We start from the raw sequence: 141282 nt of genomic DNA, 5'->3' as shown, positions 1-141282 counted from the left end.
AATTTTCCCTGTGCAGGGGAATTCCAATGTGCTGAGGTGGGAGAGGGTGGTTGGGAGAGGGAGCACCTTCATGGAGGCAATTGGAGGGAGGGGTATGGGATTGGGGGAAGGGATAACATCTGAAATGTAAATACAGAGAATATCCAATTAAAAAAATTTTTAAAGATGTGCTTAGCTACATTCACCACACCATTGTTCATAGCAGCCAAGAAAGGGAATCAACATAAATGTCCACTAATAGTTACATAAATGAAATATGATATAATTATAATGCAACACTACTCAGCCCTAAAGCAGAAAGAACTTATGCTTGCAATGCCTGAATGAGCCTGGAAGACAACAGTTCAAATGAGCCAGCTACAAAGGAACATAAAAGTACTGCATGGTCTGACGGGGAGAATCTAAAAGTCTAGCTGGGTGCTTTGGCACATAGCTGTAATCACAACACCTGAGAGGCTTGGGGCAATGAAACTGATAGAAGAAAGGCAGAGAGGATGGATAGATGGGTGGGTGGATGCATGGGTGGATGCATGGGTGGATACATGGGTGGATGCATGGGTGGATACATTGGTGGATGATGAAACTGATAGAAGAAAGGCAGAGAGGATGGATGGATGGGTAGATGGATGCATGGGTGGATACATGGGTGGATGCATGGGTGGATGCATGGGTGGATGCATGGGTGGATGATGAGGAAGCAAAACAGTAAGAAGTATGAAGAAGAGTCTGAATGTCAGTCATTCTTATGTGTGGTAGAATAGTGGTTACAGCAGGACAGGGCAGAGGTGAACAAGATGCTGGGAAGATATTGATCAAAGGCTACAAAGTTTATGCTCAGCAGAAAAAAAATGTCTTTATTAAACATTTTATTCATTTACATTTCAAATGACACCCCCTTCCCAGTTACCTCTTCACAGACTTCTCATCCCACCCCTCTTGCCCATTCTCCTTTGTCCCTATAACAGTGCTCCTATACCCACTCACCCACTCCTGTCTCACTGTTCCAGCATTCCGCTACGCTGGACCAAGCCTCCACAGGACCAAGAGCCTCATGTATCTGGTGCCATGGGTCCCTTCATGTATACTCTTTGGTTAGTGGTTTAGTCCCTGAGAGATCTGGGTGGTTCAGTTAGTTGATATTGTTCTTCTTATGGGGTTGCAATCCCCTTCTTCAGTCCTTCCCCTAAGTCTTCCACTGGGGTCCGTGGGCTCAGTTTGATGGTTGGCTCTCAGTACCTGCATCTGTATTAGGTACTGGCAGAACTCTCAGGGAAAAGCCATAACAGGCTTCTGTCACCAAGCGCTTCTTGGCATCAGCAATAGCATCAGGGTTTGGTGTCTGTAGGTAGGATGAATCCCTAGGTGGGATGTTCTCTGGATGGTTCCTTCAGTCTCTTCTATTTTTTTGTCCTCATCTTTCCTTTGGACATGGACAATTCTAGGTTAAATTTTTGAGATGGGTGTGTGGCGAATCTACAGGAGGTAAGAATCTTTTCAAAACCTCTTGCATAACTAGATTTATTCCCAGGTTGTAAAAGAAGGTAATATTAAATCTTTTCATAGGTGATGTTAATAAACTCACTGCAATCTTTCCACAGTGTATACATGTATCAAAGCATCATACCACATGAATATATAGTAATGTATGAAAACATTAAAATACAAAGTCAGGAAAACATGTAAGGAGATTTCTCCATGCACAACCATGCAATGTCAGTTTCAAAGATTGCAAATGTATTTTCACATGGCCTTGGAAGTGGTTTATTGCTTCTGTCATCACATTAAATGTCTTCATAATTCTTCGAAGGAAGGTTGAGGCAGGGTATCACTACCCATTCCATGCTAGTGAAGAGTGTAACATCCTCTTGACTCAGCCTCAAGACTCCTGGAATCAAAGGCATGCATTCCATCTACTGTGTCCTGTGTTTTGTTTTGTTTTGTTCTCAATTTTTATTTTGCACAGGACCGCTCCCCAACACACACACACACACACACACACACACACACACACACTGAGTAAATTATCTCAATAAAATGGAACAAAGTTTTTGAAAGGGGAAAAAGGAGAGAGGGGATGATGGAAGTAGCAAAAAACTTGGAGAAAACAGGGTCAGAGAAGAAGAGAAAGGCAGTAAGTATAGAAGTCAAGTGCAGACTCCAGAAGCTGGTGCTTCAGGCGAGGTCAGAAGATTGCAAGCATGAGAGTCTGTGGAAAACTGGAATTTGGGGCCCACTGACCATCTTTTTCTTTCTGGAGACATTTGCAGCCCTTCTCTATTTACCATTATTCATAGGCAGAGACAATAGTAAGAGCTCTTCAGGCCCAGGAGAATGAGGTCAGTGAAGGTTTGGGAGGCCAATTGAAGTCCTGCTTCATCATCCCAGGCCTCGAGCAAGAGTACAGCATCTCTTCAATGAATTTAAGGAAAACTAAAACCATTGGCTTAGATCTGATCTACTCTTTTGTTTGTTTAATTATTTATTTAATATTTTATTAGTGGATTATATTAATGATTATAATAGATTAGTAGGGATGGAAATCACATGCTGAAACATTTCACAATCACCCGAATGGGCACCTTTGTGTGATGCTACTTAAGTTGTGGTTACTGTATACTCTTAATGAGAAAACATTTACTTATTTAAATGTTTATTTGTTGAATATAAGTTTGAAATCAGTCAATAACATCTAAGTTCACATGATTCCAGAGTTTTACCATCTAAATAAGTGGGAAGGCATGACACACGTCTTTAATATGAGCACTTGTGGGGTAGAGGCAGGAGAATCTCAGCATGTGAGACCACACTGATCTAAATAGCAAGTTCCAGGACAGCTAGGACTATGTAGAGAAACCCTGTCTCAAAAAAAAAAAAAAAAAAAAAAAAAAAGAGTAAAAGAAAGAGGAGGGAAAATCAAGAGATTAGAAGATCATGAGATATTATATCAATACCTATCCACTAATTACCATCAAATGACAAAGAAATTATTTATTTCCTATTCCATGCTAATAACTAAGACACCCATAAAAGAATTGTGAGCAAGCCCTCTTTGTCGAATTCCCACCTCCACCCTTCCCAGAACTCAGTTCCTCCTCTGACCCACAGTAGCACATTGTACCTTTCTTCCAGAACTTATCATTTCTTTGTTTGTTTTTTTTTTTTATGTGAGTACACTATAGCTATCTTCAGACACACCAGAAGAGGGCATCAGATCCCATTAGAGATGGTTGTGAGCCATCATGTAGTTGCTGAGGTTTGAACTCAGAACCTCTGGATGAGCAGTCAGTGCTTTTAACCACTGAGCCATCACTCCAGCCCCCACTTATCATTTCATACCCTGCTTTAGAGCTACCCATCCTTCCACAACAGACCATAAGCTCCCTGCCAATGAGGTTCTAAGCTAAGCTGTTGCATACACCTTACAGGGTAGGCATAACAAGTAGAAGATAAAACATTTGTTGAAGCTAAGTTTGCTAACACTTCCTTGGTGTGTGAAGGAGCAGGTGCATCTCTGAATCAGCATACAAAGTGCTGAAACTTCTTTGGAGGGTGATTTGGCTGTACCTGCCAAAAACTTCATTCTGAAAGCTCGTACCTAGAATGCCAACACTGGGAAGGCTGAAGCAAGATCATCTGGGCAGAGCTGCTATGTACTACATTAGACACCCAGTGTCCAATTTTTATTAATCATTTTATTTGTTTACATTTCAAATAATATCCCCTTTCCCAGTTACCCCTTCACAAACTTCTCATTCCACCCCTTCTTACCCCTCTCCTTTGCTTCTATGAGGGAACTCTTTCACTCACTCACACACTCCTGCCTCACCCCTCTAGCATCCCGATACACTAGGGCATTCAGCCTCTCCCCCCACAACTGATCTCAGATAAGGTCATCCTCTGCTACATATGTATCTGGAGTCATGGCTTCCTCCATGTGTACAGTTTGGTTGGTGGTTTAATCCCCGGGAGCTCTGGGGGAGAGGGGACTCTGGTTGGATCATATCATTCTTCCTATGGGGTCACAATCTCCTTCAACTCCTCCAGTCCTCCCCTACCTCTTCCATTAGAGTCCCTGGGCTCGGTCTGATGGTTGTCTGTGAGTATTCGAATCTGTATTGACCAGGTGTTGGTTGCATTCTAAATAGTTATCATTTGGAAAGTCATTGATCAAATGAATAGTTCCCTTAAGATAATTAAATTAGTGGGACAGGATCCTTCCAGTTTTTGCCTGCTCCTGGAACTGGCCCTGTGCTACAGCTCTGTATACTCAGATGCTGCTGGGAGAGAGCAAGTCACACAGAAGTGCTGGCACACAAACTTACAGGAGGGTCAAGCCACTGTTGGAATCAGCAAGACCAACTAACACCGGAGATAAGCAGATGGTGAGAGGGAAGTCCAAGAACCTAAGCAACAGACACCAAAGCCACTTGGCATCATCAGAACACAGTTCCCCCACCACAGCAAGTCCTGGATCACCAACACACCAGAAAAGCAAGATTCTGATTTAAAATCATAACTCATGGCAATCTTAGAGGGCTTTAAGAAGGTCATAAAAATTTGCTTAAAGAAATGCAGGACAACACAGGTAAACAGGTAGAAGCCCTTAAAGAGGAAACACAAAAATCAACAAAAACAGGTGAAGGAATTGAACAAAACCATCCAAGATCTAAAAATGGAAACATAAACAATTAAAAAAATCACGAAGAGAGACAACCCGGGAGATAGAAAACATAATAAAGAGATCAGGAGTCATAGACTTGAGCATCACCAACAGAATACAAGAGATAAAAGAGAGAATCTCAAGAGCAGAAGATACCATAAAAAACATTGACACAACAGTTTCAAAAAATACAAAATGCAAAAAGCTCCTAACGCAAAAATCCAGGAAATCCAGACACACTGAGATTAAACCTGAAGATAATAGGCATAGAAAAGAGACAAAATTCTCAACTTAAAGGGTCAGTAAATATTTAACAAAATTATAGAAGAAAACTCCCCTAACCTAACAAAAGAGATGTTCATAAACATACAAGAAGCCTACAGAACTTCAAATAGATTGGGCCAGAAAATAAATTCCTCCTGTCCCACAATAATCAAAATACCAAATGCACAAAACAAAAAAATAATATTAAAATCAGTAAGGGAAAAAGGTGAAGTAATATATAAAGGCAGACCTATCAGATTCACACAAGACTTCTCAACAGAGACTGTGAAAGCTAGAAGATCCTGGGCAGATGTCATACAGATACTAAGAGAACACAAACACCAGCCCAGACTACTATATCCTGCAAAACTCTCAATGAAATCAGATGGAGAAACCAAGATATTCCATGACAAAGCCAAATTTACACAATATATTTCCACAAATCCAGCCCTACAAAGAATAATAGATGGAAAACTCCAACACAAGGAAAGAAACTACATCCCAGAAAAAAACAAGAAAGTAATCTTCTTTCAACTAACCCAAAAGAAGACAGCCACACAAACATAATTTCACCTCTAACAACAAAAATAACAGAAAACAGCAATCATTGGTACCTGATATCTCTCAACATCAAAGGACTTAATTCCCTAATTAAAAAACATAGACTAACAGTCTGGATATATGAGGAAGACCCAACATTTTGCTACATACAGAAAACACACTTCAGTGACAAAGACAGACACTACCTCAAAGTAAAATGCTGGAAAACAATTTTTCAAGCAAATAGTGACAAGAAACAGACTGGAGTAGTCATTCTAATATTGAATAAAATTGACTTTCAACCAAAAGTTATCAAAAAAAAACATTAAAAAAGGACACTTCATACTCATCAAAGAAAAAATCTACCAAGATTAAGTCTCAATTCTGAATATATATGCTCTCAATGCAAGGAAATCTACATTCATAAAAAGAAACCTCACTAAAGCTCAAAGCACACATTGTACCTCACACAATAATAGTGGGAGACTTCAACACCCCACTCTAAGCTAAGGACAGATCATGGAAACAGAAACTAAACAGACACACAAGAAACTAACAGAAGTTATGAACAAAATGAATTTAACAGATATCTATAAAACACTTCATTCTGAAACAAAAGAATATACCTTCTTCTCAGCACCTCATGGAAATATAGGATCAAATAGAGGAGCAGGAACTGAAGAAAAGATGATCCAGAGACTGCCTCACCAGGCATCCACCCCATATTCAGCCACCAAACCCAGTTAACTATTGCTAATGCCAAGGAGTGCTTACTGGCAGGAGCCTGATATGGATGCCTCCTCGGAAGTTCTGCCAGAGCCATACTGATACAGATGAGGATGCTTGCAGCTAAACATCAGTCTGAGCACGAGGACCCCAATGGAGGAACTAGAGAAAAGGCAGAAGAAGGTGAAAAGTTTTTCAACCCCATGGGAATAACAACATTATCAACCAACCAAACCCTCCAGAGCTCTCAGCGACTAAAACACCAACAACTGAATACACATCGAGAGACCCATGACTTCAGTTGTACACGTAGCAGAGAATATCATTGTCTGGCATCAACTGGAGAAGAGGCCTTTGGTCCAGAGAAGGCTCATTTTCCCAGTGTAGGGAAATTCCAAGGCACTGAGGTGGGAGTGGATGGTTGGAAGTAAGAGCATCTTCATGGAAGCAAGGGGAGAGGGAGGGGAATGGGAGTGGGGAAAAAGAAGATAACACTTGAAATGTAAATACAGAGAATATCCAATAAAAAATGAAGCTAGACTCAAGAGAATCAAATAATCCTATTAAAGAACGGGGGACAGAGCTAAATAAAGGACACTCAACTGAGGAATACAGAATGGCTGAGAAGCACCTAAAGAAATGTTGAAAATCCTTAGTCATCAGGGAAATGAAAATCAAAACAACCCTGAGATCCCACCTCACACCAGTCAGAATGGCTAAGATCAAAAACTCAGATGACTGCAGATGCTGGTGAGGATGTGGAAAAAGAGGAATACTCCTCCATTGGTGGGATTACAAGCTGGTACAACTGCTCTCAAAATCTGTCTGGCAGTTCCTCCAAAAACTGGACATAGTACTACCTTAGGATTCAGCTAGTCCATTCCTAGGCATATACCCAAAAGATGCTCTAACATACAATAAGGACACTTCCTCCACTATGTTCATAGTAGCCTTATTTATAATAGTCAGAAGCTGGAAAGAACCCAGATGTCCTTCAACAAAGGAATGGATGCAGAAAATATGCTACATTTACACAATGAAGTACTACTATTAAAAACAATGACTACATGAAATTCTTGGGGAAATGGATTAGAAAATATCATCCGGGGTGTAGTAACCCAATCACAAAAAAAAAAAAAAAATCGCCCATGGTATATACTCGCTGATAAGTAGATATTAGCCCAAAAGCTTGGAATACCTAAGATACAATTCACAGACCACATGAACCTCAAGAAGAAGGATGACCAAATTGTGGATGCTTCAGTCCTTCTTAGAAGGGGGAACAAAAATATTCTCAGGAGAAAATATGGAAGCAAAGTCTGAAGCGAACCAAAGGAAAGGCCATTCAGAGACTGCCCCACCTGGGAATCCAGCCCATATTCAGTCACCAAACCCAGATAATATTGCTAATGCCAAGAAGTGCATGCTGACAGGAGCCCGATATAGCTGTCTCCTGAGAGACTCTGCCAGATCATGACAAAAACAGAGGTAGATGCTCGCAGCCAACCATTGAACTGAGAACAGGGTCCTTAATGGAGGAGTTAGAGAAAGGACTGAAGGAGTTGAATGGATTTGCAATGCCATAAGAACAACACCAACCAACCAGAGCTCCCAGGGACTAAGCCACTATCCATGGCTCCAGCTGCACTTGGAGAAGAGGATGGCCTTGTTGTGCATCAATGGGAGGAGAAGCCCTGGGTCCGACCCACTTGATTCCCCAGTGTGGGGGAATGTCAGGGCAGGAAGGCAGGAGTTGGTAGGTAGGTGGAGGGGTACCCTCATAGAAACAGGGGGATGGGGAATGGAATAGGAGTATTGAGGAGAATTCAGGAAAGGAGATAACATTTGTAATGTAAATAAAATATATCCAATCAAAAGGGGGGAAAATCAAGTTATAAATTGGTGGCTTATGCTATATTACCATTTTAAAAGATGGGGGGGGATCCCTGCCTGTATAATTGACTGGGAAGTGATTGGAAGTGCTTTCTAAGGAAGAGCAGTGATTTGCATTTAAATTAACACTTGCTTTTATTGGTGTGTGCTTATCAAAAGTCAGGGAATAGCCTCCTTTTAAAAAAAATATTTTTTATGGGAAATGAAAAAAGGTTTTTAAACACTGAACTCTACTCATACTGAAGTTTTTAGGCAGATGTGTATTGATGTCTGCAATCTCCTTTGAACTGTACCAAAACCTAAAGTTCATTGAAAAATGAATAAAATGCTAATCTGGATAAAATGGATATTTGTGTGATAAAGCAAGTACGGTATAGTACTGATTGTAAAAACGTGTGGTATATCTATTAGTTATACATTTTTCTCTATTTCTAATATGTGATAATAAAATGGTGTGTTCACACACATAGGTAATAATATCCATGAATAATTACATGGAAAAAGCAAAATGTAAATAAATATTAATGGCAGACTTCTGAGTGCATTCAGGACAGTTTTGACTTGTCCGTGGTCTTCAGTTGGGCAAACTGATGACCTTCAGGGAGAGGTACTGGGATAAAGTGCGGTTTAGAGGTAGAAAAAATTCTTTTTCAATAATTCTCTTAACTATAAGTAGTATACTGTAAATATAGACTGTTTAGATGAACTGAAACAACTATTTTTAGTGAAAGGGATTTTTGACTCTTAAACTTACACATTGATGCTTTCTCAGATCATCATTTATAATTTTTAAAATTCAGCCCACATCACAGAACCCTGGAGACCAAAATCAAACCTGTTACTTCTCTAGGTAGGTCCTCAGGGACATTAGCGTGGGGCTCTGGACAATGAAATCAGGTTCTATCAACAAGATGGTGCCCTCTGCTGGTCTCATAAAGACCCACCCATTCATTACATTCAAGTCTGGCTTTGGCCACAGTTCACCAAATCAGAGGGAGCATGGAGTGGGAAAGCACTGGTAAGCAAAGGCTTTTATTCTTCAAAAATTTGTAGATTAGAAACGAATGCTCTGTAACCCTATCCAGAGTCCTGTAAATCTCCTTAAGTGACAGAATTGAGATTTGAAATCAGGTTTGTCAATCTCAAAACTGCATACTTAACCCTAAGGCCTTCTGCTTGCTGGTATTTAGGGATGCATTGGACATGCAACTCATTCAGCTATTGCTGTTTATTTGTTTGTTTACTGTTATTTTTCAATACAGTGTCTTACTGAGTCACCCAGGCTGGCCTGGAACTCATGAGTCTCCTACTTCGGCCTGTGGAATGGCAGAGACTGCAGGCCTGTGGGTCCCTCTCCACCTCTGTTAACATTTGTAATAAACACACTGCTGACCTTAGACTAAGACTTCTGCTGCCGTTACTGGGCAACAACTGTAATCAAGTTCTCAAATTACAATGAAGCTTCTGGTGGCTCGGTGAATTCCTGCACTAAACTGGCTGCCTAAACCCAACTGCCCGACTCATTTCTTCCTAGTGAATGTTGTGCAATATTTAGCCTTGTTTTTGAGGGTGAGATCATGTATTACCTTTCCAATTGGAGGATTTACGGCGCTGCGGAAGCAATGAGGGATTAAAAAAGGAGAAAACACTACTGAGTTAACAGGTCAAGGTCTGTTTGGTTCTAACTCATTCATTTTATCTGAACTGGCTGGATCCTCTGGAGAATAAAAATGATAATGTGCCTTACTCAACAGGCTTGTGACCAAGGACCAAACAAAACCATTTTTAAAATCTGGGTACTATTTGGACCAAATCAACTATTTCTATGCAAAGCTATATATATACCTAGCCCTTCAGTAACCCTTCATAACAACCTTTGAGTATGTTAACAGAACGGTAGCCTGTCCATACTATAGTATGTTTCATTGATGTTATAAATAACTTAATGGAGCTCAGTGTTAGCTTAGTATGTGCAAGGACATGAGTTTGATCCCCAACCAGAAATTACTATAGTAAAGACTTTTATCATGAAGTAAAATGAATGCGACCTAATTTCTAAACTGTTTTAAAGCTGCAAATCAATGATAAGTGTTCACTAGCACTGATATGGCCTATTTTGTTAACAGCTTAGAATTCCAAGACATTTAAATGATATCAAGAAAATTAATAATCATGTTTCCTTTATCTTTTAAATAGTTTATAACTTCTTGACACTAATGCAATTGATTTCAAAATACTGGGTTAGCGAATTAAAGAACACGGACTACAGGCAGTTCAGACGCAGTGATTTATCTAGTGCGTATCACAGTTAGCAGATCTCGAGGTTACAGCATCCTGGGACAACCAAGAGCCTTAAGCTATAGAGGTCCCAGCTTTCCCGTCAGGAACACGCCCAGGCCTCCTGACTTCCCGACACTCCCGCTCACGTCCTCGGGTCCTTTGCCTTTTACCTCTTTCCTTTCCCCCTCCAAACTCACGCCTTAAGATAGCTTTCAAAGTATAGCAAAGACTCCTCAACAACTTCTTTTTGTTGGAGTTTTAACTGAGATTTTAACTTTGAATCCCAGCCATACTTTCTCCATATAAGCCGAATAGTAAGGAAACCGGTACGAACAAAAGAAATACTGGGGTACAAGCAAAATAATTACAGCTTGTCCTTCCTGTCCCTGTTCTTACTTTGTAGAGATACTGCTCACAGGGATACTATGGTCTACAACGATCCTCACCCTTTCCTCCAGAGGAGGGCTCCCTAGGCTGGTTCTCATATTTATATTCTCTCTCTCCCTCCCTCCCTCCCCCCCCTCCCTCCCTCCCTCCCTCCCTCCCTCTCTCTCTCTCTCTCTCTCTCTCTCTCTCTCTCTCTCTCTCTCTCTCTCTCTCCTTCCCTCCCTCCCCCTCCCTGTTTCTCCTATCAGTCTTGTCTAGGGGCCCCCAATTATTTCTGAGGACCCTAGATTGTATTTGTATTCCAGTCTCTAGCTCGGGTGGGTTTGTCCGGAGCTAGTGCGGAGAGGGAATAGAATCCACAGGGACACAGCAGGCCACCTCCCTCTCTCACACTTCTTCACAGCCCAAACCCACAAACAGAACAGGAGCCACAGAGTGCAATGAAGCCCTTTGTGGGGCTAGCTCCTGATCAGAGCATAAACTTAAGGGTAGGGAGCTACCCAGTGTCAAGAATCCACTTGCTTTCAGGGATTCGATGAACATTGAAGAGAACCACTTTTCTTGTAATGCTTAAAGTAAAATAACAGTAAATAAACATGAAAACACTATATAATCAGGTAAAACAGAGGCAGAAAAAGGAACGGTGTGGCTACACAGTGCGGACTCCAAAGCAGGTGTCATCTAGAAGGAGGATTTGCGAAAAGCCTTCTGGGAAGCAAAAGCATACCTCTGACGCTTCCTGAGACAAAGAATCCACAGACAGAGGTATGATATGCCTCTCCAATTTCGACTATGGCTTCCTCTATACCCAGCAATGTAAGTACACCACGGTCTCTGCTCCAGTCTTTCAGGAAAGACACGTACAAAACCAATCAGAAGGTACTTTGTGCTTAGGAATGTGACTAGCACCCAAGATGATTTGAGCAGGACAGGCAAAGACTAATGCCAACCCGGGTCCTAAGTACAAAGACCATTGGGAGTGGGAGGAGACAGGGCTTTACAGTAAAATCTGAGGTGGAGAAGAAACTGGAGGTCAGTCTTGGGAGAAAGGGGTGGGGAGAGACTAGGCTTGAAGGAAGGAATAGGGCAGAAGAGAGGGTGGGGCAAGTGGGCTCCGCCTTTTACCCCAGTTGTTTCAGGTCGGCCACAGATTTTCAGCGTCCCAGCGAGACAGGTGAGCCGGAGCTCCTGGGACCTCTACAGGGGGCGGGGCCCAGGCCTTGGGAGTTCGGCTGGCGTGGGTGGAGAGGGTCTGCGTGTTCTTGCTGCGCTGAGTTCAGAAAAGGGGCAGGGTGTTTGCCCAGTGTGAGCTGTCTTGAGATTTACTGCTGCTGTTTTCTCAGAGAAAAGGTGTCCCTTTCCCTTCAGCCTTCCAGCCCCGCGCTGGCAGGAAACTTGAAATCTGAGATCATGATTTAGGGGAGGAGGCTTAGGTCAGGAATACCTGGGGTGGGGAAAAGTCTTTAGGACTTCTGGTGGCCTTAGGCCTTTCTAATAAGATTCTTCCTTACTTAGTTGGTATCCTAGTGGACTTGTTATGTCTGGGTTCACATTTTCCTCCATCCAGAGCATGGACTGACTCAACTGTGGCTTGCAGCGAACAAACGTCAGGCTGACAGGTAAGAGATGAGTACTCTTCCTCTCTCCCTCAGGGTCATATTGGGGGCCCTCTGGCTGGGAAAAGAGAAGAATAGACGTCTGACCAGACCAGGAAACAGGCAAGGCTTGATGCATCATATGGATTCCAGAGATTCCTGTGTGCAGTGAGGCCACAGGCAAGGTGGCTGCCCTTGGATCCTACATGGTGTAGTTGGGAGCTAAAAGAGGGACTTCAGGAAAGAGAGAGCTCACGAAAAGAACACACACAGGCAGTGCCATGGAATAGTAAACTCACCCGAGGGTTGAGAATCAGAACTGAACTAATTTTCTAGTTTTCCCATACCAATAACCTAGAGACAATAATGGAGTCGCCAGAGGCCTCGAAGATCATTTGTTTCAGACTAAACACTGGAAACCCAAATAAAGGCGCATAAGATTTTCACCTTGGGGTCTGGCACTGCTGCAGTGCCAATCATTAGCTAACACACAACTGTGTGTCTTTCTGCAGGTGCCCTGGGAGGGGCCATGGTGCCAAGGCAGTTGTTGGGGAAACTGAAGCAGCCATTTCTCTTCCTGAGCAGCGCCTCCCTCCTCCTGGGGCTGGCTTTACTGGTCATACAGCCTGATGTGGCCCCTGTTGCTTACTTCTTTCTCTGCTTGGCTGGCTTCTGCTTTGTGGCTTGCCTCCTGGCCTGTGCTATGGAACGGTGCTTCCAATCAAGGCCAAGCTCAAGGCTGACTGAGAATCCGGAGGCCTCGGGCAATGCACAGTAAGTTAACGGGAGATGGGCAGGGTGTTAGATGGGAAGACACCTTAGGCCCTTGTTCCCTCTGTGCCCATCCTTTCTTAAGCACACACTCTGCTTTCCTCTGCCGCTGGTGTCATTAAAATGGTCAGCAGACAATGGAGCGGTCTTCTGCAAGACTGGAACAGTAAGGGAGGGGGCCTTTCAGGCAGCCACAAATGACCATATTTCTCCTCCCACAGGGACAATGGAGCTTTTGAGGTACCAACCTATGAACAGGCCGTGGTGGTGATGGATTCACAATTACAGCCCCACCTCCAAGAGCTGGAGCAACCACCCCCTTACAGCACTGTCATAATATCCCCAGGAACTGAGGGGGCACAGCCTAGCCAACCAGAGAGGCCCAGTACAGGCAGTCTGAAAAGGCGAGTGGGCTCAGAGGGGACAATGACTCCCAGAGGAAACCCTGGAAGAGCTCTTCGACTTAGAGGTCCACGAGTTGTGTCCACTGCTCCTGATCTGCAAAGCTTAAGAGTGGCCCCCAAACTGGAGCCTAATACTCCACCCCCTGCCTATGAAATCTGTTTTGCTCATCCTGATGATGACGACAGTGTTTTCTATGAAGATAAATGGCCACTTCCCTAAGCGATGCTCTCAGAACTTACCATCTGTCCACTCGTTTGCCCAGCATTTCCTAATATCTATTGAATCAGAAATTGGTTTTGCCCAGGCATCACAACTGAGGCCTTCAGAGCAGTGGGGAGTCAGACTTCCGCAAGTTGAGATATAAATGGCACACCTGGATTCTTCCGGAAACATTCTGGAGCCTACCTGATGACCAGTATTTCCAGCGTTAAGGTGGAAGACGAGAAAGATAAGTTACCAAGAGAAGCTGGAGGGATACCTCTGAATGACAACTGTGTTTCTTCTGTTGCAGACACTAAGTTTCGCTAAGATTCCTGATGGGGTATTAACTACCAGGATGATGAGAGATTCTAAGGGTGAGGGGAGCTGAATAGTTTGCACAAGAACAGGATGCTAGTAAAAACATAAAAATAACTCGAATCAAATCCCAATTCCAGTGCCTATTGTTTTTAATAACAACCAGGCAATCCGCTTTACTTTATAGCCTTGTCTTGGGACAACTGGTAGATAAGAGAAATCTAAATAGAGACAGAATGAGAGGACACTTAGGAGAGGGGTGGATAAGCGCGATCAGAAGCTCACCCATCCTGGGAGAAGAGCGCCTCCTTGTGCTTTCTATCTTCCCTGCACCCTGGCCCTGGAAGTTCAAGGCTAACAAGAGAGACCCTTTGGGCTCTAGGAAGTTAACAGCTGGAGGGGCCGGAGGAACGAGGAGAGGGGGTTGCGGTTTCCGCGGGAATCGATAGCCAATCAGGTCCTCGAATGGAAGAAACCTTACTCTTTCCCCGCCCCTTCCCGTTTCTCCTATAACCTCTTGTCTCCCCATTGGGCTGTGCTGGCCTCAGCGAGCAGTGTGCGCTTGCGCATGTCCCGGCGTGGGTGGGACTTGCTGGCGTTGGGGCGGGGCCGTGCGCAGGCGCGGCGCGGGTGAAAGGCCGGGGAAGGGAGGGGAGGGATGCGGGGGCTTGCGCGGCCCAGGGTTTGTTTGTTTTGTGGGTGGTGCGTGTGCAGCCCGGGAAAAGCTGGAAATGGCGGCGCCGAGCGGGAGGTCGCAGTCCTCCCTGCACAGGAAGGGACTGATGGCGGCTGACAGGAGGAGCAGGTGAGGAGGACAAAGTCGGGGAGGCGGCCGGGCGAGTGGCGCGGCTTCTTGGCCTGGTCCCGCGCGTGAAGAGGCTGCAACAGCCTAGCCTCCCTTTGTCCTGCGCAGAGGAATCTATACGAGAGTGGATCTTATCGGTCCTGCCACATCTCGCCTGTGGCATCTCACCTTTTCCAGAGATGCTCCGTCCTTTTCCTTCCAGTTCTTATCTGAGGACTTAAACTCATATCTCTTTAAAAACCAGAGACTCTGTACAGACTTTGCGGCTCGGCCTCGGGCGCATTTGATTTCGATTGACTATCTCGTGTCCTGCACTGCTTTTCTATATAATAAATGTTTGTCAGAGAATTCCACACAGGTTTAGAGGATTTGAATCCTTTGAGAGGAGTAGATGGTTCTTGGTCCTCTGCCTCCTCAGTCAGTTTCGATGAAGATATTGCACAAGACGACACAATTTAATGTTTACTGTCTAAAACCTCTAACATTAATTAAGAAACGGGAACCATCAAAGGACACGGAATCAAACCATTAGGACCCTCTTGGTGTTCGTTTTCTCCATTCCACCTTTCATGGGTGTCCTAAAATTGCAGGTGACTGGAAACTTCGGGAAAGTTCATATTTTAACCTCTTCTGGTAGTTTGAAGTAAAAGGAAGTAGCAGGTGCGCGAAGTGGGTGGTGCTTCAGATAAAACACCGTGACTGCTCCGTTCAAAATTCAAGCCTGGGACAGAAGAGAATTTAGAACGAGTCAGTAAATTGTGCCTGGGGATGAAATTGTCTAGAGAAAAGAGAAGGCCCCCTCGCCCCCCCCCCCTTTTGGCAGGGAGTCCTAGTGCAATGTCAGCTGTTAAAAGACTACTGGGCTGTAATCCTGACACCTGAGGCAAGAGGTTCAGAAACTCCCGACCAGTTTGGTCTCCTGGCCCAGTCCTGTCAAAGAGAATGAGGAGGTGGGGAGAGGTCAGATGCCCTCTAAAGGAAACAGGGCATAGGGAGCAGAATGAACCCGGAGAGATTGGTAGTAGAGTGAAAGTCAAGGGAATGGACCCTTTTAAGAAATGGGTGTTCCTAATGAACTCTGCTGTGTCATTTATCATGTACTTAAGGATAGCCCCAACTAACGGCAGCAGGATTCATTTTATTTTTACCAGATTCTATATTTAACCTCATTACTGTGTTGTCTTGTAAGGTGATTTGACTCTTAACTGGGGTTTCAAAATTCATGTAGAGCGGGTTCTAGTGAATTTTGAAATCTATGGTACATTCTGAATACCTATTCTGCCCTGATACCTCTTGCTAATGCAATTTCCCAGGACCCTATTTTCCATCTAACTGTGGAATGAAGGGACTTAAAGGAGCCTTTATGCAAGGGACATTTGACCAGAGCGTGGCATTTCAGCGGTTGAAGATGCTTTATTGTTCCCCTATATTCTAACCACATTGAAATAAGGATTCATCTTTTTAAAAAAAAAATCTATCCAGATGTATAAAGTGAACTGTTACAATGTCACTCCATTGTCATCAGACCCTAGGCATCATCTCACACTAAATAAACTGGAGATTGGAGTGTATACACATTGGGCACATAAAGGATATACATTGGAAATGACATTCTCTCATTCATGAGTATAAGCAGGTCTCTTCATGACAGAGAGAAAAACTAGGGGATCTTCCAAATACATTTATTGCTGGAAACTAAAATTACCAAAATAACTTAACCGATGCTTGCACTGACCTTGTGATTACAAGTTATACCATGTTGACCATTGGTATCTACCTTCTGCAGCTTTCTGTTTTTACTTACCCCTACCTTGTTGGATTTTGATCACTTTTTAGTATTAGTTTATCGTGAAAATGTAAGATATTTTTACATAATTTATGTGAGCAGTCTAGAGCAAGTGTGTGTTGTCTGAAAAATATGGGTGTCAGCTTTAGGTTTTTATTACTTTATTCCTGCCTTAAGATCATTTTCAGCTTAGGTTAGTTTTCTAAGATAAAAAGTATGTCATGTTTTCTGAACACTAAAGGTTGTGTATCAGAGGAGTGTTCCTTCTCTTGGATGTGTTTGTTCTTCTTTATAGTAATTTGACCAAGATAGCTCTTTGCTCTCCTAATCAAATCATTAGCTCAGATAGTCTGATATAAACATTCTCTAGAGAATTACACTTCATTTGCTCAGGGTTGGCATATTACTGCTTAGTACATGGTGATTGAAAGAGATTTAACAAAATATGTCTTATCTTGCTTGTTCTTTTTACCCACTTCTTTTCTCCTCTTCTGTGTTCAGGCTTAACTTGTAAGTCCCTGTGTCTGCCTTCTTTCTGTAGGATTTTGGCGGTGTGTGGAATGCATCCTGACCATCAGGAAACTCTGAAAAAAAATCGAGTGGTGCTGGCCAAACAGCTGCTGCTGAGTGAACTGTTAGAACATCTCCTTGAAAAGGACATTATCACTCTGGAAATGAGGGAGCTCATCCAGGTATCTGGGGGGAAAGGCTATAAGAAGATAAACTGGTCTTAGTCGAGAAAGACTTTGAAAAGGGTGCACTAAGGAAGAGAAATGCCCTTCTCAGCCTTGAGAGTTTGATAGAAAATCTCACCTGTGCATTCTCATTCTGTCTAAAGGACTTCACAAAATGAATTAGAATACTATGTAGGAAGCTCATGTGAAAAAAATAGCATTATAACTAGATAAATAAATATAATTTGTTACTTCATTTCTGTGTCTTAGGCCAAAGGGGGCAGTTTCAGCCAGAATGTGGAACTCCTCAACCTGCTGCCAAAGAGAGGACCCCAGGCTTTTGATGCCTTCTGTGAAGCCCTTCGGGAGACCAGGCAGGGTCACTTGGAAGACTTACTGCTCACAACTCTCTCTGATATTCAGCATGTACTCCCACCGGTATGAAGGCCTTAGACTATAGCCTGGGATGGGTTAGTTTGTCCAGAAAATACATAGAGCAGGGAGTGTGGGAGAGAGAAAGTTGATTTTAGTTAATACAGAACCATCTCTCTGAGGTCTTTAATGGTGAGTCTTGATTTCTTACAGTTGAGCTGTGACTATAACAGTCTTCCTTTCTCGGTGTGTGAGTCCTGCCCTCCTCAGAAGCAGCTCCGCCTGTCCACAGGTGAGAATTAAAAGGACAAGAGGAACCTCCCCCGTTGACATTGACTTACCTGCTTTTTGGCTGGTATCTGACTTTTCCCTAAAAGTGAGACGAATGTCATAATAGGAACGGTTCTTTGTGAATTTTGACAGCCTAGCAGGATAAGTTAGAGGAATATAAATTGGACCCATTCCCCTCCATCGTAGGAAGAATTCTTCAAAATAATTAGCTTTGTGTGTGTGTACCTTATTCAGATAAGAAATTCAGTTTACTGTGTATGATTTGAGTTGGTTTCTCTGTAAAGCCAAACAAGAAAAGGCTACATTCGGGGCTCCCTATCTGTACTGAGGTGAATAGAACCAGGCTTGTCCTAGAAGCGCTCTCCACCATTTAGCAACTTGAGTATCTACTATTTCAAGCCATGCATGGGGGTCCAATGATGAACAGAAGCCAACAGGGTCTGCCAGCATGGAGCTTACATGTTAGAAGAAGTAAACCTTCTTAAAGGTCTTAAGGCCTCAGTGTAAAGAGTGTCTTACAGTTAAAATGAGTAATTAGTGAAGTTACAGGAGCAATGCTGAAATGTGTACTAACTTTTGGTATTCTCGCTACCACAGATACTATGGAGCACTCCTTAGATAATGGTGATGGTCCTCCCTGTCTTCAGGTGAAGCCATGCACTCCTGAGTTTTACCAGGCACACTACCAGCTGGTGAGTTTGCATAATTTCAACAAGAGAGATGGGGAGTGAGAGACTGTCCTGATCTTCTGAACTTAGTTTGTATGTTTTGATGTCTTTACCCTTGTGAGAATATCATTGGTGATTGATGCCTTCTGTGACTTTTCCTTTTTACCTAGTGTGATTTAAAAAAGAAAAATAGAGGGGGTTGGATTGGGGGGGTTGTTGTCTGCTTTGGGGATGTGGGTTGTTGTTTGGGGTGTGTTTTGAAATTTTTGATCTTGTAGGGTAACGACATTGCCTGTCATCAAGAAGCTCCTGGTCTAATTGGCCTCCTCCTTCTAGGCCTATAGGTTGCAGTCTCAGCCTCGTGGCCTGGCACTGGTGTTGAGCAATGTGCACTTCACTGGAGAGAAAGATCTGGAATTTCGCTCTGGAGGAGATGTGGACCACACCACTCTAGTCACCCTCTTCAAGCTTTTGGGCTACAGTGTCCATGTGCTGCATGACCAGACTGCACAGGTACGTGAAGGCTGGAAAGGCTGATGTGGAAATTGGGTGGGCTGCACTTTGGGGCTGGGTGCTTCTGTTTCTCTTGTGCCTGCTTGATAGTTCTCACTGTTGTGTTGCTTCTTGCAATCTAGTAAAAGGAACTAGGAGCAGCCAGTTGTCTGAACATTGTTGTCTCAGGGTAACTGTGCTTTCATGGAGTTATAATCGCCCAGGGAGGCTTGGGTTCCCACATGTATGTGCTAAGAAACTTGACTCCCAGTTACTCAAGAAGTGATGAGACACCGAGATCCATCCAAACAAACTCCAAAAGGGTATTTATAAACCAGGCTACGCAGGCATTTACTTTATAGTTGACACCATTACTTAAAGAGACCATTGTTTAAATCATTGCTTTTGGTAGATTCATTAGATTGCAAGTAGAATGATATATGAGGGTACGATTTAGAAATAGTCTAAGTCAAGATTGGATTGTTTTAAGGATAGGTTGCTTCTGGACAAGTCTCATATATAATAAGCATTTGGTTATGAGTTGTTCCTCACTGATTAGTTTTTGAGTATCACTGGTGGATTAGGAGTTAAAGTTCAAGACCAACCTCCTTTACATCGTAATTTGAAGAGCAGCCAAGGCTACATGAGACCTTGTCTTTTATAAATAAATAAGTAAATAAATTTTCTTTGTCCCCTGGTGGTAAAGGATCCTGGTTTTGTGTTGTAAGTTTGTGATCATCTTGGCTGTCCCACTTCTGTGAAAATAATTATGTATTTGCTACGTCTTGGGTGTGGCCAGTTTCATAAGTATGTGCTTCAGTGCTGTTCCTGACATGGTGCTCTTGCCAGCTTGCCCATAATTGCCTATTCTTGCTTCAAAGACTGAGGGTTGCAGTTGTGGTCTGGTGGTTTGCATAGTGTATGCAAAACCCTGAATTTAATCTCCTACAAGGAGAGGGTGGGGGAGGCATAGCAAGACCAGCCTTTTCCATCATTAAGAGGATTGAAGTAGGTAGCCTGTCCTCCTCAGTAACTGTTGAGGAAATTGGAGGGCTACATAGCAAACTTTTGTGGTATGTTTTTTTCCTAAGGGTATGGTCTATTTATTTTCTTATATTTTTCTAGGAAACTATTATGTTACAGTTTTCTAAATTGTATGTTGCTGACAGTGAGTCTTAGATACCTGTTAAAGGGTTCAGTTCTATTTCATAATGTACTTGAGTACTACTCATTTTCATTTTGTTTTGTTTTGTTTTGTTTTTGAGACAGTCAGGAAATCTGATGAGTCCATAAACTGAACTTCGTATAGGCTACTTGCATTTAGGCTGTGTTTAAGGCCGATTCAAGGGCCACTGACTTCTAATTTCCAAGTTGTTCTGTTGCATGGGTTGCAGTGAAACTAAATTTTGAGCACCTTGTAATATGAAGACTTTTAAAATACACACACAAATTTAATGTGGTTCGGAATTCAAGGTTAGATATAAAGGGAGCTCTTAATGTTAGTTCCCCTATATTACTAATAGAGCTGAGAGTATAAATCACTTGAGTCAGAAGAGTAAATACAGTGGGTGGAACTCACAGAGGCCGTCTAAGCAGAGGGAACAGTGTATAGAGGAAATGAACATGTCATAAGCCAGGTGTTTGCGGTGAATATCATTACATATACATTGAGAATGTGCAGAATTCGCCTTCCCTGTTGGGCTTATTTAAAGACTACTTTTTAAATATTTAATATGTGGCAAGCAGAGAAACACAACCAAGACATCTAAGATCCTCCTTTTATCATTATCATTTGTTTTGGCTAACAATAATTCCCTTGAAATAAAAAATAATATAACTATAGAAAATTCCTTTCTGCCATTGGTGCTGAAAAGAACACTAACTAGTGCTCTTACTACCTAGTTATGTACTCAGTGTCTGTCATCAAATATACATTGTGTCTGCCTTAAGAAGTAACTTGACTCTTGAATCAGTTTATACATTAGGAAGGAAAGACATGCTCTAAGGTGATAAGTTTTATTCTCACCACATGCTACTGTTTTTTAATTTGCATTTGGGTTACAGACGAGAAGAACTTAAGGGCATTCTATGGGATTCTGTGGGTCATCCCTGGAAAATGCAGCTGTCCATACAGCTTTGCATTGATCTGTAGATGGTATACCTCCAGGCCCCAGTTAAAGAACACCCAAGAGCTACAAACCCTGCTATTTATATATGTACTATAGTTATATTTTTAAAAAATCTATAAATCCTATTTTAAGCTATGTCATTTGTGGAAAAAAAACTACCCAAATAAGTAATCTATATTTGTTGAATGATTTATCTTGTATTCAGTTACAGTCTGTGTATGTTCTCTTTATTGTCCTCCTTTTTACTGATATAATTAGCAGCAAGTTTAACATGTGCCTGCACACGTGAGCTTTGTAGTACTTCCCTGTCTTTAAATAAACACAAAAACAAAAAACAAGTATTTCTAAGCAGATAGGTTAGCAACTCTTAAATTTTAAAATGTCAGAATTAGGGGGAGGGTTTATTAAAATCATTTGCTGAAGCTTTACACATTTTGGACAACTTTTTTTTTCTATAAACTTTTTTTAAATATTTATTTATTTCCTGTATATGAGTACACTGTAGCTGTCTTCAGACACACCAGAAGAGGGCATCAGATCCCATTACTGATGGCTGTGAGCCACCATGTGGTTGCTGGGAATTGAACTCAAGACCTCTGGAAGAGCAGTCAGTGCTCTTAACCTCTGAGCCATGTCATTTGGACAACTTCTGAGGGCTGCCACAATCACTGTTTTGGGAGAGCACACATTCTAAAGCTCCAAACATTCACAGGTGAGCTGCTTATTGAGAGTGGAGAGGATGATAATGTGAGTCTTGTGTGCTGTGACTGTTCTGCCTAGAGCAAATTCATCTTCATTTTATTTCCTTAAAATTTGTAATAATATGAACTAAAATGATGATGATTTATTTTTTCTCTGTGTCCACTGCAAGTAAGAGAGAAGACTTAGACTGGACCTTTTCAGTTACAAAGGGAAACAGATTTTAAAAGTATAATGGATACTATGTAGTTTTCTTTCAAAGAACCAAATTCTTAAGTTTGTGGGATCTGTATAGTAAATCAATAAAGATAAAATTCTTAAGTTGTACCCAATGTTGAGCAATAGTAGGTTTCCTTGAACAAATAAAGTGAAAACTGGAAGTTAGAGGGACTGAGTCTCTTGTTGTAATATATGAATTAGGTTTCCCAACTAAATGGATGTGATCTCAGAGCCATATATGAAGTCTTCCCTGAATGGGAGGACATCACAGCTGCTTCTCCTAAGCAATTGTTTTAGGCAGACATCATTGTGGCACACTTAGAATCCAGACAGATACTTAATAAGTCCTGCTGTTCTCCACAGTCCAAAACCTGATCCCTGTCTGAGACGTTTATGCTCTTGTAGCTGAGAATGTGCTGTCTCCTTATGTATTAAGTAAGGTCTGGGAATGAGTCAGAGCTGACACAGTCAGGGTAATTTCATGTTTGTTTGCCTTTTTTAACATGTATATATTTACATTGACATGTTTAGGTGTGTGTACGAGTCTGTAGAAGCCATAGGGTTGATGGCAGGAGTTATTGACTGTTCCTTACCTTACTTGTTGAAGCAGTCTCCCAGTTGAGCCCATAGCTTGCCAGTGTGATTATTGTAGCTAGCCAGCATGCACTAGGAATTCCTCTGGCTCTGCATTTCAAGTGTAAGAATTATATAGCCAGGGCCCTATTCTCACTCAGTATTACTCAGGTTCTGAGGTTCAAGTTCTAAGTTCACACTTTAGTGGCATACACTTTACCTAATTAGCTATCCCCACACACATCATGTGGCTCCTTTAGTAACTCACTTTAATAATTCTTAATCTATTTCAGTGAACCCATGACTCCATATTTAGAGTTTAATGTCTGAAGTGCATTTCTCCTGTGAGTGTATAATTTTCTTTAGCCTTACAGAGAGTTTTTGAATTATTAGTGATCACAGGAAAATGAAGAAAAACACTTTTATCTTCCAGTAGGTTGAGTTTCTTTGAAACAAGCCAGAAATTAAGCATTGGAGGTTGACTCTGACTGCAGTGAACAGTACTGGCAGGTGTCTCTGTCTTTTAGGAAATGCAAGAGAAACTTCAGAATTTTGCACAGTTACCTGCACACCGGGTCACAGACTCCTGCATAGTGGCACTCCTCTCACATGGTGTAGAAGGTGGCATCTACGGTGTGGATGGCAAACTGCTTCAGGTGTGTAGAATTTTGTGAAAGCTGACCATTGAAGATAGGACATTCTATGTACTTTCATCTGTATTAGCTGCTTTTCCTTGCTGTGACCAAATACCTGACAAGAAGCTTCTGAAGAGAAGAGTTACTTTGACTTATTTATGACTTGAAGGCATACAGTCCATTGAGGCAGTGGGAACGTAAGGTGCATTGTTAAACCATGTCAGCTGAGGTTTTAATACTGCTCGGACATAGGATATCTCCATTGTCTTTCAGAGTTAATTCTTTTTTATTTTATAATCATCAGTGCTAAGAACACTGCTTAACATGAATACATAGAATAAAACGGCAGATGCATGTTTTGGACTGTTTCAGAATCATTGGAAAAGCAATTCCAATCCCAACCCAAAATTCATTCAATATTTCTTTTATGAAAATCAATGCAGCAATTAAAAAAGCAGTTAGACCACTATGCTTCTCTAAAGACAAAACCCTGTCCAATAAAGACACTATAGGAATCTAAGTATTTAAGGCAGCTTTACTGGGCCACAAAGTGCCACGTGCACATGCTACGTGTCCATAACTAAGGCTGAAATGAAGTCACACAATAGAACACCACGCACTACCAGAAGCAACTTTGATTCATTATGCATTTGATTTTGAATGCACTTGTGGCATTTGTGCATGCGGAACCTTTTGATAAATCTTTGGACAACCCATGCATTTAGACCTCATAGAAAGTTATGACCTAAAGGTTAGGAAACACAGTTCTAAAGGCTAGAGAGAAAGCTTAGCAGTTGGGAGCACTTGCTGCTCTATAGAGCATGCAGGTTCCATTCCTAGTACCCACGTCAGGCTTCTGAAGAACGTGTCATTCTAGTTTCTAAAGACCTAATACCCTCTAGCTTCTGTGGGAGTCTCCGTGCACCTGATGCATATAAACTAGTGTAGGCACAAATGCACAAAATACAAATAATAAATCGTAAAAGAAAAAAAGGAAACTATTCTGGTAATTCCAAGTCCTATTATAAGGTACTCAAACACATTACTTTTAAACCATAACTTGTTCCTGGTTCTCTTAAGACTTAATGAGCACCTCATAGTAAAAAAATGATTTCTAAGAATCTCCTAAGTTTTAGCTGTTTCAACACTGTTCAAAAGTATAAGTTTAAGATATTGTGAGACTGGGGGTAAAACTTAAAACAAACAGAGAACAAATTACACTCAGTATACAATGACAGAGTAAACATTTCTGTTCCAAAAAGAAAGGAATGCAGTCATAATAATAAAGTAGACCAAACAGCACTGAAGCCTCCTGAGTGAGTAACAATCTCACAGCTCTGCTCTGCTCTGCTCAGCATCCGGGTTCTTCATGGCATCATTTACTCCAAAGTGATACACTTGTTTCTTTTAGCTCTGGCACGTGGCTTATATGGTCCCTTCGGGGCTGCTTCACTTGCTGCCAACAGCTTTCTGTAGCACAGGTTCCATGTTCTGTTTTCTCCACTATATGATGTCTCCATTTACATCTTAGCAGTCACTTTTTGTTTTACCCACACAGGAGTTCTATACAGGTATCCAGATTTGCCGAGGCTATACATTGCCTGGCCTCGGTGGCTTTCTGGAACCTTAGTGTAAGTGTCTAATTCCACCTCCTTCTCTGCTGCCAACTTGAGATGTACCCTGGCTACAGCGGCCTCTGACTTTTAGCTGACACTTGGAAAACACTTCGCCGAGTAGCCTATATCCAGCAGGATACACCTAAAAGTTATTTTTTTCAGGTACTCTGTTCTGTAGAAATTTGTACCCTCAACCCTGCAATTCTCTTGACTGGTTTCTTTTCCCTCAGTTTCCCCCTTTCCTATTTATTGACCAATGTAGAGTTCAATATTTGCCTTAGTGGCTCTAATAAAACACTCTCCCATGATGTCTAGCACTGGGTTCCAGTCATCTTTGAGGACACATGCTTTCTAGAACCATTGACACCTGAGAGTCTGAAGGGTTCTGGTAAAAAATAAAAAATTTCTACCCTATTCTTCATTTTAACCAAGCTCAAACGCCTTTCTTCATAAAAGTACATTTCTATATCTTTGTGCTGTATTATGTGGGTAAGTTTAGTTAGCAATGTGTTACTATTGTGACCCATGTCACACAGCCTGAATGTTATGGTAAAAATATCCCCTGCTAAATAAATTAGTCCATTATTTAAATTCAACCACAAGTTTTCAGAATACAGACCACTCCTCACCAATTCCTCACCAGAGTGGAACACAAGCTGTGATCTATTGAACCTGGCCTGTGTCGTCATTTTTCTTAATACTTGGATCTCTTAAAATCCCACTAAAATGGCTCATGAAGCCCTGCTAACAGTATTCTGGACTTTGTAGCCTGTTTGAAAGGCCTATGGGCCACGTAGGAAGAGTTATCGCTGTATTGACCCCACTATGGCTTCAGTCTTCATTATTAGTTTTTTTGGACTGAGACCAAATACTTAACAAGAAACAACTTAAGGGAGAAACAGTTTGTCTTGGCTCTGTTTGAGGATATCAGCCTTTATGGGAAGGAACCCAGCTCCTGTGAAGACGGGAGCATGAGGCTACTTACTTGCATTTGGGTAGATCATGTATCATAAAAGAAGAGAAGCTGGCATGAACCCTTCCTTTCAGTCTGGGTTCCAGGTCTTTCCTTCTCAGCTAATTCTTTCTGGAAATTCAGTGCCCTCAAAAGTAAACTAAGGTGTATCTCCTGAGAAATTGTAAACCTAGTCAAATTGACAAGATTAGCTATCACCCCATTTTTCAGATGATTTCAGTTGAATTTGTATATGTGAGACTTCAAGAGGTCTCACTGGCTGACTAACTTCCCCTTTCCCTTATTTGTTTCTGGTAGCTCCAGGAGGTTTTTCGACTTTTTGACAATGCTAACTGTCCAAGTCTACAGAACAAGCCAAAAATGTTCTTCATCCAAGCGTGTCGTGGAGGTGAGTGCCCTGTCAAACCAGCATCTGGGTGGTGGCTCCTGGGCAGCCTCCACCAGCTCTCACTTTCCTGTTTGCTCCTCTCAGGTGCTATTGGATCCCTTGGGCACCTCCTTCTGTTCACTGCTGCCACCGCCTCTCTTGCTCTGTAAGTGTCTCCCAATGCATGGGGTGTGCTAGGACTTGGGCAGCCCATGGCTCTCAGTCTGATCAGCTCTGTACACCTCCATGGCTGTCAGGAATCTCTTATCAATGTGCGCCCTTTTCCTAAGAACTTGGACTCTTCTCCACTTATTAACTGCAATGCACTTTTTACTGTTTCTCATTCCAGTTAAGGATTTCTGCTTGGCTCTTCCAAATCTTCCTTCTCTTACCTTCCATCTTCTGTGCCACGTTCACACTCCCATGCGCTTGCCTCCTCTCTGTACCATTCTCGGAGCATGCAGGACAGTACAGAGCTCATGTCTGCCTCGGACTCTCCTAGGCTGCTTCTATCCTCTTCTTGCATGCAGTGTCCTCTACCCCTTTAAGATCCAGGCCTGTGTAACATGGCTCAGAAGACACATAGGCCTCCTTCTCATCTAGAGGAAAACAGTAGTAATTAAGAATCTAAATTTGGAATCAGATTGTGACTCTACTGCTTAATAATTATGTGAAGTTAGAGAAGTTACTTCACATCCCTCTACTTCTATTCCTTCTTACAAACTCTACACAATCAACTTCTTTAAGCTGTTGTGATGATTATCAAAATTTATACCTAAGAGCTTTCAGGGTAAATGTGGAAAGATAGCCAGCCATGGCTGCATCCTCATTGGGTTAAAGTTTGCATTATCCAAACATGCAGCTGCCTAATGTTTTCCTGTGTATCACTGCAGAGTATATTTTAAAGTCTTGCAGTGACTATAAATCCCATAACAGAAGCAGAAGAAAACTATCTAAGTAGTATATGGATTACTCGGGAAATTAAACCAAGTATATGTGGAGCAGCTTGAGCTTAGATCTCATGCAAGGATGAAATTTGTGTCATAGCAACTGTACAAGTAAAAGTATGCAGTAATGATGTCATCTTAATGGGGGCTCATTTGAAGAGGCTTTTGTGGCTGCAGAAAGGCTTAACTTAGACCATGGCTACATGCTTTATACGGGTGTGGAGTTTCCCAGAAAAGGGGTGGTACATGACAAACACAAGATTATAAAGTTTATCTTCTAGGTGTACGTCTTGCCACCATTTATCATCCCCCACCCCAATTTTATAATGTTAAAGTGCTCAAGTCTAACGGGGTAGCCATCGCTCTGAGTGATGTAGTGATGCTGTGTCTGATCCCAGGCTGTTAATCCAGCTAATTATAAGCCTTTGTCATAGCTGAGATTTTGAGCTTCGGCAGATAATACTTTGTGAGTTTAACTATGAAATTAGCGTGGTGCATTTTTCCAGGAAGGTTTCCGTGGAATGAGAGCTGCATTAAGAAAAGAGCATGTGAGGGCAAGCATTTTTCATTCACAGCTGCTTCTCTAGGCCCAAAGCACTGCTTTACATATACAGTAGCACTTAAAAATTTTGAGTGAATACAGAAAATTTATGTCTAAAAATGGACAATAATATAGAAAGCAGTTGTGAAGAAAAGGTGGATAATGCTTTATTGATTAATATACCTGAAACTTGAAGGCAAGAGCTAAGTGCTCAGTCTCTTAAAGGGCATTCGTAGCCTGGCCTAGATGGCAGTAACAACAAGATGGACCATTAGTGGCCATTTTCTTCCTACCTCAGAATTAGATGTAGAGCTGGGGCTGCATTAAGAAATTGTCTTTTTCTGGAGTAAATTTTGTTGTACCCATCCAGTGTCTAAAATCAGGTCCTTTAAAGTGTGACATGAAGCCAACGTTTCCCTGAAATTTTGGACCCGCCAATCTTCCCAAAATACAAAGATGGACTCCCGGGCTAGAAGGATGAGCTTGAGAAGAGCGTATTTCTAACTAGTGAGCCTCTAGGTCTTAGTAGAAAACAGTCTGATAGGTACATGGACGATGATTAATTTAAATTTAAGAAAAATGTTATTTGAATCAGTGAATCTTGATCTGTTTACCCAAAGTTCTTCAAGCATCGGTTTGTTTTGCATGCAGGAAGTCCTGTGAAAGGGAGATCTTGGGTTTGGTGTGCTGACCTGTTCATCTTCACTCTGTTCCATCTACAGACAGAACTTCTTCCTAACTCTGAAATAAACAGCAGCTCGTCCATTTTGTAGGAGAAAATACTCATTTGTTTTTCTGATTTTAAGTTCTTCCATTTTGAACTTCTCTTAAGTTTTGGATGCTTATCAAGTTTGCCTTACAAACTTAATAAACAAGTAGGAAAAGTTTTAGAAGTGTGAAAACCTCTCATCACACTCTCATTTGTTTAAACTGATAACATAGTTTAAGGTTGTAATTTTAATGTGGAACATGAACAGTAAGCAGGCTTGTTGTTTTTCTTATAAGACTGAGTATCACTATTTTATTGTCTAATATGGGGGGTGTGGTTTATGTTCATTACAAACTAAACAAGTTAATGTGATTATTCCTAATTGCTTTTGCAAGGAGTATTTAATTTGGCACATTCACACTTGTGCAGAATAGGAATATAGGTGCATGTGCCTGCCTTTAGAAGCTACCCCTTGAGCAATGATGATGTGTGTTTAGAAAGCAATAACTTTTCATTTTAATTTTTTTAATTCTTTAGCTATAGGTTGGAGGCAACAGCAAAAATAGCTCTTCAGTCGCAATTATAGGGAACTTGGATGTACCTTTAACAGATCTACAAAAGATGGGAGAAAGTAACATCTTCATCTCTTCTGTTGGTCTTTTTGCAGATGAGACAGATAGAGGGGTCGACCAGCAAGATGGAAAGAGCCACGCACAGTCCCCTGGATGTGAGGAGAGTGATGCTGGCAAGGAGGGATTGATGAAGATGAGACTTCCTACACGCTCAGACATGATATGTGGCTATGCTTGCCTTAAAGGTATCTTGAGACGCCATAAGAATGCAAAGGTTATACTGTCCTAGATGCGGGGTTTATTTTGAGGCTTGCCCATGACCTTCACACTTCTGGTTGTAGGCAATGCTGCTATGCGGAACACCAAACGGGGTTCCTGGTATATTGAGGCCCTCACTCAGGTGTTCTCTGAAAGAGCTTGTAACATGCACGTGGCCGACATGCTTGTTAAGGTAAGTCAGTTCCAACTGGCTCCACAGCCTTTGCGTCTCTGTCGTGTTGTTGCCTTGCACGCTTTTTTAAATCTGCTCTTCTGGTTGGTCTAAACATGGAAACAGAAATTGATCTAAGACTTTGGACCATTGGTTCTGCTTTCCCAGGTGAATGCCCTTATCAAGGAGCGTGAAGGCTATGCCCCTGGCACAGAATTCCATCGATGCAAGGAGATGTCTGAGTACTGTAGCACTCTGTGCCAGCAGCTCTACCTGTTCCCAGGCTACCCACCCACGTGATGCCACCTGCCATTCATGCTTTTGGAGGCTACTGGACCACTGGGGGCACAATGGAAACTTCTCTTCAGGATGTGTTTTGTTCTATCTACCCCCTCAGGGATATGAATTCTCTCAAGCTTGTTTCTGTCAGCCATCTCTGCCTTTGGGTATGAAACTTAAGGACTGCTCCTCTGGTGTGGTGTTCTCTTCCTGTAGAGCCAGCTCTGAATGGATGTGTTGCCAGAAGCATTTTGGCTACAGCCAATGAGCCTAGAAAATGACCTGTGAACACAGTATTATTGTGGGGAGAGGGCATGTGGATTTCTCAATGTTTGTGATATTGTTCCCAGGGTTCTTAGGGATGTATCAGTTAAGGGCTCTTAGAGGTCATCCCCCCACCCCCTTTTTCATATCTACAACCTCATTTTTTCCACAGTGAAGATTTGGAAGATGTCCCAATTTAATGTAGGTGTTTCATCTGTTATGAAGCAGCAGATGAGACCCTGCTACTTGAGCAGATGCTTCTATACATACCCTTGAGTTCAGGCGCTAGGTGAAGAACAGTCCCTCAGCCTTTCCATTGGGTTCTTTGTGTTCGTTGCCTCCAGCTTTTGAATAGATCCTAGGGTCTGCATGCCATGACACTGGAAGTCATAGAAGTTTCCCTGGTCATACAATTTGAATTGTCACTGAAATGAACATATCAACACATAAAAAAGTGTGCTGTGTCTCATACTGTCACCTGTCACCAGGATGTCTCTCCTTTCTTACTGTGGTTTCTGCTGTGCAGTTACTTGATGGCTGGCCTCCAGGAACCCTCTTGCTTTGCATTGGTTCCCCTCTTTACTTTTCACCCATTCCCTGCTTCTGCTGAGTCTGAAATCCACTTAAGCCGTACTGTGTAGTTGCATATTTGTTCTGCCTTCTGCTTAAGGCTTCTTTGGCTCTCTGTGGATGCGTCACCCTTCTCACTGTCTCGCTCAGTGAGGACAGCACCATAGGTGCTGGAAGCTAGAAGCACTTGTCTCTCTGCTCTTAGGAAACTCTTATTCTTGAAAACCTTTTGCATTTCCAATTTTTCCTCTCTTCCAGTTTATTCTCCACACAGTAGTTTTGGTTTTTAAAATATCTGGTGATGTCACTCCCTTGTTTGGAACACTAGCTTCCTGTTACACCTCATCTAAAATTCAAATTTTTACCCAGTTTACAAGATCTGGCTCTTACCTTCCCTTGGATGTCATTAAGTGGTGACTTCTCCCTATGCTCCAGCCCCTCAGTTCCTCATCTCAGTGTCAGTTCTGAGCTCTTCTTTAACAATCTGACTCTTGAGTCTGGTTGAGGCCTCCCGACCACGATGTCCATGAAGTCTCTGTGCCTCCTTCTGACTGTGGCATTGTGTTGGTTCTTGTGTTTACTGCAGGTTCTAATGGCACGTTCGCTTGTTTCCCTTGTTCCCTCCAAAGCTAAAAGCTCCAGAGAGCAGGAACTGTACTTCTTACTGGGTTCCCAGTACCTGGCACTTACTAGGTCTTCGATGACTGTTTCCTGAATAAAGGAAGGAGATAAGCAGCTAACTTTAGTTGGAGGCTACCTTTTTCAGTTTCTAAATTGCTATTATAGTATACAGTTTAATTAGTATTTGTACTCTTTTGGGTTTTTTTTTTTTCCAGGTGTTTTATTTTTATCCACTGTTTTGTTGTTGTTGTTTTTTACATTGTTTAAAGACATATCAGGTGTGAGACTTCCTTCGCATCTCCATGGTGCCCAGCAAATTTGAGGCCTATGGTAGTTGAGGTGCTCAATTAATGTTTGTCATATGAACCAGGTGGTTTGAAGAATTGCTGCCAAATTTTGCCTTTGGGTCAGTATAGGATGCATAAGTGATAGAATCTTCACACTTTCCACTGCCAAGATTTTGTATTGCTATCAGGTGCCAAATAAATGTTGATACTTATTACTGATTTGTGCCTGGAGTCTATTTTTATGGATGCTCAATCTTAGAAAGCTTTCGTATTTTATTTCATTGGCCCCTTACATCATTTTCTCCCCTCACAAGGTCTGCTGAGATCCCTCCTATTTTGCTATCAGGTGGGCCTATCTTCGTTGGCATAACCTGGGATTTCTCAAGTTCAAATGAGATACAGGAACAAGTAGTTGTTCTGGCATAGTAGGTTATGGGACAGGAGCTAAAATAGCAGGTAGGGCAAGAAAGAGGATGTAGAAGTGAGGGGGGTACTGGGATTCCCTAAATTAAAGATTTTTCAAAGTAGACAAAAATTTTGCAGATTCTAGGTTGGCCATGAAGAGATGTAAGCAGTGAACTCTAAGCTGGGGAATACTTGGAATGCATTCATGGAAAAGCAGATATATTCAAATTGTGGGCTAGGGAGGTTTGATGAGAACCAGGAAATGCAGTTGGAGTATTGGAAAGAAGAGCTGCAGAAAGCTGCTGAGAGATGACAAGTCTGTCAACCAGCAGAGTCTGGAAGCATGTCTCCAGATGGAGTGCAGGTGGACAGAATGTTGGGGGCAAAGGAGTTTAGGGACTGGGGAGACTGGCCAGAGTACTACAGAAAAACAACATGTAGCTTAAGTGAGGGTTGCATAGAAAAATTCTAGAAGGTAAGTGGACATAGGTACCCTTTTTCAAGATAGCGAGGACACAGGAGGTGTGGTATTTTGGAGAATTACAGAGCCTGCCCTAGCCTAAGTCCATGTCCTTCCCACCCGCCCTTGAATAAGGGTATCAGGTTGAATTTCACAGCTTTCCTCCCTTCCCCCACTTACCTCTGCCAGGGGATTCTCTTCTAAAATTATCCCCCTCCCTGAGGTGGGGGCTGTCCTCTGCTGCCCTTCCCCATCCTGTTTTCTCAAACAGGAAAGGAAAACAGGAAGAAATGAAACCACTGTTCACAAGAGCCAAGGTATAAGAAGGGGGAAAGGGGAGGGAGCTAAAGAGGAGGAAGATACAGCTGTAGCTGATGGAGTGTTGCCTGCAGAGCTGGGAGCCTTCCATTAAGTCTTCCCTGACCCAAGTCTCAGGAATTCACTTGCCCTCTTTTTGCCCAGAAGAGGCAATGAGGCTCAGACACTGAGCTATCAAAAAAGGAAGAAATGCAGTATTGAAGGCATGTCTTTTAAGAGCACATAGATCTGATTTTATGATAGAGCTGCCTTTAGTGGTGTCTTTAGTGAGACACTGGCTAAGGTAGCTTAGTCTCCATTTGCCCATACCTAAAGGTAAGGAAAGGGTTTGTGTCTTAAAAAGTCATTGTAATGGTTAAAAGTAATGATGCCAGGAAAATACTGTATTCGTAAAGACAGAAACAGGTTAAAGAAACCAGTGGTGGACACTACACTGGAAGGCCTTAAAGAGAGAGAGATGGTCAGGGTGTGACCCTTTTGGGCATTGCCTTATCTGCCTTGAGTCATTGCGTTATTTGTAATGAACTGCCTGTCTCCTGCACACAGGGTGATAATTTGGGTGAGAATATGGCTCAGTGATAGGATGCTTATAACTAGCATTTGTGAGACCCTGGCTTTAGTCCCCAGCACTACAAAGTTATGGTCATATTTATTGTCCTATGCACTGGGGAGGCCAAACTAACAGAGGTAAGGAATTGGAAAATAAGCATAAGCTGAAAAGACAATCTTGTCTCATACACAACTACCTTTATCCCCATCTTCCTGTATAATACGGCCTTTAACCTTTAGTATCATGAAACAGGAGCCAATTTAAAACTTTCAGAGGGGGGAGGAACACATGTGCTTGCATGAATTTGTATCCAAGTTTAGGAGCCTTGACTACCCACAACCTGTCTTGGGTCCTCCAAATCAGAACCTGATTGCATTGCAGTTGAGTGCAGTGAGGTATCATAGTAAGAGGTGGGTACAGTTTAAATTTAGTTCTTGTAAAATGATAGCCCATGAGATTTAAATTCCTTACAGTTTTGAACACAAGGTGTTTGACTTAAATCCTGCAGTCTAGAATTTCTGTATATGTTCATGCTCTTTGAGAGTCTGGCTGTTGTCACTGTCCTTGGTTTTCATCTTGGCAGCCCTGCTAGTCTCTGCTTTCAAATCTTAGTCCATGACTACACTGCTCTGTTTTAGGGCTCCTGTGCCCGGGAATACTTTGGAAGCAGCAATCACATCTGATAGTTGTTTCTGAAAGTTTCCTAAGACAGTAGTTACCTTCAGAGAGCCAATCTCCACAAATGGGGGATGGGGGGAGTCTTACTGTGAAGATACCCAGGAGTCTTTATTAGGAATCCCTTGATTTCTGTTTTCTATTATCTTCATCTGACCCTTACTCCCTCTCCTGTCCCACATTTGTAATCTTTGTGGGTGAATTGTAAGCCCTGTAATCTCAGGACGGATTCCAGAAAGGGTGTTTTTTATTATTTTCAGCTTTACTTGTATATAATTGACAATTAGAACTGATACACAAAGTGCAAGTATACTAGCATGTATGCATTGTAAAATGATCCCAGGATCGAGATTCTGAACCATCACCTCACATTACCCATGTGTATTTGTGGCATCACCTGAGACCTACCCTTAACTGATTTCAGGTACACAGTGTGGTGTTGTTAACTGGAGCTACCATGTACTTTAGCTCTCTAAAACTCAGCTGAATAGCTGATATGTTCCCATGACCACCATCTTCCCAGGACTCCCGAAGCCTACTCCATCTTAGCCTATGGCCTTCAAGTCTGTTTGTATTTCACTACTTAGGTTCTGCATATAAATAGCATGCACAGTATTTGAATATGTCTAACATCTTACTTAACATTGCCTAAAGGAAAGTGTCTTTTTTGGTCACTGAGTCATCTGTGTAAACTTTATTTATACCTTCACCTGTTGACAGCCATGGAGGTGGTTTTGTATCTTGTTTTTGTGAATATGCTACAGTGAACAAAAGAACACAGATATCTGAGAGACTTTTGTTTGTTCTCCTTTCTCTGTACAAACGTAAGTAGGACCACTGTGTCAGACAGTAACTCTGTTTCTAACTTATAAGGACCATGACAGTTTCTCCCACTGTTAGTTCCCTAAGGATTCCCATTTCTTTGCATCTTCCCCAGTGCTTGCCAAGCCTGTCCTTGTCACTCATCCCAACAGGTATGGGTGATGTCTCATTGTGGTTTTCATGTATATTTCCCTCTCATACGTGATGTTCAACACCTAGAAAAGGCACTTTTGTGTATATACACCATCACAGTATTTGAGTGTCTGACATCTTACAGTGCTTTAAAAAGAAAGTGCTGTTGTTTTTGCTCCTGAGTCATGTGTGTAAACTTACTTTATACCTTCACCTGTTGACAGCCAGACAACTCAAGGTGTGTGAGGGTGCTTGGAGACTAATTACCTGACTTCAAGTCCCAGAATCCATGTGGTGGAAAGAGAGAATCAATTCCCAAAAGTTGTCCTCTGACCCTCACATGTGCCAAAGCAAAATGTACACACACACACACAAACACACACACACACACACACACACACACTTTTTTTTGGCTCAATGGTTAAAAGAACTCACTGCTTTTTAGAGGATGCACCAGCACCATTCACAATTGCTGAAACTAGCTGCAGGGCATCTTGACACCCTCTTCTGAACTCCATGAGCACCTGTCCTCGAGTACTACAGCACATATAAAGACAGGTAACTAAATCCTTTTTTTAATTTTTTTTTTAATTTTTAAAAGAAAAGGTACTTTTAGTGGTGTCTGTCTTCCCACTTTGAGCAATCTCATTTAAGGGGTCAAAATCATTGCAGACCAGATATTTGGTGTGCAAACCTTTCAGTCCCTGAATTTGGACTTCTCAGAGAGACCCCTCTTGATGGTGGATGAAATTCAGTTTGCCTCCGTTTCTTCTATAATGAGTTGAAAGGGAATGAATGTCTTAGAAAAAGAGAAGCTGATAGAGTACTTGACCTTGAAGAGAAGGTTACTTGTCCATCTTGTCCTGTTTCGTGGGTTCCTACTATTACCTGCCCGATGACTAACCTACTTCCTCTTCCCACCTGTTAGCTAACCTACCCTGGTAGAGCTGTGGTCACCACAGTCCAGTTGAGAGCTCATTTCCTCCCTAGTGATCTCAGGTGCTGGTGGGGTTAACACGTATATCTAAGAGATGAGAGACATTCCACACCCAGAGGTGATGAGGGTGGGATGGAGGAGAAGGTACTGGAGTGTTTTTAGCCACCTTTGGCAGACTCAAGGACAGAGAGCTGGAGAAGAAAGCTAGGAAATCAATGTGGAGAAAATGATGACTGAATGCATCCTAAAGAGATACTGAGCTGAAACCAGCCCAGCCAACAAGGAGAGATGGCAGAGAGGCCTCCACTACTGTCCTAGGTGAGTAACCTGTCTAATGTTCCCAAAACACTGAGTAGCTTCATTCAACATTACCTCTCCCCTCGCTTTCCACGGAGCTCTGCAGGGAAGGCGCAGCTATATGCACAGCCTAGAAATTTCACTAGGAAATTTTTCATGCTGGTCCTGGTGATCTTAATAAAGGCACTAGTAACCTGGAGCTGTGAGCCTTGTAGGAAACGAGCAATGCTGCTGGCTGGCAGAGGGAATTCCCTGTTGGACTGTCCCACAGGTTCTCATTCTAACCCCCACCCCCACACTCCACTCACACCTGCTTCGACCCCAGAAGGATCAGATGTGGCAGTGGGGGGGGGGGGGGTCATGTGATGGAGAGACAGCTATAAATAGCTAGAGGTGGGCATGTTGCCCCAGACGCCTTGGGGACAGTCAAAAGCAAAGGCTTAAGGAGCTATTGGGGGAGACTAGGAGCAAGCAGGCCAAGGCCTGGCCGGGAGTTGGGGGAGGACACATGGAGCGGTCCCAGTCCCAGCGGCATGGAGGTGAACAAAGCTGGTGGGGCAGTGCCCCCCAGTACCAGTACATGCCCTTTGAACACTGTACCAGCTATGGACTGCCCTCAGAGAATGGGGGCCTTCAGCACCGGCCCCGAAAGGACATGGGTCCCAGACACAATGTCCACCCAACACAGGTAATGTCCTGGGGAGGGAAGGGGAGCAACAGACAGTTGTCTGGGGTCAAGGATTAGTGAAAATTGGTTGTTACGTGAGAAGAGGGTACAGAATTTATTTTGAAAAGTAAATGGTAAATATATGAAATATATGAAATCCTTTTAAAGATCTTAGCTTAGTGTGTTTACTTAAGAGTTGCATGCACTTTTACATAGCTTTTAGAATATTCAAACCATGTGGGGAACCAGCAAAGCCACACTTAGATGAAGAGTGCAAGCTTATGTGCTTACATAACCAGAGTGGGTTTTGTAGGAGCTGCAAATGCTATAAGGATCTCCTCTACCTTCACCCACATGTAGGCAACATAAACTTTCTCTGCATAATCTCCTATAGAATGAGCGCATGCACACATATACACACACATGCACACACACACACACACACACACACACACACGCACACACACGTTTTCTCTGAAACAAGACACTAAAGAAAGTGCAGAGCTATGTCCAAAGGCAGTTACCCTCCAGGGCTTGGGGATCAGTGGTATATGGGCAACTAGAACAGAGATAGATAGGTTTGGGCACAAGATAAGGAAGACAAAATCAACTGCCTTGGGAAATTTACAGGCCATGATTAATATAAGTGAATGTACCTCTTAACTGCAGAGAATGCAGAGTGGAAGAGAATGGAAGGAGTCTGGGAAGGAGATCAGACTTTAGAAGTTTTGCTGACAGGGCTGTGGCTCCTGGAGTCAGGCTGAGAACCTGGAGGTGGGCTGTGTAGGTGGTGTCAGCACCCGGGTCATGGGGATCTGTTCTCTGAGCAGTTGCTAAGGGTATGTATGTACACAGTCGGGAGGGAGATGTGTTGAGCGGGCTATAAATGTCAGACAGCTCATTCTCACCCCAGTGCTGGTCACTTTTGAAGAAGGCTGGCTGACCACTTGGGCAAAAGTGCTATTAGAGCACTTCTCTTTTTGCTTTTGGTTGTCAAGACAGGGCTTCTCTGTGTATCCTTGCCTGTCTTGGAACTAGCTCTGTCAATCGAGTTGGCCTAGAGCTCACAGATCCACCTGGCTCTGCCTCCGGAGTGCAGGGAATAAAGGTATGCACCACCACTGTCCAGTGAGTTAGAGCAGTTCCTGGTGACAGGACACTTGGCCAAAGGAAGAATAGCAAGTTTAGTTTGGGAGTAGAGTTCATCCAGATTCCAACCCACCTTGAAAGCAAGCAGGAATGTCATGTGCTTCTTCTTGTCTAACGTTTATGAGGGAAAACACTATACTTACACAGAAACTAGAGTGGTGTGCAGCTCTCAGGATAGCCATCAGCATTTCGTCAAGATAGTTTTGTCCCCCTACCTTCCCACCTCAGTTCTGCACACACTAGAGGATTCTCGACACTTTGCAGACATTTATCTTGTCACTTGTACATTTGGGCTTTTGCTTCTCCCTAATCTAAATCTGTCATGATGTGGTGGTTACTCCTAGACCAACAGAATGCATCTTGCTCTTAGCAGTATTTTCCCAGCCTGCGTGTTAGAAGGGACCAAGCACACTGTTTCCTCATTTCTCCCAGTATGCACGTCGGAGCACTAAGACAATCCCAAGAGTTGATATTCAAGGGAAATATTTTCTGACTTCCTTTGTTTTTGAGAATGAATCTTACTATGTATCCATAGCCAGGAACTCTCTGTGTAGACAGTGTTGACTTCAGATTCGCAGCAATCTGCCAGTCCTGCCCGCTGAGTGCTGGGGTAAAGCTGTGCACCACCAGCTAACAGTATTTTCTGGCTCTGGGCTTATAGGTAGAGTTTGAAGAGAAACAATGCTTTCCTCATGAGCAGGATGGTATGTGCCTGCTCAGGACCAAAACATCAAACTGCTGCTCATATTATGAAATAAGATCTCTTCTACCCAGGCTGTCCCAGAATCATGGCCTGGGTTGACCTGGCCCCAGATGATGAGTTAGCGTAGAGTGTGTGGTGCCACCATGAAGTGATTAGCACTCTTATACATCCTTCACAAGCACAAATGCTAGCAGGGATAGGTTGGCCCTCTTGTTGGTGGGACCCAGTTAGCTCACTTGTAATTTAACTTGTATTCTTGAACCCAGTTCCTGTCTGTACATACAAGCTATGGGGTGTGAGATGGATGGGCTTTGTACAACTTTAATAAGGAAGCTGAGTGTCTCAAGGCAGACAAGCATACCCAGGCAAAACACAGCAGATACCATCCAGCACTGTAAATTTATAACTACATTTACTATATCATTATATAACTATATAGTTATATGTAACATATCATCAGCTAGGTTACTGTGGACTCTGTGTATCTAAGTTGGGATCCTGAGACGGTAGGTCAGTGCAGGGGTAACAGAAATACAGAGCCATGCAGGACACACGATAATACAGGAAATGGCTGCCTGGTACGGATGAGTAATTTCCACATAGTTCTTAGTACCTTCACTTCTGAGTAGGAGTTAAGTTTGTTGATAAAAGCTACTATGGACCAAGACATGTCTGGGTTGGGAGTAATGATGGAACAAAAGCAGGCATGGAAGAGCCATGGCAAACAGAAACGTGTGAGTGGACAGAAGAGAGTTGAGAAGTGAAGACGGTAAAGTACTCTGCATGCAACCTTTAATGCCCAGGATTCAAAACAGGTCTTCTTTTCTCTGTAAATCTAAGTCTATGCAGTCCCTTCTGTACTCTTTATGACTCTTCTGCAAGATAGACACTGACCACTCTTTATTCATACAGATATACGGCCATCACAAAGAACAATATTCATATAAGGCACAAGACAGGGCAATGCCTAAGAAGACGGGCTCCAGTTCAACCGTGGACAGCTTGGATGAGGACCACTATTCTAAATGTCAAGGTGATGGGGACTGAGGAATAAAGGAAACTGGAATAGGAGGTACAGGAATTGGGAGAATAACCTGGATGTCTCATTACACATCTCCCATCACACACACACACACACACACACACACACACACACATTGGCTTCTATTTTCTTTCCCAACCATAAGAAAGAAGAGTTTTACATGGACATTGCATTTACAAGAACATTACAGGAGTAGGGTTGTAGTACTTTCTGGAATGACAGGGACAGCAACTGGCAGAGACATAAAGAGATGACTCCTACCTCCACTCCTCAGCCTGCTCCCAAAGAAATGAGTAGAGAGCTGCTTTCTTCCTTCTTTACCCTTCCCTTTCCCTAGATTGTGTCCATCGCCTGGGACGTGTGCTGAGAAGGAAGCTGGGGGAAGATTGGATCTTTCTCGTGCTCCTGGGCCTACTGATGGCTCTAGTCAGCTGGTGCATGGACTATGTTAGTGCCAAGAGCCTTCAGGGTAGGTTCTCCCTGGACTGCTGTCCTCTACCTTTTCCATATGGAAACTATTTCTGAGTTCTTTCATAGAGTAGACCAGGTGTGTTTGGGCTGAGCATGGTGCAGGAATGATCAGGTGTAACTCTGGCTCCAGATAAAACTAAAGTTATCAAGAACCTTAACACTACTCAGGCCTTTCTCGCCAGCTGCTGTGCACACTGTAAGTGCCCCTCTAACAGGGTTACTGACATGTGCAGCTTTCCTAGGATTCTTCAGTCTCATCACTGAAGTTTCTAAGCCTTAGGAGCCCCTCTGTTGTCATTACCCTATGGCCACTAGCCAAGTGCTACTTCTTACTCAACTGGGACTTGCACCACAGCTAGAGGGAACTTGGACAGATAGCTAACAACCTGAGCTCAGAGTTTCTACATGTACAGTGAAAGGAATGCCCTGGAGCCAGGCAAACAAGATGCCCAGGCACAAGAGCAAGCTGGCATGCTATCTGATGGTGTGAATGTGAGGGTGGTGATGAGATGATCTCACTGTCCTACTGTCGACCCTTCCTCAATTCCACCTGACCCAGGGTCTGTGTTCCTACAGCCTACAAGTGGACCTATGCCCAGATGCAGCCCAGCCTTCCCCTGCAGTACCTGGCCTGGGTCACCTTCCCGCTCATCCTCATCCTCTTCAGTGCCCTCTTTTGCCAACTCATCTCTCCCCAGGCTGTGGGTGAGTACTTTCTATAAGATGATGAAGTCTAGTTTTTTTCTAGGCCTCCCACTCTGAACTGCCCCCTTCCTCCTCAACATGGTTATCTCCTTTCCCATCTCCACTTTCCCCTCCCATTTAACCTCTAGCATGAACTCATACGTATGTCATCCGTTTTTAACCTGTTTAGGCTCTGGAATTCCTGAGATGAAGACAATCCTTCGTGGTGTTGTCCTGAAGGAATACCTCACACTCAAGGCCTTTGTAGCCAAGGTGGTGGCCTTGACAGCTGGGCTGGGCAGTGGCATCCCTGTGGGGAAAGAGGTAAGTGCACAGCCGAGGGAAGGGATGGCAGAGCTGACTGACTCGGCTAGGGCCAAAGGGCAGTAACGGGGAAGCCTTGGGAGTCTGTCACCCTGGTTCCTACTAGAGCTGAGGAACCTTACACCCGCCCCTCCACTGGGCATAAGTAAGGCTTAGGGCTGGAAAATTGCTGGGAGCAGGGGTATTGCTCTGACCACTGAGATGCTAGCATTATCCCTGACTTCTGACTGTGGATACCAGTATCACACCCAAGTTATAACAACCAGAATGTCTCTAGAAAACATCTGCCCTCTACATAATCTGAGCCAATCTTCTAGTCTTTTTTAATTAATTAATTAATTAATTAATTTATTTATTTATTTATTTATTTATTTATTTATTTATTTACTGCGTATTGTTGGGTTGTGTTTGGTTGTTTGCTTGTTTGAAATAGTCTGTAGCTCAGGCTCACCTGGAACTTTTATGTTGCCCAGGCTGGCCTTAAAATCAGCACAGTCCTTGGGTTTCCCCATTATTTTGCCATGAGAAAACTGAGATCTAAAATGAGACTTCTTCCTTCAAGCTGCCAGCTAGGCTCCATCAGATTCTTCCCTGTGACCACACTTGCCACCCCCTGCCCCCAGCACCATTCTGCACAGTAGCCAAAGCATCTTTCAAAGTGGAATTGGACGCTTCTGACCTCTAGTCAAGACACTCCTGAGAGCTTTCCATATCACTTAATATAAGATCTTCACTCCTCCCAACAGTTGGCCAGCCCCAGGCTGATCCACTTCCTCGTGTCTGTCTGGGTGTCCAGCCCCACAGCCTTCCTGCAACTCTGTGCTTGGATTATAAGGCATTCCCACATCTTTCTGCCATGCCATGCTGGTCCCACTCAGGACCCCTGGGCACTCATGAAATTATTCCTTAAGGGACAAACTTGGGTGGTGATTGGCCAGGGAAGGCCACCTTCTCCAAGTTCCCACCTTGCCTCTTTTGCCTTGCTCCTCTTTCTTTGTTTCTTAGGCCATGGTATTATCTAATAGCACACTGATCTTTCATCTCTTCCTTCCTCGATTGAGGCTCCTTTAAGGCAAAACTTTTGTCTGGCTTCTTCATTTGTAGCAAATAGCCCTTGGCCTGGAGCAGGAAGCTCTGGTTCAATGGTGTCTCCATGTTTCTCCTCCATCCCTGAGCCCTGTCTCTCCTGTTCTCTTCCAGGGTCCCTTTGTTCACATTGCCAGCATCTGTGCTGCTGTCCTCAGCAAGTTTATGTCCATGTTCTCTGGTGTCTATGAGGTAAGATGAGGCAGTACAGCACATCAGAGACCAGCTGGTAGAAGGAAGCCCTCAGTGTGTGCAGAGAGCAGGGGGAGGGCTGCCTGCTCTGGGCTGGCCTTGGTGCTGAAGGCGGCATCTCACTAACTCATGCTCCAGTTCTCAATGTCCCTGCCTGCTGATCCTAGCCATATCATTCCCTCTGTCCAGCTTCTGTCTGTCTTCCTAGTGTCTGTCCCTTCCTGATCTGTGTGCCCTTTTGGTGACTGAGCCAGGCCTGCCCCATGTTACCTTCCTACACACATGAACTGTGTCAGTTCCTTTCCATGTTTTCTCCTGTGCTGTGGCCGTTTTTCTGTGGTTCCGGACACCCATCCACCCTGGTTTACATACCGCCTGTCTGTCCCCCTCTGCCACCTGCCTTGCCCGTCGGCTTCTCTGTTGCAGACCGTGCCTGAGCAGCTTGATCTCCTGGTGCCAGCCTGTGCAGTGGGCGTGGGAGGCTACTTTGCAGCCCCTGTTGGAGGCAAGTTTCACTTCCTCCCTACCTTGGTTGCCTAAGCCAGACGTGGAGGGGTGGTTGGTGTCTGCTGTAGCTGTGGGGTTGAGGGGCCATGCTCACTGAAGGGACTTAAGGGTGGGCAACCAAGGAGTGACTGTAGATCGCCTGGGCTCCAGGAACCCATGTTTCTACCTAAGAGTTGAGTGCTCTTTTGACAGTGGCTGCTCTCAGCTGCTGCTTTTCTGTTGGAGTGACGTCCCTGCCTCCTCTTACTACTCCTCAGCCCTCTTTGTTCATCAGTATTTGTTCATTTACTGGGCATCTATTTACTTAACATTTTCCTTGATGTGTTTTGGATTGTTGGCTTATAAGGTCACTTCCTGATTGCCAAACTCATTGAGTTTCTCCTGGCCTGGGAATCATAGGATGATGGGACTGCGTTCATTCCTGTGATGTAGCCCTCTCATTCTTTTTTGTTTCCCATCCATGCCCATCTCTCTCTGCCTCTGCCCTTCTCCTCCTGTCTGTCTGCCTCCCTCCCTCCCTCCCTCCCCCTTCTCCCTCCCTCCCTCCCTCCCTCCCTCCCCCCTTTCTCCCTCCCTCCCTACCTCCCTCTCCCTCCCTCTCCCTCCCTCTGTCTCCCTAGTAGCAGCCATACTATTACAGTGACACCCTGACTGTGGGCTGTGCCGTGGGGGTCGGATGCTGTTTTGGAACACCACTTGGAGGCAAGTCTGCCCTGTCCCCAGTGCATGAGCCGACCAGCTGTTTCTTGTCAGCGTCACCAAGCGCTGCAATTAACCATTTCCACTATAACAAGAACTGCCGCTCTTAGGTATCATCTGCCTTCTGCCTTCTTCTAACCATTTTACATGAATTCCCACCTAATACTATGAGTGCGGTTCAGTAGAGCAGTGTAGGAAGACCAGTAATTAGAGCAGGGGCATGTTAGCAGCACATGCAAAGCCAGATATTAGAATCCCAGCAGTTCTCCTGGTCTCCACTTACGAAAAAGCCTTTTTGCATTTCCAAGACTTTTGCTTTACACATACTGTTCTGTAACAAGTGATTCTGTGTACTTTCTTCTCCAAGGGAAAGCTTACCCCTTTTGTTTTATTAAAGATACTGGGATTTCAGTAGACTGTGTATAGATTAATCATGAGCTGTAGAATGGGAAGTACTTACGGGAGCTTTAGAGTAAGTTATTTTTCATGCACCAGCAACTTAAAAGTGGGTTTAACTTTTTCTATCCATATAAGAAAAAATGATATTGTAGGTTAGTAGTGACAGGACATGGTCACAAAAGGCAGACCTCTTTCTTCCCTGATCAATATTGAGTTGAAACTATGTCAGCAGAGCAGGGAATGTATGGCTCATTCACTGAAGTCCCAGATGATGATGTTGATAATTGAAGAAATGCAGCTATCGAAGGGCATGTGCTTCTTAAACAACCAGTAGCTAAAAGCCTCTTTTCTTCTAGGATGTATGGTGAGCGTTTAAAATTAATGAAAGCATATTCTGTATGTCTTGTTCTCATATGGTGGAAGCACGCCGTATGGGGTATCCAGGAAGCATGGTCAGCATGGCATCCTCTTTACATTTCTGTTGTCAGCTCCAGTCATTGACGCCATTAGCCCCTGTCAGTGAATAGTAGTGAGTTTGAGTTTCTGCACGTTAGACATTCACACTATATTTATACACAGACTGTTATTTACCCCTTGGCCTTCCAAATAAAAGCAGAATTTATGACTCTTTTTGGTTATCGGAAGCATTTTAAAGTGAAAGGAATCTGCATTCTCTTCCTGAAACTGCAGTTTATAAGGAGTTCTGGCCTTGTGGCTTACTTACCTTAGGAAAGTTATAGTAAGGCATTGCACTTGATACAGGAAATCACAAAGCACTTTTAAGTGAAGGAGCTATGCTCAGGCTGTTTGCATTATGGAGCAAATGACAAACCTATCTGTAGGTGGCAGACTTGATTCTTTTTTGTGATTATAAAATAACTGAGAAGAAAACAAATGTACTGTTGAGATTGTTTATTCACAACATAGGCAACTTCTAATTCCTTGTACTAATCAAAGTAATATAATTCATCATCCTACGGAAACAACCAAAGCCCTTTTGCTTCCAGTGTGTGCCAGGTAGTGGGGTTTGTCCTGCACTCTCAAGGAGCTCAGGGAAACAGGCACACAGATCATTGCAGGCAGCTAAGTGACCATGTGGCTTCCTAAGCAAAGTGCAGTGAACCTCCAGGGCAGCCTGGGGGAGCCTGTGAAGCTTTACGAAAGAGACATTGTTCGCCATGGGTGTAATTAGGAAGTAGAGGCCTAAAGAGAGGAAAGGAACCCTGAGCAGCATGGACAGTATCATCATCAATACCTGCTGTTACAGAATTAAGTAGTACTAAGGAGAATGCCGAAGTATAATAGGAAGTGAGTCAGAGCAGATAAATGGGCCTGAATCATGAAGGTCTGCAGAAGTCGTGCAGAATAACACAAGCTTTATTCTCTAAGGTAGGATTTGCCCAGATATGTTTTTCAGAGCACAGTTTTTCCCAGTGTTAATAGATGTAATGGGTGAAAACCCACTGCAAGTTCCAGGTGGTTAGAAAAATGCAAAATTAAAAGGAATAAATAACTAGTTAAAAACAAATGAACTGGACAGGCAATGAGAACATGACCTGTTGGAATGCATTAATGTGTACCAAGGGTGGCTGCAAACAGCATTTTCAGCCAAGCCATCTTTGTAGAAACAAGTCATGGGACTTGTATCATCTCATGAAACTGACTTTGAGAAGTATTGTCATGGGTGAAGTGAAACCATGGAAGGATTTACAAGGAAGTGACATGGTTAGCTCAGCCTGCCTATCCAATCCCTTTGGCACAAGTATACAGGATAGAGTTGGCTGTGGATTAACAGGATTGATCTAAGATTAACAAGGAAGACTATTGTCCTTGTCCTGATTCTACATGATGACAGGCAGAATTGGGCAACAAAGGAGATATAGGAGGGGCTGAGAAACTCGAGTGGGATCAAGTCATACTGATGCTGCCTGGTGGCTGATATTCTGTGAAGATAGGAGGGTGAGTTCTATGCCAATATCCAGGCTCACAGTGCTGGCAATGCAATAGATACTGATATCAGCAAACGTGAGATAGGACTCAGGAAGTGAACTGGGTCTGGAGGGGAAGGGAAAATTTTTACCTAGAGATATTGAATTTATCTCAAAGTTTCTGTGGCATGGCCAGATATAAAATAGGCAGGTGCATTGATGAGTCTACATTCCAGGAACTGAGTTGAATCTAATCAGTATCCATGGCCACTGCCACAGGCATAAGGGAAATTGGGAAAGATACTGTGTTTGCGAGTAGCAGGAGACCGAGACCAGGAGCGGTGCCTTCATTGGCAGAGGTGTGGCATGGGAACCAGACAAGAAAACCATGGAAGCAGAGAGCAGTTCCAGATCTAAGACACCAGAGTTTTCACTGCTGCTCCTGCTTTTAAAGCTATTTTCTTTTAGTAGCATATTTTATGTTCGTGTCGGGCTAACACGAACGATAGCTCTCACTCCCGATCACACTGTGACAGACCTGCTGCAGAAACGTCTCCCAGGTCTTCATCATGGAGGGAAACGGCTTTAAAATATAAGTTGGATAATTGCACTCAGGCAGAACAAAGCTGGTTCTACTTTTGTTATGGCAGCGTGATTCACACTGTGGACTTCTGCCCTTAGGATGTAAAAAGCAGGGCAGGAAGTGTGTCAGGCATAGCTCTTCATTACTCAGCCCCATCCTTTGAAATCCCCTCGCAATAGGCACTGAAACCCAGATGGGTGCTCACCACGGGGCCAGGGCCCAGTTCCTAAGGAACCTCCAATCCCAGAAAACCTAGTAGTGTGAACAGTAGCTACATTTGAAAGTGGAAAATACAATAATCCAAAATACTGAGAGAGTAGGATGAGAAACAGATGCTTTCTACTTGACAAGGAAGATTGAGGATGGCTTTCTAGAGAAGGCGATACCAGAGAAATCCTCTGCCAAAACAGTTTTGGTTCCATGAGAAAATAAAATAACCCTCAGCTACCATCTCCTTAGTACATAAACTCAGTGTGACTAGTCACTGTCCCTTGCTAACGAAATGTTGGAGATCAGGAGGGATTTGAGAGATGTGACTTTTAAATACAGGATAGGGAGAAGAAAATCCTTATTATGGGAGCAGCTGTCTGAATATGGAGGGAATGGCTGGGCCTTGAGCAGACCAATAATGTACATCATGAGAAAAGGACAAAGTTTGCATTGTTTTTGTTTTGTTTTCCTGTTGGGCTGGTCCTCCGCTTTGTCTCAGTCCTCTGTCCTGTTTGACATGGAAGAGGCTTAGCTAAGGTTAAGGTTGCATCATTGATGACCTAATCAAAGATCAATCCCTTTATTCTAAAGCCTTCAGATACTTTTCTTTGTTGTTGCAAAGGGTGCTTCTATGGCCTCATTAGCATTGCTTCCTTTGGCTGAACTTCTTGTATATGCTACACTTGCCCGCCTCACTTTTGGCTTGAGCCTCTCCCCTTAGAACAAGAGCTAGTGACTGCTAGCTGCCATTCCTTCTTACCCCACTCACCTTGCTCAGCATGATAGTTTACCTTCTTCTCACCTTGGTTGTCCTGGCCTTGGTCCTTGTGCGTCATATTTTGTATCATCATCATTATTAGGAATGCTTCTCTGCTTTCTTTTTTTTTTTTTGAATCCTGTAGACATGTATAATGTTCTATCCTGTTTTTCTTATTTCTCATAAACTTGCCCTTGGTTGGAGGGAGCAATAGGAAAATGAAAAGGGATGTCAAGGAATATTCAAGACCTGAAGCCTCTTTGTCAATAATGCTGACTACCTGCTCTGGAAGCTTCTTCCCTTTTAATAATTCTGCTGAACTGTTTCATCTTTCCATAAATCTCCATGGATATTCAACAGCTGTGAACCCCACTCAGTCCTATAATTTAAGTACAAAGATACTTGAGCTTGAAGTTCAAGGAGTTAAGAGCCTATCCATTTCCCATCTTCTCCGTAGCTCATTGGTCCACAATCCTGGGCTGGGAGTAGAAAAAGCCTCCGTAGATAAGTATGTGGCTAGAGTAAGGAACAAGAAAATGCCACTTTTGCTGGTGCTCCACAGACTCACCATTCATTTGAAGCTCCTGAAGTCTCAGCAGTGGGATGTGTGGGTGTCTGCACCTGACCTGCTTCCCTGCCCCATAGGAGTGCTGTTTAGCATCGAGGTCACCTCTACCTACTTTGCTGTTCGGAATTACTGGCGAGGATTCTTTGCAGCCACATTCAGTGCCTTCGTGTTCCGTGTCCTGGCGGTGTGGAACAAGGATGCAGGTAACAGGAAGACTCAGCAGAGGTGGTATGAAATTAGGGTGGTGGTAAAGCAGCAGAAACTATGGGGCACTTCAGACAAACAATGGATTGTGTTGTCTGGGAAGCAAGGGCAAGGCTCGGGGTCCAGGGAGGAATTAGATCATGGTATAGAGAATATAACCATGGAGAGCTGCTAGTAGGAAAAAATGAAAATTCAGTGGGAGAGAAGAGGTTGGATTGAAAGAAGGGAAGATATCTTGACCCTTGTCTTCCTCTCCTGTCGGCTACTGTGAGCTCCCACCCTAATGCTGCCTTTGTGTCCTACAGTCACCATTACTGCTCTGTTCAGAACTAATTTCCGAATGGATTTCCCCTTTGACCTGAAGGAACTCCCAGCTTTTGCTGTCATCGGGTTAGTGGGACCACTCTTTCTGGGTGTGGCTGTGGACCAAGAAGAAGCTGTGGAGGGAATAAATCAAAGTATGGGTTAACCATAAGGCAGCTGGGTAGTTAGAGAAGGGGAAGCTGCTGGTCTGCTTCCCTACAGAGTCTGGGTCAAGAGTCTCCAGCCCTGTGACTTGCACCCTTAGGATTTGCTGCGGGTTATTGGGAGCCGTTTTCGTTTATCTGCATCGCCAAGTCATGCTCGGTGTCCGAAAGCACAAGGCTCTCAGCCAGTTTCTTGCTAAGCAGTGAGTCATTGCCCTTCCCTTGCCCTGAACACTTACCTTCGGATTTCCCCCAGCAGTTCCTCCTTTAGGTGAATGCCTTTAGGAGGAGTTGCTGTGTACAGCTTTGGGAAGCTCAGACTGTGGGTAGGGCTAGCTGTGCAGGCTCTTCCCAAGTGATCACTTTCTTGACCAAGAGAATATGCGTTGCTGAAATGAGTAGAAGACTGTGGGAAACAACAGCTTGGCAGCTGAGTGTGGCTGCACTGTTGGCTGGCTCAGTAGGGAATAGAGCTAACTCTTCTTTTCGTTTTCAGCCGCCTGCTATATCCTGGAATCGTCACCTTTGTCATCGCCTCACTCACCTTCCCACCAGGAATGGGTCAATTCATGGCTGGAGAGGTCAGCTCTAGGAGTATCTAAGAGCAAGGGGTTAGCGCAGACCTGCAGCTCTGGATCGAAGCCAAGAGTGGGCAACTGCTCACACTTGGAGCTTGCCCAAGGGTAGACTCTCTCAGAGAAAGGAACAAAAAGAGTTCTGGACAAACGAGGCTGGGGATGCGTTCTCTAACACAGAACATACAGTACATTCATGGAAAACATGTCTGCTCTGCTTCTTCCCTCACAGCTGATGCCCCGTGAAGCCATCAGTACCCTCTTTGACAACAACACATGGGTAAAGCACATAGGTGACCCCAAAAGCTTGGGCCAGTCAGCTGTGTGGATTCACCCCCAGGTCAACGTGGTCATCATCATCCTCCTCTTCTTTGTCATGAAGGTATCCTGCCCCCCTACAGCTCCTCTAAGCTTCTGTCTATTTCCAGGCCTTGTACAGGAGGGATACAACTTCATATGCTGTGTCCAACCTAGACAAATCAGGAGGAAAGCACAGCAGAAGTTTCCTGTCTATCAAAATGAACCAGGATGTAGCTTAATTGCTCCATTTTTGTCAACATAATGATGTTCACCATAATCGTAATAACCCTTTTAGTAGTTAGTTTCCCTTGTTATCTTTTTAAGGCATCAGAGCAGTCAAGTCAGTTTGAGCAAGACAGAGTTTAGCGATGTAGATAACTGTGTAAAAACCCCAGACCAATTAACCAGATTCCTCCCACATGTTAGATAATTAGATATTTAATCTCCACGGATTTGTTATTCACTTCCAGGTGATTTGCACACAAATCTCTCTCATCTCTTTTCTAGAATTTTGAAGGTGATGAAATACCAAATCAACCTTATTAAGACTATAAATAATTTTTATAAATGTAATTATTCTCTATTCAGGCAGTGAGAGCATAAGGTTTTTTTCTAGACTAGAGCAGTTTTTCTAACTTTAATTAGGAGATAAAAGCTGCTACCTTTACATCCTTTCCTTTTTAGGTCTATCACAGATTATAAATGTAGACGCTTCACATTATTATCTTGTACAAATTGTTTTAAATTCTCAGACCTGATTATGATACTTACATAGTTGAGGACTGTCTAATTTTTTTTTATTATTTCTCTTTTACTAATAACATGCCTTAAATAATCAAACCAGTATTTCCTATGTTTATTGGGATATTTTTGAAGCAAAATTTCCTTTATACAAAGTATTAAAATACAATTGCATTTCTAAAATAAAATCATAGGTGTACAGTTGTAGTCATAAACTAAGTTAAATGCTATACATTAAAGAGAAACATCCGTGAGGCAAATGTATGGATGTGCTCCCCGTTTCATCAAGCATCAAAAACCACTGATCTTTTAGCCCTTTTCTTGTTCGTTATTCTGTGTCCACATTCTCTGCATCTGCTTGGATCCCTGGATGGATCCCTGGATTGCATTTCATCTTGGGTGTGACACTGTCCACAAATATGTTTCATTGGCTGCTGCTCTGGTGGTTGAACATCTTTCTGGGTGTCCATTGTTAGTGACTCCCCAACTCAAAGAAGCACCCTCTCTGGGTACTGGGGTTCTTATGGGTATCTCTGCCCAGCCCAAATTCTGCTTTTCAATACCTTGCTCTTTTATGATACTTTTATATAATACAAATATATGAACCACTAAGTTATTTTGGTATTGTTCTTATAAGACAGTGACTTCACTTATTTAATAAATTCTATGAAATACCATGTGCCAAGTACATAACTCTTGGTCATTGGCTTTTGGCTAGTTTTGTACTTTCTAGTTTTCTGCTGTTGTTAATGTGCTTTTCAATGATACTATTATTAAAGATGCCAGCCACTTCACACACTAGGTCTCAGATCTCAAGCTTAGGCTCCCAGGGTGTGCTGTGGATTTCTTCTTTCCCAACTCCCTCACTGATGGTGAACTAGCCTAATCCATATTTTGGATACTTTATTTTACCCTTTCTGTTTCTTTCTTCAAAATGAATGCTAATTCTTCCTGAAAATATTCCAAGAATCTTATTAAGGATTCAGTGTCTGGACTTTGTAGTTCTTGTCTTCTCTAATGTGTAAGTTCTGGCTTTCTCTACTGGTAGGTCGTATTTTGTAATGCAGCGCTCCTTAAACTTGTCTTCTCCTGCTGAGATTATAGCAGGAGCCCCAAAACAATAACTCTGCATGACTGTTGAATCTACAGCCCATCTGCAAGAACCCAGTCCATGTTTTGATAGTATTTCAGAATCTATTATCCAATAATAATACAGCTTTATCTAAGTTGTATGTTACCTTTGGGGTTCTGTAGACTGCCAAAATATCAAGATCTTTTTAAAATTTTGTAAAAATAAAATATCTCTTAACACTTACTCCTTACCTTATCCACAGCCCCAGATTTCAAGTTATATGTCTTCCCCAAATTAAGCTTATTTTCAGAACCCCACTTGGATGACATGGAAGGATTCATCTGTATGTCACTATAATTAACTTCTCACTGAGTTCTATCCTGGAGAACATTTATATTGTAAGTGTATAAGAAAAAGAAACACATTTGGGGCTAGATTTCAAATCCAACAGTTTATAGAAGATCTACAATATTCTTTAATACTTCTGATTACAAAAGTATTCCTTGCTGCAAATTCAGTTTTCCCAGTCACTGCTTCCCAGCATTTTCATTACCTAATCATTGCCCTCACAACAGTACCCTTATTTTTTTCAAATGTGAAAAATAGAACATGTAGCCAAATTAAAATAAAGAAGTACTTATATCCATCTGTTTTTCCTTATTCTAATTAAATATCTGAGGTAAGCCACCTTGTAAGGGAAAAGAATAACTTTTGCCTCACAGTTCTGGACATCCAAGGTTACAGACTCACACCAGGAATGGTGCTCTTGCTAACAGAATCCTAAACTGTGAGGAACATCACATCGCAAACAGCAAGAAGCACCTGTGTTTGCGTTCCTCTGTTCTTGCTCCTCAGAAAGCTGCCAGGAAGCCATCACTAATGTTTTGTCCCAGTGTCTTGTCTAATCCTAGCAAATTTCGAAAGCCTCCACTTCAAAGCACCACAGCTGGATTAGGTCCTCACCCCCTTGAACTCACAACCGAGATGAACTTTCAGTTGTGATCAGTCCAAAGCAGGGGCTAGTAGTACTTTTCACAATTAGATTTGAAATCTAGTCCATGTTCGTGTGGCCTTCTGGCAGTATCAGAGAAGGGGAGGTTAACACTCTCAGGTCAACTGCTTCTTAATATTGGTGAAAGGGATGTGTTCTACTTCCCTGCCTTCCCCAGTCTCAAGATGTGCTAAGTGTCATCATGTGGTACATGAAGAGATTTTCCATGACCGTGATACAGTTCTATCATCTCTGCTCCCTTTTACTGAGGTTAACACCATTGCCTGTGGTTGTTGAGTTTTAGTATAGCCTGAGGCCCTATGGGAGCCTTTTTGCCTGATTTTCATATTAGTTCTCCTTGTGATGGGTATAAATATAATGAAGTCAGTAATAATAAGTTTCTAGTTTCTCATTTCTTTAGAACTGGGTCTTGAAAACCTTAGAACTTGCTTGTATGCCACAGGACTCTTGTTTTTTTTTTTTTTTTTTTTTTTTCTTTATGTACTGATAGCCACCCCAAAAAAATTTGCTAATTTCAGTCACCCTCTTTGTGCCATGGGAGTTGATAGGTTCAGCACCCCTGAATGTGGATTTCCACTTATCTGGAAAGACAATCTGCTTTATGCTTCAAAATCAGACCTATCCCTTGCCCACCATCTGTATCACTGGAGCTTTCAGATAAACCCACTTATGACTGTCGTGTTCTTATTCCCAAGAATACATGAGCGTGCAGGGATTCTTGATGTGCTAAATGTCATCACTTAAGAAGCGTAAGCAACAAGTGCATAGGAATCCTGCCTCCAGATGGTCTAAGATGATCACCTCCAGAAGCGTCTGCTCATCTGCATTTTAACAAGTTCTCTGGATGAATATTACTTTGGAATGTTTGAGTAAATATTAAGCTTTGAGGAACCTTTACTGTTTTGCATGAATATCAGACCATTAATTTATCGTCTTTCTCTACTTTCTGTCTACACTTATGTAGCATGGGGCCACTGCAGGGGAGGCAAATAAGGCTCACCCTCTTCCTGCAAGAAATCATCAGTCTGAATTCTTTTTATTTTGCACATTTAATTACAGTTCTCAACCATCTTGATGATCATATTCTGACATGAAGTAGTATTTTGCTTCATCTTACACTTCTGGAATAAAATTCTCTCTGGGTCTTTATTATTTACCTCTTGGGTTTAGCCTTGGCTTGAAGCATTGCTTTCTAAAGTTCATAAACTTAAGAAATTTATTTTTTATTAGTATGTCATGCATATAATTCAAAGAATTTCAAATACTTTAATCTTTACAACTTGTTAGACTTTTAGCCATTTTCATTTTGTACCTAATTTGTTTGGAATCCTTTTCTAAGATTTATTAAGTTACATAGGAAGTACTTTCAAAACTGTCTCATGCTTTTATTTTTTTCTTTAGATATTTAAGATTTGGCCATTACTCCTGTTCTGCTCTATTTCTGAATTCTTCTCATTCTTTGCCTCATACTGCTTTTGCCATAATTGCCCCAATTTCTGTTGGAATGATGCCTCGCAAAGTTGACCTTGGATATCTTTCCTGTTACATTGAAAGACTAATCAGGTTCTTAGTTTAATCCTGTGGTGCAGTCAAGACATATCAATGGGTTTTTTTTCCAGTACTGGGCATTAAATACAAGGCCTCACAGATTCTAAGAATACACTCTATCACTGTATGTCCCCAGGATCCAGATATAATTTTGATTCTTGTTTAAGGTGGTTTGATATTAGAGACAAAGGCTCAAGCAGAACAGTCTTCTCTTCGGGTTCCCTGTGATCCTTACCTTCTCTAAGGCTTTGTAAATGGTCAGATCAAAGATGAATTAATTCTACAAAAGTTCAGTAGACTTTAAAGTATCTGCTACATTGATTTGGGGCCCATCTATAAACATAAGATGAGAAGGTAAAAGCATCTTCCAGAATCGCATCTCAAACTACTCCACAGAGGTAAACTTCTTAGGCTGACTGAGTTCACTGGTGAGGGTCATTTTGAAACAGTGAAATAGGGATCCTCTGTGGCTCTCTTGTTCTAGATTGCCAAAAAGAAAATATAGTCACTCAACAGATTTGTGTTAGCCATCTGGAGGAACTTTCTTATCCTGATGTCTTTGTTGATCTCTCAGCCTGAAAGCGCCAGGTTTTTCAGGCTCTGGAGGATGGTGACAGACAAGAAGGCTTCCAAAAGGGTTAGTTATCCCAGGACACTTCTGTTATGACTCTTGAATCAGGAGGGAGGCAGATAAAGAGCAGAGAGGGACATAGTGGAAACGTTGGAAAGGGTACTTGTAATGTTTCTTTTTTCTGCCCTAGTTTTGGATGTCCATTGTGGCCACCACTATGCCCATCCCCTGTGGAGGCTTCATGCCTGTTTTTGTGCTAGGTAAGGGTTGATGGCATCATACTAATAGCTACAGTCTGGGTGGTTGGTGGAAAAACATAGGATATTTGTACTCTTAATGCCTAAACACATATTATGCTGAAAGCATAGAGACAAATAAATTTATCTTGATATTTTTCTTCTTCATCTTCTCTCTAGGAGCTGCATTTGGAAGGCTGGTAGGAGAGATCATGGCCATGCTGTTCCCTGAGGGTATCTTATTTGATGATATCATCTATAAGATCTTACCTGGAGGCTATGCAGTAATTGGTGAGACATATTCCTAACCTCTATAACCAGATATTGAGCACCCGAAATCCCTATAATCAAAGTCTGCTAACACATCTTCTTTCAATCAATTTAGTTTAAATACAACAATATTTGATTCAAGTTTGGTTCAAACAACCAGCTCTTGGCTCTTCCTCTGACTGATTCTGTTTTGTAAGCCTTAGTCCTCCCCCCTGTGGAAAATGAACATGGGAATCAAATAAGAAAATAGGAAGGGGGCCACCTGCATTGTCTTGGCTTTTTAGTGGGCTCTTTCTTTCCCCATAATCATGAAGCCAATAATGCAAGGGATAGGCCAAGTCCAAACTGAGCTGTGCTAATGTTAATGGAGGCTGAGAAGACAAGAGTGAGAGCTGGGGAACATGAGCCCTGGACTTCTAGGATGACTTGTGAGGTGGACCCATGTATGGCCTGATGCTAGTCCATTTATAAAAGCTTCCTTTGTCAATAGGCATCTTTGGTTCTCTTTATACATCTCAAGCATCTCTCTTCTTCTGTAATGTATATCTCTCAGTATACGCATACTATTTAGTTTATGTTCTGAGCTGTGCTCTGTGTATCATCTACTAGGATCATACATCCCATTGTTAGACTTTGAGGCCTTTTATTGTTATATTTTCACATAAGCCCTCTTCTGTATTTTTCCACTGGATATTTTCATCATTTTATTAGCTTTAGGGTTTTTTGGGGGGTTTTGTATTTCTGGGGTTTTTGTTTGTTTGTTTGTTTGTTTTAGGTTTTATTAGCTTCAGGGTTTGCTAGCTTTTAGGGGTTGTTCTTGTCATTGTCATTGTTTTTAAGACAAGGTCTCTTTACATAGCCCTGACTGTTGTGAAACTTACCTCATGTTTGAATAAGAAATACAGTTAAAGTATGAGTGACTAGTAAGTTGATTTAAAAAACAATTTAAAATACATAAGATTGGTTCTACTGCATAGAATCATAATGATTTAAATGTGTAAGAATGTCAGAAGATATTTAGTAAGTGGATGAATGGTATCCCAGGGAAGTATGCTTTGTTAATACAGTAGACACAGAATTGGTATCTATGGATCCTGATCAGCAAAGGCAATGCCATTGCTCTATGTCCACAGAATTATTCTTGAATTTTCACACTATTCATCCATAAACTGTTGGCATTGACACCTGAGGCTCAAAGTGATATGCCATCACTGGGTCTTTTAATGTTCAGTGGAAAAGCAAAGAATGAGTAAGATATCACTCTGTTCACATTGTAAATGAAATGCTCTGCATATACACAGATTTTATGACTGACTGAATGTTATACACACATTAGATCAAAAGGATAATGTTTGAACAGGCCAGCTTTCTAGGTCTTACTCTTGAAAAGTAGTAATCCTAGAGTTACTGACACTGATCAGGGTCCTGTCTCCTATTCTGTGTCATTCTCATTGTACCCTCATTCATTCTCCATGTCAGGAAAGACAGCTCCAACCCATTAATACATTCCTGTCATTCCAGGGGCAGCAGCTTTGACAGGGGCTGTCTCTCACACAGTCTCCACAGCTGTGATTTGCTTCGAATTAACCGGTCAGATTGCTCACATCCTGCCCATGATGGTGGCTGTTATCTTGGCCAACATGGTGGCTCAGAGTCTGCAGCCCTCTCTCTATGACAGCATCATCCAGGTCAAGAAGCTTCCCTATTTGCCAGACCTTGGTTGGAACCAGCTCAGGTCAGGGTCACTAGCTGGCATTAGTTTAGATATGATGGGATGTGGGAGGTCCTGGAGTGAGGTCTTGGAGTGGAAAATGAGACTATCATCACAGCATCAGTGTCAGAGAGCACTGTTTCTTCATTATTTTCATGTTTCCACACACTTGGTAAATACTGTGTGTGAAAGGAAGCATGGCAGACCTTGTGGGAAGAAGGAAGGGCCAGCACAGGCCAAGAGTAGGCTAACCCATGATGTTTTCTCCCTTCTTAGCAAATTTACGATTTTTGTTGAGGACATCATGGTACGTGATGTGAAGTTTGTTTCAGCTTCTTGTACATATGGGGAACTGAGAAACCTACTCCAGGCCACCACAGTCAAGACGTTACCATTGGTTGACTCCAAAGGTAAGTGGAAAGTAAGGACGCCAACTAATACTACTCAGCTGGTGACTACTGTCACCTTAGTAACTTTCTAACACTGATATTAAAACACCTCATGTAAACAGATGATAGGAAGAAATGCTTATTTCAGCTTATGGTTTCAAGGAGTTCAGTCCATTTTGATAGAGATGAAATGTTGGAACAGAGCAGCACACACCATGGCAGGTCCCCATGCCAAGGTGCACCCTTCCCCCTTTTTGTGATTCTATTTTTTTTCTGGGATTCAAAGCTATGAGATCATGCTGCCTATGTTCAGAGAGACCACCCCTCAATTTAATCTTTAGAAATGTCCTCAGAGACACACCCATAAATGTGCCTCACCACTCTCCTGGGTGGTGCAGAGTCCAGTCAAGCTGACAGTAAGCTTCAGCACTGCAGGTATGGCCTGAAACTCAGAGCTATTCAGCTGCTAAGGGAAGCTCAACTTATTGAGGAACATGCACATCCTCCAGAAAGCAAAACAAAACACAGCCATCACACAGGCACACAAAGGCCTGTGTTAGCAATTAAGGAAGTTCGGGCAATTCTTTCTATTCATGGTAGCTATGAATCTTAAATTCTTCCTGAGCTTGGAATTAGTGAATGTTCATGGGGATGTATTCTAATGCAGAGCTAAGTCTTTTGGCAGCATTTTTGCCAAACAGTCAACACATACCTGTGTTTTATGTGTGTCTCTCTTTTAAGATACCTTATTTAATAGGTATTTTTTTTTTATTTATTAATCCTGAACCTGTTACCAACAGCATTGTAATCCTACCCAGATAAAACTCATCTAATATATTTTTTCAATAAGGCAAAGCGCGGCCTTCCCTTCCTGTGCTCAGGAACAGTAGACAGTGCTTCAGCAATGCATCTGGGGGACGTTTTAAACAGCAGAATCACCACACAAAGCAGAGACTGGAAAAACACTGTGGCTTAGATAGACTGCTAGCAGAACCCTTGTTTCCTCGGGCTGAATCGAGAAGAACGAGTGGTGTTTATCCAGCCCCAGCTGGGAACGTGAGATTCACGCGGCTCACTTTGTTGTTGCTTTGTGCATGGCTGTGAGTTACAGCCAAGACATCTCTGGTATAGGAATCACAGATCATATATCCTGGTGAGTTCACAAATAGAAATCTCATAAACAATGTGGGTCAACTAAATCTGCCCCCCCCACACACATACACTTAATTAAATTCTGTCATTTCTTTAATGGCCAACCTAAGGAATAGTAAAAACTTCCTCGTGGAGGAGTAAATGGCTTTGGTAACTGTGATTTCACATTTCCTTCTGTCAACCTTTCTTCCTGCCCACCAACTTCACTCTGGTGTGTATCACTCTTCACTGTAGTTGGTCTGTCTCATTAGATTGGGTAGTCTTTGAATGGAGACATCATAATCTTTCTATTTCTAGAGTTCTGATTGTTAGCTGCGCCCTCAGTACTCAAGTCCCTGGTCTGTGGCTTAGAAAACAGCTGTGAGGAGCAGTGTGGAGCCAGAAACAATGTTCGTTTTCGACTTCAAATATTCACAGCGTCCAGATTTCTCAAGCTCATTAGTTCAGGCATTTTCCTAAGCTCAGAGGCCTATAAGGAACTTCTGAAGCCAATGTTCTTCTTGTTACATAGCAGCAAGGGTACAAGATTTTCATAATAATGGCAAAGATGTAGGAGTATACGGTGTATGTAAGACCTAAGTGCCCTTGGTGCAATGCTGTGGTAGTTAACTTACTGAAAATGTTCATCAGTGGAGCAGAATTTCTGTAAACGGCTTATGGAAAGTGAGTGTTCTGCTTATATTCTATCAGGATCTAGGTGCTTTCAGTGATGAATCTTCTAGAAGACCCAATGCTAGCGTTGCCATAGACTTCTTTCAGAGTGTGGTTGAGTCTGAGAATGTGACAACTGCCTACATTACATTTGGCTAGGGTTGAATAGTGAGCTAACATATTTGCAAACATTATATTAGGCCAGTATACAGATAAGTACAGATTAGCACCGATTAGCGTGCTGCCAAGTGAGTCTGTAAGTGCTAAATGTGTGGAGTTACGGGGACCAAGCTAGGCACCCTGGAGGAGTTTAAGATGAGATTTTAGTAAGAAAAGGTAAGAGCTCCTACTTCACCTGACCTGCAGGCCGTGTAGGTGTGCCGCAGGCCCTCAGGGAAACATGATTGTCCCCCAGATTCAATGATCCTGCTAGGCTCTGTGGAACGCTCAGAACTGCAGTCCCTCCTGCAGCGCCACCTGTGTGCGGAGAGAAGGTTGAAGGCTGCCCAGGACATGGCTCAAAAGTTATCAGAGCTGCCCTATAATGGCAAGGCTCAGCTGGCTGGGGAGCGGTATCCTGGCGGCCGACCTGAGTCCTTTGCCTTTGTGGATGAGGATGAAGATGAGGACCTCTCCAGGAAGACAGAGGTAACCAAGAAAGGGGGAAAGGGAGGCTGATGGGGGCAGGGGGTGTCTTTAGGTGTCACCAGTGGCACTGCCATCAATGGCTGGGCTGGGCTGGGCTGGGTTGGGCTGGGCTGGGCTGGGGCTTTGCTGTGACAAATGCTAGAAAAAGGAGAAGGAAAGGAAAACACTGACAAGTCAAAAAGTGACCATACGGATTCATTGCAAAAGAGATCTCCAGGGCACCTGCTAGTAAAGGTAGCAAGTTATCATGTGATGTGGGACTTTCTGATTATAAGACATTTTGCTTATTTTATTTTATTTTTTAGCTTCCACTGACTCCAACTCCTCCTCCTCCCTCCCCTCCTCCTCCACCTTCCCAGTTTCCTATTGCTCCATCACACCCTGAAGAGCCTAATGGGCCACTGTCCAGCCACAAGCAGCCAGCTGAAGCCTCAGATTCTTCAGGTAAAGACCTCTCAACATGTCTTGGGAATTACACTGGGGACTCGCCTTTCCTTAAGAGCTAGCCTTGTAAGGAGACTCGAGGCTATGTGATTTCAAGAGCTGACTCTAACAGATTAATCTCCATAATGCTGTGCTGGGGAGTGAGACAGAGGTAGAGAAAGGAATCCACTGAGGCACAGCATTGAGAAAATGCAGGGGTTTTTTGTTTTTTTTTTTTTTAAAGATTAACTTTATTTATTTTATGTATATGAGAACACCGTAGCTCTCTCCAGACACACCAGAAGCAGGCATTGGATCCCATTACAGATGGTTGTGAGCCACCATGTGGTTGCTGGGAATTGAACTGGAAGAGCAGTCAGCGCTCTTAACCACTGAGTCATCTCTCCAGCCCAGAAAATGCAGTTTTTTAATGACACAGTGTCAGGGGCCACAGGAAGCCCCTGGCCACTTTCTCCATCTTCTCACTTCTCCTTTCAGACCAACGATCATCCATCTTCCAGTGCCTGCTGCACTGCTTATTGGGCAAAGCTCGCTCCACAAAGAAGAAAACAACTCAGGTAAGGGTGTGTTTAGAGAAAGAAGGATGGTAGGGAGTTTGTCTTTTAGGAATAAGAAACCAAAGTCCTTAGTTAGAAGGGCAGAAGTCCCACCAAGATGATGATTTGAAAAGGGAGTTTCTTGGGACCTGCCCAGGAGGACATAGTTTCTGAGAACCATAACTAACCTGAGAAGAGAAGGGAAGAACTTGGCCTTGTATCTTTCTTCTCTAGGATTCAACAGATTTAGTGGATAACATGTCACCTGAAGAGGTAAGGAAATACACAGCCTGAAACGAATTGTTTCATCCAGTGAAGGTATTGCTTTTTTTGTTTTGCTTTTGAGACAGAGTCTTAATATGCAGCCCTTGCTGGCCTAGAATTCACAGATATCTATCTTTCTCTTCTCCCAAATGCCAAGATTTAAGGTATGCATAACCATTTACTGTACCAAGAAGAATGAAAATCAGGTAGTCATGAATATGGCTATTCAGTGCTTGTTAGAAATAAAGTGTATTCTGGTACAAAACACTGGTTATATATTCCTACTGCATATCTTTCTCAAAACAGACATAGGGGAGAGCTGAGGGATACAGTACAATAAAATAAACATTTAGTATATTTTGAGAGATGATCACCTTGACATCAGGATGTTGATTTTGACAAAAATCTTATTAAGCCAATACAGAAATTATGGAACGAATTTCATGTGAAAAAATTTCACCTGGTGTTCCAGCTATGATTTAAATCTAACATAGAGAAAACTCTGACTTCTAACTGGTGCTGAACTTTTTATATGACCCAGCAGCAGGCTGAAGAGATGGCTCAATAGTTAGGAACACTGACTGCTTTTCCATAGGCCCTGGGTTCAGTGCCCAGCAACCATATGGTGGCTTACAACCATCTGTAATGGGATCTGATGCCCTCAGACATCTGGTATGTCTGAAGACAGCTATGGTGTATTCCTATACATAAATAAATCTTTAAAACAAACAAAAATCCCTATTAAAAAAAAGACCAAGCAGCAACATCTTCTTCCCCTTGGGCAGAAGCTTGAGTTGTGTCTGGTGTGGTCAGCACACAAACACTAGAATCCACTAATAGCTGTCTATGGAGCCCTTGGCAGACTTAGCACATACATCCATACTTTATTTGCAAAATATAGATAGATAGAAAGTTGTTAAAGGATTCCATGAGCTAAGATGTGCACAGCAATAGAATTATGCCCAGCACAGATGAAATCTTGGCAAACATTCTCTGAAAATGGTGTCACTGTTAACTGGGGAAAGGCAAAAACAGATAAACAAAGCTGAGAAGTTCTGGAATGATCTTGGAGCAAGATAACAGATCCTGTCTAAGTCTTCTAGCCCCATCCTCTTTGTAACATTTCAGATAAGTGTCCCCTTATGCTAAAATTCAGTTAGGCTACACATGACCATTTACTCAGGCCATAGGAGTTTAGTGTATAAAATGGAAGGAGGCTCACTGTTGATCCCATACCAAATTTGAGGACAAACTTTACTGATATTCTCTTGTGCTTAGAGTACAGATTTGGACAAACAGAGAGATGAAATGGCATCACCTAGAAAATGGGACCAAAGAACATCTTAGCTTCATTTATAATGCTGGAGAGAACGGCTTATATGGATTTGTGTCTTAATGATTTGGTTAATAGAACAAAAGAACAAAACCATGTAAATCATACATAGTTCAAGTCAACTATATACCAAGTAGTATAGAGAGTCTGCTCAGATTCAACAAATATTCACTTTGCTTTACAATAAGGGGCAACTGCTGGTTTCCTTGGACTTCACCTGTTGATATCACTTAGCAGCGCTCAGTGAGTGCTCAACCAGTAGGCAGAGGAAAGGCAGGTGCCAACATCAGGCTGAGTATACAGTGCCATTTCTGAAAAGCAAAGACTCACAAAGTGTCAAGGTACGATTATTAGACAGAAAAACCTGTCTGATTGGGAATGTCAATAAGACACAGAATGGAGGTTGCAAAGAAATGAAAATGAAGGTAATGAAGGCTAGGTTTAGAGACCCAGGAGAACTCAGAAGGCCAGATAGCAAAGGAGGAGGAAGCCGTGAGCCTCTGAGAAGAAAAAGTATACATATTGATCAGTGGTTTTATGATGTTTCCTGTGGGACAAAGCTGAGTTGAAGGGGTCTCTGTGAAACTGTGTCAACAGATTGAGGCCTGGGAGCGGGAGCAGCTGAGCCAGCCTGTGTGCTTTGATTGCTGCTGCATCGACCAGTCTCCCTTCCAGCTGGTGGAGCAGACAACCCTGCACAAGGCAAGCCCTTGCTGACTGCTCAGGGCTTAAGGGGGGCACAAGTGGGGACATGCTGACCTGTGCTTTTTCCATCAGACTCATACACTCTTCTCACTTCTTGGCCTCCATCTTGCCTATGTGACCAGCATGGGGAAGCTCAGAGGTGTCTTGGCACTAGAAGAGGTAAGGATGAGCAGTCCCACTTGACCAGAGAGAGGGAGGAATGGACCCAGGACAGGGGACATGGATGGGGAACACATAAAGCAGATGTGCCTTCAGAAGACTGCAAGGCATGTTGTGATCACATAGTTTTCCAGCCCAGAAGGAAACCTGTGGATTCTTCTCCCAGTGAGAGGAGAGGCATGTGGGACTATGAGGGAAATATTCATCAAGCACAGAAGCAGAAGGTTCCTGGGGGTGAGGGAGTGTTTTCTCAGGGGAACTGAAAAAGAGAGGAGTCGAAGTAAAGGGATACCTTTGTCTTTCTGTCTTGCCCATGACTGATCCCTGTCTGTTTCTCGATTTCTTACTGTTTCCATTTCTGTTTCCTCCTGGTTTGTCTGTTCTTGTGTCTTTCTCCTTGTCCTCTGTCTTCTTTTTCTACTGTTTATCTCTTTACCTCTTCTCTTCCTCCTCAGCTACAGAAAGCTATTGAGGGCCACACCAAATCTGGGGTGCACCTTCGCCCTCCACTTGCCAGTTTCCGGAATACAACTTCAATTCGGAAGACTCCTGGGGGGCCACCCCCTTCTGCAGAGGGTTGGAATGTGCCTGAGGTTGGAGATGGGGCTCCTGGAAGAGAAGTCATGGTTCCTACCATGCCAGAGACTCCTGTCCCGCCACCATCTCCAGAGGTCCCTTCTTGCCTGGCCCCAGCCAGAGTGGAGGGTGAGCTGGAGGAACTGGAGATGGTGGGGAGCCTAGGCCCTGAGGAGGACCTGGCTGACATCTTGCATGGCCCCAGTCTGCGGTCCACTGATGAAGAAGATGAGGACGAGCTGATCCTGTGAACAACCCCCTCCAAGCTCTCTTCATATAAACCATAGGGCCCATGTCAGAGAGTGGGCTGGTATGTGATATGGCCCTGAAGTTGTGGAGGCCTTCACTTCATCTTGTTCCTACTCCACACTGTGAAAAGGTGATGGTGATGATCTTAAGTAGAACTGGATCTTAGGCAGCAAAGAATCTGGGTCCATCAGACCGCCCCACCCCCCATTTCCAGGGAGGGTTCAAGGCTCCGTGCTTAAAGAACTCTGTGTTTTCCTGCTGTGCAGGTTCAGTCCCTATCACTCTAATGCCCCACAATTCCCAGTGTTGTCCAGTCACCATGCTGGCCCTGCCTATTTTTCAGTTTTCATATGGAGTAGGTGAGTGGAGGCCCAGATTGAATGAATCTGCAAGTGTCATGTTGGAAGGGAATGTGGGACCACAATATTGCCATGTGGATTGACCACCCTAAAATGTACCCCCAAGCCTGCCAGCTCTACTCTCTCTCTACCTGTGTGCTCCCCAAAATCTGTCCTAGACCCCGTCATTGCTGCTACTGTCTATTTCTAGGCCAAGACCATTATCAGCGCTGAAAAAGCTAACCTTTGTTTCTAAGGAACCATGTGCAGTTCCCTGGAAAAGAGGTTGATGACCTGTGTGGAGAGGCAAGTGTCATGGCTCAGTATAGGTGTCAGACCCCTACAGCAGAAAGTTCTATTTCTTGTCCCAGCCTCTCTGTGTCTAGTTCAATATTACACTTAGAACATGCACATTTCCTCTTGCCCACTGCAATAGCTAACTTAGCCTGCTAAGAGTCAGCTCTGCCTTGGTGTCAGACTCTTCCCAAAACACCAAGGCTGTCATGCAGCAATGGGGAATATAGATTCCAGCTCTTTATAATAGCGCCTCTGACATAAACTTGGGCACCCTTGGCTTGGCAAGCTTTAGTTTACCCATCCTTAGAGGACCCCATCTTTTTCCTTCCAAACCAGCAAGGAACTTGACAGTCATGCAGTACAGCGTTAGGCTGCATAATCTAGAAAGTGATGCCAGGTGCTGTGAGCATTCAACTCCTCAGCTCCATTCATGGACTTTTTCCGCCCCTCATTGCACGCCTTTAGCTCTGTAGTTCCCCCAATTCTGGCCCTTCCCACCAGGTTTCTTTCTTCTGTCCCCCCAAATAAGACACTCATAGTCAGAGGATGCCACCACATTCTTTTTAGTGTTGTTCAACACAGCCTCTGGCCTTCTCCAACATGGGTTCCTTCCACCACCCCAGGCTAAGATATTGAGGCCTAGGTAGAAGGATTAGCAGGGGGCAGCCAAGCCCACACCCATGTGTATATAATCTATAATACTTATATATATTCATATAGCATTCTCTCTGTCATATATGTCATAGAATCCTTCCTGGGCCTGGGGTGAGTTTCACATAAAGAAAACATGCTAAGACTGACCATAAAAAATGGGTATTTCTCAGACCTGGAAGACAGAGTGTAGGATATATGTGGACAAGGGTAAGAACCTGTCCTTCAGGATTCCCTTCTTAACACAAGGAAAAGAAGGGGAGTAGTGCATGGGCTCAGGGAGGCAATGGAAGGGAAGGAATGGAAGATTTGGATTTTCATTTAATAAAGTCAATTGAAAATGAAAGTGTACCCCCCCCCTTTAAAAAAATCATTCAGCAAGAGCAGTTTCATTCACAAGAATATAAAAAACAGCCCTGCTCCCCAGCTGCTGGAAAACGTGCTGCACAGCCTTTAACCCCAAAGGAGAAGCAACCCTTCCCACCCACCCCTAACAGCCTTTTCCTGCACATGCCCCACCCTCCCCTACAGTAGGCTAGAAGCAAACCCCCATGCACCCTGCCCCAGCACCAGAGAGGTGGTCCCTCCCTCTCAAAAAGAGTTCAAAATGGTCCTGGGCCAGCTCTTTGAGTCTTCAGAGTGGGGTGAGCCTCACCTGCCTCTGCGGCAGCATGACAGCAGCCTGGGGAAACCAAGCCCCTGATCAGGTACAAACCCTACTAGATTTCTTCAGGTCTTTTGTACTCTTTCAGTGGGGACCATCTGGCTTCCTTGAGGAATGTAAGGAGGAAAGAAAGCTGCTTTAGTTTACTCTTCCTAACTCTCCAGGGCCCTGAGCAAAGGGAACTGAGATGAATAAACCTGCTTACTAGACTCGCCGTCCAAGGTCACCTGGGGGAAGAATATGGGGATACTGAGATGAGACAAACGTGTTGATAGAGCAGGATAGACAAGGCAAAGAGACCCTGGGAATAGGTTAGCTTCATGCAGATTCCCAGGGGGGCTAGGACAGGAGGCCAGGGGTTAGGGGTAGTTGCCAGGGTTGGCAGGCTAGCCCTTCCTAGTCCTAGAAATGAGGTTCCGGTAAGCTAAACCACAACGCACTAGCAAACACGAGGTATCTTCTTCTCCCATTCAGGCAGCATTGGATGAGCTAAGTGACTGTTCACCTATTTGGCTCTCCTGGTTTATTCCCATGTTTCCTACATTAAGAGACCTTAAGATCCCATGCTTCCTCCTTCCCTGAAGGATGTGGAACACCTCTGGTTGCACTTCAGTGTATGAATGTGATACAGGACAGCATCACAGATGAACAGAATCATTCCAACGGTGAGCCTCATCATTTTGATGGGTAAGGGAGTAGTTTAGGACCCCTGACATTACAGCAGGACACAAGGCTTTGGGACTGGAGCCATGGATAGACAGGTAGAAGAAGAAAAACATGGTGACAAGCTTGGGTATCACCTATCAACATGCTACTTATGCCAAGGGTCAGATTGGACCTGTGGCTACTGCAGCACCCTCACAACAATACTGCACTGACTTGCTGTTGCTTCCTGTCCCCATGGTCCTCTCCAGATCAAAGGGCAGGCAAGCTTATGTCTCACCACAACTACTCCTATAAGGAACACTGGATTGAGGAGCCCTGGGAACAGCTGACCAAAAGCAGAAGCAGCCAGTGTCTACCCAGGCCCTCAGCCAGCCACCCATCCCAGCCAAGGCAGTGACAGCACCAGATGCCCCACTCCACTTTGCTCAACCCTGAGTCCCCAAGAAGTTATAAAAATGTAGAAAAGGCAAAGAGAAAAGTGTAAACAGCTCCAGAGAATTTGGGAAGGTAGAGGGAGACCCGGCCCTCATGGTTCCCCATTGATGGGGACACTGCATCCTAGGTCAACAACTTGAGACGCTTCCCCTCCTTGGGGCTAGGTGCCAGATGGAAGAAGGCAGAAAGAGAAGCCAGAACTGGAGCCAACCCCAGTGGGTTTAAGGTCCCCATTCCAGCCACAGGACATTCAAGTGGCTGTTTATTCTTTGTCTCATTGGTGACCCTCTTGTCTCTGAGTAGGCCTTGGGATAATGAATCATACTGCGACCCCTGTCAATCCCAGCTGCCATTTCCACCTCACCCTTGGCTCCCGATCTCAAAAGCCAAAAATTGCCTGAGCTAGGCCCACTGTCTATGCGGAACACAGAAGGGCCCTTCAGGCTACTCCTTCAGGCAGGTACTCTACTATATCTGCCAAGCCATGTTCAACAGCCCCTCAGGGCCTGCTTCCCACAGTAGGGATGCACTGGTGCCATGGGCAGAGAAAACAGAATCAGGAAAGCAAGAGTGAAATGGAGAAAAAGAGGCATTCAGACAGCACAGCCAAGGCTCCTGGAAGACGAAATCAGGGGTGTAAAAACTGAGATTCAGTGTTTGGCGTGACGGACCTGGGCACGGACCCAAGAGCCATAGCCATGGCTCCTTTCCCACCACCATGCCACCTAATTGCCTGGGTCTCAGTTCCTGGAATGATGGGTTCTGGAGTGCAAGCCCACATAAAACCCCCTGCTGGTCCTTCACTTTCCAGGGCGGCTAGCGGCCTGGTGAGGGCTGGAAGCTCCCAGTTCCCTGCTGTCTTCTGTCCAGGTTTCATCCGTGCTGCTGGAGCCTGGGAGGGGTATGGGTTGCAGCCATGCCCCTCTGGTCAGAGTGGGGTGGGAAGAAGCTAGTTGTTGGCATCCCCCTCCTCCTCGTCAAAGGACTGCACACCTGAGGATGTGACGTCAGACACCTTCCGGCTGAGAGCAGTGGACATCTCTGGGTCCTCTCGTGGGGAAAGAGACTCCAGATCCCGGCATCCTGCGTCTTCCTCCTCCTCAGGGGCCAGTGGTCTCTTCTCTTCCTCTACAGGTCCCCTGGCCAGTTCCACCTCTGATGCCCAGTCAGTGTCTACCCCTAACAAAGGTGGAGGCTCCTGAGCAGAGTATCCTGAAGCAGGTTGAGAAGGCCCCATGTCATGCAGGCTGGGCTGTGAGTCATCAAATGCGGGGCCAAGATAGGATCCTGTAGCTGGAGATGCAATGAGGGACTGATCACTTGCTTCCCAGGCATCAGATGATCCCAGACAGTACATCCCCTGCGACACATAGGAGTGAGGCCATCCATCCATGGGGGCTTGAGCTAGTGCATCTGTAAACAGAATGAGCAGGGTTGGGGGAGCCATGGAACGTCACAGGCAGTAAGGGGAGCTCACAGGACTGTCCCATGGCTATGTCACAAGTGCAGGGGCACTGGAGAAGCTGAGACAAATGGAAAAGTCCTAAAAGCAGGGAAGGGTAGAGGGGATCTAGATAGCTGAGAAGCCTCTTAGGCCTCAGGGTTTGACTCTAGAAACATTTCTTACCCTGACTTTCCATCAGCTCTTGGTAGTTGTCACTATAGTTGCAGTCCAGTGGCTCCTGGGTAGAGTTGACACTCATGTCCTCACCATCCATGGAAGACCAGGCCATAAGTGTAGCCTCAGAAATAGCAAACTGTTCCATGACACCTATGAGAGACAAATGAAATTATCTTAAGGGTCCTCAGCCAGTATGGCATTCCATGCCTTTAATCCCAGCACTCAGGAGGCGCAGGCAGCTGGATCTTTGAGTTTGAAGCCAGTCTGGTCTACAAAGCAGGTTCCAGGACAACCAGGGCTACACAGTGAGACCCTATCTCAAAAAGCCAAATCAAACCAAATCAAGCAAAGAAAAGAGCCCTCAAATAACCCTTAGGCTCATGTAAGGGGTATGGAGAAAGCTACTGCTGTATGGTTCAGTGGAAGTAAAGTATGAACCATGTACAAGATCATTTAAGAAAAGTTAGCAGAAACAAGTGAAATTGGTTTTAATAATAAATCTTATTTAGGTATAATATATATGATTCTCTTTCAACATACAATAAAAACATTAATAAAGAGGTGTCTTAAATTCTTCATATGAAGTAGCCAGTGGCTACTCTATTACTCTGAAATAGAGCTAGACCATGGGGGATTTTCCAAAAGTTCATACTTAGGATTCCTAGGGTTGGGGTGGATGAAAAGTGGGCTTGTCTGGTGAAATGACCTGAAGAATTAAAGCTAGAGTTTTCAGAAGTTTGTCTTTGGATGTTTGTCTTTGAAATTTGAACCTAGAGCAGGAGAGATGGCTTATGGGTAAAGCAAATTCGCTGCTCTGGCTGAGGGCCTGAGTTTGGTTCTGAGCACCCACACCAGGCAACTCACAATAACCTGTAACTCCAGCTTCAGGGGATCCAACATCCTCCCAGGTCTCTCGCACACATGTGAGGCACATAAACTTATGCAGGCAAGGATGCATGACTTTCAATAGAATAATAAATATCGTTTTTTAAAAAGAAAGAAATTTTAGGTGGTCTAGAACATTCAAGATCAATGAAGACTCCCCAAGGAAGCATCAGTTAAATGTGGGTCCCCAGTCATATAAGGGACTATATATCAAGAGACTGAAGAATGGAGGGCAGAACAGGGAGGGTGTGAGCATTTGAGCATTGCAGATCCCTGTTCTAGTCAGAGCCATAAATAAGCTGAAGCTCCCATTGCTATTACCCTGTCCTCCCTCTCTGTCCTCCACGTCTATCACCCAATCCCACTCAGACTTCCTCCATGATCCACCACCCATACCGGCAACACTAAAGTCCTTCCCCTCCCCTCAGACCTACCCCTCTTCTTGGGTATTTCCCCGATACCTGCTAACAGGATCAAATCACCTTTGTATACACACCACATAACTGTCATCAGACCTATACCACTTCCCTGGAACTAAACCGCTGTCTCCTGGACCATTCCCTGAATCATCTACTAGCTGTCATAATAATGAGTACAGTAAGTCAATTCATGAAATCGAATGTTGACGATGGCCTCAAGAAATTCCCCAGGCCTCTGTCATTTTTAGAAACAAATACAAGCAGAGTTATTTGAAGCCCAAGGCCCAAATAACAGAGGTTTTTTTTTCTTTTTTCTTTTCTTTTTTTTTTTTTTTTTCCGGTACTAAGCGGGGCCAGGGGGAAGACAGTACCATATCAGAAGAATGAATACATCTGGGACACATAACCTTACAAATTTTCATCAGAGTCCCATTTTCTAAGGCTATAATAAAAATATATTGGAGGGAACTTATCAGAATTAGCCAGTCCCCCCCCCCCAAGGGTAAAATTAAGGCTGGTAGAAAATGTAAGCCCGTGGCCAACATACAGGAAGACAATTTTGCCATGAGGGAGCAGATTAGAGGGGTCAGCCTCTGACCATCCAAACAACAACAAACTATCATATGAAGGCTTGAGATACTGGGATGGAAGTACCTGCTAGGAAACGCGCCTCCTTTTCACCATCGCTGAGGTCAGAGTAAGCATCTGTATCCCTGCGCACGGCCTCATGGCTGTGTTGTGGCTGAATTGTTGGGGCCTTCCCCCAGCCCTGCCACTCAATCATGTGTGCCACCCGGCCTTGGCCCATGGCTGTAGGCTTTGTCACATGGTCCTTCATGCTCCTCGAGATCCCTATGGAGTCAGACAATACCCACACCCTTCAGGATATCACACAATACTTTGCAGCTTCTACAGTCATCCCTATCCAGGACCCATAGGATTCCATGCACTGGGAAAGTATCTCCTTAGCATCCTGTGGGTGATACTCAGGATTAGAGAGGCTTGACATAAAACCAGATGTTTCAGAGCTGTGGGCATGAACCCCATCAGGCTTAAGGAAGGGGGGCACAAGGAGGCGTCTGTCAGCAATCCCATTTCTAGGTCTGGAGTCTCACCTGAGAAGGATGACTTGGCCAGGGCCCCAATGCCATAGGCATTAGAGTTTCGCTTAAGCTTCGGAAGAATGGAAGTGGTGTCCTCCATGGAGAGCTAGGACAGGGGAGGTAAGAAAGTGGGCAGAGGAGTAAGAAGGCTTGGGGCGCCTTACATACGGAATAGAGTTTCTGGCTCCCAGGAAGGTGGATACCCAAGGCAGCAACTGACAAAGAAAACCAAGGAACTATATACCTAGTACTCCCCTGAAAACTGGGGGGGGGTGTCGCAGAACAGCCTGTCTATAGATGATCCCAGTGAATGAACAAAAGAAAAGAAGGGTGAAGGTAGAGTGAGAAGGGCTACGGGTATCTGCACTCACATTGATGCCGTCCCAGGAGAAATCTGTTCGTGTTTGCTGTAGAAGAGAGGAGAGGGGAGAGTATCTGGGTACCTCTAGTTGTGCAAACAATCCTGCCTTCCTCTGAGGAAACCTCCAGATATGCATAGAGAGGCATACCTTCTAGAGGCCAAGAAAGACCCCAGAGTGGAGTATTTGATGTGTGTTTTAGGGAAGGAGGGAGATTTATGAAGCGAATCCCCCCCCCCCCTTGGTGCTTTATGATATGATGAAGTGGTTCAAGCAGCTAGAAATTTGGGGGAGGTTGTGGTGGTTGATGGGCCTCTGAAGCCTCCAGCCTTACCTCTGTAGAAGGCCGGTGGAGACTGCTGCCATGTAGTGAGCTGGTGCTGTCCATGTTGATCTGGTCAACATCCTTGAGGCCTTTCCAGTCCACTGCAATCACCTCATTCCCTGAAGCAGCAGAAGATTAGTTCCTTACCTTCCTTTCCCTGGCCCGCTGCTTGTTCCCTTTCCATAAAAGGCAGAGGAGAGGCCACACCCTAAGGTCCAGCCCTACTTCTCTTCCTCCTCCTCCTCCACCACCACCCACATGTCCCCCAATGTCATGCCTTCGGACTATCCATTTTCTTCTATGTCTACCGCCCCAAATTTCTGGAGAGAGAAACAATAAGTGTAACAAAGTGCTCCTTTTCAGCTCAGTGGGGAATAGCATACTTAGGGGGGAAAATGCTTCCTGGCCTTTTCTGGTGCTGTTTACACAGAGAGGGAGGGGGTCAAAGATTGAGTTGGATTAGGAAAACCATTCTCCAGTCTGTACTGAGCAATTGTGGAGATTATCTTTATTGGATCCAGACTGCTCACCAATTACTGCCCTAAAAACAAGGACACAGCTTTCTCTTCTCGGGAAACCTACTCTACTCTGTAGCTGGCTTTGATATTTGAGGGATTAGAGGAGTGTGGTTTCCTCCTCAGCCTTCCTAATAGGAACTTGGTGGATAGGAAAAGATGTGGCAGGGATAGAAGCAGCTGGAAGGTGAAAAATTGAGACCCCCCCCCCACCCGGAGCCAAAGGAGGTAAAAAATTGAGACCCCCTCCCCAGCCAAAGGGTTCCAAAATGAAGTGGATGCTTTGAGCCCCAGTCTCGTAGGGAACAGGAAATAGATTCTAGAGAAGAGTTAGAGATAGTAACAAGAAGCACGAGGACTTCCTAATTTCAGAGCTAAAGGAACAGAACCTTGAGGTGAGAAGATACAAAACAATGGTGGAGGTGGACAGGACACTTTGAGAACTGGTGGAAAAGTAGGGACTCAGGAGGGAGATTCACCCAAGTGCAAGGTGATATCCTCTGTAACTCTTGGGGAAGAATTATTGACTATTTACAAAGAGATTCGAGAATTCGGTGTAGTCATCTGCCCTAAAGCCATTGCATCCCTGAACTTTTGCCTTTTGGGTTTAGGATCCTGGGTCCCTTTTTCCGAAAGCAATAAACGGACTGGGTTTTGGGCAGCAAGAAGCATCCAGCATGCAGCAAAAGAACGAACAAGTAACAAAGGAGATGCTGGTCCCAGGGACTGACAGGTAGACCTCTGCTAGCCACACATCCAAAGTTGTTGTGCTCTCTCTTGGCATCTTGTGAAACCATGAGACAGGTAAGACCAGGACCTGTGGCTAGGTCAGAGAGGAAAGACATCTGGACCTAGCAGTAATGGGGCAGGCAGAGCAAGCTCTCTCTCGGAGAAGTGGGAGCGAGGGGAGGGAGGGGGTGGCCTTTGAGGAAGAGGGGGAGCTGAGTCAGAGCCTTAGGGGGCAGGGAGATGGAGGGGAGGAGAACAGGGAAAGAGGTGAAAGCAGAGGAGGGTCTCCATGGAAATAAACTGGGTCTCAGAAATCAGGCTTCCGAAGAGTGAGTTTGTTTGTAATAATAATACGAATTATTCTCTCAGCCTGAGGTCAGTCACTAGGGCGTGTAGGCGGGAGAAATTGGGAGTTAGGAAGGGGAAAATTGGGGGGTTTGAGAGAGGACTGTACTAGTGTGTTCAGCCCTAAAGTGGAATAGATGCGTGGGGTGGGGGTAGGGGCGGTAGTAAGGCAAAGCCTGGAAGGAGAGGACCATTAAGGAAGCGCCCTTCTTCCCCAGGCAAAGGTAAATAAAAAGCCGGCAATGCCCCGCCTGCCCCCGCTGACAGGTGCAGGCGGGTACCGGGTTCCTAGATGGACCCCACCCTTCTGGGAAGCGGACTCCCTACCTCTCTTGGGAGGTAAAACTCCACCTCCTCTCTGGGTCTACGGCTCTTCCAGAGCACCCCGGCCCAAGTCCATTCCCTTCAAGCGTGGAACCCGTTCCCTCCCGGTGGCACACGCTCTTCCCGCCCCCGCCCCAGAGGGAAAAATGCACGTGAACAAAGCAAATCGGGGGAGGCAGGAGCGACGGGAAAAGGCTACCAAGAGGGAAATGGTTGGGGGCAAAACACACAAATCATATGGAGAAGAGATGGGAGAGGGCGTGCGGAAGAAGTCAGGGATAAGGCTAGCGAGGAGGTTCTGAGAAGAGGGGCTGCTCCAGAAAGAAGGGCTAGGGGAGGCTCTGGCTACAGCTGAGTAGACGCGCGAATGGCCTGAAGGTGGAGGGATAGGGCCATCGGGAGTGGGGAACGGCGACGGAGCAACGAGGGATGCTGTGGAGAGGCTACCAGGGAAGGACCGCGCCTGCGGGAGGGCAATGGAAAGAAGCTATGAGCAGAGAGGGATGGATGCCCTGGAGGCGCGAGGGCACAGGGATAGAGAGACCTTAGCGGATGGAGAGAAAGTCAAGGAGCGAGGCAGGGCCGGACGGGCGCGGAGGGAGGTCCCCAGGGGCAAGGATGGGGATGGGGGAGGGGGCCGGAGGAGCGCCCCGGGGCGAGCCTGCCCCTGACCAGCGCCGGGCCGCGGTACCCACCCACAGTCCGCGAGCCGATGCAGCCCATGGCTCCGGGGGCCTCCGGGGCCCGGCCCTCACCGACTCGGGGCGCTCGCCGGGGGGAGCACCGGGAGCCGCGCCGCCGCCCCAGCCGCTCTGCAGCGCCGCGGCTGTCTCCGCTCGGCTCCGCTCCCCCCTCCCCTCTCCATCCCTCCCCACGGCAGCCTCCGTCGCCGCCGCTGCCGCCGCCGCCACCGCCTGGCTCCCCCGCCCGGCTCCGCTCTCCGCGGCCGGGGAGGGGGCTGCTCGAGGATTGGCTGCGCGCGGAGCCTCCCCGCCCTGCCCCCGACCAGGCGCCGCGCTCCTCGAGCCCCTCGCCGCGCTCCAGCCACGTCCCTCCGCCTGTCCTTCGCAGCCCCCGCCCCTGAGCTCCTTGCTCATCCCCGCTGAATGCTCCCGGGAGATGCTGATGGAGAGTGGATAATAACCCGCTATGTCTCAGGAGCCCAGTCAGGAAGCCAGGGCCCACCCTTAGGATCTGCTTGATGGACTTTGAGGGCTGAGGGGTGAGAAGGCCGAGAGAGAAAATGGGGCGGAGATGAGAGAACACCCTGCAACGGCCTTGGGTACCAAATTCCGCAAACATTTGTTTTCTTCCTGATGCTGCATCCGGGACGCAGGAATTGGGATTGGATGGCGTTCTGGTTGCCCTGCGTTTCACGTGCGTTGCTTTACCCACCCAAACAGATCGTGAAGTCTTTGCCAGTGGATGCTGCGAGATGCTTCCCTGCCCTCTAGCTGCTCTGGAATGGGTGTGGGGCTGGTGCTCTAGGCTTGGGTCCGGATGGAAGGAGAATGGGAGTAATTCTATTGCGGCGATAGGAAAATGAAAGTCTCAGGATCCGAAACTGGCCACAAGACATGGTTTTTAATCAGATTTAACTTTTCTGAGCTTTATGTGGATGTCCGGAAGCAGCAAAGAGAGAATACTGCCCCCTGCCGAGAAGGGTTAGCACTACACCAAGGGCCATATGGGAAAGGAGGGGAGATCTGAGTTGGGAAAGTCAGAAAGGCACTACTACAACTGGCAAGAAGAATCTAGAAGACACAACTAGGAAGGACAAGGAGACCCTTTTGTCTTAGCCGAACCAGTAACCGCAAACTCTTGGCAAGCAGGTCTCGGTGGTGCCATTGACAAGCAAACACTAATTCAGGGTCAGCTCGTTTTCCATAGATTTTTGTATCTTTCCTGGGACTAGAGAAGAAGAGCAGGATACCTTGTGGGTTTGAGGCAGAGAGAAAGGGCATACCTTACATGCGTAAGTTTGTGACATTTAGATTATGACTGAGGAATTACATCCGATGAAATCCCAGATCAAGATATGGGAAAGGATATTTTGCTCATTTTCTGGTACCATAATAAAAATGCCGGAGACCAGGAAGTTTATTTTAAAAAACTAGAAGTTTGTTTGGAGGCTGGAAAGGCCAAGAACCTGGTGTTAGCAACTGCTGCAAGGGTCCTAAGGGCTTTGAAGCATTGTAGCATGATATGATATGGTGAGACAGGATGAATATGTTAGCTTCAGTCTCTTTCCTAAAACTGCTAATGCCAACCTCTGTGACCTTCACTAATCCTTATTATGGCTCTTAAGACCTTGTCTCCAAATAACATTAACATATGAATTCAAGGATTAAACCCAAGTCTTGGACTTGAAGGGCCACTTGCAAACTCTATCAGGAACTGACACTAACTGCATATGGGGAGGTGGATTTAGATCTGGGGATTTGTTCTGGCCAGCTGCCTTCTGGTCCCTGCAAAGGCGGTGACTTCTGAGCATACAGAGGCATTCAATCCCATTCTCTGTATCTTTTGAGACAAGCTAACGAGTTCCAGTTTTCACAACTAAAACAAGCTTCCTGGAAGACAATTTGACAGTATGCATCTTCTATATTAAAAATATTTAAAACTGCATCTGCTTTCACACTTATAAAGACCTTAACAGAAATTGTTCAGGAGGTCTATTGGGAAGGTTAAGAGTTTAGTCATGGATGGGTTACACAGAGAGTTCAAGGCCAACATGGCTAACTTTGTGAGACTCTTATCTCAATGAAATTTTATCAAAGGTCTGGCTGTGCACTCGCCTAAAATATACAAGGTCCTGGGTTCAGTTCCCAGCAACAAACCCAGTTCCAGTTTGCTATCTGTTGCTGTGCTAAACACCATGACTGAATGCAACGTGGGCAGGAAAGAGTTTGTTTTTCCTTACAGCTTGTAGTCCAGGGAAGTCAGAGCAGGACTATAAAGTAAAATTATTAGTTTTTGTTTAAAACAATGCATATCCTTCCTGCCTTCCATCGGTTTTTCATTCCAACTAATTGATGGAATTTCCTGAGAAATTCTCATGTATTACACAACTCTAACCCAAACAGAATTACAGTTTAACCCTCAGCGAAGTCTAATGTTAGTTGGCTCATATTTGAAGCTTTGCCACTGGCAGAGTGTCTCCATATGGCACTTCCTAACTAGTTCCCTTTGGGACAGAATCCCAAGGCGAAACCATGTCTTTACTTCTCTTGTTGTTACTGCTGCATGATGGTGGCCCCTTGAGGGTACCTCTTGGAAGGACACAACCACATTCAGTGACAGGGACTGTGTATTATGCAGATTCTTGTCCTAAGATCTATGGGCAGAATTTTTTTAAAAATCCATTAACTTTGTATGGGAAAAAAACCTACATGTATATTCGCTAGCAGAAAACTGAAATGTTTCCTTTACTTGAGCTACACATAAGCAGAAAGCCACAGTAGTGTGACATCATCAATATGTTTTCATCCCCAGTCAGAATCATAGATGCTTGCCTTACAAAACAGTCATTCAAGATTTTTTTTTCTAGGATACTCTTTATATCACCACTCCTCTGAAATCATTAAGAAAGTATGCTTAAAATTACACTTGCTTTTTACATTTGTTATTTAATGATTTTATTGGGAAGCAACAAGGTTCGGGATATAACTCAGTGGCAGAACACTTGCCTGGCATGCATGAAGCCCTGGGTATTGTTTTGGTTAAGCCAATGATAATAATTATGTGTTTTATTTTGAGAAGTGTTTGTACATATACCCCATACTGTGATGACATTTGACCACCATTACACTTCATTACCACTTAACCTATGAACCCCCTTTTCTTCCTAGATCCCCAATGGCTATACAATTGAAGAAAATGATCCATTCCCCTAATCTAGTGACAGTTTTCAGCCAACAGTGCTTCAGGAAGGGCCTTACAGTATGTTCCCTGTCATTGATGGGATGCTGAAACACCAGTTCTTTCCAGTTGTTCATAACTGCTGTGTGTTCATGATTCCACCAACCATGGAAGGCAGCGTTTAATGATTCCATTATCCTCTAGTTTGTGGATTCATTATGGCCACTCTTTCACAATATTTGATGCTAAATATGGCAGCAAAGGCCTATAATCCCATTTCATTGGAAAGTGAAGACAAGAAGATCAGGAATTTAAGGTTGGCCTTGGCTATATGGCAAGTTCAAGGTAATCTGGGCTATAAGAACTCTATCTAGGGCTAGAGAGATGGCTCAGTGCTTAAGAGCACTAGCTGTTCTCCCGAAGGACCTAGGTTCGATCCCCAGCACCTACATCACAATTCACACTTGTCTGTAATTCCAGTTCAAGGATACCTGAAGCTCTCGCACAGACTACCATAGAGGTAGAGCTCCAATGAGCATAAAATTTAAAAAAAATTTTTTTTAAAGAGACCCTATTTAAAAATAAAAGCAAGCAAACAAAAATAAAAACCCAGCTATATTACTATATTGGGGATCCAGGCATTAAAAAAAAAAAAAAACAAAAAACAAAAAACTTGAAGTCTCCTGAACTCTAAATATATGCATAGTAGATAGTTCTCTTGTTCTGGACATTGGTGGCATGTATTTGCTTTCATTGAGAGTATGCTAAAAGGGCACTGAAACTCAGAGGATAAATAGTTCCCTCATACACATACCTTCCCTGCCCCACTGCCCAACCCTGAGGTATTTCTTCACAAACAGAGAGTCCAGAGCCCTGTAGCTTAATGTTCTCTATCTTTTGTTTCAACTGGGCATCAGATTAAGTTAAAATCCCAGAGAAAGAAACATTCAAAGTCTAGGAACAGACAAGATTAGTTCCCTGAGCAGGTAAGGAGGTGTGCAGAGGTGCTCGCGGAGGAATCATCATAGCTTCTTCCCTAGCAAGCGTGGGAGGACAGGGTGGGAGTGCGAATGGGTCAGTGCAAACAGATCACTGGGCTTTGGTGCTAGGAAGAGGAGGGGATTCCATCTGATAGCATCCTTTTCTAGAAAGCAGAAGACACGCTCACATGCTGTGTTAGGGCATTGGAAAAGACAATAGACAAATATCACTTTGCACCTGGGAAAGACTTTTCTGTCTACATATACAGAAACTATGTGTGTGTGTGTGTGTGTGTGTGTGTGTGTGTGTGTGTGTGTGTGTGTGTGTGTGTGTATTCTTATTTGTATGTGTCCATGTTCATGTGTACAGAGGACAAAAGTCAATGTGGGGTGTCTACTATAGCTTTCTGCCATCTTTTCTTTGATTGTTTTGTTTTATATGTAGAAGTCTTTTGATTGTGTGCATTTTGCTTGCCCGGTGTCCACAGGGGCCAGAAGAGGGTGTCAGATCCCTGGGAACTAGAGTTAGACACTCATGAGCCACCATGTGTGTGGATACTGAGAATTAAACCCAAGTCTTCTGCAAGAGCAGTATGCTCTTAACCACTGAGCCATCTCTCCTATTCCTCAACCTTATCTTCTGAGGCCAGCTCTCTCAATGAAGTAGGTGCTCATTGATTAGGTAGACTAGCCAGAGACTTCAGGAGAACTAACTGCCTCCAACCCCTCATACTCTGCCCCCCCCTTCCCAATGCTAGGGTTACAAATGCACACCATCACACCCAGATTTTCTGTGGGAGCTGGAGATCTGAACTGAAGTCCTCACATTTTCACAGCAAGTACTTTCCTCTTTGAGCCATCTTCTCAAACCCTTCAACTGACTTTCTTGTCTTCAAGGTTATATACACCTACAAGACAAGAAGCCACAGGTTAAATCCATCCTAGTACAGTAGGAAAGAGCTTTGGTTATGTGTTTCTTCATTTGCTTTTAAATAGTTAGTGTCAATGAATAAATAAACAGTATTATGCATAACATTATGGAGGCTGAGCAGGTTATATTTAGGAATATACATGTATATACTTATACATATGCGCATACGACAATAATTAATGAAAACAGAGGTCATGAATTTGAAAGAGAGCAATGGGTTTATGGGAGGACTTTAAGGGAGGAAAAGGAAGGTAATTATAATCCCCAAAATAAAAGAAAATATTTTAATTAAAAAAAAGTTGAGTGGATAGGGAAGTGGGGAAAGATCTGGGAGAAGTTAGGGAAAGCAAAAAATATGGTAAAATATATTGTATAAGAGGTTTTTTTTTCTATTAAAATAAATAAAAGCAGCATTACTCAGTCAAGGGAATTTTGGTTGATAACCATTCTTTCACTCCTGACTGTCTTTCTGTAAGGTGAACTCATAAGCTAAGAAGGGATGGGTCTACTTAAACTCCTAATTTCTGAAATAGAGAAACAGTCAACTCTCCTGCAAGAGGTCTCAGGTGCTGTCATATGATACTCATAACTCATGTCCCACTTAACATCTATGACAAAAAGTTGTATCTTGGGCCATCAGGGCAGAGGTTCCGAAAATCCCCTTACTGCCTCAGCTTTAGGACGACTCGTAGTGAGCTGCTCATGGGAGGCCTGCTTGCTTAAGGTACCAGAAGTGGGGATAAAACACAGGAAAACCTTGTCTGAGTAGAAATCACAGAGTCTGAGAACTAGCAATGATGACATATTTACTTAATATATTTGAGGTTTTTCTTTTTTTGGGAGAGAATGATACATGGTTTCTTACTACAGCCCAGGATGGCCTGAAATTTATCATGTCGGAAGGCTGGCCTATGGGTTATGGTAATCCTCCTCCTTCATGGTAGTGTGTGGGACTTTCTTCACCTCACTCAGGCTCTCAGCTAGCTCAGAACAATCAATAGATAGGTTCCCAGCCCGCGTGCTGGTGGAGGTTCCTACACTGTACAAGATAAGTCTGCTGAGACTCCAAGCCATCAGTATATCAAATGCCAAGAGCTACAGCAGATGCTTTCTGCCTTCTGTTGGCAGAAGAGGCAGAAAGGCCTGTGCTGACCAATCCCATATCTGCTAGATAATGAAGAAGACATAACTCTTTAGACCAACACAGCTTGCTCATTTTCTGCAATTTGTCACCTTTGCAACTCTGAGCTAGGTCCATTTCCATATATAATCAGATAAAGAAGTGCATAGGCATGGCTCAGGGTGGTAAGTGCTTTCTTTGATGCTGATGCTGTTCCCAGCCACACATCTCCTATGTACAAAAGTCTCCCTCATGGGTATGATGGTCAATCTTTATTGTCAGCTTGACTATGTATAGAATTAAATAAAAGACACACTTCTGGAAATGTCTCCAAGGGTGCTTCCAGAGATAGATAATGAAAGAGGGAAGATGTGCCCTGAATGAGAGAGGCACCGTCCCATGGCCTGTGGTACTAGACCGGATGAGGAAGAAAGCAAGCTGAGTACCCATCATTCTCCACTCCCTGAGAAGCATAAGCAACTACCCCATATTTCTGTAGTCATGCCTTCCCTGCCCTCGTGGGCTGTGCACACTCAAACTACACACCTTCCTTCAGCTGTTTCTTCAGGTATTCTGTCTCAGTTAAGAGAAAAGGAACAGATACCGTGAGCAAGTCAGCATCACCAATCCATGTAGCATAGAAGGATCATGTGACCTTGTCTACCACATGCTAGTTCACCAAGAGCTGCTTCCAGGAGACACAGGAGCTGTCCCTCAGGTCACCAAGGGGGACAGATGCATCTGTCTGCTTGTTAATCAGATCTGTGTGAAAGTTCAGCAGAGAATTACTTCAGACTTGAATGTTCCATCCACTCTAGCTTGGATATAGTTGGTCCCCTAAAGAATTAAGTGCTGGAAGTTTCTTTCCTACTGTAACAGTATTGAGAGATGCTGGATGCTTTAAAGGGTAGAGCACAGTGGGGAAAAAAAATTATACCATTGAGGGAACTGCCTTTCTAGTGGCAGAGTTAGGGTTCTCAGAACTGGACTCGGTGTTGGAAAATAGGTAGTTAGAAAGCCTAGGACCCTCCCGCCTCTCCCTTCCCTCTTTGTAGCTCACACATGAAATTTTGCTACATGATTCCATGTACCAGTGAGGATGAGGGGGCATCCTCATATGATAGTACCCATGTGATAAAACAGAATGTGGACTAAGACACTATCTAAAAACCCCACGGAGTAAGGCCAGTCCAAGGGGTCTGGGATGAGTGGAGCTCAGTTGCTCTCTCCAATGGCCCAGTGCTGTATTGCTGCTTCCTATCAGATCCAGAAGGCCACACAGGACATTGGGGTGCTATCATTATGCCCAATTCAAAAGCTAGAGCAGACCAGGCAGAATGCTAGGAAGCAGGCCTCAGAAGCTAAGGAACCAGAAGTCAGAAGTGAAGTAATTTGTAAGTCTTAGATAACAGGACCAGATGGAATTTTCTGAAGTCAAGAAACTGGTCAAGTATCACAAACCCAGGAGAAAGCGAAGGATCTGGTCTGTAGTGCGGAGATGTATGGAGCGACTTACTCTAGCCTCAGTGACTGCCCTGACAACCATACCCCATCTTTCATGGAGGATAAATAGATCCTAGAACTGGAAACCAGGCTTCTCACCGTGGCAGACTCAGTTCTTACACAGTTCAAAAAGGGAGCAACAAATATGTTTTTATGCTCTGGAGTCTTGCCACCTCTGCCCTCATCTTTATGTGGGCTCCTCTGGGGGAGATACCCCTGCCAGGTGCTGATAAGCCCGCCAGATAGAATTCTATGCTACCTGTCTGACTTCATTCTTACCAGGTAACCAATGCAAGCTTCCCTTTTCTGAGGTATAATCTCAGGTCAGGTTCTTCTTTAAATGGTTGTTTGGGTGAGAATCTGGGCAAAATCCACTTGCCTGAAACTATTCCTTACATGACGGATGCACGTGATTTCCCTCAGATCACATTCTACATTAAGCCTGCTGAGTCCAGGGAAGGGTTGCACAGGCCTTTATTTTTGATAATTAAAAACGTGAAAGCCGAGTATGGCCGTGCATGCCTGTAATCCTAGTATGTAGATGCCTGATCAGGAGGCTTGCTTTGAATTTGAGGCCAGCTTGGACTATATGGCAAGTTCCAGGCCAGCCTGAATTCCTCAGAAAGGTTTTGTTTTGAGAAAACCAGCCCAATAAGAGCTGAAAAGATGGTTCTGTAAAATAGCTCTTGTTACTCTTCCAGAAGACCTAGGTTTGATTCCTAGCACCCACATGATGCTTCACAATTATATGTATCTCTAGTTTCAAGGTGTCTTCGGCATGTACTCTGGCCTCCACAGGCACTGCATGAAAATGGCACGCAGACATATATGTAGGGAAATAGCCACACTCAAAGAAACCCCAACAAAAGGAAGAAGGAACGATGGGTGTAGTCGTCCACGCCTATAATTCTGACCATCAAAAAATGAGACTGGAGAATCATAAATTCAAGGTCAGCCTGGGCTACATAATGCATTTGAGGTTATCCTGAGCTAATAGGAAGGTTACTATGCTTCAAAGAAACAGAAGTTCATGCAGTAATGAGGAAATAACCAAAGTACAGCATGGGGGTCTTCTCGTTCTTGGCTGCCATTGTTTTCCCTACTGCGTGTCTCCCAGGTAGTTCTGTTAGATTATTTCTACATGATTTTTTTTTTTTTGAGACAGTGCTTTTCTGTATATCCCTTGTTGTCCTGGAACTCAATATGTAGACCAGTCTGGCATCGAACTCAGAGCTACACCTGCCTCTGCCTCCCAAGTGTTGGGATTAAAGTCATGTATCACCACCACTCCTGGCTTATGATTTTTTTTTTAAACTGTGACATTAAGCAATATTGAAATAAGCCTAGACTTTATCTTCTTTTGCTCATGAGTTTAAAATAATGTTATGAGAGAGCAGATCGCAGTGTGTAGGATTTACTACAATAAAATTTATATCATACACAAACAGACACACACAGACACACACACATATGCTACTTAAGATTTCTAGAGAAATATTACTCTGTTCTGTATGTTTAAGAAAGGGTGTGTAATGTTGGGAGAGGTGTCCTGGTCATTGTTTAGTTTAGGTTTTGTCATAATAATCTGAGAGGAGAGTCTTTGCTCTCTAGGGTGGGGGACCACTTGCAGGCTGCTCACTGGGTGAGTCAGTTCTGATTATTCTGCCTGTTAGTGTCTTTACCCAGAAGAGAACATTCAAAGGAAGCTGCAAACTTAATTTCAGGTAATGTGAGCTTCTCTCTAACGTAATGAAAGTTCCACAAATAAGTGCACTTATGGTAGAAATTAAATACAGATTAGTAAAACAGAAATACATCATTACTCCCAGTATCTTGTACAATTAACATTTTAATATATTTCATTTAAACATGTGGGGGTGGGTATGTTTGTATGCATGCACACACATGTGCTAGGAGTAATAACTTCTTAAAGATTATTCTGATTTTTAATTATGTGTATGCCTATGTGTCTGTATGTATGTGCACGTTAGTGTAAGTTTCTTTTGTAGGCTGAAGAGGGTGTCAGATTCTCTGGAACTGGAATTTAGGATGATTGTAAGCTGCCCTATATAGGTGCTGGGCACAGACCTTAGGTCCTGTTCAAAAGAAGTATTTACTCTCCATCAATGAACCATCTAGACAGTACTACCTTAGAATTTTCTTTTACATTTGTTTATTTATTTGGACACACTGTACATGTGGAGGTCAGAGCACAACTCTTGGAAGTAGAGTCTTTCCTTCCACCATGTAGGTCCTGGGGTCAAACTCAGGTCAGCAGGTATGCACACATGTACCTGCTGAGCCCTTTTGTCCACCAAGGTTGACTCCTCATAACGCATACGGAACCTGCTAAGAGCAGAGAGTGAAGGCATCTTCCTGTCCTAACTAAGGTGGGGGCCACATTGTCCATCTTCTTCGCTCTAGTTTCTTTCACAGTCATGTTGCTGCAAAAGCCACTGACATCTTTTTCTCACGCCCATTAAGCTGCTCACATGTAGTCTATGTGGATAGATTTTGTTCCTCTAAACTCTGCTTTGGTCGTGCATGAGGAACACCCCATAAGTTTACGTACCTCCAAATATTTCACCCTTAAAATTTTTTTTCCTGGATTGCTGTTTTCCTTTTTTACTACTTCTTGATAACAAGTTACAAGTGTTTGTGGAGCACCTACTGTGTGACAATACTGCTCCAGCTACTAGATGCCAAGACAAGGACTCTCTTGGGGTTTAAAGTCAAGTCAAAAGCTTCTGGGGAGAAGAACACAATAAGACAACAAAAATGGATTGGTTGGAACAAGCAGTGGGAAGGCAGAGGCAGGCAGATTTCTCAGAACCTGGAGCCATCATGGTCTACATAGTAAGTTCAAGGCCAACCAGGCTACCCTACATGTGTGTCACAAACAAAAGAAACCCCACTAAGTTCTATACTTGTGTATATTTGTGTTAAAGCAAAAGGTTCAGTGATATATTAAAGATGGTGGGTGTGTTGAAGGAAAATAAAGCTAAGGAGGAGAATGAATAGAGTCGGTTAGTATAGTCCTGAACAGGGCTGCCATGAAGTGCTCCACTTGGAAGACCACATTTGAGAAAGGAAATAAAGGAAGTGACACCATAAGTCATGTAAATACCTTTTGTTGAAATTTGAACTGGTTGCCTACTGCAGATATTGTCAACCTGTGGGTTACCATCCCTTTGGTGGTCGAATGCTTCTTTCAAGAAAGTCTAAGACTATCAGAAAACACAGATATTTACACTATGACTTCTAATAGTACAAAAATTACAATTACAAAATAGCAAATGAAAATCATTTTTATAGTTCTGGTGCAGCAATGAAAATAAGGCGCTATATATTAAAGAATCACAGTATCAAAAAGTTTGAGAACCACTGCCCTACACACTTAAGTATCTGAACACATACTCCTTAGATGGTGGTATATTTGGGAAGTGTGGAACCTTTAGGAGGTTGGACCCTCCTAGAGAAAAATGGGTCTCTTTTGGAAGAGTCTTAGAGGCTATATCCAAGGGCTATATCCAAGTCTTCATCTACTGCAAGTCCCCTCTGCTTCCTAGCACAACAAACATCTACTCAGTTACTACACACAGATCATTCTGTCATGCCTTCTCAACCATCATGAACTTTAAGCCTCTGACGATGGTGCCAAAATAAATTCTTCCTCTATCAAGTTGCTTCTGTTAGGTATTTTTTCATAGTAAACCAAAAGTAAATAAGGCAGAAAATTGGCACCAAGAATGGACCCATTGCTGTGATGAGCCTAACCATATGGTTCGTACTAATTTGGAACTGGTTTGCAGGGGTTACAGAAGCTTTAAGATACTGAAAGCAAAGCTTAGTAGGCCATTCCCATGGGAGTTTAGAAGACCAGAAGGCGGATAGAAATGTGGCTAGTTTCTGAGGTTTCAGTGGGGAACAAGTACTATGTCAGGAAATGGGCTAAAGGTCACTCTTGTTTTATATTCTGGAAAAGAAACTTGCTATGCTGTGCATGGGAACCCCAGATTTCAGTGAGGTTTAACTAAAAGTAGCTAACTAATTAATTCAGTATCCAAAAAATGGGAGGCAGTATACATTTACTAATCAGTATCCAAAAAATGGAAGGCAGTATACATTTCACGCTGTGACATGGTTATTACTCTCTGCTCTTCTGCAGATTTCTCAGGGACGAGAAACAGAAGGTGGGGTAGAACTGCGAGAGAAGGTTATGGTTTTGGTATGTGTGAGTGTGAGGAAGTTTCAAGTCTCAGACAAGACCGCTGAGAGAAAGGCAGCTACAGTTGTTAAGGATATTGATACAATTAATGAGGGACCAGACACTTTGTTACATGGAAGAACACCCAACCCATAGAGGCTCCAGGGTATTAAACAGAAAACTCATTTGAAAAGCATGCATTATAAAAAGGGGGTGCCTGAAAAGATAGAGCCATTTGAGGTAATTTGTTAGAAAAAAAAATAGCTATCTAGAACATTTTTCTGAGGGTCAGCTGCAAGCACTTGTAGCCATTGTCAGATGAGGACATCTCAAGCTGAGAAGAGAGCTTGGCACCATCTAATCGATGGCGGTTTTGAAGACGGGCAGGATGCAAGAATAACAGGAACAAGGAGGCCTATGCCAAGGTTTCAGAAAGAAAGAAAAAAATACTCAGCGAACAAAAATCAGGTTTTCTAAGAGATCAATGTGTGAAACTTTGAAGATTTAAAGCTTAAGCTACAATAGGGACCCAAAGATGTTAGAGATGTCAGGAATGACAAACGTGCTCAGGAAAACTGCATGTACCATGTAGAACCAGTCCAAATGAAAGATCACATAATGTTATAAATTAAAGGACTGTGGGGTGGGGCAACCCAAGCCTATTGGAGCCCACAAGACGTTACCATAAATCCTGAATGCCTCATGGAGATACAGGGTTTGTTTGGCCTACTGAGTTTTAGTCTTGATTTTGGTTCAGCCCTTTCTCGTTATTTCCCCATTCCTCCGTCCTGCTTGGAATGAGGATGCTCAGTATTTGTCATTACGTATTGAAAGTATTAATTCTCCTTTTCGGTTTGTTAAGCTTGGTTGAGAGTTTGAGTCGCAAAAGTGCTCTCAATATTGACTTTTCTTTTGGTTGCCCTGAATTTGTTGATTGTCGGTCTCCCTTCTCTTTGGCGGCTGTTGGTCAGACCTTCAAGGACAATGGAAGAAGTGGTGAGCAGAGTTTAGATGGCTGTAAGAAAGATAGAAGGACTTCTAGAGTTCACTGCAGTGAGACAACTTTATTGTCCCAGGAATCGGGTATATAGGGCTTTTTAGGGGTGCAGGTGAGAGGGCTAATTGGTCATAATATAGTACCTAATTATCTAATGGGTAGGAAGGGTTGATTTGTCATAATACAGTACCTAATTTTTTTGGGAAGCCAGAGTGGGACTTGTGTGCTAAGTTATGCAGGGCTTGCAAAGAGTTCTGCATAAGGTCATTTTTTTTTTCAGATAGTGTCTGAAAAGAAGAAGAAAAGAAGTCCCCCATTTTGTGCCAAGCTTAGAGAGCCATCCAGACATATAGGACTTCAACCTTAAAAAGAAGGTTCTTCAGCAGTTCACTGGTTATGAATGTTACAAACATTATGTGTAGTAGCTGGTAGAGCTGGAAACTCTGGTCTGCACAGTGACAGTCACCAATAATGTGGTAGAGTTTGTGGCCCTGTCTACTAAGGGCAAGGCCCTAGAAGCCTGCAGATGGCAGCCCACATATCTTAGTGCTTGTGGACTGGTTTGGTGATCCGCTGGATATCAAGAATTCTTCTGATAGCTTTACAGAATGGGTTAATGAAGACAATCTCAAAGAAGTCATAAGTGGCATCGTTAGGAACTGGGCGTGTGTAGCCACCACAGAGAGCACGAATTCCTTACATGACATAAGCTTGCTAGGCCTTGTATCCCAGCCTGCCTGCTTTATCCAGCTCTGTGAGATGGGAAGCCCTGTGTATTGCAGAGAGCTGCCAGCTGTGGATCCTCAAGATAAGGCACATCAGATCTGACTGCTTCTTCTACTATGGCTCTTGGATGTATTTGTATTCAGACATCTTGGCTTATTTGATACCTGTGATCAGACCTAGATTTTTTAACTTTTGAATGGTGCTGAAACTCTTAATACCACAGTGAAATTTGAAGTCAGATTGGATACATTCTGTATTTTAAGATGGGCATGAACTTTTGGAATGGGAGTAGATATTATGGTTTGAAAATAAAATGCTCCTGTAGACTCATATGTTTGATTATTTGGTCCCTAATGAGAGGAACTATTCGGGGTAGCTGGAACTTGAAAAGGACTTGTGGACCACCTGGAGAACATGGGTCAACAGATTGGGTCTGAGTATTATAGCCCAAGTCCCACTTCTGAACTTAGCCCTCTTACCTTCCTGGTTGGTACCATGAGACAAGTAGCTATAGAACAGTCTTGTTGCTCCAGACTAAGTCCCTTGTATGTCTTCCTCACTGAGATGCTCAAACTCACTGAGTCAAAATAACTTTTTTCCTCTCCTTTCTTCTGTTAGGAAATATGTCACAGTAACGTAAGAGTAATACAATTGAAGAACACTGTGTTTTTGTTCTGTTCTCTTTTGTTCTGGTTTGGATTCTTTTTGAAGGAAATCTTTGTTAGGATATTGTAATAAAGATATTTCTTGTGCTCCCATTGTCCTTGGAGGCCTGGCCAACAACCCCCCAAAGAGAAGGGAGGCCTACAATCAACAATTTAGGGCAGCCAAAAGAAAAGTCAAAATTCAGAACACTTTTGAGATGATGGATCAAGAGATGAATCCTCTGGATGGATGTTTTTCTTGCCATTGCCTATCTAGGGCGATCTTTATGTGCACCTAGGAAAAGTAATATGATACAAGATCACTGGCATGTCCTACCATGCCTAGCTTTGTGGAAGAACAAAGTTGGCACAAGAAATGTCAAGTGCAAGGCTCTAAGGTAGGAGTGTTTTTTTGTCTATGTTGTTGGAACAGGATGAATAGATGAGGTCAAGGAATAATTTTGGCAGATATGTGGGAGAGGGTGTGGCTAGGGAAGATCTTTCAATTAGTTTGATTTCCTCAGTGAAACCAGAAGGAAGGCTTTTAATCGTATGAATATGCTTTGCCCAGGGAGTGGCGCTATTTGGAGGTTTAGCCTTGTTGGAGGAAGTGTCACTGTAGGCGTGGTCTTTAAGACCCTTGTCCTAACCATGTGGAAGCCAGTCTTCTCCTAGCTGCCTTCAGAACAGAAGGTGGAAACTTTCAGCATCTCTAGCTCCATACCTCCCTGGATACTGCCGTGCTCCTACCTTGAACTGAACTTCTGAACCTGTGAGCTACCCCCAATTAAATGTTGTCTTTATAAGAGCCGCCTCAGTCATGGTGTCTGTTCACAGCAGTAAAACCCTAAGACAATGAGGCCAAAGAACAATAAGTAAAGATGAGGTCTAGAAGCCTTTCTAGAGACTGGAAAAGAAAATGGACATGAAAACTGAATGCCACGAGGAAACGTTGTCAAGGGGCACTTGAAGTTCATTGTTATGAATTTTCAAATGGTACTAGTCAGAAGGCTTGTGTATTTTCTCCAGCCCTGCTGAAATGCATGGTCCAGGTATGGCAATGGAGTGGAAGTTAACCTCCGGTTAGGTTTTGTAAGTATCAAAGAGGAAGAGAAAGACATAAAGAAACTGGGAGCTGATTTAAGAGAGTTAACTTCATCAGTTGTCCAAGGAACTGAAACTGATACAGAAGCAAGGCAATAGCAAATAAAATTGTTTGTCCCAGGATCTAAGAATTATGTGAGTTAAAGTAAAAGAAGAGGATGGCTGGAATATAAAAGAAAGTGGTGGGAGGGAGAGACACTTAGAATTTCAAAGCGAAGTAGTGGCATTTTTATTTGGAACTGTACTGTGATGCGGTGGCCACTTGAAGTGTGTCAGTAATAAATACACACTTTAATGTGTCAATTAAAAACATGAGACTTGTCTCTGTAAGGCTTAGGTTTTTCTTTTCTTTTTAAAGATTTATTTATTTTATTTATATGAGTACACTGTCGCTCTCTTCAGACACACCAGAAGAGGGCATCAGATCCCATTACAGATGGTTGTGAGCTGCCATGGGGTTGCTGGGAATTGAACTAAGGAACTTTGGAAGACTAGTCGGTTTTCTTAACCAATGAGCCATCTCTTCATCCCTGGCTTAGGTTTCTCTAGTACTACTTTATTCAAGGTTCTTGAATGCCTCAACCTCCCTTCTAGCCCACTGACCAGAGGCAGGGGAAAAAGAAGGTTTATAGGGAAAAGGGGGTTGTGGGCCTGCTTAGAAGCAGTTCCTTGGGGAGATTTTGTTCTTTGATGCCAGGATACCAGCAGTCCAGTCCAATGGCAAACACGAAACACATATCAGTAGCAGATGCTCGATCCAGCAGTAAGTGCAAGGCTTTACCGAATCAGCATGAGTCAAAAAATTGGCAAGAATCAGCTGGAATATCACAAGTTTCTCTCTATGAAGTCAACACGAGCAAAGATCAGCCAGCGAAGACCAGTGAAGCATTGCATGACCTGGCACTGCCAAAGAGCCTCCTTTCACTGTGGGGTTCCACTCATACTCTTCCCAAACATCGCATACCCTGTCAAGGGTATCTGTTTCAGCAAAATATCTTCTCACAAGACGGCTACCAGAAAAATGTCATGTGACACAACTGAGTTTTCGTCTCCGTGGATGTGTGCCTGGGGAGAGGGTCACAAGACCCTTTTCCTAACTGGGAGCTTTGTGCAGGTGATGGCTGCTGTTGAGAGGAGACTGACTCAGTTCTCCATAGCAATGTGGCCTATGGGCCAGGGGACACCACCACACTCTTTCACATCTGGGCAGTATTGACTGTACTTGGTGGGTTATAAAAAGGAGAAGGGAAAGAAGAAAAAAGGAGGAAGAGGAAAAAGAGACCAATCGTTTAAGGATGTGTGGGGATGTCCAGAAAGAGGTAGAAAGAGATGTGAAAAGTGTATGTGATCTTAATACATTGTATTCACATATGTTATTACCAAAGAACATATAAAAGTATTTTAAAAGATGTGCTATAGTGTAAATTACACTGACTTCTCATGAGTTAGTACCAACAAGAAATATTTCACTAATAAATTTTAAAATGCAGGCTCTCCTTTGAAATGGCAGGATTTTAAACATACTAGTTGAAGAAAATATATTATGGGGGGTGAAGAAATGACTCAGATGTTTGGAGCACTGTCTGCTCTTACAGAGGACCTGGGTCTGATTCCTAGCACACAGAGGCAGTTCATAAAATCTGTAACTTTAGTTCCAGGGAATCTGACACCCTCTTCTGGCCTCCTCCAGCACCAGGCATGTAAACAGTACAAAAACATGCATGAAGGTGAGACACCCCCACAGAACAAACAAACAAATGGTCCTGAAAGTATATTATTAAAGATAGTGTCTCACTACGATGTGGATCACATTCCTATTTTATTTTGTGGGGAAAGTGGTGATGATGGGCAAAGCTATGAGAGTGTCATCTACAAGGGTCTTAGGATGTCTGAACACTCATAGTAGAGGCATTTTGGAATGACTGAAAGTGAACTAGAATATAGCAATCCTCCAGTAATGGTCCAGGATGAAAAAGGATTGTGCAAACATATGCAGTAAGTAGTTCTCAGTTTGATGACATGATGTTCAAAGCTGGGAGACATCAGGGAGGAACAAAGGAGAATTGTCTAGACATGGCAGCGAGGATCCAAAGAGACATTTGTTCCATGGTCAGTGCTAGCGGCACAAAGGCTATGATGGAGAAACATTGCAGCTAATTGACAGGGCTACAGAGGAGGTGTGTCCCACAGATGCAGCTTGGTGTGGGGTGGGAGACAATGCTTTGTGCTGAGACTAGCCTGTGAGTTCCAGATCCAATTGGGAGGTCCAGAAGTTGAACAAGAAAGTAAAATGTAAGGTGAATTGAACAGCCAGGGCTTCTTAAGGGACTGACACACATGGTGTTAGGAAGCTTAATGAGATGCACTCTGGTATTTTCCAGCCAGAAAACAAAGGGAAGGCTGTGAACACAGGAAGGTACAGAGGAGATAGTCTCCTTTATTCTCCTCTGTATAGGAGATTGGGGAGATGGGGTTATACTTGAGTCTGAGGAACAAGCACACTGCTCTTCTACCTAGCCACCAAATGCTGGTGTCCCTCAAGGCCCAGTATCCTAAGTGCTCTCAACTTCTCCTGCAGTCTTTGCACTATTGTTTGAATGGGATCAACAAATGTCAAACAAAGGCTAGGCTGCCAGCCAGGCACACTATCCTGAGGTGGTGGGACCTTTAGGTGATACGGGTTGGTGAAATTAGTTATAGGGGCTGGCTTTCAGTTTCCGAGGTCTAGTCCATTATCATGGTGGGAAGCATGGCAGCGCGCAGGCAGGCATGATGCCGGTCAAGGAGCTGAGAGTTCTTTATCTTGATCCGCAGGCAGCAGGAAGAGAACTCTTGAGCATCTAAGACTTCAAAGTCCTCCCCCAACAGTGGCACACTTTCTCCAGCAAGGCCATATCTCCTAAAAGTGCCATTCCCTATGGGCCAAGCATTCAAACACACAAGTCTACGAGGGTCATTCCTGTTCAAGCCATCACACACATGTTCCTGCTATTCTTGAGCTGTCCTACTGTGACATTTATAAAATTCAGAACTCTTGTCGTTCTATTCTATGGTACATGCTAAATATTGTTGAATAAATGAAATGACTGACTGAATGAATGAACGAATGGGGATGTTATGAAGATCCCGAAGCTGTTTTTCAAATACAGGATCGGCCATCTACTATGGATTCTGGTGGTTCTGAAACTCGGTGTCAGTCAGTAAATGGATGATGTATGCCTCTAGCTTTGTGCCAAGCTGTGTTGGGCTGCTACTAAGCCAACTGTAGCAACTAAGTAGGAATTGAGAGATTTTGGGGTGGCACAAGTAGTACAGCTCAGACTTCTGTACCAGATCTGCAGTAGTTTGCCTGAGCAAGTTGCCGATCTTGGCATCTGCTATTCTGGGTAAATTCCTTTCCTCCTTCTGACACCGCAGACATTTGCCATGTAGCTCGCATCCCTGGGTGTTGAGGTAAATAGCAACCAAGCAGGTGGTATAAGCAAGCTGTGTGGTTAACATGAGTAGCCACTTCCTGTGTTAGATCTACCCCTTGGGTGGGTTTCTGACATTATTGAGAGGGAGTGGAGGTAGAAAGCAGTTTCATGTAAGTACTTTTCATCACCAACAAGAGAGGTTATCTATCCATACTCACCAATTCCCCGAAATGTTTATTGCCTGTAATGACACAGCTATTTTCAGTGACAAATGCTGCAGCTTCTAGGCCAGGCTCTCTGGTTCTGGCTTCCTCTGGGTACAGAAGACGGAAGCAGCAGATGCCCCACTACCGGTAGCCTCTGTGCCAGCAATCTGCCTGTGTTGCTGTGGGTGCCCTGGGCCTCTTTTCCTGTCTGCCCTTCACAGCTCCTATGAATGCTGACTCTTTGCCATTTGACCATCTGCCTTGCCTGGCCCCCACATTTGTGAGCTGATGCTTGCAATGCTTTTGGGTTCCCATCTGGCCCAGCACCAAGGGTGAATGAAGGTCTCCTACCTGTTCCTGCTCCCCTGACCTCTGCAGACTTGGCCCCATAGTCTTCGGCTACTTCAGAACTAATGGGATCATAAGAGAGGTTATAGCTAAGGAGGCCAACCAACTATTGTTATGTCTCCTCACTAGGAAAGCATTGTGAGTAGGTGATTTCAAAGAACAACAACAAAAGAACAAACAAACAAGCAACTGCTTTTCCTTTCTAGGGTGTCTAGAATATGGAAGTTAAGTGAAAATATGGGTTGGCCTGAGGTTGGGGAAGGGGAAGAGGAAGTACATATAAGAGGAGGCTATGACGTCCCTCGGCCATCTGGGAGCTGATCTGGACAAACAGAGGCCCAGTGGCACTGTAATTCTGTTCTACCTTTCCATTGGGGGGGTGGCAGCTGGGCACAGCAGGAAGCTGTTTGCTGGGGCCCTGGCCACAAAGCCTCACCTTCATTTCATCCCCATTTCCACCAACATCCTCAAGTCCAAGAGTCTTTTGTACCGACAAACAAGGGCCAGTGGGACCAGGGACCAACACATTTGGCTGCAAGTGAGAAACTCTAATTCTCATGTATGCAGCACTCAGTGCAGGCGGAGCACTCTGCAAAAGCAGAGGCACGGTGGGCTTTCACTTCTCTCATCTCTTATTTCTTAGATTAAAAAATCAGCGCATGTTCATGGGAAAATACAACAGATAAAAGCCTCTTGCTATACCTGGTTGAGTTTCGTTCTATTTGTCTGTCTGTCTGTCTGTCTGAGACAGGGTTTCTCTGTGTAGCCTTGGCTGTCCTGAAATTCACTCTGTAGACCAAGTTTGCCTCAACTCACAGAGATCATCCTGGCTCTTCTAGGCCTAAAGGAAGGCATGGGCCACCATAGCCTGGCCGTTATCCCTAATTCTAGTCCCCAAAGCTAACAACTGATGTTAACAATCTTAGGAAAGTTTCTGGCAATGTGACGCTATATACAATGACGTCATTAACAACTTAAAGATGCAGAATGCACACACATGTGCAGGAGCACATTCTTGGACGGACAGAATCTGATGCTGCCGGGAAGAGAAGGGTTTATTTGGATTATGCATCCCAGGTCACGCAGTCCATTGTTGAGCGAAGCCACAGCAAGAATTCAAGGCATGGAGGAAGAAAGTGAAGCAGAGACCATCATAAAATACTGCTTATTGGCTTGCTCAGTTTGCATTTATGTACATCCTAGGACCACCTGTCCAATGATGACACTGCCCCGAGTGAGCAAGGCCCTCCCACATCCATCAGCATACAGCAAGAAAAAGTCTTACAAATTTGCCTAGAAGCAATATGATAGAAGGATTTTCACATTTGAGGTTCACTTTTCCAAGATGACTTTAGCTGCATCAAGTTGTCAAAAAACTAACCAACATACTGCGTTACAAAAAATTATGCTGTTTAAGAGGTGAGACTCCAACATCTAGTTAGTTTTAGCTTCCTTAACAGCCAAGTATAATAATAATAATAATAATAATAATAATAACAACAACAACAACAATAATCCCTTAGAGGTTTATTGTGAATATTAAATGGAAGTAATATGTTCCTACAGTCTAGAGTTGTATAACAAGCAACAATGTCAATGTATTATCTCTGTGTGTCTGTGTGTGTGCAGGTGTGCCAGAGATTATGTTCACGCATGGGCCTTGATGCATATGGGTGTATGCACATAGGTGTGCTGCTGGAGATCAAGGCTAGGCAGGCACTATACCACTGAGCTGTACCTAGCCTGAGTGTGAGCAATTGTTGTAGTCATTGTTAATGTTTCAGCAGTGTGCTGACGCTTACAGAAGTGCGTCATATCATTACTCTTTTGTCTGCTTGCAGCCAGCAAATTGAAAAGATTTCTGATAGTATCTTTGCTTTGCAAATCTTTCTTTGGTCACTGTGCTGTTTCTTCCATAAATGCTTGAATGTCACACTTTGCACTGTGTACCTTTGGGGGGTATATCTCACATCTAGTGGATATAAAGCCTGGTAAGTGTGTAGGATATTTTAGTAGCCAAGGTCAGTGGTCATCTTCTGGTTTCTTCTCTCTGGTTTACCATATGCTTGAAATGGAGACACTGGAAGACTTCCTATACATCATTCATACTACCCAAGAACATTAAATAGAATTGCTTGCCTAGGAAAAACCACCAAGAATCATTAGGGTGATTTCTGCTTGCTGTCTGCATTTTAATAGCATTGATTATAACCTCAGCCTGAGACATCCCGGGACAGTCATTTTGACCCTTTTCAGAAATTCTGTTTTGTTTCTAATTTGTATTTAGAATGGCTGGCTTAAAACTCTTAGCTCTAATATTCTGCATCTTGAATGCTCTTAGTTGTCGGTGAAATAGTCTGCCTACACATTCTCCTATTCTAGATTTATAAATAGGTTCAGCTGCCAACAATTACACATACTCTATTTTTCGATGTTCCTTAAAGAGGCTTTTAGAGGGTAGGTGGCTTTTACTCTTATAAAGTTATCTGGAAACTCCATTTCCCCAACAAGGGTATATATGGAAAGATGGTGATGACTCTTGGTCTGAGACGCCCAAGAAACAATCTCTAACACATAGAATAAATCCAGTATCAAATTTCATAAGAACAGGCCCAGGACCAGCTCATGCATGTTAGGGTGTGCATACCTGAGCACTTTGTGTCATATATGGTCACACATGCAATGCAAAACACCAGTGATGGAAATGCTAAAATGACAGAGAAAAGAGCGGGGCCTGGAAAGATGATGAATGTATAGTCATAGATATGATTCAAGACTTAAGGTTGACGGAAGAAAAGAGCATCGGATCTACCAAGATACATTAAACCTGCCTGGCAAACTAGAAGGGAGCATGTGAGGGAAAGCTGCCTAGGTTAACTGGCTGGAAATTTCCGTTCTTTTCCAGCCTGGGACTTGCCTGGAGGTAATACTGAGAACTATGTAGACTTTTCAGGCATAGCACATTGTTTATTTCTTCACATAAAGTAGAAAGCAAAAGAATTAAATGCCATCCCTTTTAAGATCAAGGCAATGAAACTGAATGAATGAAGAAACTCGTCCTTGGGTAGGAAACTGGGCTCCCAGGCCTCACTCCTGTACTGCATCTTTGCCAACAGGGGGTTAATTAACTCTGACCTAAGTGCACCCCCTGGAGCCATCTTTTCAGGTAACAACCCCAGTTTCTCATCCTAAATTCTTGGACAGTGAAAGCCACAGCCAGGGATGACGGGGTAAAACCAAAAGAAGCACTGGAGGGTAGGATATTGGACTAAAGGCCCTAACGTGTAACTCTGTAAGTTAAACGAAGTTGTGTGTAACTTTACAAAAAAAGAAAGAAAGAAAAAAGGAAGGAAGGAAGGAAGGAAGGAAGGGGAAGGGGAAGGGGAAGGGGAAGGGGAAGGGGAAGGGGAAGGGGAAGGGGAAGGGAAGGGAAGGGAAGGGAAGGGAAGGGAAGGGAAGGGAAGGGAAGGGAAGGGAAGGGAAGGGAAGGGAAGGGAAGGGAAGCGGAGATTAAGAAAGTCAGAGAAGCAGATACCAGCTTTGTCAGGTCTCTTTCATGTAGCCTGGGGCACAAGCTCAGGCTGAGGAATCCGGTTGGACCAGTGGAGGGCTCCACCGAGCTTTGTCCCGGGGGCCGCTGACAACCCAAAGACTCTAGAGGGACTGGGAAAGGCTTGCTGGAGAGATCCTCAAAGACTAGTCCCCGGTGGCTATTTGGGTCCTCCTAGGTTGTTAGACCGCTCACCATGACTTTGTCCTTGTACCTCCATTCCTGGACTCAAAGCGCTGGACACTCTCCCCGGGGCAATAAATTTGCAGGCGGGTCTAACGCTAAACGAATTCCTAGAAGCCTTAAGAGGCTGCCTAGCTCAGGAAGTTAGCATTCCCTTGGAGCGCTTCGGCTCTTATTCACACACTAGTGGGCTACAGAAGGCCGACCTGGGAACCGGGTGCCAGCACAGCAAACGTCCCCTCACCATCCCCACCCACCCAGGAGTAGGGTCCCATCCCAGTCCCGCGTTCCGGGACTGACCGCAGGACACGTGGAACGTGGAGCTGAAGCTGCAGGGAGGGGCGGGGTCAGTCAATGGCCAGCAGGCCGGGGGAGCGGGACTGAGCTGCTTCGGGACCTCTGGGATAGTCGCCGGGCTGCTCAGTCCGGAGTGCGGACGGTGAGTCAGTTCTCCAGCACTCGCGGGTCGGGAGGGGGGGAGGGGGGAGGTGGCAGGTCAGGAAATGACATCAGAGGCCTGTGCTGGGGAAAAGGGTCTGTGCCCAGCGGGGGTGGTGGTGAGTAGGAGGCCGCAGGCGGACCTTTGCAGAGCCTGGAGCCCGGGGCAGGACCCGGGCCCCTTCCTGGGGGAGTTTCCTGCCGGGTCCTCCCTCCCCGGTCTCTCCCCGCCCCCTCTCCGGGCAGCTCCTTGTATGGTCTGGGCGCCGCTCTCTCCCCGCCCCCTCCCTCCCTTCCCTTGCACGTCGTCCCTCCCCGCTTGGTTAGAAGGGGCTCCGGACCGGGACTCAGAGTCCACGGACTCGGCGCCGAGGCGGTCATCCGAGACGCGGCTCTCACGCTCCTGCCCGCGGTGAGAAGCTCCGCCGCCCCGGAAGGGGACGCGGGGAGGCGAGGGTGGGGTCACCGAGGGGCGCTTGGACCGTGGAGTGTCAGCCCGGCACCGCTCTGCCTAACCTGACGACCCACCCCCCTGCAGCCCGGCCTGGCCATGGCGGCCCCCCGCCCGCCTCCCGCGATCTCCGTCTCCGTCTCGGCCCCTGCGTTTTACGCCCCGCAGAAGAAGTTCGCCCCGGTTGTGGCCCCGAAGCCCAAAGTGAATCCTTTCCGGCCTGGGGACAGCGAGCCTCCTGTGGCAGCCGGGGCCCAGAGAGCACAGATGGGCCGGGTCGGCGAGATCCCTCCACCGCCCCCGGAAGGTATGCGACTGGGATTGGGATTGGGGGCCCCCGGTTCTTCTCAGGCGCTAGGTGGAGGGTCGGTGGTTTGGGGAATTTGGGGTTGTCTGGAAAGGCTGTTGCGGAGGGGGCTGGGCGCTTGGTGGCTACCCTGTCCTGAGCAGATGTTCTTACCTCATCTTGGAGCTCCTGGCTGGGAGCCAGGACCCTTGGGACTGTTCCAAGTCTCCCGCCTGGGGGTAGGAGGCGGGAATGTGGGCCAGGAATCTTCCCCTCTGGATCCGTTCTCTGAAGTGTAACGGGAGCTGCACGGTTCTTCAACCTAGCTCATTCTCACTCGACCTGCTTCGCCCAGGGCATCCTGAGCCCCTCGTTATGGTCTGCACACACTCTTGGGATGCCGAAAAGAATTCTTGGATTAGGGGGTTAAAACAGTTGGCTGAGGGGAGGAGGAAAGAGGGTCTGTACTGATAGCCTTCTCTCTCCTTCCTACCCAGACTTTCCTTTGCCCCCTCCTCCCCCTATTGGGGAGGGCGACGACTCAGAGAGTGCCCTGGGAGGTGCCTTCCCACCTCCACCTCCCCCGATGATCGAGGAACCATTCCCCCCTGCTCCTCTGGAGGAGGACATCTTCCCCTCCCCTCCACCTCCACTGGAGGAGGAGGGAGGGCCTGAGGCCCCTACCCAGCTCCCACCACAGGTAGGGAGGGCTTGGAGGGCAGCTTTGCTGGAGATGGGTTGGGGGACACCTCCATGGGCTGGAGAGGAGTGGGGTGACAAGGGAAGACGGGGATGGGTGCTCTGACCCCTGACCCTCCAGCCCAGGGAGAAAGTGAGCAGTATTGACCTGGAGATCGACTCTCTGTCCTCACTGCTGGATGACATGACCAAGAATGATCCCTTCAAAGCCAGGGTAAGGGGCAGGACAGTAGGAAAGTCTGGGCCTAGAAGGAGAGGAGGGGATACAGGAAGAGATGACAACCTCCTCTAAGTGCATTTCTTCCCCCTTTTGCTTCTCCTTGCAGGTGTCATCAGGATATGTACCCCCACCAGTTGCCACTCCATTTGTTCCCAAGCCTAGTACCAAGCCTGCCCCTGGGGGCACAGCACCCTTACCTCCTTGGAAGGCCCCTTCTAGCTCCCAGCCACCGCCTCAGCCGCAGGCCAAGCCTCAGGTCCAGCTCCATGTCCAGCCTCAGGCCAAGCCCCACGTCCAACCCCAGCCTGTGTCTTCCGCTAACACACAGCCTCGAGGCCCCCTTTCTCAGGCTCCAACTCCAGCACCTAAGTTTGCTCCAGTGGCTCCTAAATTTACTCCCGTGGTTTCCAAGTTCAGCCCCAGTGCCCCAAGTGGACCTGGGCCACAGCCCAATCAAAAACCGGTGCCTCCGGAAGCTCCTTCTTCTGTGGGCACAGGCTCCCCTCAACCCCCTAGCTTCACCTATGCTCAGCAGAAGGAGAAACCCCTAGTTCAAGAGAAGCAGCACCCACTGCCTCCACCCGCTCAAAACCAGGTGAGGAAGCCTTAGGCGGAGGCCAGAGGCTGGATAAAGTAGGGCTGCAGAGTAAAGGGTGCAGGAAAATGAGGGTGGGGTAGAGAACCGGAGAGCCAGAGTGCGTGTGGTGGTGGGGGAAGTATGGGGTTATCTGGAACAGGCAGGGAGAAAGTTCTGGAGGAAGTCTGGGACTAGCTGGGGCCTGGGTCAATCAGAGCAGCTGGGGCTTAGGTAAGAGGATACGATTTTCCCTTGTGCCTCTCTGCCCCAGAATGTTAAAGGGGAGAATGAGATCACTAGCCCAACCTTAGTTTTTCCCATTCTTGGGCCTTGGTCTTAATCCCTTGGCTCCCAGGTTTTCTGAGCACTTTCATTGCCTGAGGGCCTGTCTACAGATAAAACTCTAGTCTGCACCAGTAAACACTTGTTGGGCCAGCATCAGCTGTGTGCCAGGCCCTGCTCTGTGCCCTGGAGGCTGGGCCCTTGGGTGGGACAGATCCTTCCAACAGGTTCAGTCTTCCGAGGTCACACGTTTGGGCTAGAACTTCTAGTCTGTTTCTCAAAAGTTGTTAGACCCCAGTAAAACTGGGTGAACTTTGAGCCTCCTCGAACCCCTGTCTTTGAAATAGCTACCCATCCCAAACAATGGTGAAGAGCAAGTCAGCTTATCTTCTTAGTCTAGCTAGCATATAAAAGCTCAAAATAGAAAGACAGTACAGTTGTTGCCTGTTCAGGGAAAGAGATCTTCTGAGTTGAAAGGATCTTCTGGTTATCTAACTGGTAACTGTTAATGTCTGGATGCACTCAGATGCAGTATAGGAATAAAGTGTAGCTGAACTCTGACAGCTCAGAATCTGTGAGTTACAGGGATTTCAAACTACGACCCAACGTGAGGACTGGCAACTTAGGCACAGCTTCATGAGGTTGGTCTGCTTTCAAGCACTTGAGAACTTGAGAATCCAGAAAAGGATTGAGACCAGCATTAGGTGGGAAGAGCTTGTGGAGAAATCCAGGGTATGAACAGACGAGGGAGAACAGAAAGCACAGGGTCCTAATAGATGGACTTTGAGCTGTCCTTGAGATTGGTTGTAGAAGTACTAGAGAAGAAAACCTCTAATAGGGAGCTTGTGCATATTGGAGAATCACCAATGGTTTCTCAGTTGTGCGTGGTTTGGCCACGAGTACTGGTGAAAGGGGTACTACAAAGTTTTTCCAGCCGAGGTGCATGTTAGAGATAGGAAGATCTGTGATGCAGCTGAGTTCACGTCTGGGCCACAGTGGTATTAGTTGCAGTGAGAAATAAGATCCATGGATGGGAGCTATTCCAGAGGAAGAGCCTATAGGAGGCGGCAACTGATGGGAGCTGGGGTGGGAGAACACACATGCGAGGGAGGCTCAGAGCCTGGATGTTGAGGAGTAACTATTACAGACAAAATAGGGAAGTGCAGAAGGGGAAATGGTTTGAACGGGAAGAGGAGGGGTCCAGATGTCAGTGTGTTGAGCAACAGGCTTCAGGAGCACTTGCTTTCATCTGGAACTGTTATTTTAGCTAATGTGGGACCATAAGTCAAGGGCAGGCCTCAAGCTAGAGGTGTGTGAACAGCCACACATACCATGAAGTTGCTGACGAGTCTTCCAAGAATTCCATAGCAGGAAGTTAAGAGCCCCAGGGACCTTGGGCCACCTTGTGCTGTGCAAAGGGAATGGAGAAAGATCCCAGGATGGGATTCTTAGACGTGGATGACGTGTCCTTGGGGCTCTTCATTGTAGGTTTAGAGAGCAGGACACAGATAAGCAGAGGTTTAACTCTAAGGACTTTGAAGATGACTTCTATTTGTGCCATGTGGTGGTGATAAAGTTGAGTGAATAGTTGGTGGAAACATGGAAGTTGGTAGTGTAGCCTGTTCTCAAAGTTTGGCAGTGAAGTTGAGTATGGTGGCCTGTAAGATACAGAATATGGAAAGTTGAGAAGTTGAGGCAGGAGGACTGCTATGAGTTCAAGTCACACTATAGTGTGAGTCTCTCTCCTCTCTCTCTCTCTCTCTCTCTCTCTCTCTCTCTCTCTGTGTGTGTGTGTGTGTGTGTGTGTGTTATGAACTTCAACTTACCAGAGGAGAATCCAAGTATACATTTTAATCAGGAGGCTGAAGCCATTGGGGAAGAGGCCAGAGATCTCTGAGAGCAGCAATTGACCCCAGAGGCACTGGAGGGAGGAAGGACTGGGTGACACACAGTATTGGATTGGAGAGAAAGAAGGATGAAGGAAGTTGAACTGGCTAGCTGCCAGGCATTTAAGGGGTGAGGTCATCTATGAGTGTGATGAGGGAGGGGATGAAACTGTTGGGGGCTCAGGGAGATGGAAGAGGTTTGGAACAGCTGCTGTGGGGAAGGCGACTGGGAATCTGGCAGATCCCAGTACCAGAGAAGCTGGGGCTGGAGGGTGGGAGGGTGTGGCAGGTGCTGCAGTGTTTTGGGAGCTCTGCAGTATTCAGCAGTCTCTCCACCTACTTTCTGCAGTGTGGAGGCAAAACAGGAAACAGGCAGTGCTGTGGCCTGGGGTTAGAGATTGGGCCAGATAGCCTAGGGTGGTAGAAGAGGCCTTTGTTAAAAGCTAGTGACCCAGCTAGTCTAGCCACTTGATTGACAAGGCACAAGGGCAGGCCCTGGGACACTCAAGACCTTCTGCTAGGCTGTTAGTATAGGTGGTGAAGGAGAGATCCTAACTGCTGATCAGCACAGGTCCAAGTTGTCCTGAGGTGGAAGATATGGAGAAAGAATTTTGAGGCCAAGGGAGTTGAACAGTGACATTGCTGCTGCAGGCAGAGAAGGCAGCAGCTGATAGTGTCCTGCAGGAAGGACACGGGTACCCACAGGGAGACGTGCGGTTGAGCAGTTTATGCTTCCAAAGATGGGAACGGCCATTTATAGTAGCATTTACTCGAGAGCAAGGATGAGCTGAGCCCGTTTCTGTGTCCTCAAAGGGCAGGGAGAGGAACTTGGAAGCAGGGATAGGTGAAGCTCGCATTCAGGGACTCCTGTTAGTGAAGAGTGGGGGACTGCAGGAGTCAGACTTAGGGAAGATGACTAAGGTCGGGGGAATGTGACTTTTGTGCTTTTCTTGGGAAGGTACGGCATGGAGGTAGAACTCAGTACAAGAGAGGAGATAGTGGAGGGTTCCAGAGGTGAAGGGGTGAAGGCATCTGATGGTTTAGGCCACAGTGTACTGAGTGCATGCAAATCCTGTAGTAGACTAGACTCACCCAGACACACCGGTACAGGTCTTATAGACCCTCAAGTTCCTGCCCTTAACCAAAGGATGTTCTCTCCCCTCTACAGTCTTTAGCCCTCAAGGTCTTCTACGTAGAGGAGTGGGCTGGCTTATGAACTGGCCTTTTGCCCTCCCCTGGAGACTTTACTGGGAAAGGACTGGGGTCAGGTAGACTAGAAAACCCTCACTTAAATCAGGATGTCTGTTTGAAAAGCTGAGAGATGGGTCCCTACACACAGCTTCTGAGGATACTTTCCACCTGTATTACATCCTCATGCTGGCAGGCTACTCAGCAGCAGGCAGGATGTGTGTGTGTGTGTGTGTGTGTGTGTGTGTGTGTGTGTGTGTGTGTGTGTGGCGCGCACACACATGTGCACATGGTGTAGCATTTGTGGTGGGAGGAGGAGGTCTGAGCATGCCCTGTGAAGTTGGTGTTGTGGCCTGGTATATCTGGTGCTTTGTGATCTAAGCTGCCGTATCTGTGGTTTTCATTGCTTAGTTCTGGCCTGACTGAATGCTTAGGGATGCAAGGGTTTGTACTATATGAATGAAGATGTCCCACACCGTAGGAGATGTAGGCTCAAGATAGTCCTGTCTCTTCGTGTGGTGCTAGGGGTAAGGAAAGAGAGCTGGGGAAAGAGGAGCTTGAGGAGACCAAGAATCACGGGAGGAGGTAAAAGCTGAGACTCAGTGTAAGAATGGGGTCAGTAGGTCCATCTGGGAGGATTTAGAGAACATGAAAAGTGCATTGTTTTTTGTTTTTTTTAGGTACGCTCTCCTGGAGGCCCAGGCCCCCTGACCCTGAAGGAGGTCGAGGAATTGGAACAGCTGACCCAGCAGCTGATGCAGGACATGGAGTATCCTCAGAGACAGAGCGTTACAGTGAACGGTGAGTCCAGCACCCACTCTTTGGGGTCACCTCACCTGTTGGTGTGTTGGCTGGCCATGAGCTTACAAGAGCTGTCCTGAGCTTCTGTCCTGGTTGAGATGCAGTTTTTTTGGTCTTCCCAGAGTCCTGTGGGAAATGCAGTCAGCCGCTGGCCCGTGCGCAGCCCGCAGTGCGTGCCCTGGGACAATTGTTCCATATCACCTGCTTCACTTGCCATCAGTGTCAGCAGCAGCTGCAGGGACAGCAGTTCTATAGCCTGGAGGGGTCACCGTTTTGTGACGGCTGCTACACCGTAAGTCTGTTTTGGAGCTTCCGGTTGGGGTGGGGCTGGATGAGTCTTGGAAGATACTCAGGTACTCTGCTTCCCTCACACACAACCTGCTTATTGTCTCCCAGGACACTTTGGAGAAATGCAACGCCTGTAGGCAGCCCATCACCGACCGAATGCTGAGGGCCACTGGCAAAGCCTACCACCCACAATGCTTCACCTGTGTGGTCTGCGCCTGTCCCCTGGAGGGTACCTCCTTCATTGTGGACCAGGGCAATCAGCCCCACTGTGTCCCTGACTATTACAAGTGAGGACCTGTCCTGTCTCTTTTCTGTTCCATCCATGTTTTGTCTTGTAACCAGGCTCCCATCTGGCTCTAGGTCAGCCACAAGATCTTTGGTTGCTGGCCACAATTGTGGCCTTAGGGTGCTTCCACATTAGCCTTGGGTCCCTTGGGCATCTTGGGATGTGCCTTGTGTTCCTAGAGTGGCTAGGTTCACATGCGGGCTGGGTTCTCAACATTCCTTTGGAGCACAGCTGCTTAGTGCTAGCTTTTGCCTAGAACTAAATAGTCTGTTGCCGTCTTGGGCTGTATGTCTGGGGGATTTTGTGGGGGTGACTAGGATTCCTTGTCCTTTCTCTGGAGCCAGGCCTGAGATATGCACATGCAAGTATCTCTTGTGTCCCACTTCAGGGTTCCTGGTTATGTGTAGTATGGGTGGGGTGAGGGTGTGGGAGCAAACACCTGTGACAGAGGTGTGGGAGATGGATCATTGTGTGAGTAGAGAGGCAGGAAATTCCTCTCGATAAGGGCCTGCTGTGTATGTTCCTTTGGCTTTTCCCTTGAACCTGCTCCACCCGTCTGTGTGGAATAAGCAGGTGTTCCCTGTGGCCACACAACGTGTGCCTCCTTATCCTGTGCCCTCTTGAGGGCTAAACACCCGAGGTGCCTGGATCCACTGAGCCTTCTGGAACTGCTTTCTGACCCTTTAGGCAGTATGCTCCAAGGTGCTCCGTCTGCTCGGAGCCCATCATGCCCGAGCCCGGCCGAGACGAGACTGTGCGAGTAGTCGCGCTGGATAAGAACTTTCACATGAAGTGTTACAAGTGTGAGGTCAGTTGTCCCTTCTGTCTTGCGGATGTCTCTTTGAGCTTTGGAAAAAACTAAGGGACTTGGCCAATGGGAGGACAGAGTTTTGGGTTTGCCTGCTTTTTTGAGTACCTATGTGTGGAATGGGGGTGTTGGAGCGGTAGGAAGCTGTCAGCATGGAGTTGGGATACGATGGGATAGGCTCCAACCCTGTAGTGGGACGGCAGCGGGGAGATTCCCTGCAGACTCCTGCAGAAGAGGGAAGGAGCAGGGAAGGTAGTATTGATCAGGAAGACGGTGCAAGGCCAGGACATCAGCCCTAAGCCTATGACACTTGGTCTTCCTACTTCAGCATAGTAGTGGGTGAAGCAGGAACCTTCCTGGCCAATGTTCCTCACACCGTTCCTCCCTTCCAGGACTGTGGGAAAGCCCTGTCCATTGAGGCAGATGACAACGGCTGTTTCCCTTTGGATGGCCATGTCCTTTGTCGGAAGTGCCACTCTGCTAGAGCCCAGACTTGAGTTGAGGATGGACCTCCTTCCAGATCACAGGTCCATCCCCCACCGTGGACCACCCACACAGAGGCCAATCCTTGCCTCCACCCTCCCTGCATTCCACATCCCTCCCTGTGTCTTCAATGCTCTGACCCAGGGCCTCAGCATGGCCTAGAAGTACTGAGACTCTGTCCTGGTGCTGAGGCCCATCCCTGGGCTCTACCCCTTGGCTCTTCTGCAGGGATCACCCACCATCCTGAGGTCCCCAACCCAAGGGTCACATTTAGTGCTGCTGCTTTCACTGCTGCACCAATGCCCTTGGCTGGCCTGAGCAGCCTATACAATGTGCTTGCTGAGGGTAAAAGCCCTAGCCCTCCAGGAGCAAGGATCCAGCAGCCTGGACACCTGCCTTGCTCTGTGCTGCTAGGTTGTGGCCACAGCTACGATTATAAAACCTCATTTTCCAGAATTGCTAGTACTTGTTTTTGTTTTTATAATACTTGTACTCTTGGAGTTGAAATAGAGGGAATGGATTCGGAAAAAGATCAAGGGGAGTGATATCAGAAAAGTCAACTCTGTTTATTTACAAAAATAGATAATGCATATGTAAGCATATATATTAAACCCTCCCCCAGCACCCACCCACCCACAGTCCCCTTCACTTGTACCCCACCCACCCCCTTTATAAACAAAGGCTCCTTGGTCCAAAGGCAGAGTTCTGGTTGACTGGGCAGGAGCAGCACCAATAACCTACATTCCGTAGGCAGCGGAAAGGCCCAGGGAGTGACTATAGCCCTGTCCTTGCTAATGGAGGCAGGCAGAGGGCTGGAACATCTTTTCAGTGGATGCTCAGTCCTTAAATCCTTGAATACTGCAAAGAATTCGTTTCTGGTGCCCCGGCAATGTGATTCCCATCTGCGTCAGGTCCCTACGGAAGAGCGAAGGAGGCTGTGAGTCTAGAGGCTCAGACCTCAGCCACCCTCCCATGCCCATTCGGTGGCTGGCTGGCCCAAGAGTTCTCACTCGGCTGTCAGCTCCAGCACACACTCCATGGTGTCCAGCCCAGCCGAGCGGAAGTGTAGGATATAGCGCTTCATGCGTATGGATTCAAGCCACTCAGAGACACTTCGATAAGGAATCCCATCAGAGCCGCTCAGGCTGGGCAGGCGTAGGGTCACCCTGTGGGAAATGATGCCGTGCTTGTACCCCTGAAGTACAGGAGCTGATTTGCCTAGGCCACCACATTGCAGCCAGCACTGAGTCATATACTTACGTAGTTCATCTAGGCTCTGCACATAAACTGGCTGTTACCTGAGCTTACTTCCTGGCCTGTTTCCTGGTATGCTCTGTTCCATAGGTCGATCTAGAGCCATCCCTAGTGAAGTGAATTCTTTAGACATGATGCTTGACTGAGAAGCCAGAAGGCAGGAGAAGGGGCCTACAGCAAGATACTATGCTCCCTTCTACGATATCCACCTAAGAGCAGCCCTCACTTGCCATATTCAACCCCAACTGTTATTCTTCCACTCTGATAACCACAATACAATGAGTGTTCCTGTAGGAAAGCCAGCCAGAGCCAAAAACCATTAGCAAAGTAAATCTGCTGGGGGAAAAAATATCCAGCATTCCAGAAAGATTAGCACACACAGTCTCCAGCGTCCGAGGGAGTTATGCTCCAAAAGATAGTCTCAGAAGTTGGAACATGGAAAACAGTTTCTCCCAGAAACAAGGTTATATATGGTGGGTTTGATACACGGGCCAGTACTGCCTTTCCTGATAAAGCACTTGAAGTACAGCCTTGCCTGGCTCCCCAGCTTGACTCCCTCCTTCCACCTCCTTCTTTACATTCTAGCTGTGTTTTTGAACAAATACAGTTTTGGGGAACTGGTCACCATCCCATGTTCTCACAAAGTGCTACCTCTTCAGTAGAGCTGGTCCTGTCCTGACCTTGGCTACCTCCCATTCTCAGGAATGCAGCCTCTGAACTGGATGCTGCCATTCTGTATTGTACTGGCCATGTAGTCAGAGGCCTTCTCACACTCCCTTCTGTCCCTACCCTAGTCTAGCTGCCTAGCCTCCCAGGAGCAGGTTCCAGGCTGTAGCAAAGAGTTTGTACTAGTGGGTCCTCCAAGATGTGTTAAATCTGTGAATCTTCCCTTTACATGTGAGAATATATATGTGGGGATAGGAAAATATCCCAATTTTCAGATGGCCACAGGAACACCAGAGGTCATTGTCATTAATTAACAGTGGGGTATCAAGCAAGAATGATGCTAAAGGTCCCATGGGAAATAAGATAAGAGGTGGGTAACCTAGGTCTAACTCCTTAAGTCATATGTGCTCTCTGCTTCTTACCTTGCATCAGGTTACCACCATGGTAGCTGGGTCCTACCTCTGTTAGCCCGAGCTTTCCCAGAAGGCATGGACTGGATACTGTCTCATGCTGCACTCCGTCCAGAGTTCCCCAGGGCCCAACACTCAGTGGATAGGATGGAATGTCCATTCTTATTTTTCCAGATTTGACCTCCAAACTCCCATCCTTCTTGAACATATTTACCTAGGGTCAAAGTTGGCAATGGTCCTTAGGGAATGGGGGTCAGTGAGCAGCTGTTCCAGATGTGCCTGCAGCTGGAGGAAGTGGGGCCGACGAACACGGTCGTAAGCCCAACAGTTCTTCATGAGTTCATACAGAGGGGCAGGGCAGTCCACAGGAGGGGGCAACCGGTACCCATCTTCAATGCTTTTCATTACCTGTAGCAAGAGATGGGAGATGTCTAGGCAGGAAGTTAGATAGAACCACTAGAAAACTACTTATACAAGATGTTACCGGGGCTTGGAGCGTGGGATTAGAAGAGACAGGAGTTGTATCAGGGATGACATGGGGAAATAGTCCAGGTTTACCTCTTGATTGCTCATCTCTCCATAGGGTTTGTCGCCAAAGCTCAACACCTCCCACATTACAATCCCAAAGCTCCACACATCACTGGCTGTGGTGAAGATCCGATGGGCAATAGCTTCTGGGGCTGTCCAACGGATGGGGATCTTTCCTCCCTAAGAAGGCATTGCATAGAGTGGTATCTCTGCGCAGGGACTGGTACAAAACTAGAAAGGGAATCTTGTTTGTGCATGGGTCAGCAAAGGAAGTATACATGTGAGTGTTGATGGGGTTCTAACCTGGGTTTCATAGGTGCCGTCAAAGTCATCCAGGAGGCGGGTCAAGCCGAAGTCAGATACCTTGCAGCACAAATTCTGATTCACCAAGATGTTCCTGGCAGCCAGGTCTCTATGGACATAATTGTGGCCGCTGAGGTAGTTCATGCCTGATGCTATGCCCAGCAGCATAGCCACCAGCTGACCAGGAGCTAGCTGGTCCTCCCGTTCCTGTAGAACGAATGTACATATCAGAGGATGCAGAGTCTCCTGCAAGACATGAGGCTCCATGGTGTGCCCCTTTCTCTGCCGGTCTCACCTTCAGAAAGGCATCCAGTGCTCCATTTTCCATAAACTCTGTGATGATCATGATCGGCTTTCCTGAGACACAGCAGATGCATCACACCTAGGCCCGGGTTTCCTCCATTGACAGCCTACTCCCCTTCCCCATTGCTCTCACTCCTCTCCCACACATTCCACTCCCGTTCTTGGGGACCACTGCACATACTTTTGGTGATGACGCCTTCCAGGCGTAGAATGTGTGGGTGGTTGAACTGGCCCATGATAGTTGCTTCTCGAAGGAAATTCCACCAGTGGCCATCTGGGGATGTATCTTTCAAGGTCTTAATGGCCACAGTCTTGCAATCTTGGCTGGGGAGTCTCAGGGCTCCCCGATACACTTCCCCAAACTCCCCTAGATAAGAGGAAAATAAGGTTATGACTTGATGCAGTCAGAATATTCCACGATTAGGTGGTGTCACCTCTAGTCCTCCAGTTTCTCATTGGAAATCTGAGGAAGAACAGAGCTCAGGTTGCCCTTCTAGAGAAGCGACAGTCTGGAACCAGCATGAAGCTCTGCAACCCAAACCGTACTGTCTTCCATGGCTAGCATGCTCCTTGGCTTATGTTATTCATAAACGCACTGTTTATGAAGGAGAAGTTGGTCCAGGGCTAGTGCCCGCGTAACACAAGGCCTGCCTGTTTCCTGTGAGTGAGTTCCCTGGTCACAGCTCTCGCCTGCTCAGTTGCACCACTGACAAGGACACTGCCAAGCTTTGTTCTCTGTTGAGATCTATTTTCCTTGTTGACCCAGGGGATTGGGGCAGCCCAAGGACACTGGGCCCCTGATGAGATAGAATGCTCACTTAGGAAGGCTCTGAATCTCGCCTGCTTTGAGAATCCTCTGAGAACAACCTGCACCTTGGCATGGTCACACCTCTCTGGGTAGAAATGGTGTGTTTAACATTCTTTATCAGAAACCCCATAACCACAGAGCAAAGTGTGTAGGAGGCAGAGGCTGCTGCAGGGCATAGAAATTCAAGAAGGATACAGGATAGAGCAGGCTTGGGCTCGAAGAAAGGAACCTGGTAGCACCCATGTGCTACCACACAGAGGGGACCAGTTGGGGTCACAGCAGGGCTTACCTTCTCCGATGACAGTGTCCACAATCAGCCAGGCTGGGTCCAATTCCTGGGCAAAGTCTAAGGCTCCCTGTGCAGGGTCCTCATAGGCCTGGAGGTCCACATAGGGTTTTAGCCACAGCTTGTCCTCTGGGGGATAGGGGTGGGGGAAAGAGGGCATAGCAACTGTAGCACAACAATCAGAACATGGGATGCTAGGAAGAAGGGCAGACAGCTGAGCCCATTTCCAGTACTTCTTCGCTCTCTGAGATGAGTCTGGCTTTGGCTCAAGGAGAGAAAATCTCTATTCTTAGCAATGAAGCCTCTGCAAGGACCTCAGACTTTTTTTCATCTATTTTCCGGGCTTTTCTGTCCTGCCGTTCAGGGTCCAGCGGCGGGCGGAATTCAGACCCTGCAGTAAACTCCCTGCCCTGAGCTACCCGATCTTCCCATGGCTTGTGACCCCGTTTCTGTGCACATGCTGTCCAAGTCACTCACAGCTCGTTTACTCCCAGATGAGGCCTCCCTTCAGTGCCAGCTACTCAGATAGCAAATGCTCCCTCTGGTAGAGACAACTAACGAGGTGACAAGCAGGAAGCCGCATGTCTCAGGGGACTTCAACCTCTTCCTTAGCTCAGAGACCTGGCCACCAGGATGAAGAACATGGTCCAGAGCCTAGGGTAGCTGTGCTCCGGTACCAAGAGCTAGTAAATGATTGCATCAGAGCTGCTGACAGCTATCAGGGCAGAGTTAATTAACCAAGATTAATTAATTAGGTGACAAAACACAAGATCCTTAGGGACAATATACTGCACCCACATTCCCAGAGTTGACCTGGGTCTGTCTGTCTGTCTGTCCATCTGTCTGTCTGTGTGTGTGTGTGTGTGTGTGTGTGTGTGTGTGTGTGTTTCTCTCTCACTCATTCACACTCCTGGCTCACCTCGATCAACATTGGTGGTGCGTTCACGCTGCCTCTGCTGTCTCTGTCGGTGGCCTCTCCTGTGGAAGTAGGATAACTTCTTCAGAGGGACTCAGGGACACCTCAGTGGTCCAATGAGCTCTGGCTGAATTTACCAGATATGAGAGCTGGGTGTGGGGCATGTCTAACTAAGCTTTGATTTTTTTGGGGACAGGAGGATCATTCGGGGTATAGCCTTCAGACAAAGTAAAGGAACCCCAGATGGATGGGTAGGGAAGACAGCCAGCACCTTGAACGGAAGACATAAATCCCAATCAGCAGAGCTATTCCAAGCAGCAGTCCAAAGATGATGGCCACAATCTCTCCTCCGGTCAGGCTTCTGGAAACTGGGTGTCAGAGTACAGAAAGCTGAGGGTTACAGCCATTAGAGGTGATAAAGGCTAAAAGGTAGGGTCCCAAGTATACCCCGGGTCAGTTTTTAAATGAACATTGTTTCCCTTAACAGAGATTATTGAACTGGGCACATTATAAGCATAAATACAGAGAAAAGCAAGGGTCACTTAAAAACAGGAGCTGAAGTGTCTGCAGGGGATGACGATTATGTATGTTTGAATGGGACAAGGGATAGGAAACCTACCTGGTGGGCTTGTCCGAAACTCATGGTCAGGGGAGAAAGGGCCTGGCCCCAGTGGGGTCAGTGTTCGTACTCTGACAATGTATGTGGTGTCTGGCTGAAGTTTTGTCAGCAAAACCCTGGGTTCCAGCACCATCTGGTGCCATTCTTCATCCTGTGGGTAGGACTTGCATTAATGAGGCTGTGCTGAGTCAGGCTTAGTAAAGAAGACTGAGAGACAAGGAAGGGCCTGGACAGGGTGGGCTGTCACAGGAAGGTCAGAGTCCTTTGCAGACGTTTATCCTGAGAAAGGCTGTTTTGGCTATTTTCCCATCCTATACCCCAAGTTAGGAATGTTAGGGTGTACCCCAAACACTGTGTGGTGTCTCCACGTGTTTTCTGACCTGGTTCAGCACGTGCAGCTCATAGCTCAGATTCCCTCCAGGATTTCGGGGTCGGGACCCTGCCCAAGTCAGCTCCAGCTGCCTTGGTTCTTTCTTCACCAGCTTCAGTGACAGGCCAGAGAGCGACTCTGGACACACAGAATGACAAGGTTGAATTCAGAAGGTAAGAAGGAATAACGGAAGTGTGCCTCTGCTGCTTCCTACCATCACTCATCCCTGTAGTCTTGGGTGCCTCACCTGCATGCCCCATGTTGATACTGACTGAAGCGCTGCTAGGGCCGGAACTGTCCAGGCCTGACACTCTGTTCTGAGATTTGATGGTAAATGTGTAGTTGGCATAAGGCTCGAGGCCTTCAACCTGCACAGTAGATGCGGTGAGCCCGGAAGCCTCCGGGGAAAAGTGCACACCCTTTCCACAGGGCTGGCATGGACCCCCATCCTGTGCAATGCCCCGACACTGCAAGCACTCCACACTGTATCTGATATCATCACGTCCTCCCGTATCTCTGGGGGGCTCCCAGCGTAGGGAAAGCTGAGTTCCTGACGCGGAGAAGCTCAGATTTTGAGGAGCCGATGGCGGACCTGTGGGAGAAGAGGAGTTATCAAATAGATGTCCATTTGCTCTCACCCAAGGCACTGACCCTTGCTTCTGTCTATTAGCCCAATTATGTTTTCCAAAGCCCTCATGAGAGATTTAACTTCTACCAAAGAGGAAATAGTATGTACACACCTCTGCATTCTAGAGAGAACAGAGGGCAGGAAGTAGCTATAATCAGTGCCCAACTACCTGGATTTCCATTACTTTAAGTTCTGGCCCCAAGGAGGGTTTAGCACCTGTTGCCAGATCACCAGGCCCTGACTGCAAAACTTACGTGTGCATGCTTCCTGGGGGCCCTCCCCAGGGGCTCGATAATGTCCATTCTCACAGGTACAGATGGTAGACCCCTCAGATTCTGCTACGCTATGTTGGGGACACTTGATACAGTGGGGTATATTCAGGTCCAGTCGATAGAAACCAGTGGGACAGGCTGGAAAGAGAAGAGCCATGGCTTTTGTTGTTTTGTCTTTTCATGAAGAACAATCCCTTTAACCCCCTTCCTTACTCCCCTTTACTGGAATTGGAACATCCCCACAGACATCCCACTTGGGTTAAAAATCATGAAAACCTTGTTTGGGAACCTGGAAGGACCACTCAGGTGGTCCCTGAGGTTTCCTACTTCCCCATTTCTTACCAGTGCACCCCATACTTCCACTGCTTTCCTCATAGCCAGGTTGGCACTGGCACTGACCCACAGGCACCAACCACTCGCCATCAGGGCTGCAATGCATGCGTGGTGGACCCGAGGACCCCAAGCTGATCTGTGCATGGGAGAGGCAGGTTCCAGCTACTTCTATCAACCCTCCAGGTCCAGGGAGAGTGTCAGGGAAGTGGGCCAAGCCATGCACAGTCTCTGCACAGCGCTGGTAGAACACCCTTACAGACACGAGCGCCAAACAGGAACCCGGGTTGTGGAAGGCTAGGTAGAGGCCACGGCGGGTGAGGTGACCCAAGGAGCAACGTTCTACATTCAGCTTTACAGAGCCAGATGCCAGGTCTCTGATGGTGAAGCTCTGGTCCGCTGCCACAGTTGTTACCTAGGGGAGAAGAAGGAATGATGCTTTAAGCCCAGGCTTCATCCTGTATAAAACTCTTGATTTAATCTAGGATGGCTATCTCTAGACCAAAGATCTAAACTGTGAAGAGTTCCCAAGCCTGACAATGCCAGCGTGCCACAACTGGAAACTTTCTATATATGATCTCATGTGATGGATCACAATAAAAAAAAAAAAAAAGGAATCAAACTTAAAAAAAAATTGTATAAAATTCCTTCAAGCTACATGTATAAAACATAAATAAATTTCATAATTAGATTTAGGTTCCATTACCAAAATATATCTACGTAAGTCCTCCAAGGTCTGAAACCTGCAACACTTCAGCCCCCAAGCATTGTGGATAAGGAACACCCATTTTTTACAACCATGATGGAAGAGCTCATGATGTGTAAGGTCCCCAGGTGAGCATTTTATAGACATATTTTTCGGCTCATGCCATAACCCTACGAGGCAAGATGTTCTACCGTTGTACCTTACAGAAAAGGAAACTAAGGCTCCAGCAAACTAGTTCGAGCAGATAGTACAACTCTGGCATGATGAAGCTAGGACTGGAACCCAGACAGCGGACTGCTCCAGACCATAAAATTTCCACCACTGGGAGGTGTTCCCAAGCCTGGTGCCAATGAGGCGATCAGTTACATAGTGTGTCATAACTAATTTATTACCAATAACAAACTTTACAACCTTCACTCTTCGGAAAGAAACGAGAGCACATCCTATAATAACAAGCTCCAGACTGGTTTGTATTCTAGTATGTTTCCACGCTATGAAAGAACGGCATGAACTGGTGACCAGTAACCAGGAACTGTCCTGTGTAGTTCCAGTGATTCTCTTGGGGGCATGTTACATATGAAAATCATGGGCACTGAGGTGAAAATGCTATCTCAGTGGATGCAAGTAATAAGGTTATAATCCGATGAAGGAACTATCATCCAGAGAGGCTAAATGATGCCCTTTAAAGCCAGCCCCAGCCAGTGGTACTCAGTACAGCCTTTCTGGACTGGGGTCTGGTCTTGCCTTCTTTATTCTACACTTGCACTTGCGTTCAGTTTCTTCTCTGTTTCTCCTTGGCTGAGCTGGGTCATGGTGAGGACAAAGGTTAGGATCTATATCAGAGAAGGGATGGCATGAAGGGGTGGCAGCACCTTCTGGAACAAAGGCCGTCGGAGCTGAATGCCCACATCCTGGTCACTCTCCATGTAGAAAAGGTTGAAGGTCTCTTTGCATCCCAGAGGCCCAGCTCCCCCTGGGAAACTCTTACAGTCCCGCACAGTGAACTGCAGCTCTACGTGGACACGAGAAGCTTCCTCTCCTCGGTAGATCCAATTGGAGCGAAGCCAGTGGTCAGTATCCCCACTTTCCTGTATCGGGCAGTCTTGGTACATGTACAGGGGTGTCCCATTCAGCATTTGTTGTACCTCACTCCACTGCAAAAGGAGAATCAGACTCAGTGACCAGAGCTGATGAAGAGGAAGCTGGAGTCAGTTCTCAGGTTAATGGACCTCACCACTCACTGGACCTGCCAGGCCCAGGATGGTAGGTTAAGTGTTTAAAGATGGGGCATTATTTGGACTTGGGGCAGATAAGGTAGCAACCCCTTACGATCTTATTATTATTATTTTTTTTTTTTTGGCGCACATTGTTGCTTTTATTATTATTAAAAATCCTTCTATTAGCCCACTAATTCTATAAACTAATTTGTTTCATTATGACACCTTTATACTGTTGTATAATGTACATTCACTCCCCATTCCCTAAGACCTTAGCCAGCACTAGTTTGTCCTTTAATTTCATCTGCTTCACATACAAGAGTATGAGTAGGAATTTTGACCTACTCGGTCAGCAGACCTGTCAGGTACCCACAAAGGCAAAGCTCATTCAAAAGCCATCTTCTGGTTTGCTTAGAGTTTAATTTTTCAAATAGTAAAGTCTCAGCCCATGGAGGACAGGGACAAGTGAAAAACTGTTTATACGGGGACCTCACCCTCTCCAATATTCCTTCTACTTATAGCCACCACCGAAGTCTCAACAGTTAGCTGGGCTCCTATGTACCATCTAGTCTACCCCTTGACTTTTCTTCACATCGAAAGAACTTTTAAATCTAGTAATCATAGTGGCTGGCATTACTGTACTTGCCACAGGCCAGTGTGCAGTGGCCTGCCCAATATCTGAGGCAGAGTTGGGGTACAGAGGTGGGTACTCCAGGTACAGAATTCATGCTCTTAAACATCACATCTAGCAGGTTCAGGAATTGATGGACAAAGGTTAGGTCTCCATACCCTCCCACCTGCATTCTCAGAGGTAGCCATTCTTAATGGTTTGAAATAAAGCTGTCTAGACCACTTTCAAAGCCTCCTGAGAAACAGTCTAAACAAGGGTTATTCTGTAACCATCTTTGTTGTAACAAATAACACCTACGGAATACATACAGACCTGTCTGTCTCTTATTGCAGTATATGAACAGTATCCGAGCATATAGATACACCATAATCATTAACTGTTTACCTGTTGTGGGGTAATTACATAATTTCTTAGTTTCTAGTTTGTTTGGTTTTTTTTTTTTTTTTTTCTTCATTTTATTTTAGGAAAGCACACTGATGACTGTGAGGTTTCCATAGAATTGCTGAATCAACAGGTAGACCTCAAATTTTATAAGATGTTACTAAATTGGCCTCCAAAGTTTACATTTCCGCAGCAAGAATAAGAAAGTTCATTTCCTAAAAAGCTCATCAGAAGAGATATTAATGTTCTTTTTATATTTTGCCAGGTCTATGGCCTAGGCAGCCTCGTTGCCCTCCTAGTCACATTTCTTTGCAAGGGGTTCATTGTATGTTTCTCTCTTGTTCATCGGCTATGTATATGTTTATTGACTTCTGCTATTCACTTGGGTGAGTTTTTTAGAAAGTATAGTATAAATACTAATTATGTGCTTGATTTATATGCTTCAAATATTCTCAGTCATGCCACATTTTTGCCAATGGCATATTTTATATTTTATTCTCATTTTTTTCATAATAGCATCATGGTTTAGGGCTGTATATTTTGGCTGAGATCATAAAATTCTTTTATCTTTTGACTTGAAAATGTTGTAGGGGTTTTTTTTGTTGTTGTTTAAACTTTATTCTTACTAGAATTTATTTATTTTTTTTATGTACTCATAGAACAAGTAGCAGAGTTTTTTCTTCCTTTCCATCACAAACCTTACAGACATTCAGTTGGCAGTATGGTGACCAATCAGTCCTTTTGGGGGTCATTGTACACCCCCAACTATATTTATGTGGCATTGTTTGAGATGATTACTAGGAAAAAACTACACAGGATTAGCTCAAACAAGCTACCCTTTGGTAAAAAAGACTTACATCTTTGGAAGGGATTTAGTGAGCTAACACTGCCAGGAGAAGGCTGCTCACTGAAAACTTCCTTAACCCCAGAGACCTGTAAACTGGGCACAGCAGGACAGCCTTTGTTCCTTTCACACTTAGGCCTGTCACTACCTCCCCACCCCCACTCCTTCCCATAGCTCTGGGTAATACACAAGCTTCAACCCTCTGAACTTTCCAGGACCCTCATCCTGTGTGAATAAAGGTAATTAAAATAGTGTTTCTTCTGTTCATTCATCTTCTGTGGTCACTTTCACAGGCTTGTTTAGGGGGAGGTAGGAAGTATTCCCGTCCCCAGCAATACTTTCCGCATTGACTAGAAATTCCATGGTCATCGACATGAGACTATCCTACATGTGGATTCTGTGTTTGGACTTTCTACTCTGTTCCACTGGGCTTCTTGCCATCATTCCAGGTTTTAATTACTGCTGATGTTCTGATTATCTGTTGGTGGAACAGATACCATACTTCATCAGTACCATTCTCTTAAGTGTCTTCTTGGCCAGATATTGTGATGAAAGCCCACAGATTTCACAAAATAGTTTACCGATATTTGGGATGCCATCCCATAACTTGATGAAGGAAAGACTGAGGCCCTGAAAAAGTGCACTCTGAGATTTTATTTCACTCCAGTGAGTGGGCCCTCATGACTTAAAAGAAAATATACATATCACTAATTAAGAAAAGGGTGGGTGGGGCCGCTTTGAAGCATATAATTCTGTATTATGTCAGAATTCAAAGATCAAGAGGGGAGTCCAAAGGCCACTAAGTTAGAATGAAAGGACACCTGGAGTCCACTGAGGGGAAACTTTGCTGGGCGCCTAAGAGGAAGGCATAGAGCCCAGGCAGATGGACCGGGTGGTTGTGGTACTGTGGCAGACCAGTAGCTAGACTGCCAAGGCTGCAGCTGGAGCCTAGGGAAACAGATGCTCCCAGCTGTTAACTGCCTCTTCCAGCTCCAGCAGTGACAGATGGGGACAACTCTGGAACCAGGATCCTTTCACTTGACACTCAGGAGCTGTTGGTTGCTACATGGGTGTATTCTCGGAGCTTGGCTCCAAGGACTTAATCTGTTTTAGAAGAGGAAAGGCACATGAAAAAGAGCCGGAGTACAGTTGTTGGTGGGCTGTCCTTCTAGCATCAGACAGGAAAGGGGCCTTGCTTCCATTGGGGCTTAATTAGGGACAAGTTATTTGGGTGGGGCTGGTGGAGCTAAAGAAAGAGCCAGTGGGAGCTAGCAGATGGTCCTGTTGCCTTCCTTGTGGGTGATTAGCTGGTTTATGAGATGAGACACCTATTAAAGCTGGCCTAATCTGGGATTTTCCAAATGACCCCTCCTGGAGGATATATTATGGTTTAGTCTATTAACTCTAATTATAGGCCACTCTGTGGAAGAGCTCAAAGGGGAGCCTCGACCCTCCAGTCCAAGAGAGAAAGAAGGCAATAGCCCTAATTCTAAAAACAGCAGCAGCACATGTCTTAGGTATTGGAGTAAGAGAGGAAGCAGGAGAATAGGTTCAGGACCAGTAAGTCTCCAACCCCAGAAGTACCATTCTGTGGTTCTAAGGCAGCTCTGCTGGGTTCCAGCAAGGGTGTCTCTGGACTTTGGGTCTGAATACAGTCGCTATGACACAGTAACTGTCCACCTCTGCTCACTGGGTCTCGGGGACACCTAAGGAGGTTAGCGACTTGGAGCTGTGTTTTTTTTTTTTTTTTTTTTTTTTCCTTTCTCAAACAGCTGGAATACATGGTGTTTGTGGAGTCTGGCTGGGAGGTATGGAGAACAAGCCAAATGCACAGGGGCCATGGAGAGGAGTAGCTTTTAAGTTTGAGGGAGTCAAAATACCTTTGAAGATTTTGACGAAAAATTTGGCTCTCTCAGAACAAAAAAAAACAAAAAAACAAAACAAAACAAAAACAAAAACAAACAAAAAAAAACAAACCATACATCATTCACACTATTGTGAGCTCTCTACTGTAATGAATAGAGCTGAAACTGAAGGCTGTTTTCCAGGTGTCTCAGCCCTCACCCAGCCTTCCTTAGCATAGGCATGCTCTCCCTAGGAGGTGAGAGCTCATCCCGGCCACTACGGTAGGAGGGTGGGGGAGTAGAGATAGTCCCCGCTGAGTGAAGTTTGACACCCCCCCATCTACCCAGAGTACCATCTAGGAGGCTCTGACTCAGCCTCCCCTCCCCCTCTCTTGAGGAGACACTTCCAGTTTTTCCTGCTCTTTTCTGTTCCTCCACCCACCTCTCCACCCCATTTCCCACTGGCCTTTAGACTTGAACTTCCCCAGGTCCTTCAGACACTTACCCCAGTCTCTGGGGGATCCAGAAGCCAGCCCAACTCTCCTTGTGCTGTGCTTGTGTCCATTAGTGTGACTGAGTGGGGGAGAAAAGAAAGATGTCACTCTGGGGAGGAGACTCCCTACATTGGCTATTCTGGGACTCCCCAGTCATAGGCTACCACAACGTCTTCCTAACTGTGTGACATCCAGGGGCAGAGGAGAAAGGCCGAGTGGGGTAAGGGCTGGGGGGACTGGTGCCTAAAACAGAGTCAGGACAGCAAGCGTTGGAAGAGCAACCCCAGACATGGCACCGGCGGAGCCCGAGAGAACAACTGCAAGGATGCCATGGGCGGACGTCAGGGACGCTAAGCCCTTGTCGTCCTGAGTGAGAGACCCTGGCAGGGGGATTCTGCTGGATTTTGACTCCAGTTGTCAGTGGCCTGCTCTGGTAGGTGAGGTAGAGGAGGTGGGGCGCTAGGCAAAGCTATGATTTTGGAAAGTGGGAGGGGCATGGTCAGAGGGTGTGCAAAACTTTGGGAGTGAGGTTAGACCCCCTACACCTGGCAACCGCAAAAGTTCTAACCCTTCCACCTTTGGAGGATTATTTGTGACCCGGTTAGGCTGGCAGAAGGAGGCTTTTGGCCTTAGACTTCTGAGTGCTGCAAAGTCGGGGGTGGGCACATGGAGGATCCCATGAAGCTGCAGTGGGAATGCAGCTTCCTGGCTGTGGCCAGGAATTCCCTCTCCACCCGCAGCTAATAGTGCTCTGGCCAACAGGGCAGGGGTGACTGATCCCGTGGGCAGGAGTCTGGGGTTAAAGACCAAAGATCGGCCTGGCCAATCGATCTCCCCGCTACTGGGGAGAAGCCAGGGACCAGTAGTGGGGCGCGGGGAAGAGGGCCTCCTCAGGAATGCCGGCTCTTGCAGGCTGCTGCCCGTCAGCTGGGAAAGGGAGAGGGCGGGGGTCGGTACCTTCCTCGGCGCGCGCCCCCGGGGGCAGCGGGGCGCAGAGCAGCAGCAGCAACGCGAGCCCCAGGGGCCAGCGCCGCTCCATGGCGCCGGCCGGGACCTGGGACCACGGCCCCTACGGCTGGGCCAGGTCGCGAGGGACTGGACGATCCAGGCCGGCTAGGCGGGGGCGGAGGGCGGGGCCAGATGAGGGGCGGGGCCTCGGCCTCACCTGGTGCACCTTCTTAAAGGGACAGTAAGACAGGAAGGAAACTGGTTAGACAGGTAATAAACTTTAAAACCTGGAGGCGTCTTAGTCGGAATGAGACTCGGGGCGCCCCCTAGTGCGTGCTGCTAGGAACTGACTAGACATTCTTAAGTGTATCCTAAACCCAACCCAGTTTTGATACAGCTTTCAATCGAATTCGGCTTGACTTTTCTCACTTGGAAATGTAGGAGTGGGCGGACACTCCTTCATCCTTTTCGGCTTCGATGACAACCATGCAAATTGGTACAATCCTTAGCAAAGTCAGGAGGAGTCTTCAGGGAGAAGCTGGCGTGACCAGGGTATTTAGTGGCAGAGAAAGATCGTGATTGAGAAAGGCCAGCAGGCAGGGAACCTCAAGGTGCGCTCAGGGAGTGGTACACGATCCAGTTTGACTGCTGGGGTACAGCATTTGTCTTGGGAGCCAGGGCAGAAAGACAGGTGCGGGCCAGTGCCAGGAAGGTATTGGTAAACAACAGGAGAAATTTGAACCTTACTTTATACCCACAGAGCAGACACGGGATTTGGGGGAGCATTGCCAGTATAGTTTTAGTGAAGAAAGGAGCTTGCTACTTAACATGGCCTTAGTGGTGGCAGCTCTGGGCTCTCTCTTTAGGACTGCCTCCCATCCTACTTAATAGACCTCTGTTCAGCCTTCACTATATATGTCCTGTAAGCTCAGAGACAATGCAGTACTTATCCTAAACAAACTACCTGTCTGAAGAGGGCTAGAGGTAGGGGAAGCTGAAGTGAGCACACAGATAACTAAAAGCAGGACTGAACCCCAAAGACGTGGAAGCGGGCTGACAGTGTGAGCTATGCAGCCACTGATAGCTCCAGTCCCTGGGGCCCCTCTATTTCATCCTTTTCTGGCTTCCTCCCATCAATGTGACTCACATATTTTTTAAAATCATTTAAACGGTTGCATAATTTGTCATTGTACTGGAGGGGAAGTAGTAGATCATAGATACTATTAGAATTAATGTTTTTTTTTATTAGTTTCCACTTTTTATAAATGTATTGCTAGATAAATATGATCCCTAATTTCTTGGCCTAGCTTACTCTTGCTGACATACATAAATAAATGTAATATATAATAGTCACTGGGAAAACAAAACATGTTCAATGGAAAGAACTAAATGTTGAATAGAACTCTCCTTCCCCTACTCTGGAAAAGGCCCCAAGTTAATCACCATCTATTATTTTTTGTAGTTTCTTTCAAAATTCTCTCCATGTTCCCATATCATCTTATACTCCCCCACTCCTCTACACAGACGTGCACTTAAATTGTGGGCAGGGGATAAGGGACAGAGGACACACACTACTTTGCACTAGGGATATCTTTCCCTGATGCTTAGCATCTGGCAAGAAGGCCCATGCCTGCTCTCTCCGGGCGGAGCTTTGTGATTTCAGCAGGGAGGAATGGATGGAGGGTGCAAAGCCAACAGAAGGGGGGAATGGAGCAGTATTAGACAATCACTGCTAGGAAATAAGCCAGACTCTGGTGAGGTAATGCATGTGCTGGTTCCTGGGGTTTGTTAAAGTTAGAAGACCCTTGGGACCCAAGGGGATGAGGGAATTATGTCACGTGATGGAAACTGGAGTGTTGCGCTCTGGAAAGGAGCCTCGCTTTTGTTTTAGGGTAAATTTTCTATCCTGATGGGCATTGTTTGTGTTTTGTTTTGTATTGTTTTGTTTTGTCAACTTGACACAAGCCATAGTTATCTGGGAACAGGCAAACTCAGTGGAAGTATTGCCTCCATCAGAGCGGCCCGAAGACAAGTCTGTGGGGGTACTGCCTAGATTAATGACGAGTGTGGGAGGACCCAGTCCACTGTGGCTGATGCCATTTCTAGGGCAGGTGGTCCTAGGGAGTATAAGAAAGCAAACTGAGTAAACCTTGGGATGTGAGCCAGGAAGCAGTGTTCCTTTATGATCTCTGCTTCAGTTCTTACCCCGGGTTTCAGACTGATGACATCCCTTCACGAGGGTCCAGTTTATAAGCTGCGTGAATGGAGAGCCTTTACCTTCATCCAAGGTGTGACATTTCTTTCTGATGTGTGTTACACACAAGAGGCACTTTCAATTTTGGATTCTGTCTTTGGCTAGCAGTATGACCCTGTCGAGATATTTGCACTTTCTGAAATTCACTGAAGCAGTATTATATCTGAGGCTATTTCCAGGGCCTTTCCTGGCCAACGGAAAGACATCAGGACTCTGAGTCAAAAAACTAAGACCAGTTCTCTTAATTGTTCTGTGCTTTGGTTTCCTTGCTTATAAAATGAGATTAGTCAAGCCCATCCCACAAATCAGGAAAGACAATCAGGTGGGAGAAATCCTTCCTCCTCTCCTATACCCTGATCGAATGTTAATTTACTAGAAAAACAGTGGGGTCTGGGGCTTGTGATATTCTCCCATGGGCCTCTTATCTTTGTGACTAACGTCTCGTTGTGTGTGTGTATGTGTGTGTGTGTGTGTGTGTGTGTGTGTGTGTGTGTGTGTTTTCCTTTTAAAATTAACTTTCTTGAGGATGGACATGAAATAAACTGCAGCCATTCTACAGTTCAGTAGGCTCTGACAAATGTGCATGCCCTCATTATGGTCACTTCAACGCAGATACATGCTGCTCCCATTACTTAGGAATCTTTCCTCGTGCCACACTGAACGATCCCACTTCTGGCCCCAGGCATCTGTCAGCATAGACAAGCGTGTCCTTCTCCAGGATTTCATTAGTCTCTGGGGTCTGGCTTTTCCTCTTTAGCAGGATGTCACCAAGATTCCTCCTCACTGCACATGTGTCAAGTTTTGGCACTTGTTGCTAAGCATCATCCTCTGTGTGGATGTCCTAAGACATCACTTAACAGTTCTAAGTGAAAACTGAAAACTCCTTCTCCACTCTGTTTCCCGAGCAGCCCAGGCCTCTGATCTGAGGGCCTCCTACTCTGTTCCTCCCTGGTTGAAGGTGTCCGGCAATCAGGAAGGAGAGCTGCAGTCTTTGTAACTGGGGCATCCCCTGAACTCTTGCTCATTTCTGTAACCCTGAACCTCACACTACTTTGGTTATAGCACCCCCTATTTATTTCCCTGACTGGTTCCTTTCTGACCCAGGATAAGGTTATATTACACTCAGCTTCGGTCAAGGCCTTGTACATCCATAAAGCTCTGGTTAAAATGCAACTTAGATCCTTAGAAGGGTGGCCTATAAGGTGGCTAGTAACCAGGATGGGAGCATTAGTACAAATTAACTTATCAGATCAGTGTCAGGTCTCCCAACAAGGGCTCATGTCGATGGGACCAGAACAGCTTGGCTAGTTACAAGGGGCCGGCCCACACTTGCAGAAGCAAGATTTAGGAGATTGTGTGGGCTGTGGGAAGGAAACCTAGCTCATAGCTGTGCAGCGTTGGAGTGGATTCTGTACATCTTTGATCATAGCCTGGTCTGGTCCTTCCCTTCCCTCCTCAGCTGTGTGCTTACCTATCTCCCCTCTGATCCTGGTTTACTATCAGGCACAGGGGCGGGGATAATAATAGTTACCATTTATTACAGCACCTACGCATGCTGCTGGGCACTTTACATATATTATGTCTCTTCTCACACCAACCCTTTGAGCAGTGTATTATTAGTCCATTTTATAGATGGAAAAATCCACGGCACAGACAGGGGAAGTCACTTGTTAAAGTCACTCAGTTGTAGAACCAGGACTGAGCTCGGTTCTGTAGGACCCATTAGCTAGCATCCCTAACTCGTGCTTTTCAGAAACAAAGATGTCAGGGTCTCTCCTTTGGCTCACTCCTCCTACCCCTATGCACGCAAACTAACCTGTATCATCATGTAAAATCTAACCAAATAGATTTTCCTTATTTGGCATTTTATAAAATGGAGTCGCCTGGAATGAAGTTTTTTGGCATTTGAGGTCTTTGGTTCATACTGCAGGTGTGAGATTTAGTCACGTGGTTCCATGTTGATTTCTTCTCCAAGTGTATGATTCACTCTTACTCATTGTATGAAGAACGTCTTCTTTTTAAAGGCCTCTTGCTCTATGGTTAAGTGTTCTACACTTGAATTGCTATGCTGGGTGACTCCCATTGTTTATCCTGCCTGCCCAAGTACCTTCCAAGCAGGTTTAATCCCACTGAGAGGAACTTCCATTAAGGTTTGGCTAACTTTACAGCCATTGATTGATTAGCATAGACCAAGGCAGACTGTGATCATTTTCTTTACCCCAGATGTTTTTCTCTTGATCCACACCACTTTGCTAGAATGAAGACACTCAAGCTGCTCAGGTACCTGAGTATTCATATCAGTACCAGGTCTGTTCTGAGATAGTGACAGTGTGAAGTTTCCCTGACGTGTCTTCGGAGGTTTTAATACTCTTACCTCATAGCTTGTGTGATATTATGTAAACCACATGCTTCCATAGCCCCAGCTCTGCTTGTATACAAAATGAGGGGATGCTGATGCTATGATATAAATGTGCTCCCTCTAAACTTTATGTATTGAGAATTCAATCTCCGGTTCATATGCTCAGGGGTCAGGCCTTTGGGAAGCAACTTGGATTAGATGCCATCACCAGGGTAGGTCTTATGAAGGCTTTATACAATGAAGAAGACGTTCGAGCTTTTATTTTTACTCTGTCTCTGTCTTGTCCTGTTGTGATGCAATCAAAAAGGCCCTTAGCAGATAACTTTTGCTAAGATACTCACTCTATACTTTTGACTTCTCCAGGTCCAGAACCTAAATCAACTTCTCTTCTTCACAAACCACCCAATCTCAGGTATTTTGTTACAGCAACAGAAAAATGAAGGAGGAGGAAGAGGAGGAGGTGGAGGAGGAGAAAAGAAAAAGAAACTAAGAAAGGTGGCAATAATATTGGTCATAGATAAGGCCAATGAAATATAAAATATAGGAACAGAAGCTCCTCAGATCAGTGTGTGACCTAAAGATATAGGCATTTCATATGTATGTCCAGGCATATTTCTAAAGAAGGTTTGAGATGATCCATGGTGAAGTCTGCCAAAACAAGGAAGGAAGGACACTGAGTAAAACTAGTCTCTAGGTTAAAGAGAATGTTTGGCTGAAGCTCAACTCAAGATGAGAACAGACAAAGCTAAAAATAAAAGAGAAACACAGAGAAACCACTCAGTTCACCTACAGTGAGAAGCATTAGGTGAATAGCACCCACCATGCTGACACAAGTTATACTGTGTTTAGTTACATTGTAAGCTCCCTGTATAAATTTGAAGCACTAAAGATCTCTAGAACATTCTGTTTTTCCTAGGAGCAGAAAAGGGAATGGAGAAGCTATGAGCCAGTGTTGCTTGCTTAGCTTGGTTATATGGAGGGGAAACGCAGGTTGGAAAATGAATACAAGAAGCCACCAAAGGGAGGTGAGCTGATTCTGAGGCTGCTGGAAGGGGAGGGGGCAGGCACTGTGTGGGAATTAGCTTGGAGTTTTGCCTCACACCCAAGTGTGTATTTAGAGAGGAGCCTTTACCTAAATACCTTCTTATCCCCATTCTTATCAGATCTCACAACAGAGTTAGAAAACATCGCTGCACAACCACTTTAATATTTCAGCTCATTTCTGCATCATTGGAGTGTGAGAGTGGACAAGTCAGTACTGTGAAGAAGCTATGATTCAGATTCCTTGTGGTAATACTTGTGTACGTCTCATGAGAAACCCTGCCTTCCTACCGTCTTGTTTGCATGACAGTCTGAGAAGACAGCAATGCCAACCTGAAGACTTAACGTGTGGTTTTTAGTAACACCCAGGCAGGTAGATGGGTGGGAGGAAAAGGAAGAGAGCACATGTCTCAGTGAACTCAGGCATGTTAAAAATTTAATAAGGGCAGGCAGAGACAAGTGCTGAACACAACCTCCCAGGAACACAGTGAGATCTTGGTCATTGTCACAAGTTTACTGGTTAGATCTTGGGAGAGGAAAGGAAAATGACAAACTCATTGTGGTTTAAAGTTGATTTTCAGTTTAGCAAGCACTGGAGGGGAGAGGACGAACTATGCCAACCATGTCTTCCAGGCTAGTAGAGTTTACTTCTAGAATGTGTTGCCAGTCTAGGCTGAAATCTCCCAGGAATTCACTTCTACAGAGAGCCAGGAAGAAAACTGGCATTAGCCATACTTGTTTTCAAAGTTAAAAATCCCTTGGATTTAAAATCTTGTTTTGTCTTGTGAAAGAAGTACTTGGAGCACTGGGGAGGCAGAGGCAGGTAGAACCCTGAGTTCGGGGCTAGCCTCGTCTACACAGTGATTTTTCAGGACAGTCAAAGCTACACAGGAAAACCCTGACTGAAAAACCAAAACCACCCCCACCCCCAAAGTGCAAAGGATTGAGTGAGTAGTGTGAGTCCTTTCCATCGAATAGATTGAATTTCTTTCAAATTTTGATCTGAAGAAGTTTCTATCAAATAATTCCAACAGATAACTTAAAATTGATCTTAGTTATCTGTCTTTTGTTGTGATAGGAGTAAGACAAGTTGTGGAAGAAGCGGTTTATATTGGAGTTAAGGTTCCAGACGGTTGGACTCCATCAAGGAAGATCACAGCTAGCAGAGAGCAGGCAGCTGGGGCAGCAGCTGAGAACTCACATCTTGGCCACTGAACAGGAAGCAGAGGGTGAACTTGAAATGGTGTGAATCCTTTGAAATCTCAATTCTGCTCTGGTGACATCCTTCCTCAGGCTGCCCTGCCTAATCCGTCCCACTTAGCCACCCACGTCGGAGCACAAATTCAAATGCATGAGACTTGTGAGGAACATCTCATTCAAACCACTGCAAATTTTGTCTAATTCCCATAGAAAGGTATTATTATTATTATTATAAGTTACCGTTATATATACTGTTGGGATTTAGTAAACCCCACCGCTCAGTTACCTAGCAACAGTCAGGTATAACCCACCCCTCACTTACCTGGCAGTAGCCAGGAAGGCTCTGCCCCAGTGATCTGACACTATAAAAGGGGCTGCTTGCCCCCTCCTCTCTCATTCTCTCTCTTGTTTTCCCGCCCTTCTCCTTCCCTTCTCCCCCCTCTGTCCACATGCTCATGGCCCGCCTCTACTCCACTACCTCTCTCTCTCTCTCTCTCTCTCTCTCTCTCTCTCTCTGCATCTACTACCCTCTTAACTCCCCGATGACCTGAATAAACTCTATTCTGTACTGGTACCTCAGAGAGAAGGGATTCCCAACATAGGCCTCCCAGAGACATCCCCTTCGCTTCCAGGCCTAACAGCACCTCCATTGGCCATACTCCCCCATCCTTTTTCTAACATTGGTGCCAAAACCTGGGACATCATCTTTTAACACCATTGGTGCCCCGTGTGAGGAGATTAGATTTCCTTTCATATACTATATATTATAAACACATATTATATACTATTATAGATACATTTTGCATTATATCTTCCAAATACTATTATAAAGTTATTACTATACATACCACAGATTAAATATATTCTATATTCACTCTTAAAGTTGCTCTTCTATAGACACACTTATGCACGCACACTTGCACATAAGGAGAATAACAACTCCTGGTAAGAAACCAATGTATACCTTTCTAAATCTGTCCCTGAGCTTCAAGAGTCCCCTCACTCCCAAGCACAGTCTGAGAGTCCCTAGTGGTCACAGTTGGTAACTGCATTTGCTCATCTTTAGCGGTCCAGGTTTCCGAGCCAGTCAAACTGGTTTACAAAGATCAGGAAATAACCAGGTAAACACTTCAGAGAAGCATGCCAGTGACAGGACTTTCGCGTGTTTTCTTGACTATAAAGAAGGGTAGGCTTGCCGGCTGAAAGCTTTCCTGATTTCCTCAATCTCAATAAGAACGGCCTTCCAACCAGGCCAGGAAGGAAAGGTGAAGTCGGAGACAAAATGGCTTAACTCTTGAACTCGTAGGTTCAAAAGAAGCAAAAAGCAGAGAGCTAGTGTTGAGGAAGTGCCTGCTGAGATAAAAGGACAGCCACCTTCCGCTGTCCAGCTCCCTTTTCAGCAGGAGAGAGGGATTTACGGGTTTGGACTATTCTTATGCTAACTAACCTCTGGGCCGGGCATCAACTTAAAAAAAATAGAGTTCTTTTTTTTCCTCCATTTCCCCTACTTCCTTCTCTTTTTACTCATTTCGTTCCTCCCTCCCTTTTCTCTTTTTAATTTCCTCTCTTCTCTTATTTGTAATTCCTATATAATAAAGTAAAAAAGAAGGCCTGGGACCTGAAGTCCTAGGTGTTTACTGTAAAGCGTGTAAGACCCCCGAACTAACCTGTCTGAGTCTGAGAGCTTTTTTTTTTCCAAGATGGATTTCCTAGATTTCCGTAATCCTGCCACGTCTGTGGCCATTCACTGTATCCGTACGAAGGGCTGCGTGTTAGAGACAGAAAGAGAGGGCCGAAGGAGCGTGGGAAGCTTGTTGGCAGGATAAATATGGAAAAGGTGATTTTTATGTTCACTTGGGCAGTGTGACTTCAGTTTGGGCCCATTCATTCAACAGGAACTTACTGGACTCATCTGGTAAATTGATGCTGTTCTAAGGGTTGGAGACAGCGGCAAACTAGAAGACAGAAAGCCCTGCCCATTGGCCTCACATCTGGCCTCTCTGCCTACGTGTTAGGGGGAGAAGTCCGTAAGGAGAAGGAGAGATAAATTCAATAATGTGGCTGAAGCTGGCCTTAGGGACTGGCTTGTGCAGTCTGAACATCCTCCTCTGTAAATCAGAATCGGCAATAATTCTGTACACGGAAGCCATTTGTTTAGATGCATGTTCTTAGCCTTAGTGTCTGATTCAAGAAGAGGAGGTATTGAGCAGAGGCTGCCCAGAGTAAATAGTCCTGGGAAGAAATGACAGTGGCTCATATGTGGGCTGTTGGAGAAGTGTGACATTCACGGAATCATAGGACATGTTGGCTGGTTAGACATAGTGAGGGATGTTAACAATTTCCTAAAGTCTTGCTGACAGATGTGATGTTTCTTTTTTTCCTTTTATTTTTATCACTCAAGATTTTATTCCCCTCCCAGTGCACCCTCCCATACCCCCTCTCCCCCACCATTCCCACCAGGTTGTCCCCACCCTGCCAGACTTCTAAACTCCCTGGGGCCTCCAGTCTCTTGAGGGTTAAGTGCATCTTCTCTGACTGAACCCAGACCTGAGAGGCCTCTGCTGCATACGTATTGGGGGACTTATATCAGCTGGTGTAATGCTTCCTGGTTGGTTGGCGATCCAGTGTCTGAGAGATCTCAGGGATCCAGGGTAATTGAGACTGCTGGTCCTCTTACAGGGTTGCCCTCCTCCCCAGCTTCATCTCACTTTTTCCTAATTCAATCACACACATGGTCAGCAGCTTCTGTTGATTGGTTGGGTGCAAATATCTGCATCTGACTCCTTCAGCTGCTTCTATTGGTTTGTTTTTTTTTTTTTTTTTGCAGGGCAGTCATGATAGGTTTGGTGAGCCCCCCATAGCCTCAGTAATGGTGTCAGGCCTTGGTGCCTCCCCTTGAGCTGAATCCACTTTCAGACCTTTCCCTGGACCTTCTTTTCCTCAGGCTCTTCTCCATTTCCTTCCCTGCAGTTTTTTTTTTTTTTTTTTTTTTTTCAGACAGGAACAATTATGGGATAGCAACCCCATCCCTCACTTGAAGCTCTGTCTTTCTGCTGAAGGTGTGAAGTTCCCTCTCCCCATGATAGGGCATTACATCTGGGTCCCTCCTCCCCTTTGAGTCCTGAGGGTCTCTTAACTCTCTGGTTTCTGGTACCTTCTGGAAGGTCCTCTCAACATCCTACCTCCCGAGTAATAAAAGAAGGCAAAATCAATTCTCATGAGAAGATAAAAGGCAAAAACTGGATAGACTTAATCGCCTCACCTGCACAAATGTAACCTTTTGTCAAAGGCCTAGATCCACAGGGAGGGCAGTAGCAAGGCTGGCATTGAGGGAAAAAACCAGAAAGATGCAGAGAAAGTGCTGGAGGATTCAAAGCTCAATGAGCATTCAGGTCTGGAGAAAATGAAGGTAGCTAAGTAACATGGGACGCTGGGCTTCCCACTGAAGCTGTGGCAGGTGTGATACACATCTAAGCTGTGAACTGGGTCTGGAGAGGAGGCTCAGCAGCTAACAGTACTTGTTGGCTATTGCAGACAGGTTCTGTTCCAAGGACCCACATGGTCACAACCATACACAACTCCAGCTCCAGGACAATTGACACCCTCTTCTAAACTCCCTGGATATCAAACATGCACACACACACACACACACACACACACACACACACCATTCATACACAAAATAAATGTAAAAGTGAATAAATAGAGAATAACACGAGTTTCTGTAGTTCCTATGGGTTCAAACTGCGATTTGTTTGTTATTTTCAGAATTCTGACTCAGATGAGCCCAGCAAGAGCTCTTCATGGTCATCTCAGAGCCCTAAAACACTTACAAGACATTTTTTTTTTTCTCTAGATCATTCTGTGCCTCGATGAAAGAGTTAGCAAAGACTAACTAATATACTAATATGGGCAAAGCCGTAAGACTAGTAGTTGAATGAATAAAGTTATCTCAGAAAAATTCACACATACACTTGCTTATTAATGTAGAAACTATATACACACAAATGTAGGTGTCTGAATCAGAGCACTCTTGAGAGGAATGGGACAAGAAAGAGCACCCCCATCAGAAGCTCCGAGGGGCTGTTGCCAATGTTAAGAACAGCAGAAAAACAAGGACTTCCCCTTAGGCAAGGCAGGTTATACAAATATAGTAACACTCACATTGCCCAGTTTGAAGGAAGATATTTTACTCTTAAAAAACCAAATTATGTGCAGCCGGGGGGGGGGGTGGGGTGGGGGGGGGAAGATGTCAGATAACAATGGCACTAGACTTTGTGTGCCATACCAGCTTGTTGTGTGGGTCTCCAGTGTTGGGCCCTCCCCCTGTGAGCTTGTAAGCCCCCATGCAGCTGTTCTAGCCTCTCCCATGGCTGTTGTATTGGGGCTGTTGCTGTCCATCACAGCTGCTGCTTCCTGCCCTAGACCTCCCCTGGCCACCAGCCTTCCGTTGCTTGAAGAAAGGAGAAGGCCCATCTGCTAGAAAGATATCTGCTTTATTATTTTTGAATAGCTGATTTTTTAAATGACCACTGAGAACTGCTCATTAAAGAAGATGCACTTTAATTTTTTTTGGAAGATTTTTTCCATTTGGTTTTATGAATATGTTTTAGTGCCTACAGAGGTTAAAGGGCAAGGGTTCTCCTAGAACTGAAGTGACAGGTGTTTGTGAGCCATCTCATGGGGATGCTGGAAACTGAGCCTGGGTTCTGTACAAGTGCAGTAAGCACTCTTAAATTCTGAGTCACTGTTCTTTCCCCCAGGAGATACTATATATATATATATATAATTTTATGTATGTGTTTGGCCTGCATGTATATATATGTACCATATGTTTGCAGTGCCCAGGAAATTCAGAAGAGGGCATCAGATCCCTTAGAACTGGAATTATGGATGGTTTTAAACTGCCATGTGGGTGCTCAGAGTCAAACCCAGGTCCTTTGTAAGAGCAGCCAGTGTTCTTAACAAGTGAGCCACCTCTCTATCCCCCTCCCTCATTTGCTTATTTGATGGATGAAGAAGTCAGAATCAACAGAGGCCAAGTAATCATCTCTCATAACCGTCCACCGATGCCTCTGATGGGTATGAACATGGGCAGGGTCCTCCAAAGGCTCACATGTAAGGACTAGTCCCCTGGTAGTGCATACTAGAAAGTTTGGAAATGTTGAGAGCTGGGTACTGGCAGAAGGTTTTAAAGCCACTGCAGTTATGTCTTGAAAAGAGGTTATAGGACCCAATGAGTCAGTCCTCTCCTGTCTTGACACTTTCTCCTAGAGCCGGTCTTGGTATTTTTGCCACTATCTGCTACCCTCATGAGGTCAGAGCAACCAGACCTTCTGATGTTGGAACTCCAAGCCTGTGAGCTAAATTAAGGGGTTTTTTGTTTGCTTGTTTTTGTTTCTTTAAATCAAATATTTTGCCTTACTTATCACACAGCCCTTTTCCAAGGAAGATCTTGGGGAATGACTACTCTACACTACTGAAATCAAATTAACAAATAATGCAGTATTTTAAAAGTATGATTAAAAACCAAGGATAATGTCTTCATTGTAACATAAAAGTATAGTGAAGATGTGTTTGTAGTAAACAAATATTCATTTTGATCACTTGTCATGGGTACATATAGGTGACATAATGGAACCTATATGTACCAGAAATGCTTGCCCCCATATGTAAGGTTCAGATCCAAATATAGGCAGGTTTAAGGTATGTGTTGCTAACTTAAACCCTGTGGATGAATTGTCACCAGTTCTTGCCTTTGCTCAGATAATCAAGAGCTCATGGGAATGATTCAAAGCAAACAATATTTATAAACTTCTGAATTTATTTGGTTGTTCTATTCCTGGAAAGATCATTACATCTTAAAGCAGTGCAAAAATTACTTTGTGCTTATATTTAGGGTAGTTAAATTCCTAGCTCAGATATTTTTCACCCACACAGATGTCTGGTGGGAAAACTCAGTGTCACTGGTGGTGGTAATGAATTTTATTGTTGTGTGCAGCAGACACATCTTGGCCAAAACCAATGAGTGAATATCTGTCAGTAGCAACCCCTCCCCAACTGATGACCTAGAAACACCTAGATAAATTTCCTAAGAATGTCTGAGGAGGTGGTTCTGTCCTCATTTAGCAGACATGCTTTAATAATGACATTTATTGTTTTCCTTGCTCTTAGACTTTTGTCTGAAGCAAAGCATCAAGTAGTATTCTTATACATCAGGAAAATTCTCAGGAAAGATGTGGCGTATGCCATTTTAACCAAGGGATCTACCTCATGCATAAGTTAGAGCATGAGGTATGACTTCTTCAAGGGGAAGTTTCTCCATTACACTTCCCTTTCTCCTCTCTGTGTGACTCCAAAATCTAGTTTCACCTGGAAAAATCCAAAACTTTAACAGCCTCCCCTTCGCTTGAACTTTATCTTTTTGAGTCTGCTCTTTTCTACACAGGGACACAAATTATAATTTCAAAGAGCTCACTCTACTCAGGTATTCCAACTCATCTCCTATGACTCGGTACATGAATTCTTAGAGAGAGATTAATCCACGTGGACACCCCCTTTGGTAAGTATGTGATGACTTGGATACATGTCAAGATCAGAATGGGAACAAGATAGAGAGAAAGTAATGTTTTTAGGCTGCCTTTGATGAGTAAGCTAACTTGATTGTGCATATTGAAGATCACAGATGGCTGGAGGCATTTCTTGGAGAGACAATACTATTTTGGATGTGTGCCCAAAGCCCATGTATGGCAGCCCCACTTCTCTAGTGCATTAGCACTGGAAGACAGAACTTTTGAAAGTGATTAGGTCATAAAGGCTCAGCCTTCATGAGCAGATTATTGGCATTTCTCTGTCAGTGCATTTGCCATAATGGTGGGCTATTGGCCTTGTTTGTCTTCTCTTGTCCATCTACCTTCGGCTGTAGGATGATAGGGTAAGAAAAGCTCCCCGAGGTGCCAGCACCACTTCCCTGCTTTCCTAACCTCCAGCACTATTAGACAAACATTTCAGTGCTTTGTAAATTACCCTGTCTCAGACATTCTGCTATAGCAGAGCAAAGGGACAATGATAGGTGGTAAAGTTTTTTTTTTTTTCCCCCAGAGAGGCTGATGAAAAGGAAAGGGATCAAGGTTCCCAGACAGTAAAGAGAAAAGACAGGAGCAGAATCCTGGAGTTACAGCTGGCAGGAAGCTTTGAGGATTGGTCTTGGGCTTTGAATGTAATGCCATGAAGGGGGAGCCTTTTAGGGTACCAGAGATGAAAGAGAAAGAGCTACTGAGTGTTCTGAAAGGAAGAAGCAGAACTCCACATTATTGAAAAGATGTGGTTAAAAGACTGGAGATTTTTTAATATATTAAAACATAATACATTTTTTGTGTGTTTAATCTAAGGAAAACATATTAATGAGGTAGCTCACTGGATAAAGGTGCTTGTTGTCAAACCTAATGACCCATGTGGTGGAGGAGAAGAACTGACAGGTTGTCTCTGACTGCCATCCATGTGTCATGGTATTCCTCCATCCCACACATTTGCGGAAAAAATAAAACTTTAAAAACCAAGTGGAAAGTTTTAAAAGTACACTGCTATAAAAATGTGGTGGGAGAATTTCCCCTCAGAAAAAGGAAAACCATGCTCTTGCTCTCTTGCTCTTGCCTTCCTTCCCCTCTCTCTCCCCATTCCCCCCAACCCCCTATGTGCTCATGGCCAGCCTCTAACTCCACTTCTCTCCTTCTCTACTCTCTTTCTCCCTGCTTAAAAGAAACAAACAAACAAAAACATGGAAAGCATTCTTGCCTTACCTTTGCCTTCTGATTCTTGTTTTGGATCTATAAACTCTCTCTCTCTCTCTCTCTCTCTCTCTCTCTCTCTCTCTCTCTCTCTCTCTCTCTCCTCTCTCTCCCTCCCTCACTCTCCCTCCGTGTGTGTGTGTGTGTGTGTGTGTGTGTGTGTGTGTGTTGTGTCTGTCTTGCCAGTGACTGTAAAGAGCTTAGTGATGTGGAAAGCACTTTTTATTTTTATACTTATAATATTTAAGACATTATAACTATCCTAGGTGAGTCTATAGTTTATATAGCTGAAGATGACCTTGAACTTCTGATTTTCTTCTTTCTGTCTTCCAAGTGCTTGGGTCATAGGTGCAGACTGCCTTCCAGATTATTTAGTGCTGGGAATTGATCTTAGAGCCTCATGCAAGCCACAAAAGCATGTTACCAACTGGGTTAGAGCTGAAAACTGCCTCCCCCATATGTTACTGCATGTGCATGACCTTGTCTCGTGTTACTATTACAGTGGTTTGAGAAAGAGACATCTCAGATTAGAAAGAGAAAGCAACAGATCCCAAACTGAAGGCAGATCAGAATCTGAACTCTGGGCTCTTTTACCACAAACCAGCTCTAAATTCATTTTATTCTGAGACTGTCAAGATGAACCTTTTCATTTTGCACCTTTCTTTGGAACGGTATGTTATTTTCTTAGACGGCTTCTAATGTTTGCCTGCTTGGGCGTATTTATTCATTGCCACCTGGTGGTAAATAAGAAATATTATGAGGAACAGGAGAAGAAAGAAGGTGAGAAAACAGTTGTTAGTGACTCAGAATGGCAATCTCAGTTCAGAAATGTGAAACGGAGTTAGTCACTGAAACCTGGCAACAGAGATAAAGCCTGTTCATTTTGGCTAGGATAGGCAGTAGGGAATATACAAAAGCCCTGTGCTTTTAGGATGCTCAACTCAGGGCAAAGGTGGAGTTGCAGAACCTTCCCTACATTTTTCTAAGAACAAAGTGAGCCATAAACCATGTATCTAATAATAAAGAGAAGAAGTGGGCCCCACCACAGATGGCACTTTTAAATATGATCACACAAAGAAACGGTGATTGCCAATTAGTAAAATACAATATAGACCATATAGGCTTTCAGAATCAGTTTTACCGTTTCAAAATCTATTTGAGATCAAGGTTCTCGTCTAAGGCTCCTTAAATACCTTATGATTAATTTTTAATTGTTCTACCCTTATTTTTGTTTCCCTGGTATGGTGGGAGAAACTGATCTCAGCTACCAGACCTCCTACCTCAAAATACAAAGCTTGTCTACTCTTAGTTCATGCAGAATGTACCTGGTGTTTGTACAGCCACTGGCAGGCTCTCTCTAGTTGCCATGGTTAGCAATAATGGATTCTCTCCTTTTATCTCATGCAGATAAACACAAAGCTGGGATTTTCTGGAAGGACTGTCAGGGGAAGCTGCACTTTGGGGACTTTTATTCCCCCTCCACTGTGTTCAAGGGAAATTGTGGGAGTTTCCACATTGTTTTGGCGAAATGGTGGGCGCTTCTTAGCCTGCCTCTCTTTTATCCTCTAGTTCCCAGCACTGCCTAGATTGGTATGTAGGTCATAATGTTTTGGCCTCACCCCAAGAAGATATTTCTTCACCTGCTACCACCACACTCCCCTCAGACAGACCTGTACCTGCAGGAAGAGTTATGATGGCTGTTCGGGATGGGAGAAGAAGCAAGGAAGAGAGAGGGCAGAGAAAAAATCAGAAGAAAATTACAGTTGGGAGATGGAAATATTGGATTATGATTTTCAACGTAAGCAAGAAGATTGCATAACTTCAGCAGATGTGACTCACGTTGATTTTTTAACCCCTTTCTTCCTCCGAACGATTATGAAAATACATACTTGGAAGATTTTAATGACATTGTGAGAGTTAGGTGATTTCGATTCTTATTTGTGGAGGACACAGTCCAAAAGTGAATTGAAAGAAGAAAATGAAATTTTACTTTCAGGAGGTGCCACTGTTGCTAAACATTGTGAGGACATAACTTGTTTTTTTTTTTTTTTTTTTTTTTTGCATGTAGCCCTCACTCCAGTTGCTGCCTTTTCTCATTTTTCCCCTGTGATTTTGTCAAAATTAGATCTGCATCTGCTCCACGGAGTCAGATATTTGTACCAGATCTATTTTGAGAAAAATAAAACTAAAGGAAAAAACAAAAACAAAAAACAAAAAGCCCCCTGAGAACCTTGATTCTTGCTCTCATCCTTTTCACCTTTGCCCTTTTTAGAGGAAGCTGTTTTGATGTCTTTTAACCTTGTGTGTGCACATACATGCGTGTGCACATGCAGATTGTGTGTGTGTGTGTGTGTGTGTGTGTGTGTGTGTATGCATTGTGGGTGCATCTGTATGTGGGTGTGCATTTATGTGTATGCAAATTATACCCTCTTGCTATTTTTGATTTTTCAGTTCTGAGCATGCTTTCCACTGTGGAAAATGAAACTCTAGTTTTTCTTACCTCCAGTCCTGGTCCCCTCTTCCTATATCCCACTATTTTCTGTCCTTCCAATGTTTTTAAAATACGTATACAATGTTTAGCTCTGACAGTAGAAGTGTTCTTTCTATTGAAAGCATGTTTTAAACTAAGACTACTTCTCCCTTTCTGTACACATTTTTTTCCAGCTTAACAGTTACTTGTTTGTGTTTCACTCTTAAACTCGTGTCCTTGGTGTAAATCTTTTATTTTTATAACAATTTTGCATGCACTAGTGTTCTGATTAGTTTTTGCTGTCAACTTGACAGAGTAAGAGACAAGGGGAAGAAAGTCTCAAGTGATCTATTTCTCAGATCGGACTCTCCTGTGGCCACATCTGCGGGGAATTGTCTTGGCTGTGTATTGATGTGGGAGGCCCTATCCTGCTGTGAGCATCGCCACCTGTGTGCTGGTGGACCTGGGTTTTATAAGGAGAGAGGCTGGGCATGAGCCAGAGGTGAACAAGGCAGTCAGGAGTGTTTATTCATGGTTTCAGCTTGAGTTCCTGCTCTGACTTCCCTTGGTAATGAAGTAAAAATGTGCACTGAAATAAATCCTTTCCTTTCTTAAGTTACTTTTGGTCATAGTGTTTCATCACAGCAACAGGAAAAAAAACTGAAATAAGCAGGAACAACAGAGTTTTATTTGCCTGGGATCTTTCTCCTAGAACTTCTTGGTCTGCTCCAGCTGGGACTTATGCTCAACACCCTCCTTCCTCCCTCCCTCAGCATTAACCTATCTCCCCAAGATGTCCCTTGTCTCTTCTACATCTTAGAGCATAGTCTAGTGGCATGTAAATTATATATGCCCTCCCCAATTGTTCCCCTTTCTGCCTTCATATCTCTATTTCTTCCCCATTCCCTCCTTCCATTGTCTCCCAAGATCTCTTCAATCTCTTTTCAGTTTTCTTGCTACTTTTATTTAGATCTGCATGTGTACATACACACACACACCATCAGTCTGGAATCCTTGTATGAGAGAAATCATGCAGCATTTGTCCCTCTGAGGCTGTGTATTTCTCCTCAGGGATCTTTGGTTTTATCCAGCAACCATACTGGTTTCATTTATCCCTACAGCTGAGTGGTTATATTTTGTGTTTACCCTGTATAAAGTTTCTTTGAGAATTGGTCTGTAAAGCCTGTAAAGTTGCTTCTTGACCTACATGTGGCCACATCCCAGGAAAGCCATTGTCAGTTGAAAACAGTGTTTGTCAAAAGTTCAGTCAAAACGTCTAATCCCAGGAGTAGCATTGCTGTCTAAGAACTGCCCAGCATCTTAGCAGCATATCACTGGCCTGGGAAAAGCTTAACACACAAAATTGAAAGTGTGATATTTTTAACCAAACTTGTTAAGCTTTTGCACAAATGTGATGTCAGAAAAATAGTGGTTTAACTTTGTAAGTCAGGAATAACTTACCTTGCACTGAGCAAATAGAGAATTCTAGGTTAATGCCAACTTTCCTTCAGTGAGGGAAACAGATTTGTCCATCTAATTACACTGTTTTAAGTCTGTTACCTTGTTTCTACCATGACAGTGCCTCTCAAAGAACCTCTTTATGCTCTGCAGAGAATACACCTAAATCTCTTCCTAGCGTGTGGGAAGAATGGTATCACTGTTATGCAAAATGGAGGAGTTGATCTGGGAACTGAGTTCTTTCCTCTGCACTCCTTCCCTTCTCTTCTTCCTTTGCTGCCTTGTGGTGGGTCAAACCTTGCCTGCTAAGCCAAAGCTTTACTTCTGAACCCAGCTGGTGCAGTCCTCATTCTACACCGACTCTACACATTCCTCCAGTTCTAGCCAGTGCCATTTTCTCCAAGGGCAGGTAAGGTTCATTCCTGACTTTCCTGCTGTTCACGAAGGATTCAGTTCTAACAGAGAGGCAATGTCTCTCTACCTTTCAGCTTTCCACATGTTATGTTTTCTAGTCTCATTGTTATTATGACTTGATGCTTTTAAATAATTTATAAAAAAAAAATCTCCGTGCTGCTATTTTAGAAGAGTTTTGAGAAATAGATAAATGAACAACAAAGCCCCGGCTTCTATCTGTTTTTGTCCATTTGGTTGAGTTTTGATCAAGGACAATAGTTTTGGATTTGTTTTCTGCAATGGAGGGAAGGTCTGATTTTAAAATCTCCCAGTGAAAACTCAGGGATATAAAATAACTGTCAAGAGATAGACTCTGTTGGATGAGAATGCCAAGTTTTTCTTTCTCTATTTCTTTTTAGTTGTGGCCCATAAGAACATCCTAGAAATATAGTCTGCACATCTTTCTCATATACATGGTGTGTTGATGGACTTCATGGCATTAAGAAAGGAACATTGGTTTATTCCTTCAAAGATTTCTGCAGTTCTTTCTGGTTATTCAGATGGTGTAAGAAAGGGTGAAGGAGGGCTAGGGAAATGACTTAAGATTCTGTACTGCCCTTGCAGAGGACCTGAGTTTGCTTCCCACCACCCATGTTGGACAGCTTACAACTGACTGTGACTTCAGTTCCAGACACCTTTGACCTACTTAGTGTGCACATACTCACCTCCAGTGTACACCTAGTTAAAAACACTAAAAATAAAGATTTAAAGAGAAAGTGCGAAGGCACCATTTTAATGATTAAAATAAAAGTGTATGAAGAATCTCCTTACAATATAATCTTATGATTGTAAAAATAACCCAAAAGTCCTATTTTTTCAGTAGAAAGGAAAATATAGAGATTTATTTGAATATTAACAATGTAAACCATCTCTAGATAGTTTGTGTGTGTGCACGTTGTGTTAGGATTTTTAATATTTAAAAACTTTTTTTTAAATCACTTTATTGTAATGAACGCACAAGTAAAGACACCAAACATCTGGATTAGATAGAGTAGCCACTCCAAAAAATAAGGTGGTCAGTCTGAAACGCTACATGACAATGAACTTTTACTATACAGTTAGAATAGTCATTCTGAAGGCCTTGACCTTCACTTGGGCTTTTACATTTTCATTGAAAAACTTCTTTCTTAAAGATTTATTTTTATGTATGTGTCCTTGTATGTGGATAGGAACATGTGTGTCAATGCTCACAGAGGTCAGGAAAAAATGTCAGATCCCTTGGAGCTGGATTTATAGGCAGTTGTGAGATACTTAACATGCAGGGAATTGAACTCTGTTCTTCTGCAAGAACACTAATCACTTCAACCTCTGAGTCATCTCTCTGGCCCCATTAATTTTTTTTTGATATAGCATCTTATTGTATAAACAGTATAAATGAGTTTTGCACTTGAAACCCAGCTTCCAGGAAAATATATGTTCAAAG

The 141282-nt window shown here is 44.8% G+C and overlaps 6 protein-coding genes across 12 annotated transcripts; 4 read left to right on the top strand and 2 right to left on the bottom strand.

Moving 5' to 3' along the window:
- Positions 1 to 11521: 11521 nt before the first annotated feature.
- TMEM139 (transmembrane protein 139) lies at positions 11522 to 14358 on the top strand. The gene is made up of 5 exons (XM_080932095.1): positions 11522 to 11566; positions 11890 to 11924; positions 12266 to 12369; positions 12858 to 13119; positions 13338 to 14358. The coding sequence occupies exons 4-5, from the start codon at positions 12875 to 12877 to the stop codon at positions 13738 to 13740; spliced, it is 648 nt and encodes a 215-aa protein (XP_080788221.1). The 5' UTR covers positions 11522 to 11566; positions 11890 to 11924; positions 12266 to 12369; positions 12858 to 12874; the 3' UTR covers positions 13741 to 14358.
- A 352-nt stretch (positions 14359 to 14710) lies between these two features.
- Positions 14711 to 31644, top strand: CASP2 (caspase 2). 2 transcript variants are annotated; one of them, XM_080932489.1, is made up of 11 exons: positions 14711 to 14842; positions 17170 to 17320; positions 17573 to 17740; positions 17888 to 17966; positions 18563 to 18657; positions 18970 to 19146; positions 23273 to 23401; positions 26267 to 26357; positions 29201 to 29350; positions 29447 to 29556; positions 29704 to 31644. In XM_080932489.1, exons 1-11 carry the CDS (start codon positions 14769 to 14771, stop codon positions 29833 to 29835), a joined length of 1356 nt encoding a protein of 451 aa, XP_080788615.1. In that variant the 5' UTR covers positions 14711 to 14768; the 3' UTR covers positions 29836 to 31644. The 2 variants fall into 2 exon arrangements, with proteins under 2 accessions (XP_080788615.1, XP_080788616.1); XM_080932490.1 differs by lacking the exons at positions 29447 to 29556; positions 29704 to 31644 and adding an exon at positions 26442 to 26502 and having other exon boundaries at positions 29201 to 29333.
- Positions 31645 to 36559: 4915 nt separating this feature from the next.
- CLCN1 (chloride voltage-gated channel 1) lies at positions 36560 to 66093 on the top strand. 3 transcript variants are annotated; one of them, XM_080932252.1, is made up of 23 exons: positions 36560 to 36840; positions 39584 to 39704; positions 40051 to 40182; positions 40761 to 40889; positions 41059 to 41192; positions 42393 to 42470; positions 43601 to 43679; positions 48199 to 48324; positions 48631 to 48715; positions 48894 to 48995; positions 49289 to 49373; positions 49600 to 49749; positions 54802 to 54871; positions 55028 to 55138; positions 56639 to 56852; positions 57105 to 57238; positions 59436 to 59668; positions 59974 to 60112; positions 60590 to 60669; positions 60883 to 60921; positions 62843 to 62947; positions 63023 to 63109; positions 63565 to 66093. In XM_080932252.1, the coding sequence occupies exons 1-23, from the start codon at positions 36661 to 36663 to the stop codon at positions 63934 to 63936; spliced, it is 2985 nt and encodes a 994-aa protein (XP_080788378.1). In that variant the 5' UTR covers positions 36560 to 36660; the 3' UTR covers positions 63937 to 66093. The 3 variants fall into 3 exon arrangements, with proteins under 3 accessions (XP_080788378.1, XP_080788376.1, XP_080788377.1); XM_080932250.1 differs by having other exon boundaries at positions 36578 to 36840; positions 60028 to 60112; XM_080932251.1 differs by lacking the exon at positions 48894 to 48995 and having other exon boundaries at positions 36578 to 36840.
- A 137-nt stretch (positions 66094 to 66230) lies between these two features.
- FAM131B (family with sequence similarity 131 member B) lies at positions 66231 to 74333 on the bottom strand (the record flags this gene model as incomplete). 2 transcript variants are annotated; one of them, XM_080932253.1, is made up of 7 exons in its annotated part: positions 66231 to 68398; positions 68613 to 68756; positions 70565 to 70762; positions 71026 to 71119; positions 71385 to 71420; positions 71707 to 71816; positions 74306 to 74333. In XM_080932253.1, 7 exons carry the CDS (start codon positions 74331 to 74333, stop codon positions 67935 to 67937), a joined length of 1074 nt encoding a protein of 357 aa, XP_080788379.1. In that variant the 3' UTR covers positions 66231 to 67934. The 2 variants fall into 2 exon arrangements, with proteins under 2 accessions (XP_080788379.1, XP_080788380.1); XM_080932254.1 differs by lacking the exon at positions 71385 to 71420.
- A 23428-nt stretch (positions 74334 to 97761) lies between these two features.
- Positions 97762 to 106512, top strand: ZYX (zyxin). Of its 3 annotated transcripts, none has more exons than XM_080932531.1 (10): positions 97762 to 97825; positions 98363 to 98582; positions 99059 to 99261; positions 99382 to 99474; positions 99587 to 100075; positions 104094 to 104214; positions 104337 to 104506; positions 104611 to 104789; positions 105476 to 105596; positions 105989 to 106512. In XM_080932531.1, exons 2-10 carry the CDS (start codon positions 98375 to 98377, stop codon positions 106091 to 106093), a joined length of 1689 nt encoding a protein of 562 aa, XP_080788657.1. In that variant the 5' UTR covers positions 97762 to 97825; positions 98363 to 98374; the 3' UTR covers positions 106094 to 106512. The 3 variants fall into 3 exon arrangements, with proteins under 3 accessions (XP_080788657.1, XP_080788656.1, XP_080788658.1); XM_080932530.1 differs by lacking the exon at positions 97762 to 97825 and adding an exon at positions 98093 to 98236; XM_080932532.1 differs by lacking the exons at positions 97762 to 97825; positions 99382 to 99474 and adding an exon at positions 98093 to 98236.
- Positions 106513 to 106915: 403 nt separating this feature from the next.
- Positions 106916 to 120928, bottom strand: EPHA1 (EPH receptor A1; the record flags this gene model as incomplete). The annotated part of the gene is made up of 18 exons (XM_080932497.1): positions 106916 to 106994; positions 107090 to 107245; positions 108624 to 108817; positions 108968 to 109117; positions 109241 to 109447; positions 109536 to 109597; positions 109725 to 109910; positions 110641 to 110766; positions 111557 to 111615; positions 111825 to 111921; positions 112173 to 112323; positions 112553 to 112680; positions 112790 to 113134; positions 113425 to 113580; positions 113785 to 114187; positions 115351 to 115632; positions 119901 to 119968; positions 120847 to 120928. 18 exons carry the CDS (start codon positions 120926 to 120928, stop codon positions 106916 to 106918), a joined length of 2931 nt encoding a protein of 976 aa, XP_080788623.1.
- Positions 120929 to 141282: the final 20354 nt, after the last annotated feature.

This window comes from Micromys minutus (genome assembly GCF_963924665.1).
Source record: "Micromys minutus genome assembly, chromosome: 18".
Lineage (NCBI taxonomy): Eukaryota > Metazoa > Chordata > Mammalia > Rodentia > Muridae > Micromys > Micromys minutus.
The sequence above is the reverse complement of the archived record's forward strand: the minus strand, read 5'-3'. Positions and strand labels throughout refer to the sequence as shown.

Coding starts and splice junctions, on each gene's coding strand:
- CLCN1 (XM_080932252.1), top strand. CDS start 36,661: ATGGAGCGGTCCCAGTCCCAGCGGCATGGAGGTGAACAAAGCTGGTGG. Junction 36,841..39,583: donor ACAATGTCCACCCAACACAG/GTAATGTCCTGG, acceptor TTATTCATACAG/ATATACGGCCATCACAAAGA. Junction 40,183..40,760: donor TAGTGCCAAGAGCCTTCAGG/GTAGGTTCTCCC, acceptor GTGTTCCTACAG/CCTACAAGTGGACCTATGCC.
- TMEM139 (XM_080932095.1), top strand. CDS start 12,875: ATGGTGCCAAGGCAGTTGTTGGGGAAACTGAAGCAGCCATTTCTCTTC. Junction 13,120..13,337: donor GAGGCCTCGGGCAATGCACA/GTAAGTTAACGG, acceptor CTCCTCCCACAG/GGACAATGGAGCTTTTGAGG.
- CASP2 (XM_080932489.1), top strand. CDS start 14,769: ATGGCGGCGCCGAGCGGGAGGTCGCAGTCCTCCCTGCACAGGAAGGGA. Junction 14,843..17,169: donor GCGGCTGACAGGAGGAGCAG/GTGAGGAGGACA, acceptor TTCTTTCTGTAG/GATTTTGGCGGTGTGTGGAA. Junction 29,557..29,703: donor TGGCCGACATGCTTGTTAAG/GTAAGTCAGTTC, acceptor CTGCTTTCCCAG/GTGAATGCCCTTATCAAGGA.
- ZYX (XM_080932531.1), top strand. CDS start 98,375: ATGGCGGCCCCCCGCCCGCCTCCCGCGATCTCCGTCTCCGTCTCGGCC. Junction 99,262..99,381: donor CTACCCAGCTCCCACCACAG/GTAGGGAGGGCT, acceptor CTGACCCTCCAG/CCCAGGGAGAAAGTGAGCAG. Junction 104,215..104,336: donor ACAGAGCGTTACAGTGAACG/GTGAGTCCAGCA, acceptor TGGTCTTCCCAG/AGTCCTGTGGGAAATGCAGT.